A 144,179-nucleotide genomic window follows, 5' to 3' on the forward strand; every position below is an offset into this window, starting at 1 on the left:
GCTTATTTTGGCCACACACTAATAATAATCTTATTTACTTACTGAGCGTCGTCTCACTCCAATCATATTTTTATTTCATATAAATCTGAAGAACATGTTGGAAATCAGGCTTAGCAAGCATGCGGGTGGGGATAGAAAAATAAAGATTTGTTTAGAAATATTAGTATGATGTCAGATATTTATGCTTGTGTAATTTTTCTTCTTTGAAATAAATGATTGTAATATGGATAATTAGTGCTCTTGTTTAATAAAAATTGAGTTTATTTTGCTTCCGCTGTAAATTAGTAGTAAAAAGTTAATATCCCAGGCCTCTCGGGGTCGGGGTGTTACACGGGACGAAATGTAGGCTTAGGATTTAGGTCTCACCAACAAGGAAACTAAGGCTCAAAAATCTCATCCCCTAATAAAGATTTCTGCCCCAGTGGTGCAGTATTCACAAAGTATTGACCGAACTTGTCATTTGAACAAGTTGCCTACGTACCTTTGTAGGATCAGGTCATTACGTAGTTCAGACTCAATATTGAGTCTGACAAATCATTTAAGACATCAACATATACCAATATGGTCAAGACTTTCATTTGGATCGTAATGTAGGCTAAGGGTATAGGTTAAAGAAGAAAAGAGTTAAATAAGGCTTAAAATCATCGATTTCATTAAGGCTAATTTGGTCAAAGATCACATATATAGTATGTCCCTTATTTTTCTTTCTTCTTCCTTTTCTTCTTCTTTCTCCTTCTTTTTTCTTTCATTTTTTCATCTTCTTCTTCTTCTTTCACCGCAACTTTGGCTTTTCCTTTTATGAAGGAATCTTAACTTTATTTTCATTTGAATTCCATTTGGGACTAATTTTTTTCAAACTACCCCAGTGTGGAGTGTGATCCTTTAGCGGGTTAATCGAGAAATGAATTTTTTAGGCTCAAAAGGGCTTGCAAGGGATTTCTTCTTTCACTTTCTTTTGGGTAGCAAAAAAAAAATGGTCTGCCATCATTTTGGTAATGACCATTGCCTCAAATGACTTGTCAAACACTAGGAGACCCAAACCCAGGTTGAATTTTTTATGAACTGACTTTTAAGGAAAGATTAGTTTAACAATCAAGCTCAAGTGGGTTAACAAATGGTAAATCAATATTGGGTTCTTTTTAGGGATAACTGGTTGGCCAAAGATGGCCATCTATCATTCGATCAAAACATGATTAGCAGACTGACATGAGATTCATGGAACCAACATATATTTTGTTGAGGCTTTCAGAACTTCTTCACACTATTTGAACTCATGGAGTGACGAACATTGTTTCATCTTCCTTTACTTCTGTCTCTTAGCTTGAATTTTTCATAACTAACATCTACTTTTGGTTCATGAATACTGGTATTTTTATTTTCCTTATCTTAGCATGAAACACGAGTGAACAAAATTTTGGACATTGAACTCTCGATGCTAGTGATATACAAAAATGCATAATTTCATTTCATTGATAGAAAAAGGAAATTTTTGAGACAAAAGCGTTAATAAATTACAACAAAAAAAAGAAAAAAAACAATAGAAAACAAAAGCATCCCTAAAGGGGGCGAATGATCAAAAGCTTGCCACTTGTATTTCTCTATTTCCATGGTCAAAAAGTAAACCCATTTATTCTGACTATATGCGGAATATCTATGGTTCAAAACTTGTTGTACTTCTCTGACTGATCTGAACTTCAAAATATTCTTTTAACGTTGCACAACAGGCTCCTCCACATCAATCGCCAGTAGACCCAAATCTCTTAAGGTTTGTACTTTATGCTTGAAATGCCAACATTTCTCGATTGAATGACCTATTGCCCCAGAATGATACTCGCATCGAGCATTTGGGTCATACCACCTTGGGAAAGGGGATTGCAGAAACAATCCTAGTACTGGTACAACCATTTGAATTGCCACCAATTGCGGGAACAATTCTGCATAAGTCATCAGAATAGGTTGAACTTCTTTTCTCTTTCTTTCCATCGGGGGGCTCCCTCCCGTGTCCTAAACATTCAGTTGCCTTGTAATAGGCTTAGGTTCGAAGGAAACTGCTTGGTGTTGTGCACCTAAATGCACTATTTGATGGACTGTGGGCTTGTAAGCAAAGTTCTTATTTGTCCACCGGGTCTTACCCTCTTGGTAAGGATGCCCCTTAATCATATGTGCTTCCTCGTCTTTCTTCCTCTTACTCGGATCAGTTTCTGCGTCACCACTTTTGGTTCTTCCAACTTTGATGGTCGTTTCAATTCTCTCTCCAGTAGAAACAATATCCATAAAGTCATGGGGGGTTGCCCCTAGGAGATGTGCAAAGTAGGGATCTTTCAATGTATTCACCAATAGGGAGATAGCCTCCCTATCTTCCACCAGAGGGCTCACTTGGATGGACATGTCCCTCCATCTATATGCATATTCTCTGAATGCTTCATTAGGTTTCATTTGCATGCTTTGTAGGGTCATGCGATCAGGTGCCATTTCTATCACGTGGCGGTACTGAGCTATGAAGGAATTTTCTAGATCTTTCCAAGTACGGATTCGAGCTTGATCCTGCTAAATGTACCATCTGATAGCTGCTTCAGTCAAGCTATCTTGAAAGCAATGCATCATCAACCTCTCATCATCGGGGTGTGCAGCCATTTTCTGGAAATAAAGGTGCAAATGGGTCCGAGGACAGTGGGTTCCATCGAATTTTTCGAAATCCGGCATCTTGAATTTTGGCAGCAAAGTGACCTTTGGCACCAAGCAAAGGTCATTAGGGTCAACGGAATCGAATGTATTATACCCTTCAATTGCTTTCAAGCGCTCCTCCAATACATCACAACGACGCTCAAACTCAGATCTGTTTATCCCCATATCGAAAGTTACTAACGGGGAAGTTCCTGCCACTAGAAACCCCTGTGCTGGCACAGTAGGGATGAATGGAGGTATATTTGGCATTGGATCCCCCATGACACCAGGTGGTGGAGCTGATGTTTGTCCATGATTTGGGGTGAACCCTAGAGGATGAGTAGGGTTCGTATCTGTCTCAGGATCATTCTGTACCGCTTTTTCTTTGTTCATCAATAATTCCAGAATTTTTCTCATTTTCTCAATCAATTCTTCCTGTCCTTGTTCTATGCCCAGGACCCTAATTTCTAATTTTTCACTCATTTCCCTTGCCTTTCGCCTAGTATTGTACGGGTGCATAGTGGTCTCAATATTTTTTTTTATTATTCAGGCAGCTTCTTTCCTTGAGAGAGCTGTGGACCAAAACTTTCTTTTTAGAACCGAATGCATGATTATGTAATGCATGAAAGTGTAAGTATTTAATGCATGACCATGGGATGCAATAGGTGTTTATGCATGGATTTAACTAGTGCACTTATACATACAAACAAAGATATGAACATGCATGTAGCCTATCCTGCATGGCTATGCATGAAATGAAGTGCATGAATGCGATGTAACCTAAATAACTACTTTACCAAAATTCTAAAAAAATTCCACTAATGAAAGATTTCACGACCATTGATGGGCAACAATTTCAGTTCAAATCTTCCCTCAACCGTTTCTTTCTTTATTGATGGTCCATGTACCATAGATCCTATGAAGGATCAGGTTATGATCTGAATTTGGGGTTGACCCAGGCTAGTCAATCCATTGGATTTGTTCAATGCAGGCTTGTGAACTTTAACATGCACTTGGACCTCAAGTATTTTAAAATATGGGCTTCAAGCTATTTTATTATGGGATCTGACCCTAGTTGAAAAGGAATTGGGCTTGGATTGCTTAGAAAATGTTGGCCTGGATTTGTAGGTAAAAGGGTCGAGACCCACTTTTGAAATCTAGGTTTGACCCTTTTTGAAAATCAGCCTTGGGCCATGTTTTTTCTTAGGAAAAGGTCGGACCTATGCTTGTTTTTTCTTAAAAAATTGGGCCCGAGTTATTTGAAAAGGGTTGGGCTGACCCGTATTTTAAAATGCTTGGGCCAAGTGCTTTGTTTTTTTGAAAGGATGGGTGATGGTCTCATTATTGGGCTTTTTCAGAATACTAGCTAAGTAGTATGTATGTCTAAAATGGATGCAAAATGCATGATATAATACAAAGTACAACATATATACAACAAATGGTACATGGAGAAGGATGTGGCTCCTGTCCCGACCCAAGGTAGGTACATATATACAGGGTTCTTCATGGCTCTATCCTAGTTAGGGGAAAACTATGGACAAGTACGTGCGGGAAGGCTCTAATCCCTATTGATAAAAAAGTTCTCAATCTAACCTCCATCCTCGCCCAAAGGGGTTTGGATAAAGTTTAAATTGAGAGGAGTAGTTTGCAGGTCCCCACAAGCCTTGCCACGTGGGGACAAACAGTATTACACTCCTTTCTAATCTTAGTAGGCAAAGCTCAGGTATAGAGCTTGAAAGTGTGTGAATTCAAATTTAACCTAATCCCGATGCCCCACATGCATGCACATGCTATTTCAAAATTAATCACATGCTTATTCAATAATCATAGAAATAAAGTATTTACAGGCAATCACATGCTTGAACCATCATGGAAACAAATATTCACATTACACCGAGGATATTAAATGTTCACTTTAAACCCAAGATATTTATAAATATAGTAACAAACATCCACATTGAAGCGAGGATATTCACATGTATGGGGAATAAATGTTCACAATCTACCTATATGGAAACTAAATATGCACATTAATTAAGAATATATACCTATATGGAAACTAAACATTCACATAATTACGGATATATACCTATATGGAAACTAAATATTCACATAATTACAGATATCTACTTGTATGGGAAGTAATATTTACATTAATGAGGGTATCTACCTATATGGGAAGTAATATTCACATTAATGAGGGTGTCTACCTATATGGGAAGTGATATTCACATTAATGAAGGTATCTCTATATATGGGAACATTAATTAAGGTATCTATGATTATTAACCCCAAGCTATCTACAACTATGGAAACATATATATATTTACTAAGTCAAACATATTATAATTTTAACAAAATACTTTATTCAAATATAGAGGTATTTTATTTACAAAAGTGGAGTAATTAAAAGATTTAATAGATTTAAATTGGGATAATTTCTAATTAATTATGGACTCGACTCTCAAAGTCCCCAGTGGAGTCGCCAAGCTGTCACTACGTCCCAGAGCGCGTGTGCCTCGGGGTACATGCACTCCGGGACGTCGCGACATCTATCTCTAATGAGTCGAACCTTATCACACCCTCGTTGTACTAACTTTGGTCCCATAACTCGCCATTTACCCATCTCCTCCTAATATAGAGGAGAATGACACCTTCTATCGTAGAGCGCCTCAAACGGTGTCATGCCAATGCTGGCTTGATAACTGTTATTGTACACAAATTCAACCAGTGGCATGAACTGAGGCTAACTACCCCCAAAATCTAGCACGTATGCTCAAAGCATATCTTCTAATATCTTAATCATTCTCTCAGTCTACCCGTCTGACTAAGGATGGAACGCCGTGCTAGAAGATAACTGAGACCCTAGAGTCTCCTGCAAGTTCCTCCAAAATTGTGACGTGCAATGCAGGTCTCGATCTGACACTATAGACACTGGCACATTGTGAGAATGGACTATCTCTTGAATATAAATCTCTACCAATCTGTTATTGGAGTAGCTGGTCTTGATGGGAAGAAAATAGATGGTCTTGGTTAAACAATCTACAATCACCCAGATTGCATTATGGCCTTGCAATGCCGATGGCAGCCCTAAAACAAAATCCATATATATGTGATATCATTTCCACTCTAACATAAAAAGTGGCTACAACTGAGCTACTAGCCTCTGGTGCTCAGCCTTTACCTACTGGCATGTCAAACACTGTGCTACATACTCGACAACCTCCTTCTTCATACCACTCCACCAATAAGACTCCCATAGATCCCTATACATTTTCGTGTTGCCAGAATGAACTGTATAAAGATCTATGAGCCTCTTCTAGCATGGTCCTTCTGATATCAATATCAACAGGAACACATAATTTAGAACGGAACCGTAAAGCTTCGTCATTTGTAATACAAAACTCTTCTCCCTGACCACCCTATACTCTAACCATTACCTCCACCAATTTTGGATCCTCTTTCTGAGTAGCTTTAATCCTTTCCTGCAAAGCAGGCTGCACCACTAAACAGGTGATACATGCCTGAGGATCAATCTTGACCAACTCTATGTCGGGTCTCTCCAGATTTATCATAATCGGATACTGAATTTTCATAGCTGCCAGCACTTGTCCCACAGACTTCCTACTCAGTGCATCAGCTATCACGTTTGCTTTTCCTGGGTGGTAACTGCTAGTGCAGTCAAAATCTTTAATAAGTTTCAACCACCTTCTCTGCCTCATGCTTAGTTCCTTCTGAGTGAAAAAGTACTTTAAACTCTTATGGTCAGAGAAGATTTCGCATCGCTTGTCATACAGGTAATGCCTCCAAATATTCAATGCGTGTACTACTGCAGTCAATTCAAGATCATGGGCAGGGTAGTTCTTTTCATACTTTTTCAACTACTTGGAAGCATACACTACCACCCTACCATGTTGTATCAATACACAGTCAAGTCCCTTCAAGGACGCATCACTTTAGATAACATAACCCTCACTCCCTGACGGAATGATTAACACTAGTGCCGTGACAAGTCTTTGCTTCAATTCTTGGAAACTCTGCTCACAACTATCGTCTCATTCAAATCTTATGTTCTTCATAGTCAATCACGTCAAAGGCGCTAATAACATTGAGAATCCCTCAACAAAATGACGGTAATAACCAGCCAGCCCTAAGAAACTCCTGATCTCCTGGATGTTCCTTGGTCTAGCCCAATTCATTACCACATCAATTTTACTAGGATCCACAGAAATTCCATCCCCTAAGATGACATGCCCCAAAAACATAACCTTATCGAGCCAAAATTCACATTTGTTGAACTTAGCATACAACTTCTTTTCTATGAGCATCTATAAAACCTGCATCAAATGCATCTTATACTCCTCATAGCTCCTCGAATAGACCAGTACATCATCAATAAAAACAACAACAAACTGGTCTAAATATTGGTGGAAGATTTCATAAAATCCATGAATATTGCAGAAGCATTCATCATACCAAAAAGCATAACAAGAAACTCATAATGCCCATACCTGGTCCGAAAGGCTATCTTCGATACATCTTCTGCCCTTACCTTTACTTGATGATAACCTGATCTGAGATCAATCTTAAAATACACCCATGTACGATGGAGCTGGTCTAATAAATCATCTATACGGGGTAGAGGATACTTGTTCTTGATTGTCACCTTATTAATTTCCATATAATCTATACACATCCTCATGGACCCGTCTTTCTTCTTCACAAATAACACTGGAGCTCCCCACGAAAATACACTAGATCATATAAATCCCTTATCAAGCAAATCTTGCCACTGATTCTTTAATTCTTCCAAATCTGCGGGCGCCATTCGGTAAGGTGCTTTAGAGATTGGCGTTGTACCTGGAAGCAGATCAATAGGAAAATCTACCTCACGATCAGGTGGCAAGCCTAGTAGCTCATTTGGAAAAACATCTGTAAACTCCCTTACCACTGACATACTAGTGAGATTTAATTCATTCCCTGACATTTCCTTCACAAAAGCCATAAATCCCTGACAACCACTTAGGAGCAGTGTCCTCGCTTGAATAGTTGAAACTAGCTAAGGTAGGGATTGCACTCGCGACCCTATAAACCTGAATTCTAGTCTTCCCAAAGGTCTAAAAATCACTTCGCTTAAATGGCAATCTATACTGGCAAAGTTAACTGCCACCCAATCCAAGCCGAATATTACATCAAACCGGTGCATGTCCAGCACTATCAAATCAGTAGACAAAATTTTCCCTTAGATATGAACCGGACAGCCCCAGAGCACCCTATTACACCTCACTATTGACCTGGTTGGTGTAGTTACTAGCTGTTCTGTAACGCCCCGAACCTTTAAACCCGAATCCGGTGCGTTATACCTGATAAAATCCCTAATAATCCATAATCCATAATATATGCAGTGGAAATATAACCATAATCTCCATATAACATAATACTAGAGTTTACTAATTCTAACTACCAACCATAATAAATTACTCATCCACCAGTATTCAAATATATACATATCTCCAAAACATTATCCACTAATACCAGTATGTTTCACAACTATCCTTTCATAACTGAGTTAAAATATAAAGATATAAAATATAAAATATACATATCAGAATTAACATAAAAATATACCCTTTTTCTTATATCTTCCAAAAATGTTATAAAATCTCGAGCTCTCAAAGCTCGATCCTGAGAAATCCTGAAAAAAAAAAAATGAATTCATATTCGGGTGAGACACATCTCAGTAAGGGAAAAAACAATATATTAAACTCAGCATGTGGCCATCATGAGATTATACATATCATTTTATAATATTTGCAAATCATTAACATAATTTTCTGAAACCATTTTCTGATCCTAATCAAACACATACAAATGTTTAACCCACGAGATTACCCAAGGATAGGGGTGATTACCCGCCCATACAAGTAGCACCCCTCTACTCTGATACTTAGGTAATCCTAAGGTCACAATTAAAACATACCAGAGCACTCACCTTACTCAGTAAGCCCTTAAGTGTTAAATTGATCTCGTACTCACGCATTCAACAATAGTTTACCGGCAAAGGCCCTAAGGATAAGGAATTCTACCCGCCCATACAAGTAGGTTCCCTCTGTCCTAGTGCGTTATGCAGCTACTGCCACATCTGAAGCTACTAGTGCACTCGCCTTACTCAGCAAGCCCTCAAGCAAAAGGTACGCCTCGCCCAATCGTAACATGTTCTACGTACATACATACTTCTAATATCATAATACATCATTATTTCCATCGTTATTTAATCATTCACATTTCATTCCTGTTCATAACTTAACTTTGCATTTCGTTTCACTTTAAGTGACTCTTTCCCATTTACATCATTTACCTTTGTCATTTCATTTCATTGTCATTTCATCGTCATTTCATTGCATAACATTTCATTTCATTACTTCGTACTACAGCTGGTCTTTAGCCATCATCAGTTAGTCTACGTAGAAACGTGCTAGATCTGCTAACACAGCTCCTTTTAGCTGTCATCAGTTAGTCTACACAGAAGTGGGCTAGATCTGCTAACATGACTGTCTTTCAGCTGTCTTATATTTACATGCTTGCATTTAACACACACAGGCAACATTGTAAATATCATACTTTATTTTCATTACTTTACTTACTTACCCTACATCTCATACATTTAACATATATTTGCATAGAATCTCATGCCACACAATTTAGCAATAAAATTCATACACTGCCTGTAAAATAAGCCAACCAACATTTAATGTTTATATACTGAAAATACTTTTCATTTCTTACTTAATTATCCTGAAAATATTTCCCACTTTCATCAGTTCATTTTCGCATATACATATCTAATAAACAGCCCTAAACTCAAAAAAAATATAATTTAAACAGTTGGCATTTTACCCATACTGAAACATATACACGTACATATGACACAATTTATTTTTCCATTAAATTCATAAAAATTTTGATTTAATATATATTTTTCCCCTTACCTAGTTTCTTGAACTACACCAACAGGGACTCCGAAAAATACCTACGGCGCTCACCCGGACCCTGAATCAAAAATTCCTAATTTCAATAAATTATTCCTGAATAAAATATTATTTAAATATTTCCTAGGGCCATAATTCCTAAATAAATAAATATACCCTTAAATTTAACCAAATTGCCAAATTTTTCAAATCCCACTCTCGCTTTGGAGTAAGGCCTAGAAAACCCCAATTGAAAATTTATCTACGTCAAAATGACGACAATGACCACTAAGACCCCGTGGTGGTGTCTGATCGTCGATTCAATAGCAAATTTAACCAAAAATTGAGAAATTGGGGAAAAATTACCTTTCCTCAGGAGCAGTACCTAAGTCGTTCCCACGACAAATCCGCTCCAGTGGAATTGTCGGTGGCGGAGTTACGAATCCAACGGCACCTTCCGTTTCTCGATTGGTGCTCGTTAGACTGATGAAATTGAAGAGAGAGAGGGAGGTGGAGACGGAGACTGCGGACGAACGTAGAGAAGGAAACTGAGAGAAGGGAGAGGCGCAAACTAAAGAATCCAAATTCAATTTGGATTCTGCTTCCTTATCTCTTTTTTTTTTTTTTTACTTACTTTAACATAATAATATTATATCATATATATATATATACACACACATTAAACTAACATATTATATACAAATATATATATATATATATATATCTTTATTCCAATTTTTTTTTACTATTTATTTATTTAATTTAATAACATTTAATTAATTCATTAATTAATTAATAATTATTATTTTTTATACTATTTATTTTTATTTGTTTATTTAATACATTAATTTAATAGTGTTTAACCACTTAATTAATTAATTATTATTTTTAATTTAATTTAATTTTTTTTTCGGGTTATTACATGTTCAATGTCTAATAACTATGTTTCTACCCCCACACAATCTAATGCACTCCTTAGAAACGAATGAGTGTGTGGCTCCTGAATCAAATAGTACAATAAATTTAAATGAAAACATGTTAACCATAACTATCACCACGTCGCTAGCTGTTTCAGCATCACCTGGCATCGAAGCAAAAACTCTAGTTGGAGCCATATTCCTGTGCTAACCTCCACGAGGCGCTTGAAAGCCTTCCCGAGCAGGTCTAGGAGCGGGAGCAGCTCCCATCTGAGCTTGACAATCTCTCATTTTATGTCTTGACTCCCCATATCAGTAGCAAATGCCTCGCCCAGCATGACACTCCCCCGGGTGTCTCTTCCCACAAGTTGGACAAGCTGGGAATGACTACATACCTTGAAACCCACGACTCCCCGACTCCTACCTCCGATCCCTGTAGTAGCCACCTCTCTTCCACAAACCTCGACTGGACCCCTGTTGAGAACCAAAAGGCATGGATTTCTTCCTCTGCCTTTGCTCCTTAGCCTCCAACTGCTCTCTAACTTCTGTTATAGTTGCCCTATCTACTACCTCAGCAAAATCTTGCAATTTCAATATCAACACTTGTTTATATAATTCTCTCCACAAACCTCTTTCAAATTGTCTTACCTTCTTCGCGTCATCTAGAATAATGTATGGGGTAAAGTGAGATAACTCAATGAACCTCGCCGCATACTGTTGCACTATCTTGGCTTCCCTAGACAAAGCTAGGAAGTATCTGTCAAAAAATATCTCCTTAAACCGATCTCATGTCATCTCTATAGGCATTGTCCTCTGCTGCTCCAAAAGTTGCACTGTCGTCCACAATCTTTTGACCTCTCCGGTCAGTTTATATGTAGCGAACAACACTCTCTGCTCCTCAATACATTGTAGCACTGCAAACACTTTTTCAATCACCTGCACCCAGTTTTTAGTGACTACAAGATTAGTTCCTCCTGAGAAAGCCGGAGGATTCATATTAATAAACTTCTCAATCGAATTACCATGGCCTGCAGACCGACCACCCTGCTCTCTGGAGTTCCTAGTAGTTTCAGCCATAACTTGGTAAGCCACACTGCGCAGTACTGCGTCTGAACGCCACCTGCAGCACCCGAGGGCCCAACACCCTCATTACCACTAGCATGGGCGCTACTACCTCCAGGGTCCATCCTTAAAAGACAATAAACTTAGCTTAGGACCCTACTACCATAACATACCCCATACAATTCATCTAACTAGTATATCACATCCTTAACTAATTCATCATCCCTGATCTTAATTTAAGGTTCAATCCTGCAACCTAGATACCCAACCCGTCAATAGTTTACCATAACTTTCCTGAAATCATCACCCTAGGAAAGACACACAAACCATCACGGAAGACCTGCATCTAGACTACAAACCAAACCTCAAATTCCCTTATCCTATACTCTGGTATTGTTACTGTTGCATTCTAAAGTCTACAGAGCCTAGCATCCTAGGCTCTGATACCAAATTGTAACCTCAACCATAATAAATACCATTAACTTAAGACATAACAAGGTCAAACCGAACTCATGGGTGATGGGGACACACCTGTCATACACAGTGGAAACCTAAGCAGCAGTAATTATAAATTTCATTCATCCAACCTTAGAATACAATACCAGAGCTACATTCCACCATATTTCTATATATATATATATATACAATCCTCAAAACATCAAAAGATAAAACTAGGATCTAATACTAAAAACTAGCTGATCCTAGCTCAAAACTCACTCTCCTAGTAGGGTAGTAAAAATTGCCTCAATGGCGGGCTCGGTTCGCCTATCTTTCCAAGTTCCCTGAAATGGTTTAAGCTGGGGTGAGACACCTCTCAGTAAGGGAAATAAACTAAATACAGTTTTTTGGAAACATGAATATTTGCGTGCTATAATAAATATAAACTACATGTTACATGCCTGAAAACACTAATAATATCATAGCTGAATAAATATACAATTTCATAATTATACTAAATCATACTGCATTTCACTGTTCATAAAATCATTTGATACAACTAGTAATTCTGAAATTTATCCATGATGAATACCTAACTGATGTCATGTATTACCCCTCATGATGGGTTCTGCAACCCGAAGGCGAGACCCGACAATGGCTGGCTGACCACTGCCTAATCAAAAATGTCTGTAAGTATGATGGGCCCGCCACACCCTGGTCCGAACTGCCAAGTGGATGTCTACAACTCTACACTGAAAGCCACATCGATTATCCATCTCCCACCCCCTCTACTGGCAGGGGTAGTTAGCACAAATCTAAACTGAACTGAACTGAACTGTATAGCTACGGTACTGTGCTCCTGCTAACTGATCTAAAGTATCATTCGGATTCTGATAACATATAGTACATGATAATATACTATTTTAACATAAATAGATTGATAGCATTTTCTGCATTTTGTCATAACATAAATAATCACGGCCTTGCGCCGGATAACATATATAACTGCGGTCTTGCGCCAAATAACATGCATAACTACAGCCTTGCGCCGGATCACAGCCTTGCGCAGAACATATCATAAATACAGAACTGGACATATGTACTGTTTATCATATATTCTGAAATCATAATTTCCTTTATTATCATGTTATTCTTGAAAATATCTATAAACATGTTTTTTCTGTAAATCTAACTTAACATAATATAATATATGTAAAATAATATTCATGCCACACAAACTGAATAAAATCATGAATTCTGTTCTCAAATCACATTTTCTGACATTTCATACTAAAAATACATATTCCTGTGTAACAGTAGTATTTTCCCAAATATACATTTTGTCAAATATACTTATATATACTACAACCTTCCTGAAAATTAATCTGCTATTATATAATAATAATAATTTTCATGAAAAATTACTGCTTTAGTTTACTCCCTTACCTGACTACTGGAAAGCCCCTAAAACCACTAGTCCTACACCTGCAGGGTTCCCCATTCAACACCCTGAAAACAACATTTTCCTGAACAAAACTTTAGTATTTCTTCAAATACTACCTTTTCTATAACTGTAGGAAAGCTAAATACTCAACATAAAGTCTTATCCTGAATTTGAGATGGAGTCCAAGTTAGTTCCACCAACGATCTATTCCAGCAGACTTGAAGAGAACTTCTCCAAGAGTAGCGTGGCGGCTTTGGATCATCGATCTGGCGAAGAACAGACCCAAAATCTTAGAAAGAAGGGAGGAAAACCGAAGATGAGTGAGGGAGAGAAGTTGTTTGCGTGATTTTTGCTGCAAAAATCAAGTTTAGGCTATTTATACACCTGTGCTCATCGACGAGACACATCACCTCATCGACGAGGCTACGAAGAGAGTTCGTCAACGAATGCTTATACCTCATCGATGAAATTCAGAACTGAAAATAGCCTCTCGATAACTTCTCATCGATGAGACGCGTGTCCTCGTCGACGATCCCATTAAGTGTGTTCGTCGACGAATGTGCTGCGTCGTCGATGAGACCCCTGTTGAATTCCAAATTCAATTACCTTTCTCTCTCCTCCTGTTATTTAATTATTATAATTTCTTCGAGTCTCTACAAAAACTCTTTTGAGCAAGGAATTTGACATAAAGGATTTGGGTGCAGCTAAAAAGATTATTGGGATGGAGATTTGCATGGACAGAGCTTCTAAGAGATTGTAGTTATCTCAGCATAGCCATGTTGAGAGGGTGTTGGAGAGGTTCAGCATAGATAATGCAAAACCGGTGAGTACACCTTTAGTGAGTCATTTTAGTTTGTCTACCACTTAATGCCCGAAGACAGATGATGAAGTTTAATACATGTTAAAGGTTCCATATGCTAGTGCAGTGGGGTGCTTGATGTATGCTATGGTTTGTACAAGACCGAATCTAATACAAGAAGTTAGTGTGGTGATAAAATTTCTTTTAAATCTGAGAGAACGACATTGGGATGTAGTCAGGTGGATTTTCAAATACTTGAGGGGTACTACGGACTATGGCATCATGTTTGGCAGTCAACAAGGTGATCCTTTAGTTGTGGGATATATAGATGCCGACTATGCAGGGGACTTGGACGACAGGAGGTCTACCACAGGGTATGTATTCACCCTTGTGGGGGGAGCTATTTGTTGGACATCCATGGTTCAGTCTCTAGTTGCACTATCAACTTCTAAGTCAGAGTATATGGCAGTGGTAAAGGCTGTCAAAGAAGTGATGTGGCTTACAAGATTGGTCAAGGAGCTGGGTATTCAGAAAGATGGAGTTGATTTGCATTGTGATAGTCAAAGTGTCATTTATTTTGCAAAGAACCAGGTGTATCATGTGAGGACCAAGCACAAAGATATGAGGTTTCACAAGATAAGGTAATTGGTTTCTTCTAGGGAACTATTGCTTAAGAAAGTTCACACTTCTAAGAATGCTACAGACATGTTGACGAATCCTGTTACTATAGACAAGTTCAAGCACTGCTTGTACTTTATTAAAATCTCCATATGCTATATGGGAAGCGTCCCAACCTACTGTCTCAGGCGGAGCTATGGGTAATGTTTTCTTTTCTCCTAAGGGGTGAATATTCGCAAAGGTGGAGATTGTTGTAGCATGTGGCTCATATCGAGTGGAACACATGTACAGAGAAAGCAAGTTGAAGAAAAAATGGAAGTTGGTCTGAAGCAAAACCGTTGACAGTTTGCATAGTATGTCGAAGGTTAAACTATCGACGGTTTTGTTTGGCACCACTTTTGGAATTTAAAGTGGGAAGATCAATAGGTTAGGGATACGAAGGCAAATCCTCCGCGGATTGATACAAAGGTATTTAAGGGATTCTCTAATACCTCTGTATGTTTAGGGGTTAGTATAAATATAATGTTGTAACCCTGGTTTTGATTAATGGTCAATTTCAACCACTACATACTCTCGCGGACGTAGGCATTCTACCGAACCACATTAAATCTTTGTATGTCTTTTATTGCTTTCATTATCTATATGTATTTTCGTATTATTCGTCGTGATTGCTACAATGCATGATCGTTTCTTCATTTTATTACACAACAATATTCAATTGCTTGCACTATTCAATCTCCCATGCCTCCCTTCCATTCATCATTTTGTATCAATTGTCCTCTCATGTACTATTTTAAAACTTCTTTTTCTATTTTTCCCTTCTTGTTCCTAGACAATGAAAAGAGTCATGTAAGTTATAACATATGTTTTTTTTTTTCTAAATCATTCTAAATTGGAACTCCAACTTGAAAGAACCTTTGGACTTTTAGGCAATATCAAATTGAGTGAAGATATGACCGACTCTAAAGCTTCCTCATGATAAATCAATGATTAATTTTTGTACAAAACTTGATACAAGACCCCCTAATATTAGGAAGCCTTACAATCTACCAATATCCGTTTGAACCACCCTTTGAGAGCAAAATAATAATTTATTAAGCATAGAGGTATTCTACCCAAGCCTTCCATATATTGAAACTAAAAATGATGTCATTGCTCGATGAAAATTCAATTACACCTCGCTCTTAACCCTATAATTAATTTTTGAATTATTTGAACTTGTAATGTTATTTATTCCTAATGAAGTTCTTATTATTTGATTATAATTTGCTTTAGTATTTAAATGTTTTGGGAGCCAAAAAATTTATTTTTGCAATAAGCTTTTTATTGGGAGTTTCAAATTGAAGAAAAAATATATATATATATATATATATATATTTTTTTTTTTTTTTTCTAGCTCCTAAGATATTTGGCAATTTTTCCTCTATTGTTTAATCTTTGTTTCATTAATTACACACACACACACATACACACACACACACACACACACATATATATATATATATTAGTAGTTTGAACAAATTGATAATTCTTTAGATGCATTTTTTTTTTATCAGTAAATGATAAATTATATTGATCAAATGGATATGTACAGAAACTCTGGCATACCCGAGAGGAAGGAAGCAAAACTTCCATTGACAAAATGTACACTATTACATCAAAACCTGGAAATTCCCAAGGGCAAAAAGCCATCAAACTAACCAAAAATAACCAAAACCAAAAATAAAAATGCAATAAAAAATATCTTAGAACTCAAATCATCACTAGACAAAAAGCCATAAAAATGATCGATATCCAATCCAGGAGGAATCAAGGTGCATCACCCTCCAACAAGAAAAGCCAAATGTCGAAGAGAAGCACGAAATCTTTAAGCAGCCCTCCAGCTTGAAGTGGATTATCAACTTGGTCAGTACACCATCCACAATGAGAAAGAAGACCAGGCCCAAGATGAAGACTAACTTCAAGAAATCAAGAAACTCCAAGCGCCTCAGAGTATTCCGAAAACCTATTGAGATAAGAAAGAAAAAGAAAATAAAAGGAATGAAAATGGGATGATAGAAAGGGGAAATCAAGAAACAACTCTTTTTTTTTTTTCTTCTTCTTCTGAGCTAACTACCAACTGTTAATCAAACGCCAATCCAAAAGAGAACAAGTCCCTTCAACCAAGAATCCAATAGCAGCACCTCACACAGAATAAGACCCCAACACTTCATCTAACAAACTGACCTTCACTGTTCACACCAGAGTCCAGCAGCTCAAAGCAGATCTTCCATATTGAACATGATCCACCAGAAATGAAACACACCAACTTCCAGCACAACCAGACTAATACTGCAGCCCAACACAGCAACATCAACTGAGGATGCATTTTTTATTCCTATGCTTTTATTAGTATCTAGTGAAGTTATTATTTTTATTTTTTATATTTCTTGCTTTACATACATTTTCTTAACTTGAATTCAAAAATCTAATTTGCTTTAAAAATCTAGCAAACGAACATACTTAATTTAAATTTACCATTGAACTCCCAAATCAAGCTTAGTTACTTAGATTACAATTACAAATAATGAAAATTATGTTCTATTACTCATAATTTTCTTCAAATATTTTCAAGAAAACAATAATAATTTTCTCTTATTGTTGCCAATCCAATCACTCAAGGAAATGAATTACAGTATTGGGTACACAGTAAGGAAACCATGCATGTAATCTCCCTTTTGGCTAGTCCTATCATAATAATTAAGTTAACCACCAACTAATATAAAAATGTGAATGATAATTTTAAAAAATGCGTGTGATAATTTTAATTTAGATATTAAAATATGAATTTGAATTAGTCATTGTATATAATTAGGATTTTGAAGTTGAAATTTGATGAATTTAATATTAATTAGCAAAAAGTTGGGGGTTGCTGACCTAAAGTTAGATGTGTTCAGACAAAATTTCATATAATCCCCTAATTTCAAAATCCCAATCTCAAATTTAAATTTGAATGCAATGATAATGTATTTGGTAATCACCATGCGTGCAGCTTTTCCCATAAATAAGTAATTTAAGACATAAGATGTCACGATAAAACCAATTGACTAATTCATTATACAAATTTTGATATCTTTTTGTCAATCATTATCAAGTCAAGTGCATAGATGCTAACTACAAAATAAACCCAAGCAAAAACTTAGAAGCATAACCTCCATTGTTCGCCTTTTGGTCTTTTATATAAGAAATCAGGGTTCGAGTCATCACTAGGCATTAGCTCTAAAATTCACCTTTTGGACTCTCGTATAGGAGATTGGAGCTCGAGCTATTAAAGTTGTTATAAAAGGGAGTGCAAGTTTTATTTATTTATTTTTTCAGAGGGGGGAGGTGTAGTTCTTGTAGTTGATTATCCCTTAGGGTGACAGCAAAATAACCAATTCTAAAAAAAAAATGATAAAAATAAAATGCACACAATATATTATATTGTAAAGTTGTATAGTTTGGAACAAATATAGAATTGTTAAATATTTATTATGTTATTTGAAGTTATTCAAAAGAATAGGACGTAGAGTTTTAAATCTTTTCTCGTTATCTAATTTATACTATTATTTCTCTAACACATTACTGACATCACCAAACCTTCCTTACCGAGCTTTAATTTTCTATGAATTCAAATTTCTTACAGTGAAATATCTTGGTGTGTGATGAGGGATTGTCAATCACTTTGTCTCTTATGTAATATTTTACAAAGTAATGTATCTAACTACTTTAATTCTCTGTCTCTTAAGATACAATCATTAGTTAAAATTTGTTTAGATGCCTAAGATTTAAATAGAAGAGACAAAAAGGAGTATAGATGAGAGATGGACTATCTCTAGCTCTTGGTGTAATTTAGACTCTTTGCATCTCCAATTGTTAAAACAAAAACAGTAGAAAAGAAAACCTTAATTTGTTGGTCAAAGAAAGGGTTAGTGAGTAAGTTCCTAATTTAATTCAAGAATCTAACATAAGTAACATTATAGACTTTTCCAATCAAATAGTTCTCTCTCTTTTTCATTAGAAAAATATCTTATGCATGCGATATGATTATATGTGTTGAGTCCTAAATTTAGGATCTACATAGCACTATCGTTAGCTTTTTAGTTCTATAGTCAATTTTCAATAATTTGAGGAAAAACTAAAAATCAAGATTTATAACTTTTAGATATTTTGGCAACCTGTTGTCAGAAATTTTAAAGGTTAGAATTAGTTATTTTATATTAAATCATTCATATTATACAATTTAAATTGAAATTAAAATAAAATGATCATATGAATTTAAATATAGTTGAAATATATATATATATATATATAAATTCTAAAAAATAATAATAAATACAACTATAAAATATTTTTACTAATTATTAATTGTCATGTCCAATAAATTTTTTTATTGTAAAATAAAAATTGAAAATATAGCCATTAAGTAATATAACCTATAATAATTTTTATTTTATAACAATATTCTTTTTAATGTAGATTATTTTAATCATATTTATAATATTATTTGATTTAAATACAAAAATGATCATTTTTAATTAAATGTTTAATTTTTTTAATTTTATACCAAACATAGTTTCTAATTTTTAGTTTTTATTTTTGGATTTTGATTTTCATTTCTCTAATTTCACTAATTATTATGTATCAGCTACCAAAATTTTTTACAAGCATTTCTTCTATATTTTGGACATCTTTTTTTTTTTTTTTAACATACGATTGAGTATGTAAAACTTAAAATTTTTATCTACAAACTTGAGAATTTAAACATACACATCTAAATAGTCATAATGAAATAAGAATATAATATTTGAAAATACTTAATTAAAATTGCACACCGCCTCTTGCAAAGAGTCATCCTCTTTACATATTAATGTTAATTGTCGTGTAAACAAAAAATAAATTATAACATATATAAAACTATGCGATTGAAGGTGAGACTTGTATGAGCTTGATATACATGGTGAGCACCAATTTTAGTCAAAAGTTTAAGTATATTGATCTTGGGTCTAACCGTGCATATAAACACCTATCCTCCGCTATATTTTTTCAATATGGGACAAACTTAATGTTGCGATGTCCCGAACGGAACGAGGCGAATGAAAAATTTATGTATAACTTTCAAGAAAAATAGGAATGGTTGGAGTCGCCACTGTCCTTTTAGTGAGATTAGAACACTTGATTACTACCCAATTAAGGGTAGAATCGGTCTCATTACCAAAGTAGGGATTGGGAATTCAGTTACGTGAGGGGAAGGTGTGAGCACCCGCTACGCGCTCGTTCTTACGAACGGTACCTAATTAATCGAAAATTATCCCACCAATTAAATTTAATAAGTCTTTAAAATTACTCCCTTTTGTGAATTTATAAAATGCACATCCAAATAAATAAATCACACAAAAATATACATAATATATATTTCTTCGGAACTGGGGTACGGGAAGCTTTACAAAGCTCAAACTGTTTCTTTAAAATCATAGGGATATACACACAAAGATATAATAATATAATACAAAAATACTTAAAGAAAATAAATGCAGCAATTCATAATTTAAAGTATAAACATATAGTACAATTAAATATTGAAAGTACCAAACAATGCCATAATTAGCTATACTATGCTAAAATATTAAAAATACGTAATAGTAATAAATATCTTAATATATGTACATAATAATACCACCTACCGTGATAATAGTAGTAATGACACCCAACTTACTATATATATATAATAAGACATACCTTTTATAATAATAATACTTACCTTGATATACATGCATACATATATATAGTAATAACTCTTACTATAATAATAATAATTCACATATTAGTAATACACTATAATTAGAACAATAATATACTTACTATAATAATATAGCACATTCATTAATAATAATCTACAATAATAATAGTAAGAATGACAATACTATACATGCATAATAATAATACCCTATCATATCATAATATAATAGTAAAGACATGAAAATTATCAAACCCTAAAGTTAACGTTGAAAACATAATTTCAGAAACTACAAACCAACAATTGTTTACAAGCGAAAGAGAACAATGATCTGACCTCCAGTCATAACTGCTCAAGTCTTTAAGAAAGGGATCTGAAATAAGAAAGTGAATTATGAGAAATAGAGAAAGAGATTTGGAAATTATCTTTACTCTCACTGTGTTTCAGAAGAGTAGAAGGAGTAGGATTTTTGGCCAATCCTATATCACCATAAGCCAATGTGTGACTTAATTATTAATCACAGACCCTATGTATAGACTGGTCAAGACCTCATCCATTAAGAGATTTCCTCTCACATTTCCTACCATCAAGGAATTGTGAGTTTTCAAAATCTCTCATTTGAACTTCAAATCATATTCAAATCTTCCAGTTCAAATAAGATTCAAATCTTCCATTTGAATTTCAAGCCGATGACTTAGTTTTAGGAGACTTAGTCTTAGTATATCAAGTAGTTACTATAAAATCTCATCTCCCATATTTGATTTTTTGAATAAAATAATAATTATAATAATTTAGATAATAGTATTTTCAAATAAAACAAGATGTGTTATGTGTGCCACCAAAAAAGTAAACATGCGCACTAACATTCTCCCACTTGGCTTACATGATACATCTTGAAAACTTTATAGGATGAGAAGTTCAAACTGAATATGGCCACAAAACTACTTTAACTTTTATAGAAAGATAATACATGAATCATGGCAGTTTTGTTTTTCTTTATGTAGTAAACAATTCCTTCCATGTATCACAATGTACGACATTTCTTAATAAAACTTTATATGGTAACTCTTTATGCATGACTTCCTATAAGTCATTGCGGTCTAATGTCCCAATGGACAATTTTAGGAACAAATACTATATGTGCACAAATAAATTGATTTTATAGACAATTAAATAAGAGATCAAGAACAAAGTGTACTAACCAATCCCATGTTTTCCACATGTTTTGTAAACACTTTTATTGAGAGCCCTTTCATCAAAGGATCTACCACCATTAAATCAGTACTTATATGTTCAATGGTAACTTCTTGTTCTTTAATTCTTTCTCTGACAGCAAGGTACTTTATGTCGATGTGTTTACTTCTGCTCCCACTCTTGTTGTTCTTTGAAAAGAACACTACTACCGAGTTATCATAGTAAATCCTTAATGGCTTTGATATTGAATCCACAATTCAAAGCCCTGTGATAAAATTCTTTAACCATTTGGCCTGTGAAGTTGCTTCAAAGCATGCTATAAACTCTACCTCAATAGTAGACGACGCAACTATTGTCTGTTGGGTGCTCTTCCAAAATATAGCACCACCTGCAAGCATAAAGACATATCCTAAAGTGGATTTCTTTGAATCTTAACATCCAAAAAAATCCAAATCTGTATAACCAACCACTTCTAGATTGTCTACATGCTTATAAGTAAGCATTTACCTTGGTTCCTTGTAAATATCTCATAACCTTTTTGGCAGCTTTCCAATGATCCATTCCAGGATTACTTTGATATCTGCCAAGCATTCCTACTGCAAATGCTATGTCTGGTCTTATACAGACATGTGCATACATCAAATTGCCAACTGCAGACGCATAAGGAATGTTTTCCATTGCTTCCTTTTCCAATATATTTTTCAGACACTGACTTAAGCTAAATTTGTCACCCTTCAAAATGGGTGCTGCATTCAGCTTACATTCATTCATCCTAAATTTCTCAAGAACTTTTTCAATGTAGGCCTTATGAGATAGTCCTAATGTCCTTTGAGACCTATCTCTGTGAATTTCTATGCCAATGACATAAGAGGCTTCACCTAAATCCTTCATTTCAAAATTCATAGAGATAAATTGTTTTGTGTCATATAGCAATCTCAAATCATTGGTTGCAAGTAAGATGTCATCCACATATAGGACTAAGAAAATAATTTTACTCCCACCGATCTTGAGGTATATGCAATTATCCACAATGTTCTCCGTAAAACCAAATGAAGTAATAACATCATGAAACTTTAGATACCATTGTCGTAAGGCTTGCTTTAGTCCATATATTGACTTCTTTAATTTGAAAACCAAATAATTGCCTTGATCAGAATAAAATCCTTCAGGTTCTTTCATGTATACATCTTCTTCAAGATCCCCATTTAAAAATGTTGTTTTCACATCCATCTGATATAGCTCTAAATCAAAATGAGCTACAAGGGCTGTGATTATTCTAAATGAGTCTTTCTTAGAAACTGGAGAAAAAGTGTTATGGTAATCAATGCCTTCTACTTGAGTGAATCCCTTGGCTACCAGTCTGGCCTTATATCTCTCAATGTTACCATTTGAGTCTCTTTTAGTCTTGTAGACCCATTTACAGCTTACAACTTTGACTCCCTTAGGTAATTCAATGATATTCCAGACTTGGTTTTTAGCCATAGAATCCATTTCTTCCTTCATGGCATCATACCAAACACTTGAATTTTCCCCACTCATGGCTTGTGAAAATGAGATGGGATCATCTTTAAGTCCAACATCAAAGTCAGACTCTATCAAGTATACATGATAGTCGCAAGGAATAGCAAATCTTCTTACCCTTGAAGACCTCCCCAAAACTTGAGTTTGAGTGTCACCCATTTCAGGTGGGTGTTGTACTTCAGCCTCTATATTGACTTGTTCCTCTTGAGGTGGAGGTGGTATTTCTTGATTTGATTGTTCTTCCAAAACATCATATTGATTTTCTTGAAAGATAATCATTTTACCCTTATTCACAGATTCATTTTCTTTATTTCGTGTTTCCTCTCACTCCATCTTTCGAGAAACAGTGCTCCCACTAATGTCAATATCCTCAAGAAATTTTGCATTCCTAGCTTCAACAATTCTAGGTGCGTGTGAGTGACAGTAAAATTTATTACCCTTAGAATTATCTGTGTAACCAATGAAGTATCCACTGATTGTTCTAGGGTCTAATTTCTTTAATTGTGGATCATAGATTCTGACCTCAACTGGACAACCCCATATGTGTAAGTATCTTAAACTTGGTTTCCATCCTTTCCATAACTCAAATGGCGTTTTGGGAACCGCCTTAGATGGAACTCTATTTAAGATATACACTGCAGTTTTTAAGGCCACACTCCACAAATATAAGGGAAGATCATTGTTGCTTATCATACGCCGAACCATATCCATAAGGGCATGATTCCGCCTTTCTGCAACACCATTTTAGTAAGGTGATCCCGGCATAGTATATTATGCAACAATACCCTCATCCTTAAGAAATTTTGCAAATGGACCCGGTCTTTGTCCTGATTCTATGTATCTTCCATAATATTCACCACCCCTATCTGATCTTACGATCTTAATACTTTTGTCTAATTGTTTCTCTACTTCTTTCTTAAATGTCCTTGTTTGTCATCATCAAAAAGGGGGAGATTGTTGGCCTTACAAGGCTTAACATCATGTTTTGATGCTAACAAACAAGTGGAACTTGACATATTTGGTTGAGTAATGATATTTTAGGATTTAAGAATGAGAATACAAAGTAAAATGATCACAAAAATGAGTCAAAGCATGGATTCAAAGATGATGTCTATTAAATCTTGAAGACAAGAGAACCAAAGAAAAGCAAAGCAAGAGAGCCAAAGAAAAGCAAAGCAAGAGAGCTCAAAAGACAAGCATAAAGACTCAAGCGCTAAGAATGTCCAAAGTCTTAAAAGTCTTTATGTAAGCGCTTCATATTTTAAATATCTTTTGAAATATTTTTGAAACTCTTTATGATACAAAAACTTAGAGACCAGTTCTTGAAAAACCCTTGAAAATGATTTTAAAAAGTTATATTTGAGTCTTTTAAATAATAGAGTTTAAAAATCAAAAATGAAAATATGTGAAAAAAGAATGGATTGGTCAGCCGACTAACCAGAACACACTAAGATTGGCTAGCCGACTAACAAACACCAAGAATGAATAAACCTGCTCAGCCGACTGACAGTTTGAACTGAGATCAGTCAGCCGACTGACAAGCCCAGCCGACTGACTATTTTGAACGTAGTTCAGCCGACTAACATTTTACAGAATTTAATTTTTGGCAAATAGAAAGGCCTCAGCCGCCTGTCCAGTCAACTGATTCTGTGAAATGAACTACTCAGTCACCTGTCTAGCCAACTGACTCCACGAGATTTTAATTTTTAAACTTCAACAGGAAAATTTTAAAAATTAGTTTTTCAAATATGAACGTTATAAAAACTTGGTGAACACTCCAAGTAACTTGGTTAACAAGGAAACTAATCCTAAAAAGCCTATAAATACTCCTTTAACCCATGGAATTAATGAACCAAGGCAATCACACCACATTCTTGTATTCAAACTCTCAATCTCTCTCAAAGTTCTCTATTGCTCACACTCCATCAGGGAGATATCTTCTGAGATTGCCGCTGAATCATAAACCTATGGTTCTAATACTGAGTTTTCTCAATCACTAAAGAACCCTTGGTGATCCCTTTACTTGAACTTCAATTCTATTTCATATTGATATTTAAATTCTTGAAGTACATAGTGCTGAATTTGTACTAATCTGCTCTGTTTGGGAGTGTTCTTATATGCAGCGTTTACTTCGTTCTTTTTGTAGTTCTTGGACAATTTAAGCTGTTCGAATCGTTGACCAAGCGTGGGGTATCGCTTGGAAAGGTGATTACTCTAGCCTATTGAAGGAGTGACCGAGTAAGGGATATTGCTTGGAGAGGCGGGCGCTAACCTACTGAAGGAGTGTGTAATGGTTTTGTTCAGCCTAGAAAGGAACTGATTTAGTGAATCCTTTGGTGGTTTGCCAAAGGCGAAGACATACACTGGGGATAAGCCGAACCTCATAAAAAACATGGTCTCACTTTCTTTTCCTTACTCTCTTTAAATTTCAGCAAACATATAAACTGTGTGGAAGTTTTAAATTCTTAATCATAAATACTACAAAGTTTGGAAATTAAATAAATTGAAGTTTACATTGTTTTTGGGCTTGCGTAAACCAAAAGGGAGTACATTGGTTGATCAATAATTTTCGAAAACCGTAAGGAAATACGTTAATTGGTTAACACTCAAAGACTCTTTAACTAAAAGTTTATTTTAAGTATAAGCTTTTGGAAAAAGTGTTAGATTTTATATTGTACTTCATTTTGAGAAAGCATATCCATTAATACAGGGTTTTATATCAGCAAACTTACATTATCAATTTTACTTTAAGAGCTTGAATCAAATTCATATACACAGGGCTGCAAAAGCTAAAACTTGCATATAAGCTGAATCTCATATTGTGGTTGATTGGTTTGATTGATTGATTGGTTACTTGATTGATTAAATAATTGTGTGATTGTGAATTGTATAAAGACATAAGTATTTGTTGTGTATTGAATAAATCAACAAGGAGTTAAGAATTCATTAAAAGAAGTAAAAGAGGTTAAGGATTCTTAAAAGGAATTAAAAGAAAATTTTTAAACCCAATTTACCTCCCCCTCTTGGGACTACACCTTTGTTTTCACATTAGTCTCAGACATTTTCTCTCTCGGGTTGGTATTCAACATCTCAAATCTCCTCCTCATACCCCAAAACATGTTGGCACGGCTGAGCGTAAACATTGTCATGTTGTTGAAACTGCACTACCCTTACTACATCATGCATCTGTTCCACTCCAATATTGGTCCTTAGCATTTCAAGTCGCCGTTTACCTCATCAACCGAATGCCCTCTCCAGTAACACGTCACCAATCTCCTTTCTCTCATCTCTTTAAGCAGTGACCTAATTATTTATCCTTGAAAATATTTGGATGTCTATGTTATCCATGGTTGCGACCCTACACCTCTCACAAACTCCAACCATCGTCTCGTCCTTGCATATTCGTTGGATACTCAACTCCACATCATGCCTATATGAGCCTTGATCCTTTCACCAATAAAATCTACATCTCTAGACATGTTGTGTTTGTGGAGCACACTTTTCCCCTTAGTAACAAATTTCACACCACGTCACCTTTCATCTTACCCTACTCCACCAATTGGTTATCCAAATCAACTCATGTGTCTATTCCTACATCTCTTCCTAATCACCTCCATTTTCCTGTCACCTTTATCCCTCAAGTTGAGTCTATATCTCCACCTCTTACTACTACATCGTGTGGTGAGTCTTCTTCTTACCAAATTGAATCTCCACACCAGGCCATTTCATTCTCGGGACCCTCCTCCACGCCTCCACTGTCAGATGCATCCAATCCTTCCCAGGTTAGTATCTCATCTCCGATATCCTTTCCCTCATCTACTATTCTAGCAGAACCTCACCCTTATAATACCAAGCTACATAATAACATTACAAAGCCAAAACATATCTTTGACCTTCACACAAGCACCACTCCATCCACTATTGAACCTTCCACCTTCAAATAGGCCTAGAAATACCTCCTATGGCGACAAGCCATGAGCAAGGAATACAATGCTCTACTCTCCAATCACACATGGTCTCTTGTTCCACATACTCCTACACAAAATGTTATTGGGTGTAAGTGGGTCTATAGAATTAAAAGGAATCCTGATGGGACCATAGCTTGTTATAAAGCTCGCTTAGTGGCCATAGGTTTCCATCAACGACCTGGGATAGATTTTTCTGAAACCTACAACCTGGTTGTCAAACTTACTACTATTCAATTATTACTTACTCTTGTTGTAACTAACGGTTGGTCTCTTCGCCAACTAGATGTGAATAATGCATTCTTGTAGGGTTCTTTATCTAAGGCAATTTTCATGGACCAGCCCCCTGGCTTCACCAACTCCGATCTTCCTAATCATGTTTGTTGCTTACACAAGGCCATATATGGGCTTCGACAAGGCCATCGCGCATGGTACCATGAACTTCATAATTTTCTTATCTCGAAAGATTTCACTAACTCTCGATCGGATACCTCATTGTTTATGCTCCACTCTTCCAATATAGTTATTTATCTATTAGTTTATATGGATGACATCATTGTCACTGGATCCTCCGCTGCTTATGTGACTGACTTCATCACTGTTCTCTCCAAATGATTCTCTCTTAAGGATCTTGGTAATCTCTCATATTTTCTTGGGGTTGAAGCTTACTTTACCTCTAATGGTTTGTTTCTTTCTCAAAGGAAATATATCCAAGACCTCCTGCATCGAGTGAATATAGACAATGCCAAGCCTGTTTCTACCCCTCTTGCAACTACTGAAGCTCTCACATTATCGAATGGTTCTCCGACAACTGATGCTACCTTGTATCATCAAACTCTTGGGTGGTTGCAATACCTATCCTTGACACGTCTTGACATGACCTTTGCCATTAACAAGTTGTCTCAGTTCATACACTCTCCTTCCGCCCTTCATTGGTCGACAATTAAACGCTTGCTCCACTATCTGGTTGGAACTTTGACTATGGCATCATGCTTCTTAAAAACTTACCTCGGAAACTTCATGCATTTTCCGATGCTGATTGGGCTGGCGATCCTAATGATCGGACTTCAACTTCTGCTTATATTCTTTTTCTTGGCGCCAATCCCATCTCTTGGAGTTCTAAAAAGAAAAATACCATCGCTTGCTCCTCCACCGAGGTCGAATACTGAGCTATTGCCTCAACTGCAGCAGAAGTAAATTGAGTAATGAATCTCCTTCAAGAGCTGCATGTACTTGTATCCCCTACTTCCGACATTTACTGTGACAACGTGAGTGCTACCTATGTATGTGCCAATTCAGTCTTCCATTCTCGTATGAAACACATCGCCATCGACTTCCACTTTGTTTGTGATCAAGTTGCTACACATGGTCATACTTTTGATCAACTAGCTAACTCTGTTATCAAGCCGCTACCTCGGTTGCCTTTTCTTACCCATCAAACCAAGATTGGTGTCCTTAGCAGCCAATCAATCTTGCGGGGGCATGATAAGTCAACACCTACCCTCTCTCCTCCAGTGTCAACACCTACCATTGCTTTTCCGGTCAAGCTATCATACGCTCCTCCAATCAAGCCTCAATTATCTCCTTAAGTCTTGGTTGCAACATTTACCATGTATATTGTTCATTTCTAAACATGTATAAAAAGCAATGTATAGCCATTTATCATTAAGCATTGAAATATACAAGATTAATTACTTCATTCATAATCCACATATTGAAGAATTTGAAGGGTCTTTTCCCTTCACACTCTTCCTCAAACAGGGACACAATACAAGCTAAGTGGTTAGATAAATGTCCCGGGAGCTAGAAGACTGCATGGCCATTTAAACCAGCCTGAATCCATTGAGTTAATCAGAGCCCTATCAAGCTTGCACCACACTTTCCCATTAGTCCATGTAAGATAATACCCATAAGAATTCATGTCTAAAAGCCCTACATCAAGGAAACAGTCCTGCATGTCCTTTGTTTCATATGCAATAACTGGATTGTCATTTTCCTTCTCATCTGACTTGAGGACACAGTTGAAGTCTCCAACAATGAGCCATGGTTCTGTGTATTTCCAACTGACCTACACTAAATCCTACCACAAAATTCTCCTTGCCATAATGGAATTAAAGCCATATACAACACTAACAAAGAAGCATTTTGTAGTAACTAAACACTTTAGCATGCAATGAATTACTAGTGCATTCATATCAACAACATGGAGATGGAGTTTCTGTGAATTCCATAACACTAGGATCCTCATAGCCTTATGATGATTGAAATTGTTAACCTGCCTCCAATTACAGAACTTCTTATTCATCAATCCTTCCAATTTGTTTGTTGAGAGCTTTGTTTCCAACACACTTAGGAAATCATTTTTTACTCTTTTAATGAGGCTGAGTACCCCATTATGCTTTAGGGGCTTATTAAATCCCCTGATATACCACGCTGAGATCTTCGTGGTTCAGGTTGGGGAGAAACCCCCCCCCCCCACCCTTCTCCCTTTGGCTTGGCAAGTGACCTTAACCTCCTTGAATACCTTCCTACTTTTATGGTTGAACAAACTCCTCACCCTGAGCTCTTCCTTTATTTAGAACCATAGGTTCATTAAGAATGCCCTTACCTTTATCTTTTTCTGATGTCCCTGCCATACCACCCCCAGACATTGCACAACTAGCAGCCATATATTTCCTTTTATCCTTCTCAACTACAAAAATTCTATTGTCCTTTGTTGTCTTTCTTGTTCTCTCCATACTGGGACCCTTAGGATGATTCCCAATCTTGGCCTCCTTGACTGTAGCATTAGCATCATCTGATAACCCAACACAGCCATCAGTTTCTGATTTTTTTAGGAACCCCAACAACATTAGCACCTGCAGCAGTGACCATCACCTGTGTTGACCTTTGTGCCTCTTTGGATTGCTTTGGTTTACACTCCTCTTCAGAATGTCACAGGGTCTTGCAGAGATTACAGATTCTAGGAAGCTTTTCATAAAGAACTTTCTAGTTAATCACTTTGCCATCAGGCAACCATATTTTTACAGACTACTTGATTTCCTTTTCTACATCCACTTCAACCATCACCCTAGCATAGGTTAGTCTTTCCCTATTTGTCGTTAGCTTATCTGCATAGAGGGGTTTTCCAACCTCCGAGCAAATCCCACCCAAAGCATTCGATATCCACGGTTCGAGGGGTAGACTCATCAGTTGAATCCATACATGTATGATACTCAACTTCTTATCATCAAACTAAAAGAGCCTCAGAATCTTCTTCAGTAGTAAGGGTTTGCTATAAACCAAGTAGGGTCCTCTTTGCAAGACTTGCGACATATCATCTTCCTTGTAGAACTTAAAGATTATCCATCCACTTCCATGGTGCACAATTTCAACCTTAACATTCCAAGCATCCACCAGAGACTAAAAGGTTGCTTTTCCAGGGTACTTACCAGCAGAATAGCCAACAAGGCAATTACTCCACATCCCTCCAAGGACATACTTGTCTTCTGCTGGTATTCGAGCTCTAGCTCCATTCAAACAAAAGGATGGAATCGTACCACAGCTTTGGCATTGCCTGTTATTCTAAAACAGGCTAACCCATGGTACTCTTTGATTGTTCTTCATAAAAGTCTTTTTTACAGGCTCTTATTGTTTATCCTTCATGTTCCTTATCGAGTTCTGTTCATGCCTAGCGTGCGACATGCCAGTCGAACTGTTTTTTCATCTTCATCCACCTCAACTTCCTCCTTTGTGTCTTCTGAAACTAGGGTTTCTGATTCCTCATCATCTTCCTCAGTCGTACTTGTCGAGTTAGGTATCCCACAATCAACTTCCTCTTCTAAAATCATCTCCGAGGTAAAGGGCAGTGGTATCTCACCCAGTTGCACACCCTCTTACTCCTACGTCTGTGTAATCATCATCTCTTCACCCTTCTTACCACCCAACTCCACTTGAATCATATTGTGGATTTGTGTTGGAGTATTCCATCTCATATTGAGAGTATGGAATTAAAAAGAAAAGAAGAAAGAATTAAAACAAAAAGAAAGAAGGAAGAAAAGAATTAGTTAGCAAAGTCTTGATTAGTTAATTTTGTTTTGTTGTATTATAAATAGATATTGAGACTGATGTAAATCAAGATTATTCATTAATCACATTCAGCATACTTCCAGTTTGCGATTTCTATTTCCTTCATTGTACCCAGGTTCTTAACATGGTATCAGAGCTTCCACAATTTCTCTGAATTAGTCTGAATCTCGTTTGAGCAGCAGCAGCAGTAGAATAGAATATCAAATTAATTACGCAAGAAACAGCAGCAGCAGTAGCATGTTCTTAAATTCTTGAAATATGAGTTATGGAAATTCTCTTGTCAATCCTTCATATGATTCATCAAGCCCTTATTAACTACATCCAAGTGACAATCCTGGTGCTCTGCTAGTATCAAAAATATTCAATGGAGAAAATTATGTTGCATGGAGTCGTTCAATAATCATTGCATTGACAGTCAAGAACGAGGCACAGTTCATAGATGGTTCGATTGTTTCTCCTCCTTCTGATCAATTTTTCAAACACACAGCATGGTTAAGGGCAAATAATCTGGTTCTTTCTTGGTTAATGAATTCTATTTCAAAAGAAATAAGAAATAGTTTGTTATTTGTGGTTTCTGTTGTTGATCTTTGGAATGAACTCAAAGTTAGATATCTCAGAAGTGATGGACCAAGAGTTTTTCATCTTGAAAAATCTTTGAGTTGTATAAATCAGGGTACTCTCTCTGTTACTACGTATTTTAGTACCTTCAAGACTCTTTGGGACTAATACATTAGCTATAGGCCATTTCCAACTTGCACATGTGGACAAATGGCAACATGTACTTGCGAACTTTTTAATTTTCTGCAAATCAGACAACAATCTAATTATGTACTTAAATTCTTGGTGGGGCTAAATGATTCTTTTGTTGCTGTAAGAAGCCAATTGCTGCTCATGGTTCCTTTACCAAGCATGTCCAAAATTTTTTCTCTATTACTTCAAGAAGAGAGTCAAAGGCAGCTTACAAATTCTTCTACATACAATGAGACTCATGCTTTGATGGCAAAGCAATTTAATCAACAGAATTACCAGCCGAAATCTTTCAAAGGCAAACCAAAGAATTCTACTCTACACTGTACTCATTGTGGTTATAATGGTCACACAGTTGATAAATGTTTTCAGTTTCATGGTTATCCTTCTGGCTGGAATAGACAAAAGGGAAGAAGAAATGAGGTTTCTGCTCATGCTGCCATTATGACTCCAGAAGTTTACAATCAAAATAGAAATGAGCAACAAAAGTTTTGCTTCACTCCAGAGGAATTTAATAAGCTAATGGCACTTGCAAATTCAGCACAGCTCAATTCAGCACAGCCCAATTCTTCCAATCAAATTACTACCCAACCAACTGTTAATCTTGTCACCACTTCTCAATTTCTGGTAAATTGTTTTCCAGTAATTCTATTACTTCTAATACAAATTTCAGTCTATCTTGGATTCTTGACACAGGTGCAACAGATCATATGATCTACTCACCACTTTTATAGCATTCCATACCTAAACCAATTAATGCATCTATAAATCTTCCTAATGGTACTACAGTTTCAGCTACACATATTGGTACTGTATGTCTCTCAGATTCCTTATTTTTACATAATGTCTTGTGTGTTCCTCAATTTTATTTCAATCTACTTTCTATTTCTAAACTCACTAAACAATCCAATCTTTTTCTTACTTTTACTGCTTCTCATTGTTTTTTGCAGGACCAATCAATGAAGAAGATGATTGGGATTGCTCTTGAGAAAGAAGGACTTTACCATCTCATTCCAGCTTCTTCAAAAGCTGAATCCTGCAATTCTTTTCAGTTTAATTCTACACCTTTTGCTTTATCTTCTATTCACAAGCCATTAGATATATGGCATTGTAGACTAGGACATGTATCTAGTTCAAGATTACACTCTCTCAAACAAATTGATTCTTCTATCACTTTTAGTTGTACAAATGTTTGTGACATATGCCCTTTAGCAAAGCAAAGAAGGCTTTCTTTTCCTGTATCACAAAGTAATTCTAATAAAAGTTTCGATTTGATTCATTGTGATATATGGGGTCCTTTTGGCACCACTTCTTACTCTGGTTTTCGATATTTTTTAACCATAGTTGATGACTTTACAAGGTGTACTTGGGTATATATGTTTAAAGCCAAATCAGAAGTGTCATCTTTAATCAAAGCTTTCTGTAAAATGATAACAAATCAGTTTTCTTCTTCTGTCAAGGCTATACGGTCTGACAATAGTCCAGAATTTTTACTTACAAAATTTTATCATAAATATGGTATTTTACATCAGAAAAGCTATGTAGAAACTCCACAACAAAATGGTATTGTGGAAAGAAACATCAACATCTTCTAAACACTGCACGAGCTTTAATGTTTCAAGCCAACCTACCATAATTTTTTGGAGTGACTGTGTCCTTACTGTAGCACACATAATTAATAGAATTCCCACTCCTTTACTTCAAAATAAATCCCCTTTTGAAAGACTTTTTAACAAAACACCTAATCTTTCTCATTTAAGAGTTTTTGGCTGCCTTTGTTTTGCATCAACTCTACAAAGTCACAGACAGAAATTTGATTCAAGAGCTCTAAAATGCATATTTCTTGGCTATCCTTCTGATTAAAGGTTATAAACTCATGGATCTAAGCACCAATAAAATAATTGTTTCTCGAAATGTTATATTTCATGAAACAATTTTTCCTTTCCAAATGTTACCATCAAATCCTGACCATAATTCTTTTATGTTTCCTATTTCACAACCTATTTTAGACTTCTCTTCAGACAGCTCCTTTTTGAATTCATATCAGAATATAGAATCTACATCATCACATAATAATTCCCCTTTTTTCTCTGCACCTCATACACATATGGTTCCAGTTTCATCTACTTTACCATCTCCTTCTCATATGACTCCAATATCTGCTTCACCTGCTCAAGAAGTCCTTCAGCCCAGAAAATCAACCAGAATTAAGCAGAAACCTTCTTATCTGCAGGACTATTATTGTGGTAATATTTCTTCATCTCTAAGTGCATCTCAAGCATCTACTTCAACTGATTTCACTGGTAATTTTTACTCTCTTCATCCTTTTCTTTCTTCTAGCAGATTATCCACATCATATAAAGCTTTTTTAACTTCTATCAATAACTCTCCAGAACCCAAAACTTATAACCAAGCTTCTAAACTTCCTAATGGCAAGCTGCCATGAAAAATGAACTTAATGCTTTGGAGTTAAATAAAACTTGGGAGCTTGTTACTCTTCCTAACAATAAAAGGCCTATTGGTTGTAAATGGGTATTCAAAGTAAAATATAAAGCTGATGGATCTAAGATATAAAGCTAGATTGGTCGCCAAAGGATATACTCAGCAAGAAGGTCTAGATTTTTTTGATACCTTCTCTCCTATGGCCAAAATTACTTCCATTCGATTATTCCTTGCTATAGCTGCAGCCAAACAATGGAATCTCCATCAACTGATGTCAATAATGCATTTTTACATGGTGATTTACATGAAGAGGTATACATGGACTTGCCTCCTGGTTTGATTGTCCATGGAGAACAGAAAGTTTGTCGTCTTTTAAAGAGTCTTTATGGCTTAAAGCAGGCTTCAAGGCAATGGTTTGCCAAGCTATCTGATGCTCTCATTTCTTATGGTTTTGTTCAAGGAAATTCTGATTGTTCTCTATTTATTAAGAAATCTGCCACTTCCTTTATAGCCTTATTAGTTTATGTGGATGATGTCCTCTTGGCAAGTAATAGTATTCAAGAAATTGAAAGGTTGAAGTCTTTTTTAGATGCAAAATTCACCATTAAAGACTTAGGCCAGCTGAAATATTTTCTTGGCTTAGAGGTTGCAAGGTCTAAAGCTATTATATCCTTATGCCAACGAAAGTACATACTTGATTTACTTGTTGACACCGGTTTAACTAGTTCAAAACCTGCTGCCTTCCCTATGGAGTCTACTCTAAAGTTATCTGCAAATGATACCAATTTATATGAAGATCCATCAGGCTATCGAAGACTTATTGGTCGCTTACTCTACTTAACCCTTACCAGGCCTGACTTAGCTTTCTCTATGCAAGTGCTCAGTCAGTTTTTAGCTAAACCTGTTGTCGGCCATTATCAAGCAGCCATTCGGGTATTGAGGTATCTTAAGGCTACTCCGGGGCAAGGTCTTTTCTTTCCATCTTCTTCAAATTTTCAATTAAAAGGTTTTTCAGATAGTGATTGGGCAGGCTGTGTAGATTCTCAAAGGAGTGTTACTGTTTATGCAATTTTTCTTGGCAACTCACTGGTTTCATGGAAATCAAAGAAACAAGTTACTATCAGTCATTCATCTGCAGAGGCAGAGTATCGAGCTCTTGCTACTACAACATGTGAAGTCCAATGGCTTTTGTATGCCTTACAAGATCTGGATATCAATCATTCTCAATCCGTTTTATTATATACTAACAGTAAATCAGCAATGTCTATAGCTACAAATCCAGTTCAACATGAGAGAATGAAGCATATCCAGATTGATTGCCATCTCATTAGAGAAAAATTGCAGCAACATGTCATTAAATTTTTTCATATTTCATCACGGTTACAGCTAGCAGACATATTTACAAAGCCTCTCGGATATCTATCTTGTCATCATAATCTTCGCAAGATAAACATTCTTAACATCCATATCCATCTTGAGGGGGGGTGTTGGAGTATTCCATCTCATATTGAGAGTATGGAATTAAAAAGAAAAGAAGAAAGAATTAAAACAGAAAGAAAGAAGGAAGAAAAGAATTAGTTAGCAGAGTCTTGATTAGTTAATTTTGTTTTGTTGTATTATAAATAGATATTGAGACTGATGTAAATCAAGAATATTCATTAACCACATTCAGCATACTTCCAGTTTGCCATTTCTATTTCCTTCGTTGTACCCAGGTTCTTAACAGTTTGCTCTGAAAGTCTAATTACCTCATCAAACACCTCCTTCGGTCTCTTCTTGCCCCAAATCTCTGCATTTCCACTTTTGTCTTTGATGAAATTCAGGGCATCAATCAGTTCCATTTTCAGATTTGGATTTTTCTACATGTTCTTCCCAGACTTGTGCACTCCTTTGCGCACCATTTCCGAGCCAAAAAAAATTCAAATTTCAAACTTCTGGCTAGGTGGGAAAGTGGAGATGAAGCTTGAAATGCACAAAAGAAGGGAAACCAGTACAGATTTGCGCTAAACATGTACAAGCAATGGGGGAATGGCTTAGTGAAGAGAGGAGAGGATGTCACCGAAGCTGGAGATGGAGGTGGCGGAGAGGGGAGGGAGACGGAGGCTCATAGCCAAGCTTCCGTCGGGAGGGATGAGAGCTTCTCTCTCTAACTGGGCCACGCTTTCTACCAATAAAACCTTCATTGGTGAATAGAACCTTCATTGGTTAGTTGGCAGGGGGCTTTTTTCCTCCACCTCCCAACTCATTCATGACAATCCATTGAAGTCAAATTCTTTCAAAATGATTTTTTGCAATACCTTTAAACAAATAAAAATAAATAAAATTTGATACTTTTCTTCTTATAAATGATTGACATTTTCCTTATTCTAAATGCATAGTTTTTCATCTGCCTTGCACATTTTCCAAAACCAGTATCATTATTTTGGTTGTCAGTGTTGTGAGCACAAAGGATAGCTTGGGTTATAGTGCTATAGATGGGCAAGCTATCCAAGAAAATACCAACTATAAAGAGTTGGCACATTTGTATAGCAAACTTACTAAATATGAGTATTATGACTATTATAATAATCAAGCTTCCGTGTTTGATTTAAAATTTAAAAAATATTTATTTCAAAAAGTACTATTCCAAACTATTATTTTTTAGGACTATAAGTATTTTAAAAAAATTTATAAAGAAAATACTTATAATAAGTTATTTTAAACAATTTTTAGATAAGTAAATTTTTAAAAAAACTCTTTTACAAGTAACTCCTACTCATCTCTTCAATAACCTATGAGACTTATATACCATAATTGTTTAATGTTTGTTTGTCAAACTCCTAGCTGAACTCGGCCATCATTTCCAAATTAGGAATTAAGCACACAAGCTTAAAATATTAGGAAACTATCCGACCATTACATAGGAGCGCTAGCGAAGCCAAGCCGAATAAAGGTGAGCAGCCCTTATAGCAATAGCAAACGGCCTCACCGGTGGATTTAAAAAAACCTCACGAATTGACTTGGGTTACAGGTGTGGTTCTAGCTGGAGTGAGCGCATGAAAAAACCCTTCCCCACCCCCCCCCCCCCCCCCCCCCCCCCCCCCACAACAATTTTGGAGACTATGGGGGAAGGGCATAGTGAGGAAGTAAGCGAACCTAATCAAAATGAGACCATTGATTAATGCATTTAGGATGATCAATCAAATCAAAATCACTGCCTTAAAGTGTGATTAAATTATCTATTTATCTCTAATTTTTAATCTCCATACTAAAATCTAAGATTTGTTTACAAAAAAGTTAAATAACTTTCCTTTTTCACAAAACATATTGCATAAGTGTACAAATAAAAGTTTTTGACACTATTTTGTTAAAAAAAATAATTTTATTTTTCATTTTAAACTTATAAATGATTACAAAACTACATCTATAAATTTTTCAAATTTATTAAGAAATTTTAGAAAACAAAATTTCATTACTTTTTCTAAATTTTTAACTGTATTAAAATATGAGATTTAAACCATCAACTTTAACTTGTGTGCTTTATGTACTAGATTTTCTTCTTAATTCACACATTTAAATTCAAGTTTCAAAATTCATAATGTCAAATTCTACCATATAATTTAAAAAACTTAAAAACAAGTTTTTCTTTCATGATTATTTAGTATAAAAAATAAAAATATTTGCACATTTAAACATGCTTTTTATTTTGTACCTCTTTACTCACAATCTTGAATAAATTTTAAATAAACTCAAACTTCTATAATTTTAAAAAAATCAAAAATATTTTCCAAAACTAAATAGGTCCTCAAAGTTTCTGGAAGTTCTTCACAGAACCATAAATATCACCATCTTTTTATTAGTCAACATCTTCATGTCTTGAATTTTTTTATACAAATTTTGAAAAATTGAAAAACAGAGGCACGTGATACTAGTGAAGCATGTCCATCACTACTGGTGAATCACTTATAAATCAACTGCTGAAATACAGATGGAGCCTTGGGCATCCAGGAAGAACAAGGGCAAAACAATATTCCAGCAAGGAAAGGTTTCTGCAGAAAATTCACCTTGCATATCCAAAGAATATCAGAAACTTTTATGACATCAAACCTTACACGAGGGAAAAAAAAAAAAAAAAATCATGTACAGCAACAAGGCACGAGCTGTTAACATGACTCCCAAAGAACAACTTCAGCAAATTCCACGAGCTTCCATGCTTTCAAGGGTGCTGCAATTCGTTATTTTAGCATTTCACAGAACATTTCCCTGAGAAGAGCATGCTCCCTACTCACTTGGTTGAGTGCAAAACAAATGCCAAGAGTTGCAATAAGCGATTGGACAATGTGGTCGCGGGAAAACACGCCTATACAATAACATAACACATTTTGTAAATGACTTAATAAATAAAAATGCGGACATTAGAAACAAAAATGGAATCACAAGAAGCATATCGATGCTTCCTCAGGTTCCCGGCGGATTCAACCACAGGCTTAAGCATTTTCAGAGCACTAATATGAACAAAAGAAAACAATTGAGAGAGAGAGAGAGAGAGAGAGAGTTATAAAACTCATTCCCTAAATTTTAAACACATAATTATACAACAAAACAAAGACACATAAATTGGGTAATGATCGAAGTACCATCAGGTGCAAACCCACATGGGTTCCAAAGAAACTGGCTTCTCATTTCGGTTGTGAGTAGCTGGAGTCCCTGGTGGAGGTGCGTGCACAGTAATTGGAAGAACCCACTCATTTTTCTCTCTTCTATCTATAAGAAGAGGATGGTCGAATCTGACAAGAAAATCAAAATGAAGCTATCAAAGCTAAAACAGCAATATTACAATATGCACTTTAGCCTATCGTCACACAAAATTCAAGTAATTTTTACAAAATTTTGAAGACATTCCAAAATCTGTTTCGTATGTTTTGACACTACCACATGACATTTGAAATCATATTCAAAGCCTAGCAAGAGAAGGCAGTTCATATGCTTACACGACAAAGAATGCAGTTTTATGTAACATATTCTGGAAGGTTATGGACACACCATACATCAATTTTAACGTACCTTTAATGCAATTTTGCTTTATGCCTTAATTTTCAGAACAAAAAACCAAAATGATATACTAACAAAATAAAAAGAAAATAAAAGGTAGATAATGATATTTAACACAAAAAAAAAAATGGACATGTAGTAACTAGTAAGTCATCAATAGATACAAAACACATTTCCTGAGAAGAAATTTAGAACTATTTCAAGCAATGTAATGCAGCCAAGGTCCTATTTATTACTATTTCCAGTGCATTGCAAGATTTAGCAATTTAGGGCCTTTTAGATGTGCCCAGCACCTTCAGTATGAGCTAGGATAGGCAGTTTTATAGATGAAGTCAAAATTATCAAAAACTTCAAAAAAATCATTGGGACTGTTATTTCAGGACTTTCTTGAGTTACTGTATTAGAGTGCAGAAGTGTAATTTCAGCAGTTCCAGCACAATAAGGGTACATTCCCACTTTTTCAAGCCTACAATTTTTAGAGCTCTCTCTCTCTCTTCCTTCATGAAAATGGTTTCTTATCTATTGTTTCTCTTCTCTGATATGTCAAGTAATCTTCTACAATCAACAAAAGTGGATAAGAACTGTCATTTTCCAGCATGCAAACAATATGCGCCACTCAATGCCTCCACAAAATCTAGATACCTGGATACAAGTTTTGGCATTGATGAATTTAACATACTAAACATGCGTTTTATGTCCATTCCTCGTATTTGATTTTGTAGTTTGCACACATATCAGAGTATTGGGAGCATTGCAACATGCCTTCATGGTTCTTCAACAAAATTTAAAAACAATAAGGTACACTAGGAATAGACTATCCTTTTACCTTATTCATAAAAAATAATGATAATAATAATTTATTTAAAGTTATAATAAACTTGGCAACATCAATAAATTATTCATTGAGAATGTCCCTATATATACTGTCATATAAATGCTATGTGTCATGGTCCCACATCGGATGTGTACTAGGGAGATCTTGGGCTTATAAGGATGGTTTAGACTCCAACTATGTGAGGCATTTTTATAGGACAAATTCGTGAGGCCAATGAGGTAAAGAAGACAATACCTCACCGGGGTTGGGTCCAAGACCGTCACATTTCATATCAGAGCTACCCTGGGGTTACTATCACGTGCGTGGATCTTACACAGAGATGTAAGCCACTCTGACGAGAGCGCTAGAAATTGAACGGGAGAGCCTGTCACGATCCTACATCAGATGCGTACTAGGGAGAACTTTGGCTTATAAGGATAGTTTGGACTCCAACTATGTGAGGCACCTTTTATAGGACAAATCCATGAGGCCAATGGACCAAAGCGAACAATATCTCACCGGAATTGGATCCTGGACCGTTACACTACGCCTATAATTATCCCATGTATGCAAACATGTGCGCACACCATTTTAAGACCATGAACACCAACAAATTTATTTATTATTTATTGGTGGCCATGTCATAATATAAGAAATTCCACAATAAAAAAAAGCATAATACATCAAACCCTAATGCACATATTTAACCTACTGAATGCTAAATGTCCAAATAAGCATCCCTAGGTGGAAAAAGGGTTACAATGACATGTGCAGCATGCTAATTATCAATAGCAAGAACCAAAGTTTCCTACAACTAATTAATTCCAAAATATTCATGTAGAGTTGTTTCTCTAGTTTCTTGATCTGAGTGCCCATATGAAGGTGAGTTGGAAGGATGAAAATGAAATGATAGGGGAAGCTAAGAGGCACTGACACTTGCACAAAATACCAACAAGGCATGATATGGACATGACGATACAACAACTTCAAATAACACGATACAAATGGCAAAAACATCAATTAATTAAATTTAAAAACATAGATATATATATATATAGGCATATTTTAAAAATATTTTTTTTTCTTATGATGTAACATTATGCATATATACATACATTACATACATCATAGTCTTAAATTTCCACTATCCATCACCCTTAAAATAGAAATGACAATCAATTTCCTTCCATTGCAGCCCCCGGGCATAGAGCTCGGATGGTAAGGACGGGCGACAGATAGCCTTGTACAAAGGTGAAGTCTGGAGTTCGAACCCTGCCACTTGCAGCGCACATTTGCGATTTACTTCATACGTGTTGGTCAAGGGCACAACTAGCATAGGTCACGAGCTAAGCTTGTTCAGGGCATTATGCTTGCTTGTTCAGGGCATTATGCTTGCCTGTGACCGCTTATCTCGTGTGTTTGGGATGGGTTTCCATCATGTAAATACTAGTGTAGGGTTATTTTCCAGTATTTATTTCATTGTAAGCCAAATAAGGCAGTATGACTCCTCGGTCACTTTGATGTTTCCTAGTGCCAGAGTGAGAATAGCCCAGAAAGCTCTTTAGGGGAGGGTGAGTGTTCATCAGTCATTGTAAAACTCACTAGCAATTGTCAACGTGCTTAGCCTACTTGCCTCCCTCGCTAAGTACAACATGTCAAGGGAGGATTTGTTAATGAATTACGTTTGCTTCAATGTTTACTACTTACTTGTCACAACTTTCATGAATTGATTACTATTTTCGCTGCTATCTAAATGAATGTTAATGAAAGTGCTTTGTGGATGAATGTTGGTAAACGATAGGCTGGCTAGTTAAACAAGAGTGTTTTAGCTAGCGCCGCACGGCCCCCTTCACAACAGTGTGAAAAGAGGTGGACCGTGACACGTAGGCATGGGATTAGTCTGGTGCGTAAGCCGTGGACACTCGGCAATACCCAAAAAATTTCCTTCCATTGCAATTTCTCTTAATCATCCAAAGTTTATTGAAAATTTGATATTTCAATGAAATTTATTGAAAACTCTATTGTGGATCAATTTTCCAAATTGAGATTTGAAATTCAAAATGAATTTTTTTTTTCTTAATATATATTCTTCTTTATTGAAAATAAAAATTTTTATGAGAAGAACATGGATGATAGTTTTCAAAATTTTGAAATTTTATGCAAAATTGAAAATACATATTAGCTACAATATTTTATTGAACCTTTTATGTTTAAACAAGCTATATTTGCATAATAAACCACAGGGAAAAAGACACTGACCTCCCCTAAAGTTTGGAATAAAGACAAGGACCTCCTTTGTGGTTTCAAAAATTCTAGGGACCTCCCCAAAGGTTTGGCAAAAAGACGCCGACCTCCTCTTAAAAAAAAAACATTAGCAAAACACAAGGAAAGATTTGTGTCTTTTTGGTAAACCTCAGGGGAGGTCCCTAAAATTTTCAAAACCTCAAGGGAGATCAACATCTTTTTGTCAAACCATAGGGAAGGTTATTGTCTTTCTCCCTAAATCATATTTAACTAATATATGAATTTTATTTATATTCATCGAGTACGAATATGTTTAATGTGGTTATTTTACAACTATTGTACCTTCTACACCACATAACTGTCATTGATATACTTGATTTATGGTATTATAGTTCTAATCTTGAATTATTATTTTTCACTAAAAAATTTTCAAATCTTCATTTAAAAAATTGATGCTTTATTATACATTTCCATCATTTTTTAAAAACGTAAATTTAGATCAAAATTGGCATCAAAATTTTTATACTTCTAAAGCCTTGAAATTTTGTTGAAACCAAGATTAAAAACCTTGATACACACATGCATGACACGTGTCAAATGACACTTTGAAATTAAAAAAATTAATTAGATATGTCTCTCCCATATTCAACACATGTCATTTGTGTTAGGGGTCGTGTCTGTGTCCGACATGGACGCTTCTTTATGCTTGGAGAGTCCGTGTTTTACAGATTGGCAGCATGGGAGTTGTTGGGGGGGGATGTTGTGATATGTGGCTCAAGTGAGTGGAAGGCATGCACAAAGAGAAAATATGGTGAAAATCAAGATGCTGGTGTCAGCAAAGGGGAAACCGTTGACAGTAGCCCTATAACAGTCGACAATTTGGCCCAGTTTCAGAGAGATTTTGCTCTCTTTCTGAAACCGTTGATGGTATGTCTACAAACCGTCGATGGTTTGGCTCGGGAACCCAGTGCAGATTTTCAAATTTTGAATAGGGATGTTAAGTTGGATGGGTTTTGGAGGAAGAACCTCAGAGAACTTTATATATACATTGTGTATAATGTATTTGTACATGGTTGATGTATTGCTCATGTCCTTTTAACAAGAAGATAGTGAAATCGTTTCCATTTGCTCCTATGGATGTAGGCATTGCCAAACCTCGTAATTCCTTGTGTATTTGTTGTTATTGTTTTTCATATAATTGTTGTGGATTGTTTTTGTATATTTTACCATTGAGTGCTACGTTTGTATGATCTTATATTCCGCCGCGCAAATTCATTTTTCACAACAATTCGTATCAGAGCATTGTTGTAACAGCCTTTGGAATTTTGTCTGCAAAATTTTATGTTATCAAATTTGATGGAACCGGAAACTTCAATCTAGGGGCAGAGAAAGGTGAAGGATCTGTTAGTGTAGCAAGGTATGGTGAAGGCTTTATACGAAATTGAACCGGAAAGGATGGATGAAACAAGTTGGAATGAATTGGAGGCAAAGGCCGTATCAACCATCCAATTTTGTTTGGCTGATGATGTGTTATATCACATCATGGATGAGGATTCTCCAGCAGCAATTTGGCTAAAACTGGAAAGTTGGTATATGTCTAAGTCTTTATCAAACAAGCTATTTCTTAAAAAAAGATTGTATAGGCTTAAGATAGTGGAGGGTTCGAATTTGAACCAACACATCAACGCATTCAATCAGATTGTAAGTGATTTGATTCGTGTTGATGTAAAGTTCGAGGAGGAAGACAAGGCGCTGATGCTATTGAATTCCCTACCTACGTCTCACACGTATGAGAATTTGGTTACTACTCTAATATGGGGCAAAGAAAGTCTAAACTTGGAAGAAGTAACAAACGCATTGCTCAGTTTTCCTCAAAGAAAAACAGCCAGCAATAAAATTTCACATGATGAAGAGCTCATAGTGAAGAGTAACCAGGAACGTGGGAGAAGTCCCGGAAGATCTCAGATGCAATCCAAAAAGGACATAAGGTGTTTTAGGTGCGGGAAAATTAGGCACATAAAACCAGAATGTCCAAAGTGGAAAAAGGGGAATGTTGAAAATCAAGAGGGTTCGTCAAAATCTACAAATGTAGTGGAAGGAGACTCAAGGAGCAGTGATGATGATATGCTATATGTTTCATCAAGTTCAAAATGCCTCACGAATTCTTGGATCCTAGATTCTAGATGTTCTTATCACATGATACCAAATAGAAATTGGTTCAACACCAACAGGTCAATTAATTCTGGCTATATTAAAATGGGAAATGATGATGTATGCAAAATAATTAGAATAGGAAATATCAGAATTAAGATGTATGATGGTGTTGTGAGAACTTTTTGTGATGTAAGGCATGTATCAGATCTAAGGAAGAATGTGATTTCATTGGACACTTTAGATTGTAACGGGTATAGTTACAACTCTGAAAGTGGGATAATGAAAGTGTGTGAAGAAGAGTTGATGGTGATGAAAGGACAAAAGTTAGTGGAAAATATTTATGCACTGCAGGGTATCACAGTTGTAGGTGGAGCTGCAATCGTAAAATCTGAGTCAGATGTTCGGCATATGTGGTTAGGGCATATAGATGACTGCATTTATTCAGATGTTTGGGGACCGATGAAGATAGCATCAAGGGGTGGACATAAGTATTTCGTGGGTTTATCACAAAATGTCTTGGTGTATCTCATGTGGGACAAGTCAAAAATGTTTGTCAGGTTTAACTTATGGCTGAGGTGGAAAACCAAACCGGGATAAACATCCTCAGGTCAGACATTGGGAATTAGTACGCTAGTTTTGTTCAAGGGGTTTTATGAGCATGACAGGTTGTATGTAGGGGTTGCAAGGAACTTATTGGTGAAGTCAGTGAGTATGGCACATTTCTCGTTTAACCGATCATCAAAGGTATCACTAGATAGGAGAGTTGCAGGAGAATTGTGGGCAGGTTTTGTGGTAGACTACTCTGATTTGAGTGGATGATAGGTGCACGTTTTTAGTGAGGTGAGATCTAGGCTTGGTGTAATGTCCGAACAATACATCTTTTTGGGGTATAAGAAAGGTAGGTTCAAATTGGGTGATCCAATGACAAACAAGGTGGTGCTCAATAGAGACATGGTTTTTGGTGAGAAAGTCATGGTGTATCGTACTCAAGGAAAAGAAACAGATGCTAGAAAACTGCAGCAACAATGAACATGTGATGCAGGTGGAGTTACAAACTTAGGGCAGAGATGACATTGTTCAAAAAACAAGGAGTTATAACTCAGGATACCAGCAAGAAAACAACGGGTCCGAATGCACTATCAGGTCACCACTCAGGTATAAATTTTATGTTTTGGTGTTTTATGCATTCATTTCTACCAGCAAGGTCCCTATTATTTTTCAAGATGCCGTGCACAGCAAAGGGAAAAATAGATGGATGAGTGCTATGGTGGAGGAGATGAAGTCATTGTATATGAACCAATTGTGGGAGTTGGTGGAACTTGCAAGATGGAAGAAGGTGATAGGATGCACAGGAGTGATGTATATGTTGTTTGTGGATAACATGTTATTTTCTGGGAAGACTTTGACTGAGGTTGACCAGTTGGGAACTCTGTTGAAAGGTTTTGACATGAAGGTTTTGGGTATGGTCAAGAAGAGTCTTGGTTTGAAGATTCGCAAAGACAGAACTGCAGGGAGGTTGGTGTTATCTTAGGGTGGCTTTGTGGATAGAACTACAGGGAGGTTTTGTTTGTCGTCTCAGGGTGGTTTTGTGGAGAATCAATGTAAATTGTCTACTGCTCAGTAACCAAGGATGAACAGTGATGTCCGGGATATGTCAAAGGTCCCCTATGCTAGTGCAATGAGGTGTTTTGGCAAACAATAGAGTGGTCCATCAGTTTTGAGATTTGTTGGTACAGATTATGCAGGGGGTTTTGATAACAGAAGATTTACAACAAGGTTTATGTTTACTGTTGTGGGAAGACCTACTTGTTGGAAGTCCAGGGTAGAGTCTACGGGTGTAACATCTACAATTGAATCGGGGTTTATGACAAAATACAAAGCTACCACAGACAAATTCAAGCATTGCTTGGACTTGGTTTTTGTCTCCAGTTGCTAGACGAGAGGCGATCCCAGCCTAATGTCCCAAGATCAAGGTAGAGCAGTGAGTTCATGTTTTTGGTTTTCTCCTAAGGGGTGTATATTCGCCAAGATGGAGATTGTTGTGATATGTGGCTCATATAAGTGAGCGGAAGGCATGCACAAAGAGAAGACATGGTGTGAATCAAGATGCTGGTGTCAGTAGGGGAAATCGTCGACGATATCCCTATAACCGTCAACGGTTTGGCCCAGTTTCAAAGAGATTTTGCTCTTTATCTGAAACCGTCGACGGTATGTCTACAAACTATTGATGATTTGGCTCAGGAACACAGCGCAAATTTTCAAATTTTGAATAGAGGCGTTGAGTTGGTTGGGTTTTAGAGGGAGAACCTCTGGGAACTTTATATATACGTTGTATATGATGTATTTGTACATGGTTGATGTATTGTTCATATCCTATGGATTTCGTTTGCTCCTGTGGATGTAGGCATTTCCGAACCACATAATTCCTTGTGTGTTTTTTGTTATTGCTTTCATATAATTGTTGTGGATTATTTCTGTATATTTTACCATCGAGTGCCACGTTTGTATGATCATATATTCCGCTGTGCAAACTTGTTTTTCACAACAAGAGAAAGAGAAAAATAAAAAGGTCCTTTTAGTGGCCAACCAGTCCAAGATGTTCTAAGAAAAATACACACACACACACACATATTGCTTTTCACATGTGTGTATTACATGCCCCAGTGTAGTGGTCTTGGGCCCAACTTCGTTGAGGTATTATCCTCTTTGGCCTACTAGTCTCACGGGTTTGTCTTATAAAAGGCATCTCACATAGTTGGAGCCCAAACCTTCCTTTTAAGTCCAAGATCTCCCTAGCACACATCTGATGTGGAACCGTGATAGGCTCTCCTATCCAATCTTTGACGTCCTCATCAAATTGATCTCCCTATTACACATCCAATGTGTGACCGTGACAGACTCTCTTGTCTGATCTCTAACGTCCTTGTCAAAGCGGCTTACACCTCTGTATAGGATCCACTCACATGATAATACCCCTAGGGTGGCTCCGATACCAATTTACCAAACGTAACGGTCCTTGGCCCAACTCCGGTGAGGTATTGTCCACTTTGGCCCACTAGCTTCACGGGTTTGTCCTATAAAAAGTGTCTCACATAGTTGGAGCCCAAACCCTTCTTATAAGCCCAAGAACTCCCTCGTATACATCCGATGTGGGACCGTCACACATATATATATATTGCTTTTCACATGTGTGAACTACATCCCCTAGAAGATTATTCCTTTTTCCATAGAGTTATTAGAAGTAAGTTTGATTTGGGGTGAGAATGGGTAGAATACCGATAGGGCTGGCAAAACGGGTCATGACCCATCGGGTCACCCGTGACCCACCTCTTTAAAACGAGTTCGGGTTTAGGGAAGTCAACCCGTTTAATAAACGGGCGGGTCACAGGTTGACCCGTTTATAAACGGGTTCAATCGGGTTCCGGTCGGATCACCTGCCGGGTGACCCATTTAATTGGATCCTTTATATACTTCCCAACCCACCCACCCACACAAAAAACCCTAATCCTCCTGATTCCTTTCAGCTTTCACGAGGACCACAGCTCTCGGCTCTCCTCTCACTCTCATCCTCTCCTCTCACTCTCTGAGTCCTCCGGCTGCCTCCCTCAAACCCTCCTGCTGGTGCACTGCTGCCTGCTGCGAACGAATCGTCGATCCACACCACTCCTCGAGAGCTCGAGTCCTCGTCTCCTCCACAGGCGTCAGCCCCCGCAGCTCCACAGACCACTCGACTCCACACCTCTAGCCGCCAGCTACTCCACAATCAGATGAAGCTCCCTCACGGATCAAGCTCCCTCACAATCCAGAGACGCAGAGGACTGTATTCTGCAGATCATCCATCATATCACAATCTACGTACATATATAGGGGACTGGGGAGGTTGAATGACTGATGAGGATCATTACTTAACATGCCAGGGTGTTGGAGGATTGGAGATCTAAAAATTTTTCATATTTTTTATTTAAAATTTCAGTTTAAACAGGAGATCCTTCGATTTCTAAAATTGAAGATTCAAAATTCGACGGGGGTGGATGTTTATAAGATGTCTTCCAGTTCTAGTTTGATGATGGAGATGATGAATGAGTTGTCTTCCGACGGTGATGGCGACGGTGATTTCTCGGTCTCAGATTTCCTGGGTACCGTGGAAATTGTTGAATCTGTTTTTGATTTTGATGGGATCGAATCAATTTGGGAAGGAGATGTAAATTACAGTTGCTGAAATTTTGCAGTTTCTCCATGCTGGTTTTTGGAGATCTGCTGTTTGTGTGATTAATGTTTGCAGTTACTGCAAGTTTGCATTTCCATTTTCGAACAGGGTTGGATGTTCTTCCCTCCGATTGGATTTTCAATTCCAATTGATTGTTTTCGATCGGAGATGTTACCGATCAGATCTCATTTGAATCCAGTTGGTGATTCAGATGCCTTCATCACCGTTACCGGTCGGATCCCATAAATAAAATGCAGTATTTTTTTTTAAAATGTCATTTTATATGAAATTTTAAAATATATGTATATAAAATAAATAAAATATATATTTTAAACAGGTGACTCAAAACCCACCCATTTATTAAACAGGTGGGTTAGGGTTGACATTTATGTGACCCATTTAACATTGACCCTTTTATGACCTGGCCCGTTGGCGACTCGCCCAGACCGGCCCCACCCACCCGTTTTGCCACCCCTAAATACCAGTGTTAGTTTGCGACGTTCTTTAGGGAATCCATGGAACTTTCAGATTTATCCCTTATTCACTCACACTAAATTTGTGGTGGAAGGGAGGGGATTTCAAATCTTGTTTTGGAAAGACTTGTGGTTGGGGAATGATGTTTTCCCCACATCTTTCCTCATCTCTTCTAGTTGAGCTTAGGCAAGATAATGTGATTTCCTTCTTTGCAATTGATTCGATTAGCCCTTTGGTCTTTTGGAACTTTCATCTGAAAAGAAATTTTAATAGAAGATAGTTCGTGGAACTATCTTTCTTGTCGTCTTTATTGAATAATTGTCATCTTTCTTCAAATAGGGATGTTCGGTGTCTTGGCCTCTGAATCATTCAGGGGTTTATTCTTGTGAATCATTTTTGAATTTTTGATCTGCTCCAATTCTATGTTTGCTCTATGTTCATTCATTTGGAAGGCCACAGTACCCCCAAAAATTAAGGCTTTTATTTGGCTGATTGCACTTAGTAAAACCAATACTAATAACTTGTTGCAAATTAGGAGATCTTTGAAGGCTTTATCTCCAGATGTTTGAGTGCTATGATATTCGAATTCTAAAACAGCATCTCACCTTTTCTATGCTGCGATTTTGCTTGGAAGATCTAGAATAAGCTATTTGGTGTTTTCGGAGAAAACTGAGTAGGCCCGGGATCAGTGAAGGAACTATTGACTACTTCATTTGGGGGTTTTGGAAGAAGGATGGATAGTACTACGGAAATGTGGTATTTTTGCGTTGCCGTGAGGATCATGGCTGGAGTGTACTGCACAGATCTTTTCAGGGAAAATAATTGAATTGGCAGCCATTTTTTGGAAAAGATTCACTATTTGGCTTCTTTGTGATGCACTAGTTTTGGTGTTATAAGGGAATTAGATTTAGGGAAGTTCAGCAAAATTAGAGTAATCTTTTGAATTGAGTTCTTTTTCTTTTTCTTTTTTGATAATAAAAGAAGAATTCAATAATAGAATAAGAATATACAGCTAAGAGAATAAGACATCTCCTTAACAAAGTCTGGAAAATCCAGATAAAAAAACACAAAGAAATATGAATGAACACTTTTCTGAATATCAGAAAAGCTCAGCCCCCTGAAAATTTCCTTGTCCAACACACCAAAGAGAAGCCAAATAATGTATCTTTTCCCAAACCAGCAACCAAGACGATATCTTCCTTAGAAAAATGCACACATTATGCTCCATTCACAACCCCCAAAAGACTGCTAAAAAAAAAAAAAAAGCACATTTCCAAAGTGCTGCCGTTTCCTTTTTCCTGCCAAATCCAGCAAAAGACACTTCCAAAAAATCCTCCACTGTCTTAGAATTCACCCAACATTAGCCTAAAATACAAATAACTTATTCCAAACACTCAAGCATAGCCACAATGAATGAAAAAATGAGATAATGTCTGAACAATTAAAGCAGAGAACACATGTCTGGAGATATAGCCTTCAAAGGTCTCCTAACCTGCAACAAGTTACTGGTCTTAATTCTATCAACTGCAACCAACCATATAAAAGCCTTAATTTTAAAGGGGACTTTGGTTTCCAAATGGAACTATAGAGAGGAAAAGATAAATTAGACCTATTAAAAAATCACAAAAAGATTTGCACGAATAAACCCCCGAAGGATCTAGAGACCAAGACCGCCTATCCTCCTTTAAAGAAAAATGACAGTTATTCAACAAGACTAGCAAATAGGGTAGCTCTACCATCTCCCTATCATTTAACAATCTATGAAAGTGGAAATCCCAAGAAGGCAAAGGACCACCAGGATGGACAACAAACAAAGAAATGGACCCATCCTATCCTGAGTTCAGCTGAAAAAGGCGTGGAAAAGAGGTGGACAACACTATATTCCCCAACCAAGGATCTTCCAAAAATGGGTACTACTACCTCTTCCCACCAAGAATTTAATGTAGGGAATGATGAGGGATAACTCTAAGAGATAGCTTTCCACAGGTTCTCCGAAGAACATCTAAATCTCAAATTAGTATCCTATCCATTCTCGTCTAATCCGTACTTCCTTTTAACAACAAAATGCCACGGGGGAATTCTCTAGCAAAAACCACCAAAGCCATTTAGCCAAGAGAGCCAAGTTTTTAGACACAAGATTTCCAATACCCAAACCACCCTCCTAGTTAGACCTACCGTACTTGATTTTGAATTGAGTTTTCCTCTTTTTTCTTTGTTATTATTAGTTTTTTTTTTTTTTTTTTTTTCCCCTTCTTGTTTGTGGCAGAATTTTGACTTGGAGATCTCTTATTCTCCTCTCTGTGGATTCTACTCCTATTAAAAAAATCTTTTGCTATTCGGAAAAAAATTTAGCGAAGAAAAAAGGCAATTCACAAGCCATCCTCAAGTGCGCAAAAGGTTCAGCTGACATGATATACAACTAGATAGTTTTAGATCAAAATTTTAAAGATAGATTATGTACCACAAAAATGGATCTCTATTGTCAAACTAATAATTCACCTTTTATCATGCATGGTGATCGAATTTGTAGAGTCTATGCCATCAATAGGATCTGTTCAAGGCAATCAAAGATAAGGTTTTTTTAAGATTTTTTAGATCATTCGTATGATTTTAACTATGAGGGCGGGCCTTGGATCAATGGTACAGTTTCTCCTTTGTGACAGATTAATCATGGGTTTGAGTCCAAGGAAACAACCTCTCTGCATAAAAGCAGGATTAAGGCTGCATACACTGTGATGAGCCTCCCCCTACCCTCGCAAAACAGGGAGCCTTGTTGCTTGGGGATGCCCTTATATGATTTTAACTTTGACTGGCTTGACTGTACCTCAACCTTTATTAGACAGAGCCCGACATTAACCATGATGCCATCATTGAACTTTTTGCTGTGCCCTATAAGCCTACAAAAAAATGATGTAAAAACTATACAGTTGTACATTATGTTATTTGAACCCTCCTCTTAGACCCGTATTCACTTTGTTCTGGTTCTTGAGTCAGCCTAAGATCTTCCATTTTCTTCATTTGTTTCTTCAGCTCTTCAGTGCGAGGCTGTTTTAACTGTAGCTAACCTTTTGAATTGCATGCTTTATCTTCTTTTTTCTCAGATATCTCATTATGAAAAGTTTCTTTGTAAGATTCCTTATTATTCTCTTTCACATCTTTGGAAGTGCAAGCTTCTTTCTTCCTAAGCATGAACACAACAAACTTAGTGCATGCTCTAATTTGAAGGGGCACTGTTACAACAATCCTATGTCCAACTATATGTCACTCAGCATGTAATAGACTACCCTGTCACTGAGGCATTGAACAAACCATAATTTGCTTATCTATGGCTGTAATTACTGACAACCAATCTAAAAGCTTAAGTTCAAATGACTTGGCATTTTTTTACAGATTCCTCTTAATATAACAATATTTTCTTTCCACTCCAATGCAGGGCATATTTCACAACTGTCGCCAGTTGACTACTTGCCGTAGGTGATCAATTGCCTGCACTACCACATTCTGCATCTTCCGCTGCTGGCCCCACCAACATCTACCACTTCTTTGGTTTTGAGGGTCACATATGGCATGTTATTTTTATTAGGTGCATTTCACATTTTACTATTCCAAACCACGTTGCCCCTATCACCAAAGATGAACTTATTCATACAGCCCCCCCTTTCCCACCAATGAACTCACTCCATCTGTAGATATATATGTTTTGCCTTCATCATTGAGCTCCCCTTCTCTTCATTGTAGTACCCTTTCGCACCAATGAACTCACTCCATCTGTAGATATATATGTTTTGCCTTCATTGAGCTTCCCTTCTCTTTGTTGTAGCACAGTTTGCTCTACTCTCTCCTTTCCTACCACTCTACTCAAGCATGCGGAAGAAACTCCCTTCCTGCGTGTCTACTAAGTTCGATGCACCTAATTCTAATCATCCTCCACCAAAAACAGTTGTAGTTTATTTAGCAATGGAAATAGTCTTCATTTTCCATTTCCTGTTCTCTAAGGAATTACAAAGAATGCACCTTATTTTTCAATTTTCCAACATTTGTACAGGAAACTTGGAAAACATAATATTGTTTGCCAAGTTCTACATAGAAATACTGCAAGTCGAAAATAACATAGCATTTCCATAATTCCTTGAAAAATTGAAAATGGAAAATGTAATGGAAACTATTTTCCACAGCTAAATAGGTTCTTAGGGTAAGTTCAGTTGTAGAAAACATTTTCCATTTTCAAGTTTTCTAAAGAATTGTAAAAATTTTGGGCTTATTTTTTAGTTTTTCAAGATTGGTACTAACAAGGTATAAAATACAAAGTTTATTTAAATGTGTAAAATAGTTTTTCATTTTTTATTTCTAAATTAAGATAACTACAAAAAAGACATTATTTTCCAATTTTCCAAAAAAATATAAAACGTAGTGTTTGGAAATCATGAATTTTGGGGCTTGAATTTGGATTTGTGTGGATTTAAAAGAAATTCAATACAAAATCCACAAAAACTAAAATCCACAATCCGAATTCCATGCTCCTATGTGTAAGGTCAAAGTTACAAATTTAGAAAATAATAAAAAGCTGTTCTCCAACATCTCTATATAAATTTAGAAAATTGGAAAACAAGGTCGCATTTTTGTAATTATTTGAAGAATAAGAAATGGAAAATAAAACTATTTTCACAAGTAAATAGTGCCAAAAAAATTTTATTGTTGTTCATTTATCTCACACAAAAATTGTAAAAATGAAAAATAAGCTGACTTCTCATAATTTTTTAGAAAGCTAAAATGGAAAATGAAAATTGTTTCAACAACTAAACAGCCCTTAGTTTTCTAATGCTTATATCACTTATAGTGCTTTTCTTGCCTCTGTGGACTGTCACTATAAGCGGCATTCGTCCAATTGGCATGCACTGATCTGAACTAGATCAATGCAACGCAAGAGTAGTTAGCTTCTCTTCAAAAGATGGTACACAGAACTGGACTCCTTTTCCAACAAATAAGAACATAAATGGATGTTTCTAAGGCTAAAAAAGTTAGAACTGATTCTCATGGTTCTATTGAGCACTCTAAAGAATGGTTTGTAGCTAAAAAGTTTTCTCAATAGTATGGTGTGACTATGAAGCACAAAGAAATGCTCAACCCAGTTATTTGTTTATGCAGTTTTCCAATAGCTGTCAGTTGGAAATTAAAATTTTGCTTTCTTGAAGTGGGTACTTGATGAAGATGTTTATATACAACCTCCTCATTTCCTCTCTCATCCTTCCCCAATTTTTGTGCTTAATGGTTTCCTCTTTATGTACATAAGCAAGTTACATAGATTGGCTTTTTCCACTTTTAGTCCAAATTCTTGTATTGAGGAAGTCAAAACACCATCGTTTCAATTATTTTAGATGAAGGATTTGGGTTCTCTATTCTTTTGGAGGTTGCCTTCATTCCTAAAGTAAATATTTGTTCTCAATCTAAGCATACCAATGAAATTATTGCCCATGCTAGTTTGACTAGCGGAAAAATGGCGGCCACTTGCCACACCTATGAAGCTAATGCCAAATTCTTAGCTACATATTATGTTCGACTGGAGGATCCCACATTGAATCAGGAATCAGTTAGTTGTGTGGTTCATCTCACTATTACTAAGACCTGTATTTTGCATCATGTGTAAGTCCAAATTTTCCTCAGCTTATTGTTATCCTCAGCTCACTTCTGGAGCGCCATGCCATTTTAAATGCAGTTCGGGTTGGGTATATCTCTAATTAAGCATACCACGGGTTTATGCATTTTATTTGAGAGATTTTCTTATTTTCAGAAGAGCAAGAAACTGGCAGTTGTAGGTAGATCCACTGCCGAAGCTGAGACCCGTGCTACAGTTGTGCTACCACTGAACCAGTTTGGCTTTGCTGGCTTCAACATGATATGTCTCTCTTTCCTCCTCTACCATACACTGTGTGTACTAGAGCGCTACCTGTGTTCCATAAGTGCACAAAAGCATATTGTGATAGGTTGCCACCACTTTGCTCATCAACATCTCTAGCGGGTTACTATTGCCTTCGTCTCCCCTTTCCAACATGTTGATTTCTTCACTATTGCATAGAACTGCTTGTTTACAGATTTTTACTTATCAAACCCTATTTGCTCCAAGCACATCAGGAGTTTGAGATGAAATGCACAAGTTTGAGTTATATACATTCTGAAACTAGCTTATCATATGAATAGCACTAAGAATAGGGATGTTTTTCATCTGACTACTTTAGTCTATATTTTATTTAACTATTGTGTATTTATCCTCACTAAATAAATTAACAGCAGCTACTTCAATGTTTAAGCACTCTTAACAATTTCATAGAAAACTTCAAACTGTCCTACCCCTCATAAGCCATAAATTTGGAAACTTCACCATTTTTTACTCCAGTCTCATGTCACTTTGTTAGTGTTGGAACAACTGTTGAAGCAATGAATTATCTTGAAAATTTGAACTCAAAAACTATAGCTTAAAGACTGCTATTAAAATTCAAATGACCAATATGAACAGCCACTCCTTCCCAATAAAGCTTCCATCTATTGCCAAACCTTATTTTACCTATTTCTGATCACCCTACGACAAATTTATAATAAACCCCAGTACTATCCTTCCAACCATAGAGAAGAATATAAGATTCAATCTCAAAAATCTTATTGTGTTTCCCTGCTTCCAGGACACAAACTTCAACATTATCAAATTCAAATATATATTGTAAATTATAAAAACCTTGGCAATGCAGCAGCTTGTTAGACATCAAGGAAACATCTTGCCAATGCAATCATAGCAAAGAGCCATACCTAGTCCAGTCCATATGCTTTGGTGTGGTAAAGAACTCAAATCGAAGAGCCCATTGCACAGACACATGGGGAGTGCAGAATGACATGGGCCCATCCATGGGAATGGAAAAAAGAAAGCTTGTCTGCACCAAATCTGCAACAACCTCATGGTGATCGCTCTGAACCTACATAACAAGATCATCCAACAACCATTCCAGCATAAGCAGAGGTGAGGTTTCAACCAGAGCATCCAAATTTTAATCTTTACAGACCGAGAAGACTGAAACATCAATACATCTTTTCAAATATTAAGCATTAAATATACGTCTTCATCTTTTTCTTTTTCATTTTTTTTTTCAAAGCAAGCAGTTTTAAGTAGCAGCTTTTCTAAATTTTAATTGAAGTAACAATAGATCACATTTTAAAATTTTTGTTATCAGATTTAAAAACTTCAACCAAACACTAAAACAGCAGTGAGGAACTAAGGATATTCCTAATTGATATTGTAAAACCCTTTCATTCTAAAAATGAACAGAGCCTTTCAATAACGGTGCCAATGAAAGTTCTGCACTAGCATTTAACACATCAGTGTTTTTGAGTAGGAAAGGCAAGAAAGAATATGAAACGTTCAGTTGTTTATCAGATAATTAAAAAAAATACTGCTCCTAAGTGTAGAGTTTATTATCAATCCAATGATTTATGACTTCAACCATGGCATAAAAATAGAATTCATACACAACATTACACTAGAACACTGCAAATACGGAGGAAAAAAAAAAAAGGATTGCAAAAATAGACTCTTAATATCATAGCCAATAGCAGGAGAAGGAAGAGGTTCATTAAAGAGCTACAATCTGATTCAAGAGAGGCTATCAGAGATCCTAGAGTAATTGTAAAAGAAATTATTCATTTTCGCAACGCCTTATATTCAGAGAATGATTTCATTGGTGTGTATACATGTATGCTTGGGAGGGTGGGTGTTTAGAAACATCACTGACAACAGCTGTCCTATTGTGACAGAGCAAACTAGTAGGAGAGACAATTTGAAGAAGAAGAGTTTTTTTTTTTTTTTTTGCCTTTGTCAAAAGAATTACTCAGATGATTTGATGAGACCTTTCCAGGAATTTTATGTTGGTGTGGTATATAGTAGCATTAACTCTGTTCATTTTTCAAAGGCTCCACTGGCGCCTAAGAAGTTTCATTCTTGATTGTACTAATGTATGACATTTCAAGCATGTTGACGGATCTTTAAAAGGTTTTAACCATGAGTCCCTTGATGTTAATTTCTTTGAGTTTACATCATATGATTCCAATCCCTTGAGTCCTTTCCTCTAATCTTTTGGATCGTCCTAATTTGCAGCAAGGTTTTAAATTTCGATCTCAACTCAAATTTCGAAGCTCCAAATGTATGGAAATTTTGGTTTCAATGTCAGTTTTGATTTCAATTTGAAAAAAAAAAAAACAAAAAACAAAAAAACAAAAAACAAAACAAAACAAAAACAAAAATCAATAGTAAAGCATGGAATTCTTTTATGAAACATTAGAAATGGTTAATAGACATAATAATGTAATTTTTTGGACTAAAACATTACAAGTTAAATATATATATATATATATATATATATGTGTGTGTGTGTGTGTGTGCGTGTGTGTGTGTGTGTATGTTGTGTATGAGGTGGAAAAGTTGTAATATAATGCATATCAAACATATATATTTGTAAGATAATGTGCTTTAAACTATTTAGTTAATACAAATGACATTCATAAATGATTTAAATATTATTTATTACACAAATAATGATGATTAGACATGAATGATTAAATAAAATGTCATTGTAAATTTAATTTTTCATATAATTTCAAAAGCCCTAGCAATAATCATTTTTTTTCAATAAAAAAATAAAAAAATTCAAAGAGAAATTTCATTTCACTCCTAAATCTCTCATTTGATTTCCAAGAAAAAATCATTCTGTGGTTAACATTTCGAAAAGTTTCGCTAAAATTTCGAGATTTTGATATATTTCAGATGATTCATTGAGATTTTGACAAAAATTATGAAAGATGGAAATCGATTGCCGTTTTGATTTCGAGGGTGATGGAAACCAGAAATCTCAACAATTTCATGGAAATTTAAGACCATGATTTGCAGAAATACACATGGCAGCATCATAGAGAAAGAGAGCCCTCCTCCATCCTAACAATAGGCCCTTAGTGTTCTCATAGCTTCCTATGATATTGACCATCCTATTGTTGTTCAGGAAGGAAAATGCATCTATACCCTGCATCCAACTATAATTTTGTTTGCTACAATTTCTTGTCCTCTATTCCCTCTATCCTAACACCTTCTTCCCAATTGCCAAACTTACATTCATATCGTTTTTTATCTCCTTAGCAACCACTTGTCATTGGTCTTTGCATTAGTTAGATGTGAAAAATGCCTACATGGTGATCTTATGGAGCAACCACATGGTCTTTTTCCTCCACTGACAGTGGGCAACATTGGTGTGTCATCTCAAGAAATCCTCAAATGATCCATTATGATCACTAATGATGATGCTCAAGGTATACAAAGCCTAAAGCATTTTCTCTAAACACAATTTCAAATTAAAAGATTTAAGACCGTCAAAATATTCCTACAATTCAGAAGCATTCAAATCTCATACAGGGACCACTTCGCCACTAAGGAATAGATCCTTTAGACATTGGGCTATATGTTAGCAAACCTATGGATCCTAACATCAAATAGATGAAGATGGTTTGTTGGTTGATCCTAGATGATGCTCAATACTTCTCACTTGACTGGATATATCTTCCAAAACAAGTGTTGTGAGCCACTTTTTTTATGTTTCCCAAATAAGTCACTGAGATGCTATCATTCACATTTTGCAATGCCTCAAAGGTGCACTTGGGAGAGGTCAGTCACCCTCTGCATGAGCCACAGTTGTGTATTATGGGTTTAGTACTTATAACCTAGTGTCCTAAAAGCATAAGAAAAATACTATGGTGGAACCTGATTGAGTGCTGAATTGGAGTATAAAGCCATAGCCCAAACTACGTGTGAATTGATTAGGCTAAAGAACATGTAGGAAGAACTCATCTTTCTACTGTCTCAGCCTACGGAGTTAATATCTGATGATCAAGTTGTTATTCGTTCTGCCGCCAATCGAGTCTTTCATGAGAGAGAACAAAACATATTGAAGGTCGATTCTCATTTTCTTAAAGGGAAACTTTTGCAGAAGCTTATTGCAACCACTCTTGAAGTTTGAATGCCAACTTGCCCATTTATTCACTAAAGCTTGGGGGAGTTCTTGGGTTAAATCAATTAGTAACAAGCTAGGGATCAATGATCTAGCTTGAGGGGGAGTGTTGTTGGTTATTTAGTTGTATTACTTATGTTAGTAAGCGTGAATTAGTGAGTGACTATGATCATTATGATGTATTTGACATTATATTATAATAGAGATGGAGTCCCATCACTGTGATTAGGTTTTCCAATTAGTGAACAATGTTAGCACTTTTGAATAGGCTAGCATGGTTTTGGGTCAACTGGAGTATTCACAGTATAGTAGTTTTATTAAAGGTTGGTAGCTTCGGAATCTAGTTCCAATAACTAATGCAGTAATGGAGGAAAGCAATGAAGTCAGCTAGAATGGGTGCTGTTTCCAAGTGTCAAGCTTTGAGAACAAAGGGGATTCATGCCCTGATATTCCATATTCTATTTTCTATTTTTTTAAAATCATATATATTTTAGAAAACAGGTTAATGGGGGAATCAGCATGCGTGATCCTTAAACAATGAGGCATGAAAAGGCGTGTTTTCCTGGCTGAGTCATATGCCCCAGCTGCAAAAGGAGTATGCATATGGGGAGTTAGCATTTTAAAATAGGCATTGGGGTGTTTTTTGCCTTAAAATGCATTGAGGTGCGCCTTGAATGCCTTTAAAAACACTGCTTGAAGTCTCATGTCCTTTGCAGTTTGCTTCTTTGGCAGGTTTTTTATTCTAGTTCAGCATCCTCTCTAGAAGGTAATACTTATTGTGCACCCTTCTAGGATCTGGTCCCTGCGGCGTCTTGCAGGTCAGATGAGTAGAGGGATGCTTTTGTTTCCCTAAGAAGTCATGCTACTCTCATTTAGATTGTCCTGTTTCTTCTTTCATACTTGTCCTTGTTTTGGGTCCTCCTCCAAGCAAGATTGAGAGTTCAAATAGAGATATTTTGAGCTGCATTTGGGGGGAAAGCATGAGAAATCACCTGCTTACACAGAAGGACATTTCAAGCTAACTGCAGGAGTACTCTAGATCTCAGCAATTAGTGTCATAGAACATTGCTCAAGAAGGCAAATGGTTAGGGAAATTACACTTGTAACTGGATTCTCTATGGTATAAAGTAACTCAAAGCAAATCCTGCCTCAAGCAGGATGGCGAGATGCCAGTACAGGAGTATGCCCCTCAAATGGAAGGTTTTTCTAAGGTATCTCACCCTTTTCCTTAGGTTTGTATAAATTGTTCATGGGAATATTCAGTTATGGGAAGGTTTGTGGGGAAGGAGACATCCCTTTTCCTCGAGAATTCCTTTTGACTTCAACATCCCTCTACTCCTACAATGCGCACATTTTTACTTTTGTACCCATTGATTATTACATGGAATTTACATTTTGCTAGGTATTGGATAAGAGTATGTAACACAAACACTGTAGCCAGACAGTTTACTTCCTAGTTTGCACTATTAAATCATGAAGTAAACTTCTATGCACATAACCAAAATTGAAAAACTCAACCAAACCCCCCCCCCCCCCCTGCAGAGCATCAAAAACCATTGCCATCCTCTTAATTCCCCCAAATTTAACCATATGGAACGTGAATGCCACTAGAAAAGTGCCAAATTTGGCTTCAAGGGCAACATTCCATCAATGTGGCATAGACAGCATACAATAAATATTTCTGAGGTTTTAAAGTGCGACCTCAAAAAGTACTCTCTGTTCCCATAAAGAATGCAAAGCCTGAGAGAAGAGGGGGAATGGATCTATCCAATGCATGTCCTATAATACATTTACAATGTACATCAGGAAACTAAATGAGCTAAATTAACCTCTAGAACAACCAAAGCAAACAGAATACCAGCTCCCTCAATCCTATCACATATACCATGGAAAACATGCTTCCAAGTTATATTAGAATTAACTGCTATTGACAGTCTGAGATTTCTACACATGCAAAGAGTTAATAAAACAGAAAGAGTTACATAGTGTGTTGTGGAATGAAGAAGGTTGTTTCTCAAATCAGAGAGAGGACCTTTGACCTCATCAATTGGGAAGGAGTGAAAACTGAAGAGAAGAAGGTTTTGATTGATGGAATGCAGTTGCCAGCAACTACACCAGATCTGTATCAAGAAGTTCTCTGGTAGGAATCAGGAAAGTGAATGGAGTTTTCACAGAATTCCACAGTAGTGGGAGGCCTGTGGAGGTTTTGGATGGGGAGGAAATGCTTCAGGATGGTGGAAGCTGCGAGTCTGTGAGGGCAAAAGACGAGAAGTTGGTATACCATTGCAGAACACAAAATGGTCATGGAAAACAATTGAGCAAGATTTTAGATGATTTGTAGACAGGCGAGCATCTACACCTTTTGACAAGGGCAAAAAACATAGAAAGGCATCTCAAAAGGCCAGTAAGCTGACTGATAAGATCAAAGTTAGTTGGATGAATGTGGATGGATCGATCAGCCTGAACCCTATATTGTGTGATTCAAGAGTGAAATTTCTTAACTGTGCTCATGCAGGAAGGATCACTGATAGTGGTCCAGCCATCTCTCTGATACAGAGGTGGATGTTTGGGCAAATACAGCTTAAATGGTTCTGATGGGGTTGACGGTTGTTGAGAAGGTGGATGAGCTATTCCTTTCAATTTTCATCCAAAGAGGAAAAGTGTTTGATCTTGGTGAAGAAGCTTTGAATTCTGGATAGAGAGTTCCCCTTAGATTGGTGGTATCCAGAAGCTGGGGGTCACAAAGCAAACAGCTAAATGAAACCTATGCAGATTCAAGCAGTCACTGATCATCTGGGGGCCAAGGAAGTGGTTTAAGAGTGACTTTTGCAGTGGTTTTCTAGGGGCAGACAAGGGCATGAGGAAACACTCAAACCTGAAGTGTGCAAGAATCTTGGTGAGGCATCACAAGATGTGTTTCTAGCAGCAGTGAGGTTGGATGTAGGATCATGGTCTATGAAGATCACTATCAAGTTGACATTAAGTATTGTGCACTAGGTGGCGATGGATTAAGGCACGAAGGATTATGAAACTTACATGGGAGTCAATAAAGGCTTCAGAGGAATATTTTTCAGGGAAGCACACTTGGAAACCAATCAGCTAGGCGGAAGGTGAATATGCCTGGAAGGGAAAAAAGAAGATTCCCACTTTAAAATTCAAAATCATTGAAATGAGGGAACATGACTCTCTGAAATCATGAGCTGATGCTGGGAGAAGGGGAAGGGCTTTATTAAAGGAGACCTGCACAAGCCCAATGAGAAAAGGCCCAGCAAAGAACCACACATAATCACAAAAAAAAAAAAAATAGTACCATCAATAAACTGTAAATAAGATATAACACCACCCACAAACCCCAGTCAAACTTTCTCCAACAAGCCATGATTAATTATCCCAGTCAAAAGATGAACAACAATAGTCAAAAGAAAGGAGATAACAGGTCACCTTGTCCAACACCTGTTGATGCTCTAAGCTAAGAGTTAAGATCAATATTATGGTAACTGCACAACCAACAGAGGAAAGACACCCCTTAATCCACTTTGTCCACCCACATAGAAACCATTTCATTGTTACCAGCCTACCAAGAAATCTCCAACAAACCCCATCATAAGCCTTCAAATTCATTGGCCACTAAATGCAAACTGAATATGAATTTCATTCACATTAATTGAATATGAATTTCATTTACATTAATCGAATATGTTTAATATGGTTATTTTATTACTGTTTCCATCATTTCAAAAATTGAAATCGAAAATGAAATCAACATCCAAAATTCCCATTGAAATTTTTTGCACCCTTGAAGCCTCAAAATTTCAGTAGAAATCAACTATACACACCATTAACAAACACTCTTTAAAAACCCTAAACATAAAACATCCTCAGTGATATCCTAACAGACCTAGAAAAAACCCATAGTGAAGCCATCCATGCTAGAGCTTTCTCCATCTCAAACACCACTTTCCTCACCACCTCATCTTCCTCGAAAGGTCTATCTAGGCTGTAGCCACTCAGCCTTACTTAAAAAAAAAGAACACCAATCTAAATCTTTCGTGATTGCCTAATAATCATTCTCCTGCGAATAAAGTCCCTTAAGAGACCAAGTCATGCTCACCTCCATAATGAAATATTCATGCGTCCTACCAAATGAAACAATCTAGAACCACATATCCACATGCATATAGCAACACATCTTGCATTCAAAATTCTACCAATGGTTTCCACTGTAGCCGTTTCAAGAAGTCCTCAACCCTTGATTAAGTCTTAACAGATGACGCCAGAAATTTTTATGTTGAGTTTTAAAACTGCTCTAATTCTGACCTGGAGAAGGATAAAGGAGGAAATCATATTGTGAAGCAAAAAAAATGGGGGGATATCTCAGTAAAGGACAGTGAGTACGATAGTGATTTTGCATGTGACAGTGGTCCATTGCTTGTGATACACTTGGGGACATTTCTTATGGGCCTCCTCCACTTGAAGATCTGGAGAAGTGGGAAGACTGGGTGTAAACTTGACAGTGAATAATCAGTGTAAGAATGGGATCTCACTAACCCATGTCGAGGAGGTTAGTGTGCAGGACATTAAGCATAAAAACTTCGGAATTAGGATGATTATAAAGCACTATTAATTACAAGGGAAAGGGATTAAAGGAGGGGTTTCCTTTTTTAATTGAAGAAGAAAAAAATTTATTAAGAAGTGGTACAACAAGGAGTATAAGAAATCCTCCTTAAAAGGTAAAAAGACAAAAAAAAACAAAAAATATCAAAACAATTCAAAACAGCACAGCCAACCAATCATGCTATCAATCAAAAAAAGAAACCCGTTGAAACATCCAGCAGCAAAATCCCACAAAGAGAACAGATACTGAATCCTATCCCAAAGCACAGTCGAAGATATCCTCTTCCCCATAAAAGTACAAGCATTCTACTCTAACCAAATCCCCCACAAAACTGAAAAAACCATACACCATGACAACACCAAAGCATCTTTACCCCTACCAAAACCTTAAAAAGAGATAGCTAATAAAAAACCTCCACCACCTTCAGACACGCCCCTTTTTCTCCAAATAAGCCACAAAGATTATTACATGCCCTCCAAGAAAAAGAGCAAAGAGGGAACAAGTGAGAAGCACACTCCGAATATTCGAAATAAAAGAGGGATTTTCTTAATTAGGGATTGTTATTTTTTCCTTTGGTTTGATTTCCTCTTCCTTTTTTCCTTTTGCTATCTTTTGTTTTTTTCTCTATTAAAAGAAGCTTTTATCCTCTCCTGGATTGTGATTCTCTCGTCTCTGAGTATATATATTCTATTTCTTTTAATAAAAATAATAATTTAAAAAACAGAAAAGGCACAATCAACTGCAGAGCCCTGCCTGCAATAGAATCTGTAAAAGAATTGGCAGACCTCAATATATTTTTTCAAAATAGCAAGAAAATAATCCATATTAGTCACACGCATACAATAGAGTCAAACCACACCTTTGTAATTGTTGGGGAATTCCTCCGAGATGGATGGACAAACTGTTGACTTATAGCTTCAGAAGTCTCCAATGTAATTGATACCTGCCAAACAGACTTCATCCAAGTAAACTCCAAGCAGCACAATAACACAAAAAACTGCTACAGTATTACTTGCTTTAATGAACTCGTCTAGTTAAAAATATCAATTACCTCAAGACATCTCCTAGTTCCTTCTTCATGAAAGAAAGTAAGAGTGCCACCTATCTGCAATAGCAAGTACTGAATGAATAGTTGAAATTAATAAGTTAGCATTATTTACAAAGCTAGGATTCTGCAGTAGACATTTACCGGCTGCCATATGATCAAAAATTCATTAGTGTGTCACAACCAAAACACCCATGTTGATGATAATCCAGAAGTCATTTTTAACGAAAATTTCATAAATCAATAGCTGCTTTTTTAAATGTGAAAAATAGTTTTTCATTAAAAGATAAATCTTCATTCTAAAAGTCAAATCAAACTTTTCCAATTCTTCAGAATCAAAGCTTACTTTTTAACTCCTATGGCATCACAAGAATGGGCTCTTTACAAGCAAATCCTTAAGAAAATGCAGAAGAGGCCAAATATAGTAATGAACAATTACCATATCACTGAAGTAATAAGTTGACTCAGAGTTCTTTGGGGAAAATCGGAGCAAAACTTCGTCGTCCAGCCTGATATTGTAAGACCTGCCTCGAATAAAACCTTCTGCTGCAGAAAACGTTTGCATTAACTATGTTCACCAGTATAAACATAGTTTCAAGCTAAATAAAGCTCTAAAATATTTGACAGAGAAGTACAATCATGTACATGCTACTGGTTCAACAGTTCCTGGTACAGATGACACTCCTGCTTCATCAACTGGGGAAAGGGACGCCATGTGCTTCCGCTGCTCACTTGGAGACAGAATAGCTGGAGACATCTGGGATGACAAAACATCTGTTTGCAAACATATTTTAGCATAACCGCTGCAGTTATGATTGAGATTGTAAAATGATATAGAAAATTTCTCAGTGCTTTGAGGCACAGGTTGCAGTAAACTTAGGGGGAGTTTGCCCCCCCTTTCTCACCTCAACTTCTCCTTTTTAAAACCAAAGCTGGGTCTAGCGTGTCTGGTGATCAGCTTTTCCAGCTTTTAAAACCCAACTTTTAGCTTTTTTGGGGAGCTTTTAACAGTTACATATTTGAAGCTTTTAAAAGCTAAAAGCTAGCTTTTTCTCCAATAAATTATTCTATTCCATAGTCATCCTTAATTAGCGTTTTTTCTCCAACAAATTCTATTCCATTGTTGACCTCAATGTTTTTTTCAAATATTACAAAAATATCAAAGCATTAATTATATTTCCTAAAAATACTATCCATTTAAACATTTTAAATACTTTTAGGCACCTTACAATTGAAGGAAAATACTGAGTGCATCTTGTAATTTTTCATTTACCAACTTCTTACAGGGAAAAAACAAATTACTGATCATTTCCACCAATAGCTAACTTACCAGGACCAGAATCATACAAGACCTCAGCCACAGACAGCCGAGGAAGTGCCATATATGAAGATAAACTAGTACGTTCTCCCTCAAAATTTGGAGTATTCTTATTTGATGACCTTCCTAGTGATGATTGTACAGATAATGAACTTAAGCTTTTGTGAATATTTTCTTTAATGTGATTGTAGGAAGAAACCGATGAAATCTCATCCCTGGAGCTTTCATATCCTTCCTCAAAAGCATCATAGCCATCATTAGCTCTAGCCTGTGAAAAGGTCAATGATTTCAATTTTCCAGAAATATATATATATATATATATATATATATATATCAACAGTTCAAAAAAATAATATAAAGACTGGTTGCCCAATCACCAAAAAAGCAAAAAACACATAAATTCCAAGGAAGGAATTAAAAAGACATGGAACTGAAAAATCAAACCCTGTTAGCAGCATACCCAGTCAGAGTCTCCATCCATCTCTTTCCAGTATATGTCCATTTGGATGGCCGCAGGAGGAACAATCCCTAAAAACATTGAAGAAGAAGTTACTTATATGCTCCTCATGTATTAAAAAGGGGGGGAGATTCAAAACTTATGCCTGAGTCAACCCTTCATACCCAAAATCCATTAAAAAAGAAAAAGTCAAGGACCGAACTGAGGTTTATCTCTTTATACTCCATTCCAAAAAGTTGATATTTGAATTGAACAGGCTGTGATACTCTAAAATATTGTTCCTGGTTTGAAAATAAAATTTAATATAATTTGTATTTTTTTTTTCATTTTTTTTCTCAACCTATTTTAATTAAAGAATAAAATTTTAAAAAAGAGATTGCGTCCAGTATCTGAAGTAGTAGGATAAGGAATAGAAACCACGAGCATAGCCTGTAGCCCTGTGGCAACTCAACCTCAAAGCACAATATTCTAAAGTAGTTTTAAAACTCAATAAAATCAGATATAATCAATGGGACCATCTCACAAGGAGTAATACAACGTTTGGAATCCAAACCTCAATCCTGGTATGCTACACATCAACTCTTTCTAGCGGCATTTATTCACGCATAGAGCATTTCTCTCTAAATAAGCTTTTAATTAGTCATAGCAATATGAAATGTATTGAAACAAGCAGCAGACACTCCTTTGAATGTGACCGCGGCTATATGCACATCAACCCTGTGGATCAAAAAGAGGTCACATCAAATCTATCTCAGCAGCTATCATGGACCATAAATAGAGCTCATCTTCCTCTTCTATTTTCTGGTCAACCCTTTTAAAACAAACCCACAAAAAAAAATGAACGACGGGAAAAAAACTAACAAAATATAAATAAAAAACCCCTCTTTCAACCCTTTCAATTTTAATTAACATAGCACTTCAAATTTCACTAGATTTTCTTCACCTTGCAATCCAAACAAACTTCATTTTCCTCATGGATCACAAATTCACAAGATCATTTTGTCCAATCCTTTTCAAGAATTTCATCCACCAGGTGAGCAAAATCTCATCCCCACACTGCTTACTCACCTGCTTCTCTTTACCGAGTCCAATACCTAAAAAATTGATACACCCTCCAAACATTCATGAGAAGATGGTGACACATAAAAAATATCACCAAGTAATTAGATAAATCAGAAACATATATAAATTGTCGCAAGCCTCGTCCAATAACAATCCTCCATGAAAAAAAAAATAACTATCAGCACCTCTCATGTTGCAATTCACTGCCGCACCTTTTTCTCTTTTGTATAACTATCTCTTCCACACCCACCCAGAATGCCATTCAATGAGACCCTGTCCATCATTAATAATTGTAGGAAAGTTTCAAATCCGTTTGGTCAACTTTCCTATTTTTCTAAGAAAATCTCGGCATTAAATGTGTGAATATCCTAGAATATTTAGTTTCCTTAGAAGTTAGTATCTTTGGTTCTTTCCTTCTATTCTTCTGCTGTACATCTATTTATACAGACCTGTAACTATGTTACGATTAATGAGAATTATTTCCACAAGAAGCTATCTCATTCTAGATGGTATCAGAGCTAGGTCCGGCTCTTGGCCTTGCGTAAACCCTAGTTTCCCTTGGCGGCTCCAATCTGACCCTAATCTCTATAGGGTTTTCTTCCTAGTTCAACTCTACCCTAATCTCTTCTGTTGCTGTAGCCATGGCTGAAACTTCAAACAAAGCTAAACCCAAAACCAAACCTGAAACCAGACCTACCCATTCTGAACCTTACTCTGTCCAAATTACCAATATACGATTGAATGAGGCCAACTTCCTGCGGTGGTCACAATCTGTCAGGATGTATATTCATGGAAGAGGGAAGATAGGGTACTTGACTGGTGAAGCTAAGAAGCTCGAGAAGACAGACCCATCTTATGCTATATGGCATGCTGAAAATTCCATGGTGATGGCATGGCTCGTGAATGCTATGGATGAAGAGATTAGTGCTAATTACATGTGCTATTCTACTGCAAAGGAACTCTGGGACAAAATGTTATGATGTTTGGTGATCCTTGACCAGGGTTTGCAAAAGAAATTTCAGGCTCAAGAAAGGCATTAAAAAACAGGAGATTTTGAAGATAGGGTAGCTGAAACAAAGGCCTTTCATCATCAGGATTTCCTCTTCTTCCAGTCAAGGCATAATGACAAAAACTGAGTCATAGGAATCAAGACAGAGAAAAATAATAACATTTAAGGGCCACTAGAATAAAATATATATATTCAGGCCCAACTGGTTAACAAAGGGATACAATCCTTATTTTGGTCCATATAAAAGGAAATAGCTTAATCAAACATGGTCATCATTCATTGATTGCTGCTTTATATAGGAGATTCTATTCTAATCACAAAATCTTGTTCATTATGCACAAAACTTCCTGATGAAATCTGAATTGGTCAGTTGATGAAAAGTTTTCCCATCCATGTTTACCAAAATACTGCACCTCCAGTAAATGCCTTTTTCTTTTTTCTATCTTCACCTTTTTCTTTGTTTTTTTCCTCTTTCTATTTTTTTTTTTTTTTTTCAATATATAGGACTTCCTTATTGGGCATGAACTTGCCCCTAGGATCAGTCCAGTTTCAACTTAGGAGCACAAGTTTACATCCCTTCTTATCTAGTGAGCTTCTGCGTCCGAAACTGGCGTGACCAAGCAAACACCTCCTTACCTTTTTTGCATAGGGAAATTAACTCTTCCTCAACTGGTTATTCATTTCTTATGGGGCACTCTCAGTTTAGTCTCGGTGACTTCCTCTGCATCCTCTTGTTCAAATTACCAACTGACAAACCAACTTCTTTCTTACCCTCCTAGGCACGAGTCAATATGGGGAATTATTGCTATCCTTCTTGAGTCAGTTGTTTTTGCAATGCCTTTTTTATATGAGAATGCAAAAAAAAAAAAAAAAAGAGTGAAAAATGGACCTGTTATTGAAAAATAATAATAATAATAATAATTCCAACACCCACAGGCAATGTTGTCGGAAGGAATTAAAGGGAAAAGAAAAAGGAAGAACAAAAAAAGCATAACCAAATGACCATTATTCATGCTAGAAAAGAGAGCAAAGTTTCAACTTGATTGGAGTCCTTCATGAGACATCTCTACTGCTATCTAGTTCACCAATGATCCTTCGTGATTTGGCAGAGGGTTAGTCTTGACATTCGGATGTTCCCCTTCCTTTGCCTGAAACCTCAGGACATTAGCATCGATTAAATCTTGTACTATGTGCTTCAATATGATGTTGTTCTCTGTGAAATGTCCTGGAGAGTTCATGTGCAACTCACAAGTTACATTAGGGTTATGCTACTATGAGGGAGGACCAGGCTTTGGGGGGATAGGGGTCATTATGGCTCGAGCAATTACCTCTTGATATAGCTTAAGTAGTGGAAGAGGTAATGCACTAAATTCTCTTTTTGGTCTGGTGATCTTAGGAGTGTCCACTTTTCAACACTAGGCATAGGCCTGGTTTGATGCTTCACTGCGGCCTACGCTATTCACAACACTTATCTCTCCCTCTTTGCTTCCCTTCCTCACGAAAGGACTCCTTTTATTCATGGCAATATATGGGGCCACATAATCCACCAATTTACCTAACTTCAAACTGATTTCTACCTTTTCACCCATGGCAACTAAGCAAAATCCATAAGGCTTAGGCTCAAAAGCTTATCGTAGTAGATGCCCAGGAATGTCCCTACAAACAAATCTACCATGTCTTTGTTCTCCAGTGATGGTTGGACTTGTGTTATTGCCTCTCTCCATCTATGAGCATACTCCCTCAATGTTTTTGTTCTCTTTTTTTCCATTCCTTGTAGTTGTGATCAAGTAGGAGCTATGCCTATGTTGAATCGATATTGCAGTATAAAGGCATAAGCCAGGTCCTTCCACCCTTGAGTATGACTCTTGTCCAGCGTGGCATACCATCGCAGTGTCGGACCTGTCAGGCTTTCGTGAAGTACATGAATCAGAAGTTAGTGAATCTTTGCATGTGCCATCATTTTGCGTGTGTACATCAGATGATATGTCTTTGGGCACCTCGTCCCATCATATTTCTAGGATTCAAGAGCTTTGACTTTGGCCAGTATGCCGACACCAATGAACAAACAGAGCTCCTTCAATTCAATGCCTCCAAACTCTTGTGCTCCTTGTAGGGTCCATAATTGTTCCTCCAGATATGTCATGCGATTGCTAATTGAACATTCCTCTATCATGGGAGCCTTTGGTGTTGGTGCGAGTGGCATGGGGAATTAAAGAGAGGAGTCCCTAACTGGTGTTCCGGAGAAGGGGGGGGGGGGGCAGCGGAACGTGGTCCATAACAGCCTTTCCCTTTAGCAAGGCTATTATATCCGACAAAGATTTTTCTAGAGCCTCAACTCGCTTCTCCATGGAACTCTCTACATTCTGCACTTCCTAAGGGTCCAACACTCTAGCTCGGGATATGGTAATTATAGGATCTCGAGTGATGGGGAGGGCTTTCTTCTTAGGATGAATTTTGCCTGAATCTTTTCCTTTTTTGAAAAAAAAAAAAAAGGAAAAAACCAATAATAAATAAGCAATCACCTGGCAAGCAAACATATGGACAAAAAAAAAAAAAAAAACTACTTAAAGTCATTATGTCTCATTGTCCATTACAATTTCGTAGCCCATGCAGAGATATTATCTCACGGGAATCATACTATATTAATCATGAATCCCCAAGCAACTACACATCATAGAAGTTTACCCCAAGTCATCTTCTCAATTTGTCCCCCTAAGTACTCTGATAGTCTTTTGGCAGGATATCACCATCACGAATCCTATTCCTCTTTGACTCTAGGGTCTCTTTCATGGGATTCTTAAAGTCATGAGACATGGTGGCAAGAAAAAAGAAAAGAAAGACCTATACCTATACAAATCTCAAACAAACCACAAGGAAAACGGGAGAGCAAGGTTGGTTTTATACATGACAAAGTATAGCTCCAGTGTCCTAACATATAGGTTTGAGTTCTTGGGTTATCAACATTGGCTCTATACTAGATATAAGGTGCTGGTGCAGGGCTTTGGCACTAATTTAGGACTCTAAAGGTTCCTAGGCTGTCCTTGTTGACGTCGTGAATGGCTAGTAAGGCCCCCCTATCCTTGAGCCATTAACGACTTTAGGCGGACGAGATTCAGTCTGAGTGAAGGATTTTTCAGACCTACGCACAGGGCGATGCCTCGCGAAGGTCTATACTACTACCCCTCCCTAATTCTAATAGGTTCGAACCTAGGTATATTGCTCGTGCAGTGTTAGTGGACAATGTGTGCTGGAGCTATCAAATATGAATAGACAATTGAAATAGATTCATCATGCAACAACATCATAAAGACTAGAAGAATATACAAGTATTCACAACGCAACATTCAAGTGCACATGGATGGTGGTAAAAGTCAAAAGATGAAGGGCCAGCGGGAATTTGCAAATTTGAAGAACTCAACAAACTATGATGGAAAGGGTAGGGGGTCCCTTGGCTAACATTGTTTTTTTTTATTTTTTATTTTATTGTATTTTTTTTTTCCCTTTTCTTTCCTTTATGTGGTGGGCTTCTTGTCCCCGCATGTTGTGCCTTCTTTTCTTTTCATCTAATATATCTTCTTTTGTTATTAAAAAAAATGCTTCAAGTTAATGGGATTGATAAAGAGAACTCACCATCACTCCAACCCTCTTCAATTTGCAAGCCACTGGCTTTCTGAGTGGCCCATATTTGCAGTGGAATACGAGCTTCCTGCAGGGATTATGATTTATGAAAACTACAAACGAAAAAAAATTATCACACAAAAATAAAATTATTATAAAGTAACAATGCGAAGAAATCGGCCTCAATTCAAAATCTAAAAACTCCAGACACAACTGCATGCACGCACAAGCCTTTGTATTAAGACCTTGTGCCCATAGCCCATATAATGTGGAACATAAACTGCATCATAAATTAATAGAAGTAGCATTGATGCAGCAGTTACTAGCATACAAGAAAAATACACAAGCAATACACATATCTGAAATACAAAGGCAGAAAAATTCATAAGCATCCAAACTGGGGTTGCAGACTTGTTGCCACCACAGCCATGTTAATCATTTTGGAAATGTTTAAAGAGTTGAGCCCGTGGCATTCTTATCTTTGGATATCCTCAAAATTGAGGAAAATTCTCATAATAATAGTGACAATGATGATGGTCGCGACAGTGCTGTTGATGGCCGTCCAAGAAATTTCAATGATGATGACAACAATAGAATCAAGAAGCAATAAGCTACCACATAGATATCAATACCATACAAACAACATGTAAGTAGCCAGAAGCAACTTTATAGACTAGGTAATTAGACTAATAGGAACCCCTAAATTTTGTGAAGTCTTAAAATATTGGAGGTGTGCCCAAAAAACAGATCACATCTTACTGGAACTAGAAGCCAAATACCAGCAATAGAGATGAGGAAGATGCTCAGGAGAGCAGTGTTTGATGTGGAAAGAGGTAAGTTCCAGATGGAGGAGTATAAATTCAATCATGACAAAGAAAGACCAGTTGGTTTGAGTCCTTTATTCAATGAACAAAGAAATACATTATAAGGAGAGAAGAGAGAATGTACAAGTGGGAGAACAAGGCATCCTCCAAAACAAAGACAAAATAACACAGAATGAAACAAAAAAGAAATCCTGAATAACTAATGAAGAACTACTAGCCAGTCCCTTTATAAATCAATCAAAGGAATTCTCCCATAGCTGCCAATCACCAAAACCCAGTGTGATACCAAAAATACTGCCGCACAATATAAAAGATCCCTAAAAACAGCCAAATCCTTAAAAATTCTAACATTATCGTCCAATCAAACGCAACCAATCACTGCAAACATAGCATATCCCTAGATTACCTTCCTTTCCTTCCGCTTCAAAGATGAATGGCAAACACATAGCTACCCAAAAACATTAAACAACTCATTCCACAACTCCTACGAAATAGAGCAATGTAAGAACAAACAAGAAGTGGGCACACCAATCTGCTAACAAAGGAAAGACACATCAGGAGACAAAACATTAGTTGGCCTTCCCTTTAAAGGAGATCTCATTTTGTATTAAATCTTCCAAAAGATGCAGAGCATATAAAAGAATTTATTTTGGATGAAATCTTAGGGCCCATGCAATTGTGGAGAACAACTCTCATTTTCAATTTTAGTTTTCCAAAGAAAGACAAAAATGCTAGCTAAATTTTTAATTTTACAAAATTGGTATAAAATAAATGAACAACAATAAAAAGTTTTGGTACTATTTTCTGGAGCAAGTAACTTTATTTTTTTCATTTCTAGTTTTTCAAATATTAAAAAAAAAAAGAACCTTTTTTCCACCTTTTTTCCAATTTTATAAATTTTTACAGAAAATTTGGATTAACATCTTTATTGCTTTCTAGATTTTTGACTTCTTAGTTTGCATTTTGGAGCATGGAAGTTGGATCTTAGACTTTGATTTGCATGGATTATGTATTGAGTCTCTACTAAATCCGCACAAATTCAAATCCAACACACAAAACCCATGATCCCAGATACCAACTTAAATAACTTTTTGGGAACAAGAAAAAAAAAATTAAAAAATAAAAAACAGTTTAGTACAACTAAATAAACTCTTTGTTTTCTACCTTTCAATACAAACTTCTGAAAAGAATAAATAAATAAACTGTAACTTTTATAATTTAAAAAAAAAACGAAAAATTGAAAACGGGAAACATTTTCCACAACTTAACAGGCCCTTAGATTTCTAAATAAAAGGATGTAACCAGATATGATTAATATTACGAACAAGTGTCAAAATCAACTAGCAAGAGAAATTTCAAGAAGAATTCAAAGCTCAAGATCTGCTATTCATTTCCATTAAAAAATGAAAGGAACTGGCAGTACTCACCAAGAGTATAAGATCATAAGTCTCCCTCTCATTTTCTCAAATGAACATCCCCTTGACGAAGGAAAAATTCAAGAACAGAGCATCATGACTACAAAAAACGATAAAGTTGAGAAAATAACTCAAGACAAAAGAGCTTCCCCAACTTAAGAATCTTCCCAAAATTAATTCCTCCCACCATCAGAACTTTATGCATAACCTGAGAGAAAAACAAATGTAAAACCCAAAAAATAAACTTCCAGGGGCTGGCATGACTAAGATTCATCCTGAACTCAAGCATCTCACCTTTTTTGAAGCTCATACTTCTTAGTTGCCACAAATTACCTAATGCCAAAAGAGTTAGATTCTAAAAAGAAAATCTCTCAGCATTTCCTCCTATGGCATGCTACTCAAATAAAAAATCTTCAAGAAAGACAGGTAATATGAAGGAATAAAGGGAAGCATGCCTGAACCAAAGTAACCAAACTAAATGTGATAAAATATAATATAAAGAAGGATCTCAAAAATATATTTATAAAATAAGAATCTCTTCACTCCTCTAACTAAGACAATTTAATCTTTATCCCTGCACTAAACCCCCTTCCAGCCCTCTACTCGTCATCCTACTCAACATATCCACACCACATTAGAAAAAGAGGGGGGCAGAGGGTCCCTATTCACTATGACAGAAAATACTGTAGAAGAAAGGCAATCCCAAATTTACTTCCTTCCCCTACAAACCAGAAAACACAATCACAAGCTTTTTTCAAATTCTAATCTCAAAACAACCCCTATCCTACCTCTCCTCAGGCATCATCCATTACCTTTTACTTGTTAGCCACCAAGGCTGCATTCAAAATCTTGTGAGCAATAAAAACACCCTGGGTATCAGGCATGGTGTCAACGATTAACTTGCTTGTTCAACAATGACTCCTGCAAATGATGGACTTGCTTGCAATGAATGATGGTCTTGCTTCTGCTCAATACTAAAGCTTGCAACATGGGCTTTTGAAATTTGCGTCTCTCGCTCTCTCTCTCTACAATTTTCACATTCCAGATTGTGAACAATCCATGACTGGGAACTAACAAACTGGGACATAAATTGCCAGGGGAGAAGGGGGGGAGTTAGCAATTTATGTTAACTCAGCTAAAGTGTAATCCAACAGAATTGCTGCAGCACTGAAAGATATCACTTCTCTTAGTCAAAGCGCTCCTGTAGGTGATAAGTCAGATTCCAGATGCAGCCTTCATAGAAAATGAGGTGTTCGGAGGAAAAAATAGAGGTCTTATGTTGAAATTAAACATTGAGAAAGCTTATGATAGGATGAGCCGAAGCTTCTTAGACAAGGTAATGGATGGAAAAGGTTTTGGTTTGAGATGGACGAAATGGGCCCAGGGGGTGTTTATCTTCTATGATTTTTCTCAATCTTAGTCTATTAGTGAACAGTGAGGGTGAAAATCTTGGTTTCATGCGTCCGGGGGTCCAAGACAAAGTCATCCCCTTTCTCCTTTTCTATTTACTATAGCAGTTGATGGTACAAATATGATGATTGAAAGAGGAGTTGATAAAGATTTGATGGACAGCAATTAAGGTATGCTATAAGGATTTGACCAAATCGCATCTTCAATTTGTAGATGATACTATCCCTTTCCTCTCAAGGGAATTTGGTTACTTCTCTAATTTGATGACCATTTATAGGTGTCTGAGAAAGCATCAAGGTTGAAAGATAACTTTTTCTAAGAGTGGTATGGTGGGTTTAGGTATTAATATGAATTCTTTTGCTAGGCTAGCAGGTTATGCCATTTTGACTAGGCCTATTAACTATTTCGTCCCTCTAGGAAGTAATCCTACAGCTGACTCTTTCTGGGACCCAGGGTGGTTAGGAGACTGGATGGGTGGAAAGGAGCATTCTTTGGTTTAGAGGGACATGTTACCCTGATCCACACTTGTCTATCCTCTATCCCTTTGTATTATCTTTCCCCTTTTAGAATTCCTGGGAGTGCGCAAGGAGGCTTGAGAAGTTGATGAGGAATTTTTTTGTTGTCAGGTGGTGGTGAGTGGGGTGGACACCATCTTATGAGCAGATCTAAAAGGGAGGGAGGCCTGGGTCTAGGTAATTTGGCATCCAAAAACATCTCTGTGGTGGGGAAAAGGAAATTTGGTGTTCAAAAATCTCTCTTTGATGGGGAAATGGTAATGGTGTTTTACTTTAGAACCTAATCCTCTTTAGCACAATATAATTTTCAGCGAACTTGGTTTACTACAAAATGCATGGATGCTAAAATGGGAATTAATATTATGTATTCGAGTCCTTGGAAGTTTGTGTCTCAGATTTATCATCATGTTCTTCCTAAAATCTAGTATAAAGTGGATAATAGAGAGAGAATTCATTTTGGGAGAACTTATGGGTGGTGGAGGCACCTTTGTCATATCGCCATCTCTTTCAGTTATCAAATCCTTATGATACCCCAATTTCTGCTTTTTCTCTTTTTGCAAGAGGACGGACATTCTTGGGATTTCAATTTAGGAGAAATCTTAATAAAAAGAGAGATTAACTCTCTTGACCAACTTGCTCAACTCTTCCATCTTCATTTGGTGAGTGATAAAAGGGTTTGTAGCTTAGATCCTTCAGGGGAATTCTCTTGTAAGTCTTTTTTTTCCCCCTATCTGATCATGATACTAATGCGGGCTCCTTTGGCCCTAAAATCTTAGATTTGGAAAGCTGAAAAGTTCCCTAAAAGCTAAAATCTTTTATTGGATTGTGATAGACTTTATTGAAGAAAATTTAAACTTTAACCCTCAATCCTCCACTTTGATCAAAGGTTGCTTAACAATCTCCCAATTAACAAACAATACTACTCCACGCCTACATTGACCCAAAGGAATCACTTTTTACATCTAAAACATCTTAGCCACAACAAAGGGACTGGGAAGAGGGACATTAAGTGGGCCAAAAAGGTTTCATAAAGTTATTGTTACAAGAGTTAGCACCCTCCTTCCCAACAAGTATTTCATCTTCCATCCCACAAGTTCTGTTCAATTTTTTCAACTATGGGGTTCCACAAACTTTTCTCCATGACTTATTAGCTCCGGTATTTCAAGGAAGAAACTTGCTGACAGGGACAGAATTATCTTTCAAGGAGGAAGGCTTACCCTCATCAAGAGCACCCTCTCAAACCTCCCAATAGAACGTTTATTTTCTCCATCCCTTAATTGCCAAAAGATAGTAGAGAATTCAAAAAAGATTCCTGCGAATCTGAGGAAGCATGGGAGAGGATTATAATAACATCTTTTAAAATGCGGGGTTGTTAAGCAACCTATTCGAAGTAGAGGCTTAGGGCTAAAGTCTCTCTCTACTTTCAACAAAGCCCACCTTAAAAAAATAGCATTGGAGGTTCACGGAGGAGGATCGCTATTTGGAAAAAATCATTGCTTCAAAATATGGTCATCATCAGAATGTTTGGGCCCCTCGAGAATTCAGAAGATCCTATGGTGTTGGAGTTTGGACTTTGGAAATTCATCAAGAGAGGCTGGGAAGATTTTTTTTTTTTTTTCTGCCTTGTTAAATTTGATGGAAAATGGGTATAATTTTTTTTTTTGGCATGACATTTGGTGCGACCCTTTTCCCTTAGCACAACACTTTCTTCTATATTCAGCTTGGCTTGTGACAGTGAAGCTCTAATTAGTAATCACCTCCAAATTTCAGCCGATGGGATTTCCTGGAATATTACACTGGTGAGGAATGCCTATGATTGGAAAATTTATCACCTGGTGGATTTCTTTTGCAGCTTGTAAAGATTTCAGAACATACCAAAGTGGTCCCTAGATAAAAACAGAAGCTTTACACTCAGCTCCTACTACAGGAATATCAATTCTGTAGCCTCCAGTAGCACCTTCCCCTGGAAATCAATTTGACAAACTTCTGGTCCCACAAAGGTAGCTTCTTTTATGTTGGGACGCAACACTTGGAAGATTCTTACAATAGAAAACCTGCAGAAAAGAGGACTGCCTCCTGGAAGGAGATGTTTTCTGTGCGTGGACTAGCTCTTGCATTGTTCTTGGACCAGAAATCTTTGCGATCTGCCCACCTGCTCTGAGCAGGCAGAAGAGATTACTGCCAGAACATTGAAGGCAGAAGTATGGGTTTAACAGGCATTCACTCAAAGAAAGAAGGAAATTTTTAACTCTCGTTCCCCTTACAATTTTTTGGATTGTGATGAGGGAAAGAAATAGAAGAGTTTTTAAAAGATCGGCTACCATTACATATTATCAAAGACGGATGGGATACTTCTGAAACTAGTTGTGTAGTGGCTTGTTTATGATAGACACTATAGCAATTCCAAATTTTTTTTTTACACCCTTTATTATGAGTGATTTTTCTTGTCATTGTTTGTACATGGGTTGCACCCCCTAGGTGCCCTTCAATGAATCCACCAGGATTAAGAAGCCTCCGGTGATCCATTCTCTCAGGTAACCAACTCAATTTTGCTCAAATTTACCTAAAGGCCGGAAATTGCTTCAAAACACAAAAGTATACATCTCAAATTAAGGATTTGCTCCAAAAACACCCCACAAGAGCAAACACGACATCTTTATTTTCTGCCTTTTCCGGACATAAACTATTCTAAAATACCAACATCCTCCCCCACCCCCCCACCCCCCGGGCGGGGGCTCCCCCTCTTTTCTCTGGTTTTTATAAGCATCTTATCAAGAGTTTCCATGACAAGGACAAAAGGCAAAAGCGAGAAACTAGGTCCTGTTGCCTCAAACCTCTCAAAGAATTGTAAAGGAACACATGGGACTTCCATTGATTAAAATTGAAATGCTTTGGGTGCATATGCATTTTTGTAACCCGATTGTGCCATCTATTGCCAAACTCATCTTTTCCATCACCAAAAGAATAAAATCCCAGAACACATGGCCAAAGACCTTCTACACATCAAGTTTGCAAATGACACCTTCTCCATTTTTAGGAGCACACAACCTCATTAGCAATAATGATAACATCAAGACCCCCCCCCCCCCACCCAAAAAAACCTCCACCCAAATGCATATTAAAAGGGTCCCATGACTAACAACCAAAATCTTCAATTGATTCATCAAAACTTTCGAAATAAAATGATCTTATGGACACTTCCCATGAGAATAATAGAACAGGAATATTGTTCTATTTGGGGATCAAAGCTACAGAGGTTTTTTGTGGATAAAAATATATATACAAAGAGAGAACAAACAAACATAGAATGGGAGGAGAACAAGACGTCCTAAAGGAAAAAAAATAATAATAATAATTACGATAAAATTACAGTTAAGCTGCCCTCCAATCCATCTGAAGATCAGACAGCAACAACCCCAAAAAAACACCTGATTGAATGGGCCCAAAATGAAGCAAAAAAACACTACTCTTTCCCATAAGAAACAAGTAGATATGTGATCCTTGAAGATTCTCATATTCCTCCTAAACCAAGGATCAATAGAATAGAAAAAACCACTAACTCCATAAAGCTCTTCCTTTCTATTCTTGCAAAACCCCCAATAATTCACTAATGAGATTTTGCCCACAACTCAGGATGCCACACAAGCTTCACCAAAACAAGAAAAAACAGCACTGCATAGATGGTTCACCACTTGACAATCAAAAGCACAGTTTGAATTCGAACTACACACAGAGTTCCATAATGTGCAAAATTCCGCAAAGATTTCCAATCTTTTTTGAAAACTTCTCAAGTTACTGGATGAGAAAGCCCGACGGAACCCATTTGGACACAAAGGCTTGTCTCAATCATACTCCTCCAACACCTTCAGAAAATTCCTTCCCCACTAAAAGGTCTCTGCAGCCAATCAATTCAATCAACAGCAATGGTTTGGAAAGGTCCAACACACAACTTCAAAGTAAATGTTCTATAGAACTTGCACATATCAGCCTTCATTTCCCTATATTCTTCAAAACCTTAGGATAGATCTCCTACCCCCTACCTAGTAAAATTTCTATAAAACATGCAAATTACCAGTCTTCATTTCCTTATCTTCTTTAAAAATTTCCCCATCAATCTCCATCTTATCAGAGTTAAATCTCTTTTGACCATTTGCTATCAACAGAGGCATTTCATGTTTCTCTCACCTTCTTTTTGCCGAAGTGATCAAGATTTCTGTCTCAAAGAAATCTTCAAATGAATTCCAGTGGGCCGCTACTGGGGAACGCCCATGAACCTTCTCCATATCAAGCAAATAAATCTCACCCATAAGTACCTATCTTTTCAGAAAAACATTTTGAAGTTATTCTTATCCCACTTTTATAAGTCTTGCTCAAGGTATTTAAACTTCTTGCAACCACAGAGCTTGCAAAAGACTTAACTTGGAAGTTATCCCATCAGTCCTTCCATCCATTACCAAATTTTTCTCTTTTTAGCCACATGTTTTTAAACCAAATTACAAAAAGAAGTTGGACCCCAAACTACTCCCACAGAGTGTAGGAGAATAGAATGCTGGCCTGAAGTTGAAATAGGAAGGATTTTTGAGTCACAGTTGAACAACTTTCTTCCCATTTGGATTACACTAAAATTTGCTAATCGAGGACATAGATCATATTTAAATTTGACCATGTGAACGATTCACCTGAAGTGGAAGGTCAACCAGATAATTCATATACTGGAAATTCTTGAGATCTTTCCGGTAAGCAGTCTCTTGATTTTCCCCACTTCCTTCATCAGTGTAAAGAATCATATAAAGTCTCTCCCACCCATGGCAACCTTACAACAGAAAGCTCAATCTGAAATAACTCACTCACCCAACCTTGGATATAAGGAACCATGATCAAGTCTCCCCCAAGAACCAATGGTTTGTCCTGCCTTTCTATGCTACAGCAGAAAGCTCACTTCAAAATAACTCCCTCATCCAACCTTGGATGCAAGGAACCATGATCAGTCTCCCCCAAGAATCAACGGTTTGCTCCACCTACCTCTTATCTTAAAGCAGAAATCTCACTCCAAAATAACTTCCTCATTGGACCTTCTCCAGGTCCATAAAGACCCACGAAAAATCTATATCAGCCAATCCTCTTGATATAATCAAATATAAACCAAGTAATAACCTATCCATATCACCATTCTATCCTTTTTTCATATCTCAACCATATCATCAACACTGACTTTGTTGGTAGGTGGATCCAATTTCCCCTTTCAACTGCCCAAACATTTTTCAGTTTTTGCTCATCAATCTCTTCCCATTTTTTCTCCTATAAACATTTCAAAAAACTAAAAATAAAGGTTTCATTGACAAACAATGAGTTCTACAACTCCTCTCCTCTCAACAGACCCATTTGTCTTCCAACTTCTGCCATATTTGATAGAGAATCCCAATCTCTCCAACTTCCCTGGTCATACTGCTCCCACAGTAACAGTAGCCTCCCTTCTTTCCTGAAAAGTTCTTCAGTACTCACTTTTTTTTTTCCCATTTCTGCATAGTTCAAAGAGTTAGCAAGCTTGATGCTCAAAACCATCAAAGGAAACCCTAATCTATCTGCTAACAAACTTAACTTTTCATAGCACCCAGGTCAAAACCTGCTTTTGGAACTCCTCACTGTAGCTCTGTATCAAGGTTGATTCCTAGAGGCAGTGTCTCAATCAACCTCCCCCACTCTTATCAGTCCTTCCCATAAAATTGTTTCCACATAGATAAAGGCCAAAGACTGCTCCCCAAACCCAGATTCGTGTCTTCCTACAAATTTCCAGTCAATCTTCCTCTGCTAGCTTTGACTCCTAGTTTACATTAAGAAGATTAATGTTTAAAATGAATTCAAAAAAAAAAACTTGTCACAAACTTTTCATGGAACCAGTTAATATTATAGCATAACTACCAAAAGCAGGTTCAGAATTCTTTATTAACATGCTACAGTTAAGAACCTCTTAATTCCATAGTTTAACAAAATGTGCCCCATAAAAGTAAAACCAGTGCACATCACTTCTCATTCTGAATGACATGTAGAAATTTAAAAATTAAAAAAAAAAAAGGAATAAGAGTTTGGAATTTACAGTAATTAACAGAAATGATACCCAAGGGTGAAATAAGAGATTCAGAACTTAAATAGATAACAATTATAATAGCTCCATTACAACACCGAATAAATGGTAGCATGCATGGTTGTGCAGCGATGCACCACGGATGAAGCAAAATTAATTAAGCAGCCCTTGAATTGCTTATGGAATTACCAGTTCAGTAAGATCTTTTAACGACTTGGAATGAGAGCGGCCACTCTCCAGTACCAGCCATCTCCCAGATAGCATACTTCTAACAAAGTACAAATAGCGAATAGTGACACCCCTGTACGATGGTGGTATGATGTTAGGCAGCATTGTTCGCACCACATCTGCAAATAAAATCAGTGTTTGATGGAATTTACTGGCTCAAATCACATAATAGAATAGAAATTTTAGAAGAGGCAGTATTTCTAGAAAAATATCATGTACATCACATAATAAGAAGATTGTATAGGATATACATCAATATTCCCACTTTGTCAATGGGCAAATACTGTACTGAGACTTAAGGCCTTTAACAACCCCCCCCCCCCCGGGGGCCATGCAGACCATTGCATGTGGAGAGAGAAACAAACAATGAACGCCCATCATGGGGACCAACATAATTTTTCACAAACAGACAATAAACACATGCAACGAGAATAGAGTAAGGACCTTCTGGCAACCTAGGTCTCATACTATGTTAAGCAACCAGTTAACCACAAGCTTAAGCTGCTAGGCTGTGGGAAAACAATGTTTATCAAGCCTTAACAATATGAAAGTTGGTTCAGCTTCTACGAAAGTGTATCAGGGAGATGTATTATATCTGTTCTTGTTTACTCCTGTCATGGATGTTTTGAGCAGGATGGTTGATAGGGTTTGGCTAAAGATTTTGTGAATGGTCATACACTAGGCAAGGATCATGTTGTTTCTCATTTATAATTTGTCAATTGGCCAATGATAGGATTTCTTTTTTTGATCTTCCATCCTACCCCTGCCACAAGCATGGTCTTAAATTTCCATGAATTTGAGGAGTTTCCATTCAAATTTTTCTGCTTTCGACTACCCTTGCAATTAAAATGGCTGTCAATTTCCAATTTACAAAATTTCCATCGAAATTTCCATGGATCATCCAAAATTTCAGCTAATTTTATTGGAATTTAAACCAAAGAATGAAATTTCCTTAAAGTTCAACTTTGAGACTCAAAACTCAAATTGAAATTTCCCTTTTAATTTACCTTCTTTTTTTTAGTGAAACTAAATATTATTACAATAAATATATGAGCTATAGCTTTCAAACTTTTGAAATCATATGAAAAATTAAACATAGATGTCAGATACAACATTTTGGCCATTCATGTCTAAATTATCTGTATTTGTATAGTAAATAATATTTAACTGATTAATAAATTTCATATATATTAATCAATATGTTTAATGAGGTAATTATATTATCGTTACTGCACCTTATACACCACATACATGTACCTAATGTATTTTTTGTATAATATTTCAGTTCTAAAACTTACATTATTATGTTCATTAATAGCTTCTAAGTTTCACAAAAATTCAATGCCTTACCACAAATTTCCATTATATTTTAAATTGAAAATGTCATTAACATCAAAATTTCCTTACTTTTGATGCCTAGAAATTTGGGCAAGAAAAAAATTCAAGGCCTTGGCCACAAGCTATTGAAAATTTCTTGGGATTGAGAACTAATATAGATATGAGTGGCTTGGCTTTCTTCTTTAGAGCGTTGTGTTATTCAGTTGTCGACTTTTGACTTGGCCAGGTTTTCTTCAGCTGATAATCAACGTTTAAAATGCTCATTGGATTCTTGTGGTTGCCAAGGTTTTTGAACATGTCGATACTTGTACCGGAACTCTTTTTCTCTACTCTATTCCTATTCTTTTCTGCCATTGTTTAGGATTACGATCAGGATTGCAGCAAATTTGGAGAGAGCAATGAGAAAATTGTAGGTGAGAACAGGAATCATTTTGTCAATTGGGAGGTTGTCTTTAGGTGTAAGTCCAAGGGGAGTTCGGATCTTGGTGATTCATTTTCTGAGATTTGGTGTATTGATTTTCTTTAATAGCAAAAGAAGTGTATTCAAATAGAAGAAGAAAAATTACAAACTATGAGTGGCCAAGAGATCCTCAAAAGAAGAAAAACATACAGCCAAAAAAAATGACAAAAACCTAACAAATAGGCAAATAGAAACCTTTTCAAACCCTTCCCATTGTAATTAATTGAACAATCCAATTTTGTTAGCTCACGTTAACCACTTAACCTTTTTCCCCTTACTCTTATCCCCATCCAACCAAACATTTGTCCTCTAGGATCAGATAACCACAAACCCATCTTGTCCATAAGTTGTTGAGCTTCAAGATCCTTAGCATTAATCTGCAGCGAAGGAGACAGGTACACAAAATGTCATCCCTAATCTGATCACTTGCAGGTCTTTACCCATACCATCATCCTCAAAAGTAAAGACACCCTCCAATGAAAGGCATTCAACAAACCAGTGAGCATCCACTAACGAGACCCTAATCCATTGATAAACACTAGGACTTCACTCCAAGAAGAATTTAAAATTGCCATGATCAATCTTCTCCATTCTCAGAATGAAGGACTTGCCTCCGATCACACTGTTTATGGCATCCATCATTATGTTCCAAAATCATTATTACAAAAAATCGCAAAAAGAATTGAGGAAGAGATATGCAAGATTGATAGCCGTATGAGAGAGAAAAAGAGAGACGTGTCATTATGTATGTATTGATTAATGACTCTGAGAACATCACTATTGGTTGTACATGGTTGTGGAATTTTCCCTCAAAAATTAACACTCTACAGCATAAAGTGAACAAAAGCAAATTTGCCATGCAAAATAAGGGATGAAATGCAATTTTTTTTATGAGAAAAAATAAATTAATAAAGAACAATCAAAAGTACAATGAGAGGAGAACAAGATGTCCTCCAAAAGGTAAAAAAAGGAAATAGAATAAAATTACAATAAGCTCCCCCCCCCCCCCCGGGCGGCAAGGATCCCTTAGAAAGTCAGACAGGGACAGTCCCCAAAAAGATACAAAACTAAAAAAAAAAAAAAAAAGCCAAGAACACTACTCCATCCCATAACAAACAAGAAGAGGTTCCACAATTCTTGAAGATTCTCATATTCCTCTCAATCCAAGCAGTCCATAGAACAGCAAACTGCACAACTCCAAAAAACTCTTTCCTTTCTACTCTTACCAAAACCCCAATATCTGACCTATAAGAAGTCACCACAATCCAGGCACCACCCAAACTTCACCAAAACAAGAGAAAAAACAGCACTCGGTGGATGGTTCACCACCTGACAATAAAGAAAAAGGTGTGCAATAGTTTCATTAGACACGCGACACATCATGCAAGTAGGGCTTGGCATGGTTCGATTAACCAAACCATACCCCTCGAACCAGTAACTAAAATGAAGTTACAGTTCACTAGAAAATGCGAACTGAAAACAAACTGTTTCAAACAATTAACTGAAATTCAATTAACTAGTTTAGACCAATATCCAACGGTTAAATAAACCAAATCAAAGTATTGGATCCAATATAAAGTTTGTCACTACCAATTAATATTCTTTATTCTATGATCAATGACATGTAAATTTTAAAACTCAAACATAAATAAGCAGTGATATAAATTTATAAACTTCATATTAGCTTATAACATAATTTTAAAAACATTCCCCCCTGTTTGTACATAAATGAAATTTGTAATCCAAGTTCTAAAAAGGTAACCAATTCAAGTTCTAAATTGTTGAAAAAAATTTTAATTAAATTATAAAAGATTGACTTATAATTAAATAATATATATTTTGAAAAAAAATTAATTAAATTATTAAAGATTGATTTATAATTAAATAATTTTTTTTTAATATAATTATAATATATCGATTTGATTTGGTTAACTTCCATTATCAAATGGGCTGATCAAAACCAAACTGTTAACCAAAAAATTAAAGACTCCAAACTGAAACGGAATTGAAAAATGGTTAAACAATTTTTCAGTTCAGTTTGGTTGAGTTTTTTTATTTTTCTCACCCACACCTAAATGCACATATGAGGTCTTAGAGCCTTACAGGGTCTCCTAACCTATGGCAAATCATGCGCACTAATCCTATTTAAAATCACAATCCAAATGAACGCCAAATCTTTTAGAAACCTTTGTGTTCCAATGATGTGGTTCCAAAGAAAATGATTGCAGTGAGGAGTTTGGGATCAAGGAAAAAAGATTAAGTAGAAAAAAACTTGGAGAATCTCTTTTCCAAACTCTCTCATCAACCCAATTGAAGGGAACAAAATGACCCACAACATTAAGCAAGGTAGTGAGCCACTCAACCTCTTTTTCATTAAGATTCCTAGAAAATATAAATCCCAAGAAAGAGAACTTCCCTCACAAGAAAAGAAAGAGCTGATAGGGCATTACCAAGGGCAAAAAACTTAAAAATACAAGGCACCATCATCTCCAACAAGACCTCAGCCTCCCGACATCCTCCCAAAAACAAACCCATTGCCATTAACCACTCTAAAACAGGTGAAAGGAAAGAACAAATTAGAAACCTAGGAAAAGAACTTCCAGGGGTTTGCAAAAGAAACAATGCCACCTCCTCTAGTGTTGCACCCATCCCAACGAACCCATACTTACTTTTTGTCACCTTGTGCCATAGGGATTTTTTTTTTAATAGACAAAGAAATTATATTAGAGAGGGCAGAATATAGAAGAAGAATCAAACAAAAGGAAGAAACAGGGAGAATAAAATTCTCCCTTTACATCAAAAGTAAATAATTACAAGTTTCAGTCTAAACCAAAACCAAACTAAATGCAAAAGAGCCAACCCGTCCCATTGTACGTCTTCCAAAGAGATGTAGCCAAAAAAATCATTTGCTGACCCACAATGAAGAAAGATAAGTCACTCTACTCCAAAGCAAGTTACTAGATATAGCCACTCTGAAAGTTCTAGCATTCCTTTTCATCCAAACACAACAAATTATAGCCACAATAGAGGATCATCATAAAGCTTTCCTATCCTTTCCTTTACCAAAGCCTCTAAACATAATGGTGCAAAACACCTTCAATGTGGGCGAACAAACCCAATACTCACCAAATATAACAAACAATTGTGAAAAAGTCCCTCCACTCCTTAACCAAAGGACACAAATATCTGGAGACAAGGCTTTACTGGGCCTTCTCTTCTGAAGCAAATCATTGGTATTAATTCTTTCAAGTACCACAGTCCAAATGAAAGCTTTTATTTTCAAGGGAGCTTTGGCCTTCCAATACTCAATGGATACAAAGCAAATTTACCGCAAAATGGTCACAAATCAAATAAGAGAAAAAAGATTTACAAGAGAATTCCCCAGATGTGCCTGAGCTCCAAACCCTTCAGTCACTCCCCAAACGAGTATGAAAAGAATCAAGTAACCTATTTAAGAGGACCAAGTCATTAATCTCTTCGTCATTAAGATTTCTCCCAAAATGGGGAATTCCATGAATGCCTCTCCATGTGGAAGAAGAAAGCGGAAATAGGAATATCATGGATATTTGATAAACGAAAGAGACAAGGGGATTAACCTCTAAGGGGAAACTCCACAACCATTAAGCCCAGTTCCCCATTTAGGTCGTCTAACCACCTCCCAGCTATAAAGGTATCTCTGTGTTCCCCAAAGTCAAACCAAAGAAAGTCATGCATCAACCTCTTAGGAGTTAGGAACCCTAGCAACACTCGTGGACACTCTAAAAAGTTAAATGAAATAAATTGGCAATTCAGCATGTTAGATGAAAGCACTAATAAGCGTAATACAACCCCCCCCCCCCCCAAGAGATAAGTACGCACACTCCACCCCTCCAACATCCTACCTACCTTCCAGACCAGCGGGATCCAAAAAGCCACGAGCTTGCCGCAAACAGGGAGACAAAGTTAGGAAAACCCCAATCTAAAGAAACACAGCCCCATCAAGGCCTTAAACCCCTTGAAATCTCTACTACCCAAATTAATGCCTACCACCCCATTCTTGGACAAGTTGATCTCTAATCCCAAAATCTTTTCGAAAATTTTCAACAAAATAATTACCTTACAGAATTTCACAACATTATCATTGAGAAACAACATATCATCAACATGAAGGTGTGGGATATCCACCTCATTCCTTCCTACCGACCTCTAATCAGCCCAAAACACTGGGAATGCAGGATCATCCTACTTAAAACATCTGCTGCAAGGGTAAACAAAAACAAAGACAAGAAATCCCCTTGCCTAAGTTCCAAAAAACTCTAACCACTCTCCAACAGACCATTAACAATAATTAACAAATTGATTGAGCTCAAGCAACGTCTAATCCACTTCATCCACACTACCCCAAGGCCTTCCCTAATCATCACTTTATCCATTAAAAAATAAATAAATAAATAACCGTGTTATAGATTTCTAGAAACCAAGCTTAAAGACTAACCCCCTCCTCAAATGAGTATCTTTCAATGATTTCTCCTTTATTCTTCTCCTTCCTCTAATATAATTTTAGTCATGGTTCAAGAGCTTGATTTTGGGAGGAATTTATGGATTGGGGTTAACCTTTTATTTTTTGGTCCCTTTTCCTCACCTTTGCCTTATAACCCTTGAAAACACTCCCATTTCTATTTTCTAGGTCTATGAAGGGGGTTTGGCTTCTAGGAATTTCCACATTCACAAGTATCCTTGTGATGAAGAGGTTGAGGAGCTTACTAACCTAGTTGGATTCTTTTTAGTCTTCTTTTAGGATATGGCATCAGTAATCAACTTTGGATAATTCTTATGGGTATTATTGTAAATAGTTATATTCTCATTTAATTCATTCTTCTACACCTTTTCCCTTTGTCATTGCTGATCACATTAAGCAATCTAACGTACATTCCATCTTAAGGTTTTAGCAATTCTTAACAAAGTTAATACTAACAATCTGTTGCAAATTAAGAGAGTGCCTTATCTACTGATTTTTTTTAATTAAAAAAGAAACTATATTAGATAAAAAGAAGGGAAGATACAACAAGTTTGGAAAAGGAGTCCACCAAATAAAAAATAAAAAATTGAAAAATAAAAAATAAAAACACAAAATTACAAAATAAAACTAGACAATATTGACCAAGGAAGCCCCTTTTCAACCCCTTCTTCAAATTCGTTAATTCCCTTTGACCCTTCAACTTTCAACTTATGCCACCATCCATGTGCACTTCATTTCCTCCAATATCAGACAATTTTCAGTCCATTTTGTCCAAAATATTTTGAGCTTCTAACTCCTTCTCAAGAACCTTATCCACGGGTGTAGGCAAAATTCCATCCCTTCGCTGTGAATTGTTAACTAGCCCATCATTATCAAAAATAGAAACTCCCTCCAAACCTTCCAACAGGGATGGACGAACATACGCTATATGTCCTATTTCTTCAAAGTTATCTGAAACATACCCATATTGTTCTTGAATTTCATCCAACAACCTCCCACTGCATTCAAACTCACTAATATCATCACTTCCAAATCTGAAAAGTCCTCTGATTTCTTTCTTTCCTTTTCTTTACTTGCCCCATTACTGCACCCAACCTCCTTCTTAGCATGAGAATCTTCCACTATACTAAGCTCTCCTTTACAATCGCTCCTTAATAGCTTTGCCACTGACTTACCAGACTTCACTCTCTCATCTTCAAAGACCTTCCTCATCTCAGCACCCATACAAGCCGCCTTCCAACAAGCATAAATCATGTTTCCCTCAAATCTGTTATTATTAAGACCAAAACCATCAGTTTTACCCCGCAATTCTGATTTTTCATTCTTTATGATACCGCCTTTTAATCCCTCTTCAAACTTGTTGCACTTTAAATCCCTTGATATTGTTTTGAATCTAATCCACTAATATTCTGAGCTTGCTCCAAAACTTGCTCAATTTGACTCATAACTTGGAAAGCAGTAGACTGAGAATGGATTCTGCTATCAAGGAACAAGGATTCCCCTTCCCAGCACTTGTCTTCTGAGTTGCATGCTTTTTTTTGGTTTCCAGCAAGGAAGTACCTGGATCATTCTTACACAAACCATAAACCAGACTACGACAATGGCCCATCTGCATATAGCCCAAAGGCTGAGCTCCCTTTGACTCCACATTAAAATCCAAATCAGACTTTCCTGAACATTGGGCCTGTTCAAATAAGAGGTGCAATTTGTTCAAAAAAGACAAGCCTCCTTTTTTTAATTATTTGTGCTAAGTCCAAAACAAGAAATACGCCCCCCGGCCCAGTCCTCTTGCAATCTCCTCCCTGAACGCAACCTGAGCTGGATCTGAAAGAAGCATAACTCCCGCCAGAACCCTAGCTTCCCTCACATTCTAGTGAACTAATTCTGGTCGATCTGTGATGGAACCTAACTTTGAAACTCCATGATCCTTCAGCCGCATCACACCTCCACACTGATTCTCTTCCAACCATCAAACCCAGATCTCCAAAAACAACACCTTCATCTTTTTTGCCTCCCAGCACCACCTGACTCCACAACCTGGAGCATGAAGGACCATCTGCAACTACACCACCAGAGTCCTTCCGAAATTCCTTAGCGATCTCGTAAAAATCAGTCAAAAAGTTTCTTCACCCACTTCCCTCTGCACCGCCAGGAATGAACACTACAAATCTCTTTTCTCTCCGCCCCAACCCTACTCCAAAAACTTTCCCATCTTTGTCCACCTAATTGACATACAATATTGCATGATACCCTTACGAATGCTCTGAAAACCCCTTTCCATCTGGCTGAAGACCAACAACCCATCAACGAACCAGAAAGTTGCCTCCTTAGACAACCTAACCCATCTATTTCGAGTAACATTATTTTCGACCACAAGCAAAGAAGAAATCTCCACAATCTAGTCTAACCACAGATAGAAATATTTTCCTTTGATCTGGATTGAACGGTTCAGCATAGCCTACAGCATAAGGCTCCAAAACCCTGTACGCACAAGCAAGAGAGAGAATAGTACCATGAGAGGGAAAGAGAGAAGGGGGAAAAAGAGAGAGAGTGAGACATTTCAGCTACCATGATGTGCTGCAAAAATCCTTAATGTACTGATATTTCTGTGATGCTTTTTGGAAGTGATGAATTGCATTCTCATTTTTTCTTGCATTGATCTGCTAATAGGAGTTTGTGGAAATGGTTGTTTGCCTGTTTTTTAGAACACTATATAACCCACACTCTATAGAGTTTTCTCAAGGATCATCCAAATTGTCCAGTCTTTGGGATGGTTTGCTGCATTTTGGCCGGAGAGAAATGCCTGATATTTAAGGGCAAGGTTTCTCTACATGTTGCACAGAACATTTTGCTTACATCTTTATGGAGTTCATCTAGTTGCTTCAAGGGAGTCTATACTACAAGCTTCCGGCAATATTTGATGGCTTTGTTAGGTTGGAACATTTATTAGTTTTGTACCTTTTTATTTTTTTCATTTTTTATTCTTTTATAAGGATTTGTTTTTTGGATAAACAAAGAAATTTCTTTAAAAAGAGCAGATTGTACAAGGAAAAAAGGAAAAATAAGAGAGAATCTCCCTTTACATCAAAAGAAAATAATTACAAAGCTTCTAGACTAAACCCAAACCAAACTCAATGCAGTCGTTTAATGAATGGCTATAGCTCACGATCAAAGTATACTACCAATCGTCTAAAAGTACAGGTGACATAGCTAATCATGGAGGGTGCAGAACATGGCAGGGATATTGGTAAGCCTCCTCCTGCCTCACCCTGGAACTCTTTAGGTCCACTCTCCTCAACAACCTGTTTTTGCGACAGGCTAAACTGTTCAACTAACACACTTCAATGAGGCGAGCACTGAAGCTATCCTTACGATAGGTTTCTTTAAATAATATACCTGGGCATATTAATACCTCAACGGTAAGAGAGACCGACTATGGGTTATACACTTTTAGGAGGATGGCTAACCCTTTACTTTACCCTAAAGCTACTGTATTAGGTGTAATTTTTTGCAATAGAGCCAGTCCCACTGCATGTCTTCCAAAGAGGTATGGAGAAAGGATCCATTTTCCAATGACAAACAGGAGGATGCTTAGAAATGGAAGAGGCATGCAGCAACCAGAGCCTTTGTGTTCATGTTAAGAAAAATCATTTCCTAAACATAAGGGCTCACAATGACAAGTTAAGAGGAGCATAATCAACTCCTTTCTTAAGGATTGGAGGGGTGATGTGGTGCACTTGCAAGAAACTAAGGTGGAGATGATGGAGCAACTCTTGATCAATGAACTTTGGGGCTGAGAAGCCTATGATTGGATGTCCCTTGGAGTAGTTAGGTAGCTCAAGGGGTATTCTAGTCTTGTGGAAGCCTAGTGTTGTGGCATTGTTGGACCACTCCATAAACTACTTTTGTGTCTCTTGTTTGTTCAAAAGCACGAATGATAACTTTCAATGGATTTTCATAGGAGTGTATGGCCTAGGTGAAGGACCCCCTATGTCTCTTTTTTGGAATGAGCTCTTTGGGATAAGGACTAGATGGGATGCTCCTTGGATTATTGGAGGCGATTTCAATATGATTGTATATCTGCATGAAAGAAGCGGAGTAGCCTTAAAACTAGTAGCATAAGAGAATTCCTCGACTTTATCAATGTGAATGTCCTCATTGATCTCCCTTTCATTGGTGGCAGCTTCACTTGGTCCAACTCCAGGCAGCTGCCTTCCTTTTCAATGATTGATAGGTTCCCAATTTCAATTGAATTGGAAGTTCATTTTCCTCACATGATTAAGAGTATTCTTCCTAGGCACATCTCAGATCATTTCCCCATCTCCCTTGACACGGGCAGAGTTAAATGGGGGCCAACCCCATTCCTCTTTGAAAATATGTGGTTAAGGCATGATGGTTTTGGGGAGTAAGTGAAAACTTAGTGGTCTTATGCTGGTCACAGGGAAAGCTAGTTTTGTGCTTGCCTCAAGGCTAAAAGGAATAAAGAAATGCTTAAAATTTGGAATAAAAACACCTTTGGGAATGTCCAAGGGGAGAAGATTGTTATTCTTAATGGCATCAAAGAGATTGATGAGCAAGAATTAATCCAAGGTCTTAATGATGATCAGAGAGCCAAAAGAGCTATGCTTAAGAAGGAACTGTATGAGGTAGAAATCTGGAGCTCTATGGCTCAAAGAGGAGGACCATAATTTAAAATTCTTTCTCACATTTAAATCGAGAAAGTCACCTAGAGTCCTTTTGAAGAAGCAGAAGTAGTCCAAGCTATTAAAAATTGCAATGTGGATAAAGCATCTAGGCTTATGGTTTCTCCTTGGCTTTCGTTCAGGCTAACTAGAGCCTCCTCAAACATAACTTGTTAAACATGTTCAAGGAATTCAATAGATTAGGAAAATTCATCAATTGCATAAATAACACCTTCGTAACTCTTGTTCTAATGAAAGTTAGGGCTGCTAACATCAAAGATTTTTGCCCCATTAGCTTGGTGGGAAGCATTTATAAAATCATTGCTAGAAGGTTCAACAAAGCAATACCGGAAGTCATTGGTCAGTATCAACATGCTTTTTATGCTGGAAGACAAATTATGGATGCCACCCTATTGTTAATGAAGCGGTGGATGCCTATCTTCAGGAGGGAAAAATGGGAAGAGTGTGCAAACTAGATATCAAGAAAGCATTTGAACATGTCAATTGGAATTTCCTTCTTTATCTCCTCATGAAAATGGGCTTTGGTGAGCTTTGGTGTAGTTGGATTGCTCAATGTATCAAAACCCCAAGCTTCTCAGTGCTTATTAATGGTTGCCCTTCTTATTTCTTTCACTCCGCAAGAACCTTGAGACAAGCGGATCCCTTGTCCCCTTTTTTGTTTATTTTGATCATGGAGGTGCTTAGCCTCATGTTGACGAAAACTACTGAAAGCGGGATTCTTTAGAGATCTCAAGGTGTGCATAAATGGAAGGATTACAAAAGTTTCTCATTTTTTCGCAGATGATACTATCATTTTTTGTTGAAGAAGATCCCCTCCATATCCTCAACCTCCGATGCATTTTGTTAAGGTTTAAGGCTGCCTCTGGCCTAAAAGTGAACCTTGGCAAAAGTGAGCTTATTCCAATTGGGGAGAACACGAGGGGGGCTTTCCTTGCTGGTCTCTTGGGTTGTAAGATGGGATCATGGGAACCTTTCCCATTAATTACCTTGGTCTCCCTCTTGGAGCCAAATTCAAAGATAAAGGAGTCTAGGACCCTATTATTGAAAAGTTTGAAAGGAGATTGGCAAGATGGAAAAGAAATTTCTTATCAAAAGAGGGCAAACTCACTCTTATCAAAAGCACTTTGACAAATCTTCCAACTTACTTCATGTCTCTACTTCCCTTATTAGCCTTACTCACGACGAGATTGGACCGAATACAAAGAAGATTTCTTTAGGGAAGCTAGAGGAGTTGTTTAAAAACCACCTTGTTAGATGGGAAGTGGTCAAACAACCCATTTGTTTAGGAGGTCTAGAGTTGAAATCCCTTCTCACTTTCAATAAATCCCTCCTCAAGAAGTGGTTATGGAGGTTCATGAAGGAAAAAGACCACCTTTGGTGGAATATTATTGTTTCTAAATATGGGCTATAGCACAATGATTGAACACAACACAATAGAAGAGGTCCCTATAAAGTGGGTGTTAGCAAATTCATCAAGAAAGGATTGGATGATTTTTTTTTCAATTTGTGACATTTCAAGTGGGAAATGGGGCCAATGTTTAATTTTTGCATGTGTGGCACGAGACCCATAATCTTAGAGTTGCATTTCATTCCATCTACAACTCGGCTTGTGACAGAATTGCCCTTATCAATCATCATCACCAAATCAATGATCAGGGAATTTTCTAGGACATTCCTTTTACAAGGAATGTTGCAGATTGGGAACTTCACACACTCTATATTCTACAGATTTCTATACAATTTCTATCACCAAAACATCCCCAACAAGCCAAAATGGGCTTTCGACAAAAATGGCATTTTCTCTGTTAAATCTTTTTTATAAGAAGCTCTCACTGTTGGCAACAAATTGCAATAACTCCCCTCGGATTCACATTTGGAGGACAGCAGGCCCTTAAAAGGTTGCCTTTTTTTCTTGGGAGTCCATACATGGAAATATTTTAACCCTCGACGATCTGCAGAAAATTGGTATTTTCTCTTTATAAAAAGGGCAGCCCGGTGCACAAAGCTCCCGCATATGCGGGGTCCGGGGAAGGGGCGGACCACAATGGATCTATAGTACGCAGCCTTACCTTGCATTTTTGCAAGAGGCTGTTTCCACGCCTCGAACCCGTGACATCCAACTCACATGGCGACAACCTTACTGTTTCTCCACTAATCCTAGACAAGGAACGTGTGGAATTTGGCGCTTTCCTTGTCTGAGCAGCAGTGGGTTATGGCAAATTTGGTTAGAGGGAAGATTTGGGCTTGGAAAGGCATCAAAGCCACAAAGGAGAAGCGAAAGGTTTTGAACCTCATCCGTCAAGCGAGCCATCTTTTGGTGGGCTTGGAAAGAGAGAAATAAAGGAGCTTTCAAAGACTCATGTACTCGGCTTCAAACCTGCAAAGCCCAATGTAATACTGCTATCTCCAGGCTGGAGCTTTTAGTGGGAACACTGTTAATGATCATTTTGTAATCCTTGATGTTTGCGGCACTCTATAGGGTGGGTGATGTTTTGTACCATGGGTTGGCATCCCCTTGATGCCTTAAAATAATAATATATTTTCTTTTTATTGATCAAAAAAAAAACACGGCAAAAGATACATCATTCTACTCTAAAGCCACACCTTTGAACATTCTAGCATTCCTCTTCAACCAAAAACACCAAATATCAACCATAACATTGCATCGCCATAAAGCTTTCCTATCATGTCCTTTACCAAAACCTCCAAACAATGGTACAAAACGCCTTCAATGTAGAGGGGCAATCCCAATTCTCACCAAATGTACTCAACAATTTATTCCAAATAGCCATTGTGAAAGGGCAATCAAGAAACAAATAAGCACATGTCTCGGCACTCCTCAAAAAAGGACACAAATGTCCGGTGACAACGCTTTATTAGGTCATATTATTTTATGTGGATGTCTATCTCTTTTCCACTAATAACAAATTTTCTTTAAAAAAAAAAAACTAGGTGGCAAAGGATCTAGAATGCAGAGGTCCATGCTCTTTGAAAATTAACTACTAGAAGCCCTTCCAAATAATTACAATTTGATGCCCAAAAGGTCATCATATTAGCCAGCAAAAAAATCAGACTAACTATTGATTCTTCCCCCATCTCCATAATAAAAATAAAATCTTTTCAAGCGCACTCTATTGCATCTCAAACAGAGTTCAGCATGGCCCAAGACATTCTAAATTCACTCAAAACTCTTACCAATGAATGCAAGTAAGAATAGTGTACCAAGTGGTAGTTATGGACTCACATTTGTACTTTTAAACTAACACAATCTGGAATGGTCCACTTCCACAAAACCAAACTTCCAAAAAATAAAAATCAACAATATGATTATGTTTAGAACTAATATCTAAACTCCAAGGCAGCAACGGCATTTAGTATGGGGTTATGACCCCACAATTCGGATCAATGTGATCTCCCTGTTCAGTTGTGCCTCATGACCCTATATGGTCGAAATCCCAAATCAAACCAACTAATAGATCCATTCAACTGTGCATCTCATCATTGAGGATTAAATTAAGTTACCCCAAGACAGTAATTGGGGAAAATTTTGTGCCTAAGTTGTTTCCCCTTGGCACTTCCAACAAAAGAAAAAGGGATAAAAGAAGGAATTGTATTAAGGTAAAAAAATTCAATACTTGACATCAAGGAATCCTAACAAAAAATTAAAGAGAACAATTAAACTACTAATGTAGAAACCCTCCAAATCTCATTGCATATCACCAAGCCACACTCCCATAAACAATCCAAGGGAAAAGCATTAGAGTGTTGCCACCTCCTAATGTAGAAATGCCCTCCCATCTCATTGAATATCAACAAGCTTGACTCCTCTAAACAATCCAAATGAAGAGCATCAAAGTGATGCCTAAAAAATTCCCACTCCAAACTAGATTATAAGACATTATCCACCCACTAAAGATCCGAGAGTGTCGCTCCCCCCAAATACACAACCGATGCACGATGGGAAAGGGAGAATAGAAGATAATAATGAGAAAATGGGAGAAGATATAATCAAAAGAGAAGAGAGGAGGAGAATAAAGGGAGAAAGCAAAGAAGAAGAGAAAGAAGTATAAGAATGAGACACAGATGACATAAGAAAGAGGTGGAGTGAGAGACATCTATACATAGATTGAGAGCTTTAAATGTAGAGAAAGGCAAAGAACAAAGAAAGAAGATAGGGAAATGGACGAAGTAACAAAGGAATGAGAGAGAAGAGAAAGGAGAAGAAGGAATCATGAGAAAGACAAAGAGAGAATCTATCCTAAGAGAGAGAGCTGAAATAGAAATAAAAAAGTTAGGCAAATCAATTAATCATCCAAATATTCCATTTCTTACCTCCATAAGACTATATTTATAAAGAGAGCTAAAATAGAAATAAAGGAGTAGGGCAGATTCAATTAATTATCCAAAATTCCATTTTCTTGCATCCATAAGACTATATTGATAGAAAAAAAATATATAAAATATAAAATAATAAAAATTATAAAGCAATCCTAACTGAATTAAAAAAATTAGGGTGAAAGACAATTACCTCCCCTGAGGTTAGACCTGAGGTTTCAAAATCTCAGGGACCTCCCCTGAGGTTTGCCAAAAAGACACAAACTACCCCTCGTATTTTGCAAAAAGACATGTCTTTAGAGGGGAGGCTTGTATCTTTTTGACAAACCTCATGGGAGGTCCCTATCTTTTTAACAAACCTCAAGGGAGGCGAGTGTCTTTTGCCAAAAAATATATAATTATAAGATAACCAAAAAATAACCAAATATCAAAATAAAACCCCAAAAATACAAAAATATCTAAAGCCTTAAATTAACTAAAATTCCTAAACAATAAACCAAGCCTTAAGTCCCACTAGGTGAGGTTAATTACATGAATCCATTTTTGCCGATTTACACAATCATGGGCAATTTCTTCCGATAATTTTAGGGCTATTAAATCCTTACTATCTCATTCCAAGTTATTTTAGGTTTATCTCTACCCCTTCAATTGCCCCAAACACAAACTAGCTCATTCCCCCTCACTGATGCACCATTTGGCCTACATTGTAGATGCCCAAGCTACTTCTACAAGAGCTACACCTAACTTACCTCAAATATGTTCGTTCCTTAACTTATCTTTTAACATTACAACACTTGTCCATCTTAGCATTCTCATTTCAGAGACTTTTACTCTTTGAATATGTTGTTTCTTAGTTGCACAACATTCTAATCCATATAGCATAGCCGGTCTTACAATCATCCGATAAAATTTTCCTTTTAATTTTAAGGGTATTCTACAATCACATAGCAAGCCTAAAGAACTTCTCCATTTTACCCAACCTACTTTAACTCTATGTATTACATCTTCTTCAATTTCTCCTTCAGCTTGCATGATAGATTCAAGATAGTGAAATCTGCTAGTACTATTAATTTATTGGCCACCAATTTTAATTATTTCTCTAATAATCAACCTACTGTGACTTATATTACATTTCATATGTTATGTCTTCTGTCTACTTATCCTAAAACCTCTAGATCTAAAGCTTCTCTCCATGATTCTATCTTAGATTATCAAGACAATATCATCTACAAACAACACACACCATGGAAACTCATTTTGGATACTCCTAGTAAGTTCATCCACCACTGGTGGTAAAATATAAGGGCTCAAAGCAAATCCTTGAAGTACACCTATTATGATTGGAAATTAACAAAAATTCCTAACATAGCAAATTTTCTAAACAAAGACAAATCCAAAATTTCAAAATCTTAGAATAGAATACTAGAATATGGTCGCTTATGGATAATTTTTATGCAATAATGTTCTACTCAAAAATTTTAGAAATAAGGATTTGTCTTTGTTTGAGAAATTTGATATTCATAGAGGGTCACCTATGGATAAATTCTAGGCCATCGTATTCTATTCAAGCATTTAGAAATTAGGGATTTGCCTTTGTTAGGGAATTTTGATATTTAAGGAATTTCAATTTATCTAGGGTTACTTTGGATATTTAGTTCTTTCAGATCTTATTTTGGTATTTAATTAGTTCAGTGTTAGTTATAATTTTCTATTTGTTTGGGTTGTTTTGTAGTGTTGATTTTTTGTACAATTCGGATTTGTTATTTGCCTGTATGCATAAGATTATGGATGTAAGGAATGGAATTTTGAAAGATTAATTGTATTTGCCCCACTAACTTTTATCTCTACATCAAAGCTGACTCTCTTATCTCTCTCTCACTTGTCTTCTTCTTACTTCTTCCTCCCTTTCTTTGCTCTCTCTCTGTTCTATCTTACCTTCTTGTCCTACATCAGTTCGTGATAGGGCAAATCCCAATCCTTCTCCATCAGAAATGCAATCATCTTCATCCAAACCATTCAATAGCTGCCTTCTGCAACATCTAGCCAACAGACTCCCACATATAGAGCCCCTTCAATCCAAAGCTAGAGGCCCTTCAACCTGAAGTTCAATTCCACAAAAGAAGAAAAAAGGTGTAAGTCATTGTTGCTGAACTTGCTGTGACAGGGGAAGACAGAATAACTGAAGTAGGGAAGGGAAAAAAAAAGCATTGCTGCCAGTTTTTAAGGAGAAGGTTACAGCAAGAAAAAAAAAAGGGGGGTGGGGGTTTAGGGGAAGAGAAAAATCGGGTTCAGTTGTTTAGAAATTTGTTGCATGAAAGAAGTTTCTTTGTCAGAACTTTGCCAGGAATTTCTTGGGACCCTGCCTGAATTTTGTTTCATCATTGGAACCTCATCAATCTCCTATCATCCCAGCCCTAATCTTCTCCTTCAATTTCAGGTCTATTTGTCAGAGAGAGCTGGTTTATGCATGAGAGAGACTACCAATAGTTTCTGACTCATGAAGCCTCAAACAACTTACAATTGCAGCTCCTCAAGTTCCCAGCCACTTTATTCTCTAAACAGACTCAGTTACCATATCCAATTAACCTAAATTGGTAATGCCCAATACCCATACCCAACCCACCTGTTTACCCATATGCAGTAGCCCAGCCTGGAAATTTTGACCAGAGCACAATTTTGATGGTTTTGATGGCTATTCAAATGCAATACACAGCAGCCAGTTCCTTAGTAGGCATGCATAGGTACCCCTCTGGTTTTGATGGTTATGCAAAACCTTACTATTTCTTTGATAGGTTAGTTAGCTTGTGTCTTAGCGAGCTCTTCTGCCAGTGCATCCACTTTGATAAATCTAGATTTGTTGGATTGGCTAAAGAATATTAGCAAAAAAGACGTGAAGGGGTATTTTAGACCACCACCTATTATCACCTGGGCTAAAATAAAAACAACTTTTGATAGAGAAGCACATTCCCCCTTGTTATCAGAGAGTTAAAAGACCAACTATACCATTAAACAATTGTCTTCTAGTGTGTCGAAACATTTTGCTAAATTTAATAATCTCATGTTTAGGTGTGATATAGATGAGAACACAAGAACATTACCTCTCATATTGAGTTTCATCAACCTAGAGCAAGTTCTGAGTGGTAAAAAGTACCCTTGATCTTGTCCAAAATATTCAGGAGAGGAGTCAATTTATCAAATATAAGAGCACCATTGTTTAGGTTCTCACATGAATTATTGCATAATCAAGTACCACAATTACATTAATAATTTGCATGCTGTTAGTGCACAACTTCCTGACTCTTCGAGGGACACAAGTCATGAGTCTTCTTGTTAGGATGAGTTCTTAGACTTGTCTTTAGCAACCCTATACACAGTGAATGCTCATTCTAGGCACCTGGGCATGTTCCCAAACTTAGTTGTTGAGATTTGCAATGAAATACTTAGTTGTTGAGACTTGCAATGAAATTCAAGACACCTTGTCAACTACAAAGATGCATGTCAATGACTCAATGTTTGAAATACAATTACTCGCTCCCCAGTGAACAAACCTTAATTGCTTGCCCTAGAATTTTTGAATTCCTTGATTATTGAACCTGATGGTAAGAATCTCCTTAAGACGACTTCTTCTCCATCCCTCTAATTGTTCTTTAGCCAAATCCAGTGAAACTTTTCCTGTCATTCTTGAATATGGACCAACTGCATATTTACTTGATTTGCAACTAAATTTGCACATTGAATTAATTTTTTTTTTTATGACTTGTCATTTTTATATTAATTTCTTTTTTTATGACTTGTTATTTTATCTTGGAGCCTTCTATGCTTGTCAATGACTTCGCTAAATCAACTAGTACTTCTCTACTTCACACTCTTATGCTATTATCATTAGTGTTCTCAGTTGTCACAACAGAACCCCAATATGGACGATTTGAAGGTTTCTAGTAAAGAATTGTCAGTTTAATGACCCATTTGCTACCTTCCTATGGTGATTGAGGATGCAATACAATTCATACCATTTCTTCCTTTTGCTGCTTGGTTAATATTCTTTCAAGTTATGGCTACTATGCCATTTCAAAACTCAAGGTTGAGTAATTTTAAACCAGGGTAGTTTGATGGGAGTACTGCCGACATATAATTCTAGGTGATCCTACTCATAGATATAGAAATTAGGATTTGTCTGTGTTTGAGAAATTTGAGTATTTTAGTTAATTTAGGTCTGTATCGAATATTTTAGTTATTTGGGGTTTTATTTTGATATGTAACTACTTTGGGGTTATTGATAATATGTATACTAATAACTTGGTGTAAATGGATCGCATAAGGATCCATAAACAAACTACACATGCTCTTTTCTCATATAGTCCCCTGGATCACCGTTGATTTCTAGTGTATAAACATATCCGCATATATTCCAATATTTATTTGAGACTAATTTCCAAACTCATGTAGATAAAACTTGCACTTTATGTAGATAAAACTTGCACTTTATTATCAGCAAAGAGAAATTTCATTAAAAAGGCACCAAGTGGGTGTCACCCATGTACAAACAAGAAAAGAAAGAGAAAACAAAAAGATAGGTCAGCAGTGTCTGTGTATCCAAGAGATCAAAAATGAAATGAGTGTCCAGAATGTGCTGCTCACTGGACCAGCTTGAAAGAGTAAAAAAGCCATCTATCCTCAACGATTGTGAGAGGAGTAAATGCTCCTTCAAAGGCTCGAGCATTTCTCTGTCCGCGTAACCCAGAAAATAGTAAGAGAAGTCAAAGACAAGGATCTTTTCCTTTCTCTATTAGTAGAGATACCCTTCCAAGACCAGAATTCCTTTCCCACAGATTCAACAATGACCCAGAGCTGTCCCGAAAAAGCAGTGGCCAGATCCCAAAAAATTGTGGTTCAGGGGCAGCAGAACAGCAAGAGCCCCATAGCTTCAGCATCTTCTTTGCAAAGTATGCATCTAGTGACTAAGGTGAAAAACCCCTCCTCTGAAAGCTATTGAGTGAGAATCCTCCCCAAAGTTACCTCCCAAGCGAGGAAAACAAGAAAACAAAAACAAAAAAACAAAAAAAACATCAACAACAACTTTGGTTGGCCGACAAGTTTTCCAAATGGCTTTTCCAGGGAAATCAGATCTAACCTCAAAAGGTGGTTCAAGTTGTTACTAGAAGGTTATGACTGTGAAGTAGCCATTTTTTATTGACCTTCTATAGAGGCACGACCAGATAGGTCTAATTGGGCATTTCTATAAAGGCAGCCATGAAAAACAGCAAAAGATTCCACCTTCCAATCATGGGCATTTCTAAAAGGGGATAATCCGAGCTGCCCCATTAACAGAGTGATTCACTTACATACTCACCAAAGCATCTTTGCTGCAAGCAAGATTTAAAATTGCCAGAAATTGGGAACTCAAAGGAGATGAACTGCACCAACTTTCATGCCAAAAGAAAGTGTTGTTCCCATTCCAACACTTCTTCTTACTATGTTTACAACTTCTACATGCAGTTCTAGGCTTCTGTTATTACAGAGCCAGCAGTCCAAGATTCCCACAGCATGGCAGTATGCCAACCAAAATTAATCATGGAGAACCAGGAATAATCACTGTGTTTGGTCACCCCAGAGGAGAAACACCATGTGAGCTAGGATCACCACAATCCATTTGAATCACCAAAGTACTGAAGGCCACCCAAAAGAATCATCCACTAGGTAATGAAAATTCCAAAATAATATCATGAAAATCTGGAAAAAAAAAAAACTGTTCACCATCATATTCAATAATGAAATACAAACACACATTTGTGTAGCTATAATTTTACCCCCAAAAAATATCCTAAAATTATTCAAAATCCACAACCTTATGAGTCTGAACCTTATCCCCATGCAAGTGTGTGTGTGTGTGTGTGTGTGTGTGTTTTGGGCGGCCGGGGGAGGGGGGGGGGGGAGCTGCACTCACACTCTCCAAAATCTGGAAAATAATGCAGCACAGGATAACGTGATACAATTGTTTTAAGGCAAAAGAAAGTTTATTAAGAAAGAGAGGAAAGAAAACACAATCTAAAGAAGGTCAAGAAGTTTTCAAACTGAAGTAAGAGAAAATATTAAGGGGGAAAAAAGGCCCTTCTAAAACATCTCCCATCGTAATTTTATAAACACTTTAAATTAGTTTTTTTCTCTTTGAACTTTTTCCACCTTAGTCTTACTACCATCCTACCAAACAACCACATGCCCATGTTAACCATGACATATTGATGAGCAAGATCCTTAAAACTAACCTCACTCCATGGGAGGACAGGACTGAGATCCCATTATCCCTTTATTATTAATTCAATTTGAGCCTGAACCTGCCTAAGGTTGAATTCACTTTTATTCTTTCTTTTTCCTCCCCTATATTCTAAAAAAAGGAAGAGTATTCTTAAAAGAAGGAAGAAATGGGGGGAGAGAGAGATTAGTTACTGATATTTGATTGTAGTTTTAATTTTCTTCACTCCTTCCCATGTCAATAAATAGAATGAAAAAGGGAATGTCAACACATCGGAGGAAAGCAATTGATCTCAATCAATAGACCTGCCAAAATATCATCCCCAATAGCCAATAAGACACAAATCCTGCTTGTGCTCCCAAGCCTGATCAGTACTACCTTTTCTAGTAATTCCTTTATATTCAAATATAGGAATCCCTTCCATCAACAGAAGGAGTCGCTCACAAATGGGGAACATCTTCAATGCCATCTAAGGAATAATTGAAAAATATTCCATCATAATCCATGTTTGTTGCAATAATTGAAACATCAAGTATGGCTAATCTCAGATGCACTCCTCCAGCACATTTTTTTCTGAAGTCTGAGTTTGGTCACATTCCACATGTCCACATCTCTAAGAATAAATTCAATCTACAAATGAATTTCCCGTAATTGCCGTGATTCACAATATTCTCCAAAATCATCCCTCAATTTAGAGCCTTAATTCTCAGACTGAAAGGATTCTAAACAACCAATTTCTTTTTAAAAACAGGCCATAATAGTTACCAGAAATAGCTAATATCCTAGAGAATCACAAATCTGCATGAGCATTCCAAAAAATGGCATTAAACAGCAATCTGAAGTTCTGATTCAGTATTTTCCATATGACAATAAATGTAGAGCACAAAGCAAACTAAGGGGGAAAAAAAGGAAAAAAAAATAGTGGAGCATTAGTATTTCTTTTCAGTCATCATCAATCTATTTCACCAAAGAAATCTCTTTGTAATTTTAGAAACATCTCAGCACGATCTCTTAAACATAAAAGTGCAATCACACATTTTTTGTGTTACATAAATCTATATAAGCATACCCCTAGTGTAACACATTTTAGAGCTTGTGTCATATCACAATCCCATTCTAATTTGGAATTTTCTGTATTCTAGGTGACATTCCAGCAAGGCACCAAGCATCCATCAACACTAAATTATTTGAAACCGGTTTATAGAGACCGCGCATCAATAGCATGAACTACATAACCAATTTCAGGATATGCATATCACACTTGTTACGCACAATCTGCAATCCAAAAACATTCTGGAATGAGGGGAAGGAGGCAGAGATAAAAATCAAAACCATCAAGAAGAAAGCTTTCAACATTTTAAAGAATCTACACTTAACATGCAATAAGATAATGACAAGATACAATGGATGAAAAAAGGGGCTTACATGTCTTAGAGGCTCCAGAGGATACAATCTGATTTGAAACTATACACGGAGCTGAGTAGTCCATGAAAACATGTTCACCTGAAAAGTTAACAAAAGAATAATAAATTTTTAAAACATTTTATACACTTAAGTTCTCACCTAATTTGTGTTCAGCTAACAACTTATACAACCAAAATAAGACCTGAAGTGCTCTTTAATTTTACTACAGGGACTGAAAGGATTCTAAATTCAAAGCGCACTCATAAAAGACTGTTCAAGAAAAAGTCTACAAACGAGACAAATGCACCAAACAAGTTATAAATCTGAACTAACCTATTAGTAGTTTTCCATGCAAAAGTGTATCAAATGACAACTAGATCAAAATACAATTAAATTGCAGGGATAGTTTGGAACCACATATCGAAAAGTACTTTTCTGGAAAAAGTACTTATCTAAAAAAAAGTCTGGGATTACTTCTAAGTACTTTTTCAGACAGGTACTTTTTCAGAGAAATATTTTTACAGAAAATACTTATCTTCCTTAAAAAAAAGTAGTTTGAAAAAGTACTTTTTGAAATAAGTAATTATTTAAATGTAAACCAAACACTGCTTATTGACTAGGAGATAGTTCCTCACACAACTGACTTGAAAGCCCATCATCTAACTTCAACAAATATTACCGGAAAGCAGGACTGCAGGATATACATCAAAGCGTACAATGCAATTTGCACACAATGATACAAGAAACAATCTTGACAAGGTTTATGTAATTTGAAAATACGACGTATGGCACTTTTTGTTAGATGTTAGCAGGAAGATTTTGCTTTGTTGCCTTAAATAGATTCTGCAAACATAAATAGTTTTCAAACAACTGACAGCAGTGGCCAACAAAGAGAAATACTTGTAAGGAACAGTTTCTCCACGTAAGATTTAGAACCAATTACAAGTTGTTATATTAATATTTAGACTCACAAGTGATGTGTCCCCCACAATATTGGGACCCATACCACCATACCTAACTTGTATGAGTATAAACGCTAATGCGGTATCTTGTGATTGGTGAGTTTCAAATCTTACATGGAGGAACCATTCCTTACAAGTCTTTCTCGGCCAACAAAAGGGTAGCCCATCTCACAAGCGGCACTAATAGAATGCATTTTTAAACCAAATATTTTGTTTTTTCTTCCCACAATTTTATCGATGGAGGATATAGGCATGTAGCTACAATTCTGTGCGTGAGGACTATTTCCCTTTGTCTCACCGTTAATTAAAGTTAGTAATTCCATATAGCATATTGTAAACTAAAAATCAAAGGTTACATTAGTTGCAAAATATTGTTCGTTGAAATTAGAGGCCAGTGTTTTTTTTCCGGTGAAACTACAGCCAGTTCTGTTTTCATTGCAACATGTTTTAAAAGCAGTTTGTCAATCGAAAACTGGACAACCACTAAAGTATCTCACACTAGCAAGTAATACATCACCATGTAGCAACCGCAGTGCCATTTAGCCACCACATACAAGTCCCATGCTTCCCTCAAGGAATTTCACATACTAAATAAATTAATCAGAAAACTGTCATCTCATTGAACAAAGAATCTTTTCACCCCAATTGGTTTGACTGACTGTAATTTATCAATGTCCTAAATTTGTTTACCTCAAAATGGAGGAGATTAAATGGGAGTGCCACCCACTCACCATTTATTCCGTGCACTTGTATCCATGACAAGCAACAAAACCAAAATTTCTCATAATTGAACACCCAAAATGTATTTATCAACGATAACAGCTTATAGTTTTCAAGAATCCATCTGATGCATCTGGTTGCTTAGGAACTGTAGGAAAAGGAAAGACAGGAAAAGCTTGAAAGACAGAATATTCATTATCAAAATCTGGAAAACCTCAATCCAACACAAGCTATTGAGCCAAAAACGACTTGAATTATTTGACATTATCTTCCCATTTTCTGGGGAAAAAAAAGCAGGCCTAGACATAAACCTAATATACTTTATTTTGCCTCATCCACCCAAGGTTGCTCTCATGTTGTTGAGTGGATGCAGCACATAATAGTGTGAGGATAGCAGTTCCCAGAATAAATTAAAATAGCACACGACTCAGAATCATATTCTAACTTTGCTTCATTTTTTTTTTTGCGAAAGCTGCACTAAAGATACGAGTATCATGTAAAATGTAGCAATTATTCAAAAAAAAAAAAAAAAACTCCCTTTAGGCAACCCCAAAACAAACATTGGTTCATATGAGAATGTCTATCCATTTTTTGGATACCAAAGCACTGTAGAACATATAATCCAAATCCTATGTCTTATAAGCTTCCTCAATTTTTTTAAATAATAATAAGTTTATTAAAAAGAAAACATAATTACAATGAAGCATCCTCAAATTTCTCATCAGTCAAATAGGCATGCAAGAGTAGGCTAAATGATGAGTTAGAAAAAAAAAAAAAAAAATCCACCAGCTAAAACAAATGAGCCAGGCTTGACCTTCAATTAGAAGTTCACAAGCTAGACAGGCAGAGCTCAAGCTACATCATAGTCAGTTCACGAAGCTCGCAAGTTGGATCATTTAACTAGATCACTGGTTGGCAATGGCAAGTTGGATCCTTTAATTAGCTCGTTGTCAGGTTGTTTGTAAGATCAACAAATAAGGATGTTTAATAGGCTAACTCATTAATTCGTGTACTTGTTTGCAAATAGGCTCAAAATTTGACTCATTTATGGCCTCATTAAGTGGCTCATTTATAAGACTCATTTAAAATTTATGTCAATTCACATATGGTTTTTTAAAAAGTATTTTCTGTCAAGTCCTCACTAATGCACTTATCAGTTCATCTTTTTTTTTTTTTTCATGACATAATGTACTGAGACACAAATCACAACTAGAAACGGTCATTGCAAACCTCTTCGTTGCTTTGATCCAGGTAACAGCTTCTGCGTGGCAAACCATTGAGTATCCAACTTCTCGATCCCTTTCATCTCAAACGCAAGCCTTTCAATCAGAAACGAACATAAGGCATTATCTGCACCCTCCCCATGGGAAGTCAGGTCCGGGATAGCAATCTCAATAGTTACATTAACAGAATCACCAGGTCTATACGCATCTTTATCCGTTTGTAATTTCAACGATGGCACAAGCTCATTTTTTGGACCAATAAGGACCTTGTTTGAACCCCCAGCTCCAAAGAATGAGAATCCTCGGGACATACTTGCCAACTGCGGTGATGGCATCGCCTCAGTACAGGATACTACTATTGCTACTTTTCTGCGTTTAGTGATTTGTGAAGCGATTGGTCGCGAAGGAGGGCATCCTCTGTCTCATCAAATGAAATGAAGACAAACTGCGAATGGAGAAAAAAATAAAAGGAAAAACATTATACTACATTACAACATTAAGGTATTAGATTCTATATCCACTGCAATATGAGTTCCACGTTATCACCGAAACTCAAAGATATAGGGTTTTGATTTAACTCAAACCGCCAATAGACGCAAAAATCAAAATAGAATGGATTGAAAATGAACACAATCAGGGATCTAGCCACTCCAAAGAGTTCAAATGCGCCAAAAAATAAACAAATGCCTATGAAAATTCGACGCTGCATCTTTCTTCGAGAAAATTGCAGAGAAAAGGCAGTGTATGTAGGAGTTTGCAGTGTATGGATCTACTCAGAGATCCACCATTTGCGACTTGAGCTTAACAATGGATTTACCTTAGATTAGAGGCAAAAGATTATCTTATCTATCATCTAACCAGTTGGATCGAATTCCATCAAATAATCACAAGGAGACTGCTGAAAATTACCGAGCAGATAATCTATTGCCCCGCCCGTCGATCCGCCCAGATCAAGGATTATCAGAGACCGTCGGTGAACCCAACCAAACCCAGCTGATCTCCATTTCCACGTTGCCGGAGATGCTGAACGCTTCGAAAAAAGTGGAAAGCGGAGAGAGAGTGTGACACAATTGATGTGTCACAAATTGAGTTTTTTACAAAAATATTAATTTTTTTAATTAAAACCACAATTCTACGGTGCTGATGAACTATTTAAGAAATGTATTAAAGCAAAATAGTCTACTAGAAAATTGATAACCTCCCCAAACCTCCAAAAGTCAATTTATATAATTTTTATTTTTTTTTTTATTACATAGAAACTTCAGCCACCAACAAGTCCTTCGGATCCCCTAGTGCGGCACCAAACCTACAAATCAGACTTTTCAAAATCAACTTTTGAAAGTCAGTTTATGATGGAAAAACCAATTTAGTATAAATCAACTTTTCAAAAATCATGCAATTGTTACAAACATCTTTATACAAAATTTACTTAGACTTCATGACATTTTGAAAGTCGGTTCAACATTACCTCATCGACTTTTCAAAAGTTAAGTTCCCTTTAAATGTATATTTTTTATATATATAGAATTCCATACAAAATTTATGTAACTCGTACTCTACCCAATAGTTGGTTTGTGTTTAGCATAGATTTTTTTGTACCATGAACCTTCATGCAAGACTTATGTAACCAAAAGTTGGTTTTCTCTTCACTGACTTTCAAAAGTTGTTTTCGATTCGTATGGACAAACATGAATCTTTGTATGAGAATTTTACATAACCCTTTATTGACTTTTCAAAAGTTGGTCTGTTAACAAATTTCATCTCTTCCCTCCCCCCTTCATGTCATTTGTATAATGAGCTGAGTTTCAAAAGCCAATTTCTAATGATTTATTTGATATCACTATTAAAAATTACAAAAATAAAAACCAAAACCTTTTACTATAAACATAAATTAAAAATAAAAAATCAGCAGCAGCAACATGTTTACTTGATATTTGTAAAACTAAAGCAAATTAAAAACTTGATTAAAAAATGTTCATTTTCGTCCTTAAATCAAATGATATCATAAAAACATGATTAAAATAAGAAAATCAAAATTCACAAATTTAAACGAAACAGATCATCAAATTATTATTAAAATCAAAATTCTTGTCAAAACTTTACCATGCCTTAGTCTTCCTGACCCAGAAGCCTTTATGATGCTTATGTCCTTTTGCTTGCCAATCGTTTAAATTTTCCTTGTTTTAAGAGTGATCTGGGCAACGTGGTATCAGAGCCAGTTTTATTCATTGATCTTTTTAAAAGTTTTCCGAACTTGCATGTTTTGATTTCCGCTAAGCGTTGGTAAGGCAGTGAAAATCCGTTGGTCAGCCCGTCGAAGCTAGGAGAGCGTATAGGGTGGTCCCGGTGCCGTTCCCGATTAGGAAAACCTAAAACATACAAACTTTTGAAAACTTTGAAAAGAAGATGGATAAACTAGTTCAAAGTATCATGAACAAAGGAAAATTCTTAAAAGAATAAAAGAATGAACGAATTAAGACAAGCAAAAGATCTGATAAGAAAGAACTACAAATATCACTTGGCAAAATTGAAAAACGATTATCAAATTGGAATGGTAAAAGTTTACCAAGTCAAGATTCAAATAAAATTTGGAAAATGACTAAACATGAAAGTCAAATTATCAAACATAAAGGATCCATTGAAAAAGAAGAAGAATACTTTATCAAAATAATCAACAAATCCATTTCATTAACAACCCGTGAAGCAAGACAACAAAAGAGACTTTTTAATCTAGAAGACTTAGCATTTCTTAAGTCAAAATATGATAGACTTCATATAGGAATGGTCCAAGTAGGATTATTTCCCTTAACAAGAGCAGGACTTAACAAACCTGTTTGTATTATTCTTCGTGATGCCAGGCATCATGAATTCAATGACTCTCTTTTAGGAATGTTAGAATCCAATATTGCTGAAGGTCCAATTTATTTTGAATGTTATCCAAATATTAGGACAAATCTTAATGATGAATCATTATACAAATTATTAACATTGGATATTCAAACTAAAGGTTACAATATGGATTCAAGAAGTTCAAATCTTGAACTTATTTATCAAATTTATTATAAAGCAACAACTTCAACAATATTACCAAATTCACTTCAAACAAGTGAGAAAGGAGAAACTCTTATGTTACAAGCCAATTATAATAGAAAATCCTTTGCCTCTCATCCCAAGAAACTTCTAGGGAATGAGATTCAGGCTGGGGGAGAGTGGGAATTCACAAATTTAAACGAAACAGATCATCAAATTATTCCTGAAATACAAAAAACAGTTGCCACAAAAATTATTCAAGATAACGAAGGAAACGTCAAAATTAACTTTCAACCTTTACTCACAAGAAGCCAGAGTCTAGGACAAACTTCTAGACAACCAATTGATTTAGGAAGAAAAAGTATTTCAAGCCTTTATACTTATGTTGAACCAAATCAAATGAACCTTAAGCTTAAAGGAGTTGACTTTGGTCCAGAAATACCTCAAGGTTATTATCAAGAAATTCCTGAGTCAAATTCCCCAACAGAATCACAAATCTTAACAGAAGAACAAAGAGAAAATCTTTACGAAAAAAGAAAAAATGTTATGGTTATTAATAAAGAATTCAAACCAAATATGGAAAAAATTGAGAGAGATTACTATCATGAACTTAATACAAAGAATAGAAAATTATTTCTCAAAAAATATGACCAAACAGAAAGAGAGAAAATTAGAAAAGAATGGTTAGAAAGAATGAATCAAATAAAAGAAGAAATCCCTTTCTTCAAATTTGTCAAAGATAGACAGACAATTAATGTTATTCAAAATCCAGTTAAAAACTGGAAAACTACTGATAATTACTTTATTAAGGCGGTACACCCTCTAGAAAATTCAATCAAATTTAATTATAAAGGAAACGAAATCTTAGCCTCACCTTATAAAGAATCCAAAGGAAAAGGAGAAGTTGATTAATTAATTAGTCAAAACAATTATACAAATCAAATGTTAAGATCAATAGCTTCTCAATCAACAAGAATTGAGGAACAGTTAGAAAATCTTATTGAGATAAAAGCCTATAGCACTTACGAAAAAGGTGAATCAAGTAGATCAAAAGAAAAAATCGAAGAACCAATTGAATTCAATATAATTGATCATAATCTTAAGAACTTCAATTTTGACAAACAAAATGAATTACTTATCAAAAGAATTGACGAATTAGTTAGCCAAACTTCAAACTTAAAAATCAATACAATAACCAAAGAAGAAGCCATAAATGCTTTAGAGTCAAATTTTACGAAAGAAACTTTTGACATAAATAAAATCAAAGACTGGAGAAGTCAAAGTCAAAGAACTTATTATAAAAAGCCTACACCACCAAGTCTTTTATCAGAAGAATCTAATGATCTGCTTCCACAAATAAACTTTCAAGGAAACGAAATTCATGAATGGAGAATTGATGGTCTTACAGAACATCAACTTCATTCCTTTTTACATCAAATGGCTATGGCAGCAACTGCCTACAAACTACATTCACATAAAGCCACCGAGGAACAAATAGTTTCTCTTCTTACTCATGGTTTTACTGGAACTCTTAGAGAATGGTGAGATCATTATCTCACTCCTTTTGAAAAAAGACAAATTTACGAATCAAAAAAGGTTAAGGAAGAAAATGGAATTGCTACACAAGAAAGTGATACTGTTTCAGCACTTATTTGGTCAATCTTTAGACAATTCATAGGTGAACAAAGCAGTCAACATGAGAAGAATAGTGTTATTCTTCTTAATCTTACTTGTCCAAAATTATCAAACTTTCAATGGTACAAGGATACATTTATTGCCAAAGTAATGGGAAGACCAGATGGAAGATCTGGCTTCTGGAAAGAAAAATTTATTAGTGGATTACCAAACTTTTTGCTCAAAGAGTTAGGGATCGTGTTAAAAAAACATTAGGAACGAATTATGAATCAATTACTTATGGTCAAATCGTTTGTACTATTAATCATGAAGGTCTTAAGCTCTGTAATGAACTTAAGATACAATCTCAGATGAAATCTGAATTCAGAAAAAATAAAGGTGAACTTGGAGACTTTTGTGCTCAGTATGGGTATGAAAAGATTCAAGCACCTTCAAGAAAATACTTAAAAAAGAATTATAAAAAATATAAACCATCCAAAAAATATTACAAAAATTACGACAAAAAATATTATAAAAAGAAAAAGAGAAGGACCGAAGAAACTTCAAAATCTCAAAAGAAAGATAAACCTCAAAAAATTAATAATCAAAAAACATGCTTCAAATGTGGTAAAAGGGGTCATTATGCAAGAGACTGCAGAGTTAAGCCAGAAATAAAAGAACTTAACATAGGGAAAAAATTAAAAGGACAAATGCTAAACTTAATTATCAATAGCGATTCAGAAAAATCAGAAACCTCTTATTCCAGTTCATCCGAAAAGGAATTTATTAATGAAATTATTTCAAGTTCTGAAACTCTTAACACTTCTTCAGAAGAATCTTGTCAAGAAGACTTAGGATTTTGTTCATGCAACAAATGCTCAAAATCTGTTAATGTTATTTCAAAGACAAACGAAGTTATTCTAAAAATGATTGAACATATTCAAGAACCAGAAATTAAAAATAAGTACTTACAAAAATTAAAAAGGAATTTAGAAAAAGATAAACTTCCCAAGATTAATGAAGGATACAATCTCGAAGAAATAATTAACAAATTCAAAACTAAAGAATTACCAAAAGAAAATTTAACCGTACAAGATTTACAAAGAGAAGTTAATCAAACTAAAGAAGAAATAAAAAAGTTAAAAGAACAAGGTGAAGAATTTAAACAAGAAATGCTTCTTTTAAACTCAAAAGTTGAAAAAATTAATAATAAAGGAAAAGAAAAAATCACTTCAGATGATGAAGATGATTTTCAAATTAATCAAGGATTTCTTAATTATTTATCAAAAGTTAACATTCACAAATGGTATTCTAATGTTAAAATTGTAATTAACAAAGATTTTATTCTTGAAGGATGTGCCTTACTTGATACAGGAGCAGATCTAAACTGTATTCAAGAAGGACTTATTCCTACCTGTTATTTTAAAAAAACAAAAGTTCAATTGTTTAGTGCAACTAACTCTACGCTCAAAATACAATACAAAATTTCTAATGCTCATATTTGTAAAGATAATATTTGTCTCAAAACCACCTTCGTGCTTGTCAAAAATATGCAACAAGAAATTATTCTTGGAACACCTTTCTTTACGATGATTTATCCTTTTACAGTAAATGAAAAGGGAATTTTTACATCCATCTGTAATCAAGAAATTACGTTTGAATTTATTGACAAAATGCATGAAAAAGAAATTAATACTCATAAAGATTTAGGAACAAGTAAAATAAACCTTATCCAAAATAAACAAAAACATATTAAATCTTTATCAAGAGAAATTTATCATAAAAAATTTGAAGAACAAATTCAAACTCCAGAAATCAAAAGACAAATTAAAATGTTTCAAGAGAAACTTGAAAAAGATGTTTGTTCAGAATTAACAAATGCCTTTTGGGATAGAAAAATCATTCTATCAAATTACCTTATACGAAAGACTTTAATGATGAAAAAATACCTACAAAGCTAGACCAATCCAAATGAATAAAGAATTACTCGAATACTGTAAAAAAGAAATACAAGAATTACTTAACAAAAAACTAATTAGAAAAAGTAAATCCCCTTGGAGTTGTGCAGCCTTCTATGTTCAGAATCAAGCTGAAATAGAAAGAGGTGCCCCAAGACTTGTTATCAATTATAAACCATTAAACAAAGCTTTGCAATGGATTAGGTATCCAATACCTAATAAAAGAGACTTACTCAACCGACTTAATACAGCCAAAATTTGATATGAAATCAGGATTTTGGCAAATACAAATTGCTGAAGAAGATAAGTATAAAACTGCATCCACAGTACTATTTGGACACTACGAATGGAATGTGATGCCTTTTGGACTCAAAAATGCTCCTTCAGAATTTCAAAATATTATGAATGAAATCTTTAATAATTACACCAACTTTACTATTGTATACATTGACGATGTCCTTGTATACTCAGAATCCATTAGTCAACACTTCAAACACCTTAACATATTTTATAATATTGTTAAGAGAAATGGTTTAGTTATTTCTAAACCAAAGATTAAATTATTTCAAACCAATATTAGATTTCTTGGACAACAAATCTATCAAAACAAATTACTCCAATACAAATATCATTAGAGTTTGCTGAAAAATTTCCAAATGAAATTACTAATAAAAATCAATTACAAAGATTTTTAGGATGTTTAAATTACGTCTCAGACTTTATCCCAAATCTTAGGACTTTAATCAAGCCATTATTTAAAAGACTTAAGAAAAATCCTCCGAATTGGAATGAAGAATGTACTCAAATTATTATTAAAATCAAAATTCTTGTCAAAACTTTACCATGCCTTAGCCTTCCTGACCCAGAAGCCTTTATGATTGTTGAAACTGACGCTTCTAATGAAGGATTTGGAGGCATACTTAAACAAAGAGTTGATTCAAAAGAAACCTTGGTTAGATTCCACTCAGGAGCCTGGTCAGGTCCTCAAATTAATTACTCCACTATTAAAAAGGAAATGCTTTCAATTGTCCTTTGCATTCAAAAGTTTCAAGATGATTTAATTTTTACTCCGAATTAATTGCGCTAGTGCAAAAAATATTATTGAAAAAGACGTCAAAAAATCTTGTTTCAAAACAAATTTTTGCAAGATGGCAAGCAATTCTTTCAGTTTTTGACTTCAAAATTGAATTTATAAAAGGAACATCAAATTCAATTCCAGACTTTTTAACAAGAGAATTTTTACAGGGAAATTATGGCAAGAAGGCAAGTGGCCAGTATGTCAAACTATTCTTCTTCTTTTTGCTTGCCAATTTTGTAAAACTAAAGCAAATTAAAAACTTGATTAAAAAATGTTCATTTTCGTCCTTAAATCAAATGATATCATAAAAACATGATTAAAATAAGAAAACTATATAATAATACACACTAAAATACTATAATAAAAATAATTATTATTATAATTATGTTACTAATTGTTATACTTACAAATTTCACTTTACAATAAAAAAATTATTGTACGTGGCAAATGAAAAATAATAAAAAAATATTTTGTAATTGGATATATTATTATTATTATTGAAATGTATGTATATTTTTATTTTAATTATATTTAAATTCATATGATCTTTTTAATTTAATTTTAATTTACAAGTTTATAAAATTAATGATTTAATCCAAAAAAACTATTTCTAAATATTACAATTTCTATCAAATTGTCAAAACAACTAGAAATTATAAAATATGGTTTTCAAATTTTTTCACAAACAATTGAAAACTGACGACAGAAACAAAAAACTCACAACATAAATAAACACATTTTTATAAGTTGTTTATTTATTGTGCAAAAATAGAAATAGAAAATAATAATGATACTAAGCAAACCCTTAAAATACTTTGATTTATTAAATGTGAAATCAATTGAGAAAAATAAAATACAAATACACCATATTAATATAAATGCAAAATCTGCTATAAAAAATTAATTCTCCACATTTGATATAAATATTTGTAAATAGATATAATATATAATAATATGTAACACGATCAATTGTGTTTATAGTTAAAGACTACTTGTAGATAATTTTTGTAATAATAAAACAAGTTTTCATGTTAGACTAATATCGCAATAGGTTAAAAGGTTAAAATTTGGAAATGATACGCCACAATAATTTCATGGTTTTGAAACTTTTATTTATTAATTATAGTCATTTTTATTTTTTAAATTATAGTTATAATTTTAATATCAATCAATTATATTGTAATTTAACTATTTTTATTCATATATTGTCAATATATATTATTTTAAAAACAAAATATTAATCCCTAAGATGTAATAAATTAAATACATAATTTTATAATAATATAGAATCTATTTTAATAAATTAGGTAGATAATTTGAAACCGTAAAATTTGTAAAAAAAAAATAATAGTTATAAGTTATAAATTATAAGAATTTAAAGATTGTGCCATTATGTTTAATAACAGTAATAACAATACAAATCAAGGATGATGTAAAGAAAGTCCCTGTAAATTAAAAATAGAAAAAAAATATTTTAATACTAATATCAATCTTCAAGATTTAATAAGCTAAATATAAAATTTGATAATAATATATAATCTATTTCAATACTTAAAGTGCAAAACTGCTCTTTAAACACATACACACACACACATATATATATATAGAATAGAATTTGTAATAAGTTAAAGACTACATTAGTATTTTAGATTGTAATAGCATCATATCAATTATTAAAATAATATTTTAAATTTATAATCTTATAAGCTATGGAGGGTTATTAAATTTATATGCATTATGTATTGTATTATATATTTTATTAGTGGGGAGTTTTGGTGGAAAACAGATTTATTTATAAATAAAAGTAGAGGAGCATGCACTACTCCACCACATGGCATAACCCTCCCCTACTCCCTGCACGTGTTTGTCCACTTCATGCATCAACGACGCACCAAAAACAAAAGAGAGAGAATTTTTTATTTTTTATTTAAAAAAAGAAGAGGAAGGAAAAGGAGAAGAAGGTAGGGTAAAAAAAATGAGACCCGTAACATGAGAGAGAGAGAGAGATCCTGTGGAAAGAAAAGAATTTTTTTTGTTTTAGATTTAATATTATTTTCATTAAAATTATTTAAAAACAGTTCAAAATAAACTTTATTTCGCAAATTGATGAGTCCAAAAAAACGTTGGTCCATCTAGCATTTTTTAAACAGAAGAAGCTGGATCATTCAGCCTTTTTTAATCTAGGCATAAAAGCACGGGTGACATGTGGTCATTAAAGATGTTATACTAAGCAAACTTTTTAGGTGAAAAATGCTGGATGAACCAGCGTTTTTTGCTGAGTTAAATTTCATCTTCTTCCTTCCTCTCTGTCAGGGTCGGCTCTTCACAATATGGGGCCCTGGGCGAATGATTTGAGATGACACTAATTCTTCTATTTTTTTTTTCTTTCTTCGTTTTCCATATCCGGATTCATATTTTCTCATTGACATAATTAAATTTCAAAATTAACACTAACTATAAATTGACAAATTATATAAACAAATAAAAATAAATTTAATAAATCTATAAAAATAATAGATTGAAACAATATAACCTGATTATTATTATTTTTATTGCAAATCGATCGGCGAGCGGGACTTTAGAGATATCGGATTCTTACGGAATACAACGCTCTAACCTCAAAGCTTCTAAAATCTAAGAAAAAATAGAAAAAAGAAAATTCAGAATGAAAATAACAGAAAAATAATTCACAAACATTGAAATCAAAATTAGAGTTAATAAAAATTACAGAGAATCAGAGGCCCGAAGATGATGAACACAAGAGCCGGAACAAAAATCATAGAGAAACCAAGAGATGAGAGTGAGAGAGTGCGAGAGATAACAAAATTTTTTAGAGAGACTAAGAGAGAGAGATGAGAGTAATAGATAATTAGAAATATAATAAAGTTGTTAGTTGGGAAGTCAATAAGACTTGAAAAAAAAAAGAATTAAATTGTATTTATTTTATATTTTAAACTATAATTTCATTTATTTATTAGTTGGGAAGTCAATTATGGGAATAGAACATAATAAATAATGTTAACATTATTTAATTAAAAAAAAATTTGGGGCCAAAAATTATATTAAAAAAATTTTGAGGGCCCTAGGCGGGCGTCTCAACTGCCTAAAGGCAGAGCTGACCTTGCTCTTTGTTTGCGTTCAAAGAGGAGAGCCAAAAGCGAAGAGGGAGGCGATGCGAAGTCAACTTTGCCCGCAGTGGGACTTTGCAGGTGACTGTTGTGGTTTGGGATGTACAATCCAAATGTTCTGCCTACAAAGTACAAGTGAACATTGGGAGAGCATTATATAAGGAACAAAAATGATATATGTTCTTCCACATTCAACATTGTTGAAAACCCTAATTTCTTCTAATCTTAAATTTGAGTTGAAATTCTAAGAAGTTTTGATTATTTTGAAGCAGAAATTGGTATTTTGTATCTTGAATTTGTTTGTATTGAAGTCAAGTTGGTAGTGATTTGAAGCATGGAACTCTCAAATGCTGGCTATGGTTTTTTTCTTGTTTGAATTTTCCATATATAAATGATGAATGCAAATTAAATTTTGATTGTATAAATGATGAATGCATATAAAATTTTTGAATGCTTATGAAATTTTTCATTGTATGTAAATTTTATTATTATGCATTTGTATGCATATTAAATTTAGTTTTAATTTTGAAATAAAAAAGTTTGAATGATAAGTTTTTATGTGAGTGTTCTTATTAAATTTCGTAGTTATTTGAATGTTTAATTTGCAATGTTTAAATTGTTGAGGTTAGAGTCATATTTAATCTTATGTTTATTTGAATCTACAAATGATGAATGTAAAAATGTTAATATCAATTTGCATGATTATTAAAACTAGTTCAAATTATGAAGTCATATGGTTCGTATTGAATTTTTTTTTTATTATTAGGACTTTTATTTAATTACATAATTATATCTGTATTTCCAAATAAAGGAAGGAAGAGGATATAATCTAGGTAAAAAATCGTATCATATGGTGGTGGAAGCATATTTTAATTGCCTAATTGATTATCACTGGCGCAAACCCCACCGCTACACCTATAGTCATGCACCACACGCTCTACGCATTATGTGCGTGATTTTTACGACTCTATTTTTATCATTTTTTTGAAGTAATTATAAAAGAACTAAGAGATAAAAACATATTTCTATTTCTATTTATATATTTATTTTAAATAGCTTTAAAAAATTATAAAAAATTTTAAAATAATTGTGAGTAATTACAGAAACAATTCGGAATAATTATGAGTAGCTAGAGAATAATTTTAATATAATTGTAAGAGCATTTTGAAATATTATGAATAGTTACAAGAGTGTTTTGAGATAATTGTGGATAGGTATAGGAATAAATTTGAACTTTGTGAAAAAAAAAAGAAGTAATTTTATGGTGTTATATACTTTTTTATATATACTTTTTCGTATACTTCTTACTTTTTCTACTCGAGGTAAAAGTTTAAAAAATTTCCAAAATTGTTCTAAATAAATTTTCAAAGTTTTTCCTTTTCATGTTAAGAATCCATTTAAATCAAGAATTTTGTTTCAAAATAACTCATTTTCATTATATTTCATAATTGTGTCAGATACAATTAAAACTAATTTTTAATATTATTAAAAAATTTTAATTTTAAATATTTCTAATTTATAGAGTTAATTTATCACTCATTAATTTGATTTATTTTTTTATTTGTTTATCACTTTCCTTTATAACTAAACATATAATAAAAATTCAAAATTCCCTTTAACTTACCATGATTTAGAATCTTGGTTGAGTTTTTTTTATTTCCTAAACAATAAGAATACAAATAAGCACAATATCATCTAATCTTATAAAATTCAAAGATCCCAACTCATATTTCCAAACATAATATTAAAACAATTACGCTCTTCAAGTTCGAATGAAATTCAAAATACAAATTGTACTTAATAGGAATACAAGCCACCAAAACAAGAAATGTTTTTATTTTTTGGTGGGGGTTAAGATTTCACTCTCCACCGATGTTACAATACATTAGTCCAGGGATTATTCAACAAAAGCGTGCAATAAGAATAAAGCTAATAAGGGGGAAGGTAGGGAAGGTTGGGGGAGCCATAAGGTTCAAAATATGAAAATAGAGAAGAGAGTACAATTGAAAAGGCATCTATCAAACATCAACACACCACCCAAAAAATTGTGATTTTACACAGTTCCAACGTTTCGAGATGTAACAATAAGATTAACACCAAAGGTTTTCCCAATTCACACCCTCCCCATCATCTCCAATAATTCTAAGATCCAACTTCTCATACAAAAATTAGAGATCAACAATTTAAAATTTCAAAAAAGAAGAAGAAGTGAGGAACACATAAATATTACTTCCTAGTGATTTTGTCAAAAGAAGAGAGATCTAATGAATGCCTTCTCCAACTTCTCCGCCTCACCAGGTTCACCATATGTCCCTTGAACGTGACCTACCCACTCCCCCCCCCCTTCCACCCCCCAAAACAATAAAGAAAAAGACAAGGGTGCATATGTTTAAGCAACAATTAGCAGGTTTTTTTGAGTCTAGATTTTGTATTATATGACAATCTACTGGAGTTTTGTGAAATAAAATTAGGGTGTTATATTTTCAGAGTTAAGGTGTTTTGGGACCCTACAGACATGGTTTGAGGACCCAGTGGATATTTTTCTAGGAGCTTAGGTAAGTTGTAGTTTGGAAAATTATGAGTATAAAGGTTCAATAAATTTAGTTGATTTATTGAAAATAGGATTATATGCATTATTTCAGGATTTTGGGGATGATACGCCGTAAGTGCGAGAATAGAGTTGGAGGCGAACCTCCTAACCAGTTAGGTAAGGGAAATTTTCTATGCTAGGAATGTTAGAATATTTATTAATAAATTATATATTTTCCATATTAGTATTCAGTTCAGAAATTATTTCATATCAAAAAATACAGTATCAGTATGTGAGATATTTATTTATGTAGTTGTATGGCATGAGACAGTATTAGATCAGCATATGAAATATAGAATTTCCAGATTATTATGCTTTATAGTATTTAAACAGAAATATGTTTACGAAACCTTATCAGATTAGTACAGAAACAATACAGTTTTCAGATTGATATGATCTATATTATTATGCAGAGATATGTTTTATCAGATTTTACTAGAGTATGAATTATAGTGTTTATACAGATAGATATTTTACAGCATATGTAGATTACCATGATTTTCCAAAATACTAAAACCATAATACTATGTTATTACAGTTTATACAACTCAAATAATACAGTATTTCCAAATCAGTTTTCAGTGTTATGGTTATTTTCCATAACACTATGGTATTATAGTTTACACAGTACAGATAATACAGTATATTCATGATTAGCTTTCAATGTTATGGTTATTTTGGAATCATGATGAAATAACAAGATAATTATGTATATCAGTAGTATATAGTATCAGACCCTAATGAATCAGTTTAGTAAATATTCAGTTATCAGAGCACGGTATCGTTGCTATTACAAGATCAAAGTGTAACCACACATCTTAGATAGTGTGTGGAAGGTTTTTGTCTACCGTGCCTGGAGGGATTGCAGACTCCCCATAAGACTGGGTTGAGGTGGCCAATTTGACAAGGTAGTTACCAGTTCCATGCCTAGGTGAGGTTACAGTTTGGTTGGGCTGAGGGTTGGTAGAGTTACAGTTGACTTACCTGGTAGGCCAATTAGGATTAAGTCCCGCCTATGGGTTGTACAACCCTATCAAAAGGGTTAAATCATGACGTACAGTTTTTTAGGGTAAATATCACAGTTATGTATATGTATACAGATTTACAGAATATCAGCAGATGTAGTATGATACTAGAAGTATGAAAAAGTAGAAAAACTCAGATATTACAACTATACTTTAAACTATGATAGATGCTAGTTATACTGTATATTGATTTACCAGTTTTTACAGTTTCAGATATTGTCAATAAAGTTTTTATGAAACTCAGTCACCACACACTAGTAATAGCATATTTTCTTTTACTGAGTGTTGTCTCATCCTAGTGATTTAATATTTTTGAGGTGATCCAGTTAGGCGAGCAAATCAGGCTCGCAAATAGAGAAGGCGAGTACACTACCCTATCTGCTGGGTAAGTGTATACAGGGGATAGTATTTTTGAGTAGATGTTACTGGGGCGATGTGTATATTTGTGTGTATGGTTGGGATAAGTTACTAAAATTCTGGTATTGTTTATATGGATTGACAGTTTTATGTTTTTCTGCTACATAGGTGTGTAATATAACCAGGTTTCCTCAGTGCTCACTTGGGGCCTGAGATGTTATAGCAGATTATACAGAAGTAACATAATGTTATATTTTTCAGTTTATTATATTTAAAAAAATGGTATAGATTTTCGGGTAGTTACAACAAGAGTGCAGATGTTCCCGCTGATTTTTATGCAATCACAAACATTGCGTTGGATGAGGGGATGAACATTACGAACTATGTCGATTTACATGATGAGGAGAACCTCAAGCAAGAAACTGTTGAAGGGTTAAATGAGTTCGCCGATTATGCAAACTATGTCATTTGTGATGACTCGCAACCATCCTCTGATGAAACAAATGATGATTTCCATAATAGACGGTTTATGGGCCAACCACCAATGTATGCTAAAATTGATATGGAGGTTGCAGATGTGACACGTGAAGTTGAGATCCCTGTGTTGGTTGCTTATTGGGATGAGTCATTTGAGTTGTGCAAGGGGATGATCTTCGAGTCAAAGGATTAGTTGATAGTGTTAGTGCAGATTTATCATGCTTGAATGCATCATAATTTCTACGTGATGTAGTCTAATAAACATTTATGAGTTGCTAAGTGTAAGGAGGAGTCTTAGTGCAGATGGAGATTGCATGCTATGTTGTGTAAAAATATAATCTGTTTAAAATCACTTAATATGCTAGACCACACACGTGCTTGAACCAAATGCTATCGCAAGATCACAATCAAATTACATTATCCCTAATTTATGGAGAGATAATGAATATGATCAGGAGGGATGCATCTACTTCAATCGCCACATTGAAATAATTCATAGATCATTGCTTATGGATATTCTATATTGTACAAAAAGGTGTGGTTGCACAAATAGAAGGACATTGCTCAAGTCTTCGGCAATTGGGAGATCTTGTATCAAATGTTGCCGAAGTGGATGAAAGTGATATGTGCATACAATCTCAGTACCATAGTTAAGTGGAGGTGGAGTACTATTCCAGAGTACGAAAATTCAGTAATGTTAGTATCTGTATTTTGGTCATTTGCAACATCAATAAAGGGTTTCCTTCATTGCCCACCTATTATATGAATAAATGGGACACACCTATGTGGTAAGTATAAAGGTAAGCTTCTAATTGCTATGACTCTGGATGCAAATATGTAAATATTTCTTCTTACATTCCCCATTGTTCAAAAGGATGACTTCGACATATGAAATTGGTTTCTCTGTTGCCTTTGTTCTGTTACCAATAAAGATGACCTTTGCCTAATAGCAGATAGATATGTAGGTATAATAGTTGTCGTGCAACAAAATCTTGATTGACAACCACCAAGTGTCCACCATCAATTTTGCCTTCATCTGGTTAGTAAGTTCAACAGTAAAGTCGGAAATGTTTGTAACGACCCCAACCCTCCATGCGGGCTCGGAGTGCTACTTTAGTGACGTTTGTGTACCTAATACCTTGTTCATCATATATAAAATACATATATGCAATGGAAATAAAATACAAAATCCTCAAATTACATTACCAGAGTTCTAACTATCTTTATACACAAATATATTCATTTTCATGTAATTACATCCTATAAAACTAAACAAAAATAAATTCTCTATCTACACACACTACCTACATAAATTTACACTTCTAGCCCGACTCCTCTAGCCTGTTTGACCCGATCTCTAGGATTTCCTGAAAAGATAGTTTGTAAAGTAGGGGTGAGGCACAACTTAGTACGAGAAAGACTAAGTTAATGTTAGTGTATGTGCAACATACATTTAGTATATAGAAAATAACTAGTTCACTAAGTAGATAAACACATTTATGAAAACATTCTTATTTTACACTCATACACACACAATTAACTGAGGATAGGAAAAATTACCAGCCCATACAAGTAGCTTCCCTCTGCTCTAATACCATTACTGCTACAAGGGCACTTGCCTTTCTCAGCAAGAATTATCTTCTTAATTATTCGTATTCACATAAATTAACAGATATGCATATAAGACACTTCCTATGACAAACATGTCATTTACTTCCCCCATGACATGGGTTGTGCAGCCCAAAGGCCGGACTAATGTCTTGGGGGATCCACCTAGACAGTAGTCATCTGTACTCTCTGCTAGTGTACTCCGCAGGTATACGTAATTCCAATTGCTGGTTCGATTGTGTTAGCTTTACCGTGATCCCAAGAGGGGGGGTGAATTGGTATTTTTAAATTTTACCTTCTAAGTATTCCTCCTAGCAGCAGTATGTTCACAAGCCTAGGGTCAATCTAGTGCAAATGATGTAAATGTGCCAGAGATCAGATGAAGCAGTTTAAACAATCACACAAGTATCAGAAAGTAGTAAAGAGAAGATGACACGCGGATATGTTATCGAGGTTCGGCCAACCGCCTACGTCCCCGCCTTGGCTAACCAGCACAAGGATTATCACAATACCTTGCTCACTTAAACGGGTGGAGCGTCACCTATACAAACCAGGTCAAATTACCACAGGGCTGACCTCAACCTTAACCAGGTCAATTAGCGGGGCTGACCTCAACCTTTACACCAATCCTTACCGGGCTGGATTACCGCCCCCTCAGGCCACGCCTGGAATCTCTCAGATATACAATCAAAGGTACAATACAATTGTGCTTTCAAGTAAAGCAGATATGTACCACAAATGCGCACAAACACAAACACCACAAGTGATTTAAAATGTAAGCTCTGTGTGGTCTAAAATGTCAATCTCTCAACTATGTTTTCTATCAGTGTAACACGTACGTGAGAGTGTCAATAATAATCTGTGCACTTCAAAATATTCAGTCAAGAGTGTTCACACAGAATACCAAGCAAGCCTCAATATTATCAATCAATAGAATGCGTATGTGCTTGTATTGCAAAGTAGATAATCTTTGTTTTCGGTAAATGATATATATTTATAAAACTTGTACAAACAATACCACAAAGATTTATATATATCACACACACACGAATATCCTTTCCCAAATATATCAATATGAACACCACAAGATATTCAAATATGTTTGAAAGTATTTTTGCAATCTCCAAACAAAAATGAACTTCCTAAGATATTGCAACTAGAGTGCAATACTTGGGATGTCACAAAGAGTCTTTCTTAGGGCAGGCTTATTGGCAAAGCCTCCTAAGAAAACTTAGGTTATGCTCTCAAAAATCAATTCAAATACATAGCAATATGAAAAGCTAACCAAAAATAAAAGACTCAATACACTTACAAATGATTTGGATAGATGAAGAGTGTAAGCTTGAGTAGGTTTTCAAAGTAATGTAAGTAGTAGGAGGCAAATATGAGTATTTGGCTTGAGAGAAAATTTCTCTTAATTTATTTGCTAATCCGTGCTTAATCCACCAAATGAAGGAGTATATATAGATATACCAAGAATTTTGACCGTTGGGGACTTATTAGGAATTTTCAGAAAAGATTAATGACACTTAAGAAAATTTAACCCTGTTTAAAAAATTTAATCGCGGTAAAAAAATCAGGGCAACCCGAGAGGTCCGGTCGACCAAAAGTAGCTCGGTCGACCGGGACTCAAGTAGCTCGATCGACCGAGGTCATTTTGAACTAAGGGGTCGGTCGACCGGGTAAGGCGATTTTTGAAATCTCTGAGTTTCGGTCGACCGAGGCCTTTTTGAACTGCACGGCTCGGTCGACCGAGTTGTTGGGAATTCTCCCGAGGCGCTTCGATCGACCTAGTTGTTGAAGTACAAAAGTGGTCGGTCGACCGGGGGGTCAAATAGTTGACTCCCAGGTGGTTCGGTCGATCGAGGTCAAATGACCTGTAAGGGGTCGGTCGACCGGGACCGGGTCAAATAGTTGACCCGGACCGGTTTCGGTCGACCGGGCCAATATGAACTGATTGGCTCGGTCGACCGAAAGTGCACCAAGTGTGCATTTCGGTCCCGAATTGATCCAACTCAATCAATTTTAAGTGCCTAATAAACATATGTGCATATGTGTGTGTCCTAAGGCCACTTGGGGTCCAATTTTGAAGACACCGAAAAAGTCCGGTGTCGGTCGCCCGAAGGTACACTCTAAGGTCTTTCTATGGTTCGGTTTGAGCTTACAAAGTAAATCATTCATGTGATGTGTGTGAGCTTATTACAAACCAGTACCCTAATTACTATTACAGACAGCCTAATTACTATTACAGACAAAATTCACTTAGAGATATTACAATTGGGAATATGAAATTGTCTTCAAGCTTTCACGTGCCCTTGAATGTATGTTAGTATAAACCTGCACATGAACTGGATATTTATTAAATACAATTGAGTTTGTCATTATCAAAACCAGGGTGTGACCTATAAGGTCAACAGATTGCCCTCACCCAGGGGGGTGCATTCACGTCACATAGGCAAATCGGATAAGGCACCCTACACCTCTCAGCACAGGTGTGGGTGCACACGGCCACAAACAAATCCCTAGCAACGAGATTTAAGCTTTAAAATATGTTCTCATTTTCTTCAAGCTTTAAAATATAATCTTTAAATCCATGCTTTGACTCTTTTAAGTTTTATTTGATCATTGTGAACACTTTGACATTGCTTTCACATATGTGATCCTTGTGAGTTCTGAAATATCACCACTCAACCAAAAATGTTAAGTTCCACTTGTTTGTTAGCATCAAAACAAGATTTTAAGCCTTGTAAGGCCAACAATCTCCTCCTTTTTGATGATGACAAACAAGAAGCAAAAATTTGAGTAAGCCTTAAGAAGGCTCCCCCTTTCAATAAGCATTATATTGACAAACTTAATAATATCATGATCAATTTCAAAAACTCCTTTACTATCATGCTCATCACATTATTCAATATCAATATCAATTAATATCAAGTACTTCTCCTCCTTTTGATATATCATTTCAATAAGCTTTCAATTTTTTATATTATGCTCAATTTTTGCCCAAAACTTCTCCCCCTTTTGACATCAATCAAAAAGAGTAAGATATCAAGTAAAACATTAAATTCTATAAGTATAGAACTTAAAAATACATCATGCATATGAATTCATGATACCAATTGATTATTCCATGATACCAATTAATCTTTTAAAATGTGATGCCAATTAATAATTAAAGAAATCATAGTATAGGCAATAAGTCATAATACTCCCCTTGAATTTAATACATTCAAATTTGATACCAATTAATAATTAAGTTTATTATCCATGCTTCAAATATTGATTCATATCCTGTATGTTCTCATGGATACTATTATCAAATACCAATATCATGTTAATCATCATTAATGTTATATCATGCTTATGTATATAATTATGCTTGCCAATTGAGCTTTTCAATTGTTGATACCAATTACAATATTCATGGATACCAAAATTTGTTTATAGATACCAAAGCTAATGTCACATCATGCATAGCTCATGGACTATAAGAATACAAATATTATATCCTTCATAACTCATAGATACCAATATAAAGAGCAGCACAAGATAAACAATTCTATCCACATGATTTATCAATAGCATACATGGTCAAGAATTAGTCGCATATCAAAATTCATGCTTATGCTAAATAATCTCATGCTTAAATTTGCAATATAGTGAACCACACATCATAAGTTAAGTCATGATCATACACATGTCTTTGGTACTTTCAGCAGTTTAGCATAGAAGTATATAGCATATCAGCATATCATGTAAGCAGGGAGCATATCATTATCATTTGCATTGTACTAAAATATTGCTCAAGTGTTTCTCTTTCTCAAATATCTCTCATTCTCAAATATTTATCAGTTTGTTCAAAAACTTTTTCTTAATGCAATAAGCTTGATTTTTGCTTTCTTTTGGTTTGACATGAATTTCCAAACTTCATATTTCTTTCCAAATCTTAATACTTTCCAAGTTAAGGCTTGTATGAATCATTATATGATTTTGGCCAACAATGTTATTTATTTGCCTCATATAAGGCTTTTTATCTAGGTACCCATATCTTTTTGGGTCCGGTACGTTTCATAAGTGATGTTTCTTTTATTCTCCCTAGTTGTTTAATTTTTACATCCTTTATCTTTAATGGACATTCAAACTTTATATAACCCTCTTTCTTGCATAGGTCGCATATGGTGTTAGTGTAGACATTAGAAGATGTGCGGGCATAATCTTTAGATACTTTTGAAAAATATCCTATGTAAAGATTCTTTTTCTTTTTATTTTCAACCCCATTAAATCCAATGTCTTCTTTGTTTAAGGACATCCTTTGTAAGCCTATCATTTTGTCAAAGTTTTCCTTTCCTTTTGTGAAGATGTAAATGATATTTTCTTTATCTTCAATTTGATTTTTGAGATCATTTATCTCAATATCTTTGTTGTCATCAACCTTCTTTTGTGATTTCTCTAATTCTTGAGATAATTTTCTGATTTTATCCTCTTATTTAGAAATATATATGTCTTTCTCATATTCCATAGAGGATAGGGATCGAAGATCTTCTATCATCTTTTCATTTTTGCTTTCCAATTTCTTGATTTTAAATCTTTTTCATTTTCAACAAGATTTTTAGATTCTAACTACTTTGTCATAGCTTCATTCTTACTTTCTATTTTCTTAATTCTTGAATCTTTTTCTCTTTCAGCAGTTTTAAGGGATTCTAATTTTTTCATTATGCCTTCATTCTTATTCTTCAATGAAGTATATCGTTTACTCACATTAATTAACATCTTATGCACCTTGAATAAGTCATTTTGAAGTTCTTCATAAGATGACATGATCTCATCATTGGATCCATTAGATGAATCACTATATTCATTATCCGATTTGGATGAGGAACACTATTCTTTATCATCATCCCATGCCATGAAACAAGTATAAGTAACCTCTTGGTCACTTGATTCACATTCCGAAGTACTTGTACTCATGTTATCCTAAGTAGTGGCCTTTATGGTCTTTTTCTTTTTCTTTTTAGAATCTTTTTTAAGTAGTGGACATTTCGATTTTATATGTCTAACTTTGTTGCAATCATAACATGTAGGAGTTTTATTTTTAGATTTCTTTTTGCTAATTTCTTCTTCTTCTGATTCAGAGTTTTGGTTTCTTCTTTTGAATTTGTTTTCCCTTCTAAGAATTTTTGCAAGTTTCTTAGATATGAAGGTTAGTTCATCTTTATCCATCTCTTCTTCGCTACTAGAGTTTTTTTTTTAGGCTTTGAAGGCTATTGATTCGTGGGCTTTGGTTTTTCCACTCCTTTCATTTATTGCCATTTCGTATATGAGGAGAGAATTTATAAGCTAAGGAGATATTTTTCAAATTTCTTCCTTTGGTTATTGCAGTGGCTTTAGATTCCCATATAGGTGGAAGACCTCTAAGTATTTTTCTAATCATTTCATAAGTAGTGTATGTTTTTCCTAAGGTATTTAGGGAATTTATTATGTGAGTGATCCCAGTGTACATGCTAGTTATAAATTCATCTGAGTTCATCTTAAAAGCTTCATATTCACTTGTAAGCATATCAATCCTATTATCCCTAACATCTATAGTGCCTTCATAAGTTACTTCTAGCTTGTCCCATATTTCCTTGGCCAATTTGCAAGCCATGACTCTATTGAATTCATTAGCGTCTAGAGCACAATTCAAGGCATTTATGACACTTGAATTTATTTGAAGCGTTTTGTAGTCTATATCGGTCATATCCTTTTTGTCTTTAGGAATTTGTTTTCCATCCACTATTTTGGTAGGAATTAGATCTTCATCCACGACAACTTCCAAAGCTTTCCAATCTATATGTTGAAGACAAATTTGCATTTGTTTTTTTCCAAAAAGTATAGCTATGTCCATAAAAGATTGGTCGTCGGGTTGAGGATTGACCCTCTCCGAAGGGAGCTACTCTTATGTGTGCCATTAGATCTTTCTATAACTTCTTGTTAGGATTTAATATAACCCTGCTCTAATTCCAATTAAAAACAAAAGTGTAGTCCCAAGAGAGGGATGAATTGGATTAAAAATTTCTTTCTTAATTCCTTTTAAGACTTCTTAACCTCTTTTATTTCTTTTAACCAATTCTTGACTTGTTTGTTTAATTTATCAATCACACAATAACTTAATTCTTTTTATACAATCCACAACACTAATGTTTAAACAATCAAGTAACCAATCAATCAACCAAACCAATTATCCAATCAGACACAATATCCAAACCAAGATATAAGGTACAAGATTTTCGCTTTTGTTTGTTTGTAGCCCTGTAGTTAATGCAATCCCCTTGATAATGAATCAGCTATCTCAAAGTGATTTTCAACAAAACATTCATACTCTTCCCAACATTTTGAATTCAAATAAACTCTTAGTTAATTTATCTTTGGGTGTTAACCAATTAACGTACTCCCTTATGGTTTCCGCAAAGTATGGTTTGACCAATGTACTCCATTTTGGTTTCCGCAACCCAAATCAAAATTAGACTTTAAGTTTGCTTAATTTCCAAATATATGTAGTATATATGATTAACAAATTAAATCATCCACACAATTTTTATGTGCTGAAAATAAAGAGTAAGGGAAAGAGAGAGTGAGACCACGACTTTTACAAGGTTCGGATTATCCCCAGCCTACATCTTCGCCTTTGGCAAACCACCAAAAGATTCACTAAATCAGTTCATTTTTCGGGCAGAACGACACCTTTACACACTCCTTCAATAGGCAAGAGCCTGCCTCCCTAAGTAATACCCCACACTCAGTCACTCCTTCAATAGGTTAGAGTTACACCTCTCAAAGCAAAACCCCACACTTAGCCAGCGATCCAACAAGCTGGAATCGTCAAAAATACAACACGAAACAAGAGAAAATATCTGCGTAAAAAAATGCTCTCTTAAAGAGTAAATTAGTACAAGTTCAACTTTATATACTTCAATGTAAAAATATCAATATGAAATACAATTGAAGCTCAAGTATAAAATTTACCAATATCCTTCTTAGATGAAGATTAGCAGTAAGAATTCAGAGGAGAAAGGATCAGCACTTCAGAATATCTCAGCAAAAGAGTTTTGCAATGAGTGAGCAAGAGAGAGCTTTGTAAGAACAAGAGTGCTTTAAGCTTATCAATCAGATTTTTCAATTCTTGGTGTGTTTTGATTTGCAAAACCATGTATTTATAGGCTTTCAAAAGTATTTTCATGTTGCTGAAGATTACTTGGAGTAACTTCAAAGTTTATGGAAATTTTGGTGGCCAAGAAATATGAATTTCAAATTCAAATCTTTTAAAAAATACGATCGTTAACAGTGTTCAGACGTCTGAACTTTCGAGTTCAGTCGTCTAAGGTGGTTTTGCCTCTTTAAAAAACTTTAAGAAAAATCTTAAGAAGTATGAACTTAATATTCAGTCTTTTAAAGAAATTCTTCAGAAGTTTGAAGTTACACTTCAGTCGTCTGAAGTGGTTTTGTCTGTTGTTCAGTCCTTTGAATTTCTGCCGTGAACAATGTTCAATTTGCTGACAACTTCGAACCCGCTTCAGTATTTTAGTAATAACATTTTATATACAACTCCAAATTAGTTTTTCTTGGTGTCAAACGAAAGGCAAGAGAAACTCCTACAACTTTAAAGTTGAACACGTTTTAAATTAAAAAGTGTTTGGTAGAGAAAAATGCACCTCAATGCGGATGTCGAAAAAATGACAGCATTTGGAAAAACCTATTTTTGGTGTTTTTCATTCCAAAAATAATTTTAACCCTTTTGAAATATCCTTTCACCTTATAAAAATATTTTCCAATTATTTTAAAAGGTATCTAGGTCCAAGAAATTAACCTAAGAGCTTCAAAATATTTCAAAATATATTTAAACATTAAAGTATTTACAGAAAGACTTCTACGACTTTTCATATTCTAGGTACTTGAGTGTTTATGCTTTGTCTTTCTTTGAGCTCTCTCACTTTGCTTTTCTTTGACTCTTTTTACTTTTAACTTTTCTTTGGCTTTCAACAAATCATCTATGTCCTCATTTTCTTCAAGCTTTAAAATATCATCTTTAAATCCATGTTTTGACTCTTTTAAGCTTCATTTGATCCTTATGAGCACTTTGACCTTACTTTCACATATGTGATCCTTGTGAGTTCTGAAATGTCACCACTCAACCAAAAATGTTAAGTTCCATTTGTTTGTTAGCATCAAAACAAGATTTTAAGCCTTGTAAGGCCAATAGGGGCATCAAAGTTTGGTATGAGAGCTTAGGTTGCTAGATTCTATAGATGTAAATAGCAGAATACAATACCAGAGTATAGGAATGAATTTTGAGGAAAATAGGAGACGGGTAGATTAGAAAACGAGTTAGTGATTGTTAGAGGATGATTTTGGAATTTAGGGTTCTATCTTGCGACCTGGAGGCAGGAGTTCTGTGGTTGTTTTTGCTTTTTTCTTTGGGTGACGACTTTTGGAAAACCAAGGATACTATAGCCGGTTCTTATTTATGAGTGGTAGGATTGAATCTTAAATGGGGATTGAGAATGTTAAGAGAAATGTTTGTAGCAGAATATCTTGTGGGTTTTAGTATGTTGGGTATGTTAGTGAGTCATGATGAAAGAGTTCTAAGGTTGTTTTATACAATTTGTAGGATGGATTCAGATAGTAGTAATGCATATGCTAGAGGTGTTGATGCAGGGCCTTCCTGTCACGACCTGCTTATTTTCCCCATTTTTTTTATAATAATAATATCAATAGCACATTTCCCATTTTCCAGTTTAGAAGGTCACAATCCACCTGGACCCGTGGGTACTAGGGATATATCAGAACATACAGTAGAAGCCCTAGCAGTAGAAAACATACAATAATGTACATTTCAATACCATATATATTACAATATACCAGAGTTGCTACAATCACTGTATCTCATAATATACATCCCAAAAATCATATCTAAAGACATTTTCCCCAAAATCTAACAGTCCCTACAAAAACTTACCCTTCACAGAGGGTAGATAAACAAACTAATTCTGCGGGGCCTTTCCCACTCTCCTATCCGGGGCTCCTGAAAAGTTTATAAGATTTAGGGGTGAGACACCTCTCAAGAAGGGAAATAAACTAATACCAGTGTGTGGCAACATGAGTATTCTGTGTTCTACATATCTCATGTATAACATTTTCAATATTGTTTATCAAATCTGGGAAAACATATGTATATCAAAACATGGCAGAACATACTGCATTTCATAAGCATATCTCATCTCATATCATAACAATAATAACATAAAAACATTCCTGGTAGGTTAGCTGGCTGTTGTCATGTATTACCCCCACATTACTGGGTTGTGTAGCCTGAAGGCGGGACCTGATAATGGTTGGCCGACCACTGCCAAGTCAAACAGTAGTCTGTAGGTCCGATAGGTCTACCAGATCAGGTCCGTACACTAGGGGCAATCACAGCACACTTATTTAATAACCACATCGACCATCCAATCTCACCCCACTCCATACAGCGGCGTTAACACAAATATCATGATCACGAAGACCATGGACACATAGCAACAGTACCGTGCAAGTGCTAGCCTAGACCAAGCCAACCAGGTTCTGATATCATATAAATATACTAAAATTGTGATACATGGATATCTCTTATCATTAATTTTCACATTAATCATATCATTTTGCATATATACGTATATCATGAAAATCATTGGCCCATACACTGGTATTATACATTTTATCATAGCTCGGCTCGTATGCCGGCAAAACATAGCACAACCCGTACGTTGGCAAATCACAGTCACATAGCACGGCCCGTACGCTGGCAAACATAGCACAACCCGTACGCTGGCAAATCACAATCACATAGCACGGCCCGTACGCTAGCAAACATAGCACAACTTGTACGCTAGCAAATCACATCATAGCACGGTCCATACGCCAGCAAACATATAAAAACCTGGGCCCGTACGCCGATTTTCCATCATAAAAGTCTATATCATTCACATTCCCAGAAAACAATATTTCCAATGTTTTATACTCATGCTACATTGAACATATTTTCCACGTATTCAACATAACATCATTTAAACAGTATTTTCCCAAATATAACTTTTATATATATAAACATATTTACTTTTCAGAATCAAATACTATATATATACATACATTTTCTCAAAAAGAACTAGTTTAGTTTATCCCCTTACCTAATTCCTGAAAAGCCCCTAAGAAAATTGCCCCGCACCCGCAGGGTTCCCAACTCAACACCCTGAAAACACAAACTCCCAGTATTAAACTTCAATATTTCTACATGCATAACACTTCTTATAACTACCGTTAAGTCAAATTCAGCTTAAAAAGTCTTACCTCAACTTATGGATGATTTCCAACGTTCCCAATTCAACACCCTTGGAAATGAAAACTCTCAGTATTGAGCTTCAATATTTCTAAGCGTATAACACTTTTCTCAACTGTCACAAATCCAAATATTGAGTAAAAAGCCTTACCCTGGATTTGGGATGGTTTCCACCTAGCTTTCACCAACGATCCACTCCAGCAGATTTGGAGAGAACTTCCCCAAGAGCGTCGTGGTGACTTCGGATTGTCGATCCGGCGTAAATCTGGCCCGAAATTGACGAAATAAAGAGAGAGAACCGAAGGGGAGAGAGAGAGGAGAAAGATTTCTTAGTAAGTTAAAAATCGGATTTTCCATGTTTATAGAATAGGGGATTTCGTTGACGAACCCGTCCTTCGTCGACGAAATTCAGTCGGCTCCAACCCTCCTCTCGGTATTTCTTCGTCGATGAGTCCCCTGTATTCATTGATGAATTCTCTTAAGCCTTCATTGACGAATCCCCTGTATTCGTCGACGAAGCCCTGCTGATCCCCTTTTTCCGTTATTCCTTCCAAAGTTCAATGTCGTCGACGAACTCCTTCCGTTCCTGGCCTCCATTTCTCTTCCTCTTTATTATTTAAATTCCATTTTTATTCGGGTCGTTACACTTCCAGTACAGGGGATGGAGATCCTGATGCAGAGTTATGCAGTGTTACCCAGCAGATAATGGTAGAGATGGCCAGGAATTTAGGGGAGCAGAGCTGCATGATTGAGCAGTTCACACGTATGAAACCCCCATTTTTTCTAGAGAGGATGACTCATTTAGAGTTGAGGACTGGATCTAGAAAATTGAGGAAATGTTGGCAGTCCTCCTATGTACTAACGAGCAGAGGATCTTGTTTATTACATCTAAATTGACGGGAGAGGCTAAACACCGGTGGAGATCGGCGAGAATGTTAGAGTAACAGGGGCCTAAACCTAAAGTGATGACTTGGGGCTGATTTAGGGGGATATTTTTGGAGCAATACTTTCTTGCTGCTAATATGAGCACAAAAGCAGTAGAGTTTTTGAGTTTGATACAGGGACACATGACGGTGCAGCAGTATGCAGTTAGATTCATTGAGTTATCCCAATTTGCCTCGTATCTAGTGTCAGATGAGGAGAGGAAGGCAAGGAAGTTTGAGGAGGGTCGAAGACAGAATTTATATAAGCAGGTGGTAGGCTTTCCAGCTCAAACCTTCTCAGAGATAGTTGATAGAGCTGTGGTGATTGGGAGTGGTTTGTAGAGAGGCATTGCAGCACAGAGTGAGGCAAAGGGGCCTGTGCCTTTAGAGTTTTAGGCAGTGTCCAGTCGAGAGCCACGGAGGAGACATGATAGAAGAGGGGTACGACAACAGGGAGGAGGAGAACGAGCAGTACAGGGTAGACATATGCCCCTTTCTTGCCCTATATGTTTTAGGAGATACCCGAGAGAGTGCCTAGTGAAGGAGGTTGTCTGTTATCGGTGCCATCAACTTGCACATATGGCGAGAAACTGCTAGGCACTGCGTGTGATAGCGACTGCTCCTCAACCATATAGAGAAGGCTATCAGGCACCTTGAGGCAAACAACAGAGGAATACTGCTCCGACACGAGTTTATTCGATGTTATCGGGAGATGTTGAGGCGGTAGGAGATGTGACAGGTACTGTTTCAATACTGTCATTTAAAGCTACCGCTTTGTTTAATTCTAGGGCGACTCATCCTTTTATCACTCAGGAATATGTTAAGTTGTGTCGGTTTGAACCTCGGCAATTAGATGTTAGCTTGATTGTCACTACACCGACTGGGGCTGTAGAGATATACAGAAAGGTACTCAGGGACTGTCGAGTGGGTATTCAAGGGAGGTCTTTGTCATCTAATCTGGTGGTTTTAGAGATGCATGGTGAATACGCGTCAAAGATGCGTAATTAGGTGTTTAAAATCATGCATTAAAGATTATAATTTTAATTAAATGCCTAGTTATGTTCATTATTTCAACATTGAGCTCGTTTGAGGTAATTATCCTATTTTTTTTGTAAATATGGATATTTGTGTTTTATTATTGCAGGATAATTTTTGGAAATCAACACCGAGCTATGCATGTAAGGAGAGGCTGAGTACGTGAGCTGTGTGCGGGTGTGAAGGAACCGGGCCATGCATGTGTGAGTTTGAGCCTGTGAAGAAGCCATGCAAGTCTATGAGCATAAAATGGATTTACGCGCCAAAGGCTCTCTCAAAAATTTAAAGAAAAATCAAAAAGGACAAAACATATGTGTTCATATTTATGTATTGTGCAAAGTGGGCTTGTGTGCGTGCATTTGGAGGCCCATGGTCGTGTGTGAATGGGCTTGAAGCAAAGAAAAATGGGCTAAGAAAATAAAGAAATGAAAAAAAAAAGACGCCATGTGTAACCGTGTATAGGAGGAGAACAAAAGCAAAAAAAAAAGAAGTGTGGGCCAGGTCCTTGATGTGACTCGACCAAGCAAATTAAGGAGTAGCCGTGTATGTGTGTGAGAAGTGAGGCACTGGGAGAGTCTTTGGGCTGACAGTGGCACGCTGGGCGCTGAGGAGAGGCATCGGAAGGGTAGGAGGGCATAAAAGGTAAAAAAAAGTTAGGAAAAGTAAAGGAGAAAAGGGGTGTAGGGTTTTGTAGCTGGTTGTTGTGTGTAGGAGAAAGCAGTAGGGAAGATTGGGGGCAGCGCCGCGCGCAGTAGCTAATGAGACGTGAGCCTCTAGCTCTCCTCATGGCAGCCCTCTCCATTCTCTCTCTCTCTTTATCTCTCTCTCTCTCTCTCTTTTTTATTTTGTATCTTTATTTTAATGTTTGTTTTAATTACATTGTTGGGATAATTTCATTATTACATTAAATTAATGTTTGCTTTATTAGTAAATGGTGGAAGCAAAAAGATGTTGAACCCGTAACACGAGTGTTTGGTAAATTGTTTTAGTTAATTTGTTTAGTTTTGTCTACGTTATTAGATTTATATTTTTGGAAATTTGATAAAAGTTCAATCTCATTTTAGCATTTTTCTCAAGCACTCCCCATTTTGTTTACTACTTTTAATAACATAAAAAACAAAAATATTTTCACACCACATTTTATAGCAACATGTTTTTATGACACTTTCACAAATACTTTGATACTCAGTGGTCCCTGTGGAATACGATCCTGGACTCATCCTTGATACAACTTGACACTTCTACACTTGGAAGTGCAACTCAGAACGAGTCATATGGGTTTGAGGTAATATTAGGGATGAACTAGCTAGTTGCCCACTATGCCAGTATTGATTGCCATCAGAGAGAGGTAGTGTTAAGACCTCCAGAGGGACAGAAGTACAGATTTGCGGGATCATGTGTGTGCACCCCACCTTAGTTACCATCCGTCATTCAGGCAAGGAGATTATTGCTAGGAGGTTGTTGGGGATATGTGGCCTATGTGAAGGCAGCATCAGAAGGGGAGTTGAGGGTAAAGGATATCCCAGTAATGAGGGATTTTCCTAAGATTTTCCTTGAGGATTTGCCAGGACTACTCCCTGATCATGAGGTAGAGTTTATTATTAATCTGGTTCCAGGGACAATGTCAATTTCGAAGGCGCCATATAAAATGGCACTAGTAGAACTAAAAGAATTAAAGGAATAGTTACAGGAATTGTTGGATAAGGGGTTTATCGGGCCCAACATGTCACCCTGGGGAGCACGTGTACTGTTTGGGGAAAAGAAAGATGGGTCGATGACAATGTGCATCGACTACATATTTCCATATTTCCATCAGTCAGCCAAAATAGAGGGGACTTCTTAATCCTAAAATTAACATGCCCATAAGAATGTAAGATGCTAAGTGGGCAACAATTGGACTTCTATGTTTTGTGGAAATTCTTTATTCCCTAGGAAGTGATGTTATCACTATAACCTGAAAACAAGCATGAGAATAAGATGTCATGGGCATCACATTACCAAGTATCCCAAAGGATCCTATGAACCAAATAACACCTAATAGAATCATCTTTAGCAACTTACTTAGAAGAAAAATCATAATGATACTAGGACCTTTAGCAATCTACTATCCAGAAGGAAAACCATACATGCTAGGACCTAGAGCTTTATTTTTTCACTCTATCTTGTGCAAATCCTACTTGGCAATGGGTGTAACGACCTGATTTTTCAAGCCATTTTTTTAAAATAATAATAATAATAATAATAATAATAATAATAATAATAATAATAATAAAAATAATAATAATAATAATAATAATAAAACATAATACTAACTGGTAAATATATCCTGTTCTCCGATACCTAATTACATATTCATACTTAGGCAGCGGAAAACATAAAATGTATAACCAAAAACACAATACCAGAATATCCACCACTTATGTACATCACTCTAATTTAAAAGTCCAGATCCCCTAGGATCTATACAAAAATACTTCTCTCCCAAAACTACTTACTTTATAAACAAGGTAGAACTAATATCTCCTCTATCTACAAGTCTGGTCTACTCGTCTAGCTGGATTACCTGAAAATATTAAATTACTGGGATGAGACAACGTTCAGTAAGATGAAATATGCTATTACCAGTGTGTGGAATATAAGTTCCTGCAAACTATATACATATACTGTAATTAACTGAATCTACAGTAACATGTAACAATAATAATATACAATGTAACTCACACATGTGTTTCTTAAAATACATCTGTTATTGAACTTTCTATTTGAATATACGATTAATAGCTATAAGTAATTCTGTTGTTTACTATACACATATAATAGTTGTGAGAACTTCCCTGGATGGATAATTGTATGTCATGATTTAAACCCCCTTATGACAAGGTTGTGCGGCCCGAAGGCGGGACTTAATCCTGGTCGGCCTCCAAGATAAGTCAACTATAACTCCACTAAGGTACGATTGGCCCCTCAACCTGGGTCTGTCCAAAGAGCATTGCAATCGCTCCCCTTCACCTGGATCAGATTACCAAGGAGTTAGCAATCTCTCCAATGGCACAATCGACCATAAAATGTCACACAGTAACTGAGATGTTTGGTTGCACTCTCTCCACTATATAGCTACAGTACCATGCTCTATAATCTGTTCTGTAATGGTCCATCAGGGTCTGATAATATATACATATAATACTCTCGTATATACATGTATTTTACTGTTTACCATGATTTTGTTTTTGCTGTAATAGCCATAACACTGAAATAATTATCCTGTATAAGTTGTACTGTCTATTTTGAATATATAATGTACTAACTGATCTGTATAACTGTATGTCTGTTTGTTATGGTTTTGAGATCTGTATATCATGGTATCCTGAAAAACTATATAACTGATTTCTGTAAACTGTATATAGCACGCTCACTGTAAAACTGTAGACTAAACTTATATTGAATTGTGTTAAATACATAATTTTGTAAAATACTGGATAGTCATAGCTTTAAAATAAATACTGTATAATCTGCTCTATAAATAACTATATATCCTGTATATCTTAATTTTCTAAAACTGTATACCCATTGATGATTCTGTAACATTTGTATAAATTAAGTACTGTACTCATATTACTTATGTCACACAATAGTTAATAACTCATTAAATATAATTTGCATAGCTGTATAATACCTATTCTGAAAATACCCATAATCTCATACTATCTTTACCGGTAAAAATTCTAATTTATCTGGCATAGTATATTTCCCTTATCTAATTGGCTGGGAGGCTCGTCTGTAACTTTGTTCTCACGCTTACGGCATACTATCCCCAAAATCATGAAATAATACATATATACATATTTCCAATAAATCAACTATACTTTCCCAAACCTACATACTTGAAATTTTCTGAATTATAATTTACCTGAGCTCCTGAAAATATTCATTGGGTCCTCAACCCATGTCTGCAGGTCCCAAAACACCCCAATCCTAAAAGTATAACATCATATATTTTTTTTTTTTTACAAACTCCAGTATATTCCCATACGACACAAAATATAAACTCAGATAAGCCTGATAATACTGAAAATACTCAAATAATCTACTTACCCTAGTTTTGGGATGGTGCTCAAGTTGGCCAAACCAAGTATCTACTATAACAGACTTGTAGAGAATCTCCTTAGGATCAACATGGCGACTTCTAATTATCGAATCAGGGAGAAATGGGGCGAGAAATCTAGAGAGAAGGGGAGAGAAATCTAGAGAGAAGGGGAGATAAACTGAGTAGGAGAGAGAAAAATAGAGAAAAAACGAATTTCTTTCGCTGAATCCTGATTTTATGCTATTTATAGACCTTTGGCCACATGGCCTCAACGAGTCGATGAAGGCAAGAAGGGAGTTCATCAACGAACTCGTACCCTTGTCAAAGAATTTTAGGCCCTGAAATCACCCTTCTCGGTGTCTTTTCGTCGACGAGACGCGTGTCCTCCTTGACATGCCCAAGTAGGAAATTCGTCGACGAAGTTTTTGCGTTCGTCGACGAGGCCCTGCTGCATCCTTTTGAAAATTTCTTTTTCTCTACTCCCTTTTTATTTAATTACTATAAATTTTTCAGGGTTACTACAATGGGACACCAATTTAACCGCTTAGGCGTTGGTTCTGTTGGGATTTGACTCATATACAACTTAATGTGAAATCTTCTATGGTTATCTGTAGTTGATTATGGCTTTTGAAGTCATCTTCAGAATCTAATCCTTCTACCATTAGCAACTCTCTAGTACAAATGAATATCACCATTCCTTTCCTGGCCCATTTCACACAAGATTTATGCCGCTATACAATGTCCAATCATTGATCATGGCTAACTAAACAACTTCATTTGTATTGCATTTTATACCGAAAAACAAAGACACGTGTTTATTACATGTTTATCCAGTCACTGAAGTAAGATCATGGTTGACTTGAAGTCAGTATATCAGGACTTAGACTTACCATAATTGCAGTCTTTGTTTTCATTGATGATATTTTCCAGCTATGTTTTGATATTCAACATGTGCCACCATAGGTTAGAAGTTGAGTCTTAAAACTATTTAAAGCAAGAAAAAAAAATTTAGAAACCAAGTTGGTAGGAAAATAATATTTTACCCTGATTTAAAAGTGTAAGCCTGTGCATTAGTTTGGCATTGAAAAGAAATTAGGTGATTAGAATTCTAGGGAATGTTTGGGAGTTCATATAATTTTTACTCAAATGAATTACAAAGTTATGGCGAGAGTTTTGAAGTTCCTTTTATACAATTGATCTAGTGGGCAAATGATTACACATCCTGGTTTGAGATGTCCCGGCAAGTATGGTCCTTTATGAGTATGAGTCATTATTGCAAGTTCGCTGTTTAAAGATGAGGCTAACCATTGATGGTTATCTATTGATCATACACATAGTTGTTTGTTTTTAAAAGAAAATAGTACTTAGAGATCCAAATGGAGTGAGGGTTTTCTTTCTGACTAACAAGCTCTCATATTTTACATCTTGAGTGCTTGTGAAAGGATAGAATTTGGGCACATATCTGGGGTTGTAACAGCAATGAAAGAAATATATGAGTTAACGAATTCCAAACTTCTTTACCCTTAGGTGATAAATTATTAGATATTTTTCCCAAATGATTTATCGGGGTTAACTGCAAGAGGAGATTGAATTTAATATTGATTTGGTGCTAGAAACGGAGCCTATGTCAACAGCTTCCTATAGAATGACATTAACTAAACTATGCCAACCTAGGGTGCAACTAGAAGATCTCCTTGACAAGGAATCTGTTTGACCTAGTATATCGTTATAGGTGGTACCTGTGTTATTCACTAAGAGACATAATGGGACTTTAAGGTTATACATTAATCATTGGAAGTTGAATCACGTTACAGTAGGAATTAGTATCGACTTCCAGGGATTGGTGGATTATTTGATTAATTGGTAAAATTCC

At 35.8% G+C, this 144,179-nt stretch overlaps 1 protein-coding gene across 2 annotated transcripts; it reads right to left on the minus strand.

Annotated features, from left to right (window-relative positions):
• Positions 1 to 38,411: 38,411 nt before the first annotated feature.
• LOC131154126 (uncharacterized) lies at positions 38,412 to 110,246 on the minus strand. 2 transcript variants are annotated; one of them, XM_058106662.1, is made up of 14 exons: positions 109,961 to 110,246; positions 109,059 to 109,496; positions 106,168 to 106,245; positions 83,120 to 83,277; positions 72,697 to 72,772; positions 66,999 to 67,066; positions 66,551 to 66,806; positions 65,866 to 65,994; positions 65,660 to 65,766; positions 65,227 to 65,280; positions 65,035 to 65,118; positions 56,325 to 56,488; positions 39,219 to 39,368; positions 38,412 to 38,941 (listed from the first exon to the last, which is right to left on the minus strand). In XM_058106662.1, exons 2-13 carry the CDS (start codon positions 109,384 to 109,386, stop codon positions 39,221 to 39,223), a joined length of 1,650 nt encoding a protein of 549 aa, XP_057962645.1. In that variant the 5' UTR covers positions 109,387 to 109,496; positions 109,961 to 110,246; the 3' UTR covers positions 38,412 to 38,941; positions 39,219 to 39,220. The 2 variants fall into 2 exon arrangements, with proteins under 2 accessions (XP_057962645.1, XP_057962644.1); XM_058106661.1 differs by having other exon boundaries at positions 109,869 to 110,135.
• Positions 110,247 to 144,179: the final 33,933 nt, after the last annotated feature.

The sequence above is a fragment of the Malania oleifera genome, chromosome 4 (genome assembly GCF_029873635.1).
Source record: "Malania oleifera isolate guangnan ecotype guangnan chromosome 4, ASM2987363v1, whole genome shotgun sequence".
In the NCBI taxonomy this organism is placed as follows: domain Eukaryota; kingdom Viridiplantae; phylum Streptophyta; class Magnoliopsida; order Santalales; family Ximeniaceae; genus Malania; species Malania oleifera.

What these genes read in the sequence shown, in the direction of transcription:
- LOC131154126 (XM_058106662.1), bottom strand. Translation starts at nt 109,386, where the DNA reads ATGCCATCACCGCAGTTGGCAAGTATGTCCCGAGGATTCTCATTCTTT. An exon ending in CTCTGGAGCCTCTAAGACAT is followed by an intron (nt 83,278 to 106,167) that starts GTAAGCCCCTTT and finishes TTTTATTTGCAG; the next exon opens with ATGTGGTGCGAACAATGCTG. An exon ending in TGAAGAGGGTTGGAGTGATG is followed by an intron (nt 67,067 to 72,696) that starts GTGAGTTCTCTT and finishes CAATGTTTTTAG; the next exon opens with GGATTGTTCCTCCTGCGGCC.